Source organism: Cervus canadensis, chromosome 13, assembly GCF_019320065.1.
Source record: "Cervus canadensis isolate Bull #8, Minnesota chromosome 13, ASM1932006v1, whole genome shotgun sequence".
NCBI classification, from domain to species: Eukaryota; Metazoa; Chordata; class Mammalia; order Artiodactyla; family Cervidae; genus Cervus; species Cervus canadensis.
The window spans coordinates 75077487-75221665 of record NC_057398.1 but is presented as its reverse complement, the minus strand read 5'-3'; the positions used below and the strand labels follow the sequence as shown (position 1 = coordinate 75221665).

The following is a 144179-nucleotide window of genomic DNA, read 5'->3' as shown; positions in this document are numbered from 1 at the left end:
TTTGTTCTAATTCCATGAAGAAAACCATCAGTAATTTGATAGAAATTGCATTGAGTCAGCAGGTTGCTTTGGGTAGTATATTCATTTTCACAATACTGAGTCTTTCAGTTGAAGAACACGGTATATTTCTTCATCTGTTTGTGTCATCTTTAATTTCCTTCAGCACTGTTTTCTGCCTCATTAAGCAGGTTTATTTCTCGGTATTTTATGCTTTATGTTGTGATGGTAAATGGAATTTTTTTCTCTTTCTGCTCTTTTGTTGTTAGTGCACAAGAATGCAAGAGATTTCTGTGCATTAATTTTGTCTCCTGAAACCTTATCAAATTCATTGATGAGCTCTAGAAGTTTCCTGGTGGCATCTTTAGAATTTTCTATGGATAGTATCATGTCATGTGCAGTGACAGTTTTACTTCTTCTCTTCCAAATTTTCTTTTTCTTCTCTGATTACTGTGGCATTTCCAAAACTATGTTGAATGAGAGTGGTGAGAGTGAACATCCTTGTCTTTTTCTTGATCTTAGGTGAAATGCTTTCAGGTTTTCACTATTGTGAATGATGTTTGGTGTGGTTTCGTCATACATGGTCTTTATTGCGTTAAGTTCCCTCTATGCTCACTTTCTGGAGTTTTTATCATAAATGGGTGTTCCATTTTGTCAAAAGCTTTCTCTGTGACTGGAGATGATCACGTGTTTTTATCTTTCAATTTGTTAAAATGGTTTATCACATTGATTGACTTGCATATACTGAAGAATCCTTGCATCACTGGGATGATCCTACTTGATCATGGTGAATGATCCTTTGGTGTGTTGGATTCTGTTCACTAGTATTTTGTTGAGGATTTTTGTGTCTTTGTTCATCAGTGATATTTGCCTGTAATTTTCTTTTTTTGTGATATCTTTGTCTGGTTTTGGTATCACAGTGATGGTGGTCTTGTAGAACTAATTTAGGAGTGTTCCTTCCTCTGCAATTTTTTGGAAGACTTTGAGGACAGGAGCTCAGGCCCAGCCTCCTGCCCATGAGCAACATCCCACAAGCCACAGAGCAAGGCAAAAAAAAAAGAAAAAAAATAGAGTAGAACAATAATAAAAAAATGAAATAAATTTTAAAAACTAACAGTTACGTTAGGGGAAAAAAAGACAAATGAAATAAACTAGAAGGTGAAACAGAATCCTAATAGCTAAAAAAAAAAAAAAAATGAAGCAGAACATTAAAAAGGGCTAAAAAAATAAAATAAATTTAGAAAACTAACAAGTATGTTAGAAAAACTAAACATTTCAGTGAAACAACTACCAGAAGCTTAAACAGAACCAAAATAGTAAAGAATAAAATAAAATAAAAAGCCAGAAAAGGCTCTGGCTGGGGGTGCAGGCCGCTCAGTGCAGCCCAGGGGGCGCCCCTCGTGTGTCTTTGAGCTCCAGGAGTGTAGGATCAGGCTTGGGACCTCCGCAGGCACCCCAGGGCCAGGTGGGCAGGGGACGCCAGCTCTGTCCCACCAGTCCTCTGAACGCCCTCACCAGAGCCCCTCCAGGCCAGTTCTGCTCTTCCCCCTCACCTCCCTCTCATGCTCCCAGGGTTCAAGCAGCTTGGAGGGCTTCAGAGGATGGAGGATCAGGCCTGAGACCACAGAGGCTCCCGGGGCCCAGTGGGCAGGGGGAGTGCTCCCCACATTGCCTCTGATCGCCAGAGCCCCCAGGGGTCTTTCCCCATCCCCACTGGCCCTGTGGAGTTGTGCCTCTCCAGGCATTGGACATCGCGGGTGCCCCTCAGGGCCCCAGCCCCATTGGCCCCACTTCCCCTTCCCCTTCACTCCCCCGCCATCCTCTACCCAGTCCCTCAGGAGTTCCTTCTGGACTCCTTGCCTTCCCACTCTGCCATCTTGTCTCTACCCCTCCATAAGGGTTATTTTATATTTCTAATTCTTTAAAAATGTAATTATTTATTTCTGGCAGCACCAGGTCTTCATTGCTGCATGCGCGCCTTCTCTGGTGGTGGTGAGGGGCAGAGGCTTCTTGTGGCGGCTTCTGTTGCAGAGCCTGCGCTGTAGGGCACGCGAGCTTCAGTGGTTGTGGCGCACAGGCTTAGGTGCCCTGCAGCATGCGGAATCTTCCCAAACCAGGATCAAACCTGTGTCCCCTGAACTGGCAGGCAGATTCTTAACCACTGGACCCCCAGGGAAGTCCCTTAAGGATTATTTTAAACTGGTTAAAGAAACTACAGACACAGCAGAAGCTCTGAGAACTGAGCAAAATTTACCTTTTATAAGAGACATTTGCATTTATAAGGAAACTCTCCACTTGTAAGGGTGTCTCCCTCACTGTACCAGGAGGAGGGAGGATGTCTAAACTTTTGAAACCTGTGTCACTGGAGAAGGCAACAACTCGAATCTGCATAGCAACCTTACCCTTGCTTACTGGGCTTTTCCTGGTATCTGCCTGTAACTGGCTCTCCACCACGTCCTTTGTCTTTAGCTAAAGGTACAAGATGAAACCAAGTTCCGGTTCATGGAGCCAAAGAATGAACTTCACAAACATGCAAACACTCACACAGGCAGAGTTTATCTTAAAGGATAGAGATACAAAGTTCTCAGCATAGACACTGAGAGGGGGTGAAATGCCCCCAAAGGTGAGAATCACAACAGTTTTTATCTTTACCAGTATTGATCTGTTCACTTTTGGTTGGCTCGGGGCCCTGATGTATGTAATTTTTGACCAATCATTTTAAATGCTGCAATGTCCACTTTGTCATTTTTATGGCTTTCTTTGATCCCCCAGTCCTTGAGTATTCATAGACATTGAGTCATCAGCCTATGACCTTTTCTCATGACCTCTGGCTGTTTAAGAATCAGATGTATGTTTAAGAATTAGTGGTCCATCTCGTGTTTTTTTGGTTAATAAGTTGGACTGCAGTTACTGATTTTCTTGTCCAGGGCCTGATACTTTATGAGCCTCCAGGCCAAGGAGGCATTCCTCTGAATGCCTGGGAACTAGAACAAAAAGTACCGCTATAGGTTAGTGGAGCGAGACACTTATGTGAGGGAGTAAGTTGGACTTAAAATCTACAATTAAAAAAAGAATCTAGGCCGCAACCATTACTTTGCCAACAAAGGTCCGTCTAGTCAAGGCTATGGTTTTTCCAGTGGTCGTGTATGAATGTGAGAGTTGGACTATAAAGAAAGCTGAACACTGAAGAATTGATGCTTTTAAACTGTGGTGTTGGAGAAGACTCTTGAGAGCCCCTTGGATTGCAAGGAGATCCAACCAGTCCATCCTAAAGGAAATCAGTCCTGAATATTCATTGGAAGGACTGATGCTGAAGCTGAAACTACAATAATTTGGCCACCTGATGCAAAGAACTGACTCATTGGAAAAGACCCTGATGCTGGGAAAGATTGAAGGCAAGAGGAGAAGGGGACAACAGAGGATGAGATGGTTGGATGGCATCACCGACTCAATGGACATGGGTTTGAGTAAACTCTGGGAGTTGGTGATGGATAGGGAGGCCTGGCATGCTGCAGTCCTTTGGGTTTCAAAGAGTCAGACACAACTGAGCAACTGAACTGAGGCCCCAACCCTACACTGACTGCCTAGCAATTTCTACCTCAGTAGTATTTAAGGTGCAGATTTCCATCCTTTTTGGACAGCTACTCAGTTTTCCAAGGTCTCTCCTATGTATACAAGTTATTAAACTTTTGTGTATTTTTTTTTTTCCTCCTGTTAATCTGTCTTACATCACTGAGGCCAGCCAAGAAAATGAGCAGGTGGGAAGGAAATGCTGCTCCCCTCCCCACCGCATTGAAAATATTGCATAGCAAGAAAGGGGAAAAAAGGGAAATCCATAATTTTTTCTTCAGTCTGCCCTTCCTCATCAAGTCAAAAGTGGAGAGTGTTGACAGAATGCATGTCTCTCAAGCAGTGGAGTCAACAGTTCTGATCACCAGTTACAGGATGTGGGGAGTTTTTCCTGGGTGTCCTACAATTCAACTCAATTCTGACAATATCTACATTGAAATAGCATCAGATCCCACAGGTTAAGGACTGAGTCCTACAAGACCACCGTCATTTCAATGCCAACCACAACATGCTTCTGGTTATAAATCATAGCTCTCACAGATCCCTTCTTGGGTTTGATTAATTTGTTAGAGGCAGCTCACAGGACTCAAGAAACTAGTTAACTCACTAGATTACCAATTTATTACAAAGGGTTTTAAAGGATATGAATCAATAACCAGATTAACAGATACACTAATTCATTACCTAATTCTGAAACTGCAGGACACTGTGAGGCTCCTTGGTGCAAAAGCCTTTCTGTGACCCTCATTTCTTGTTTGTAGGGAATACACCAGCCTTCATGAACTTTCCTAAGTAAGAAAGGGCATGTTCAAACAGCTGCTAGTCAGGAAAAGGAGGGAATGAAGAGACAAAGGAGAATCACTCAAGAAATAATAGTGCAGCCTTGGGGCAGAGTCCTAGCTCCCCCTCAACTTAAATACATAACAGCTTTGAGTTCTGCAGAACTAAAATCCCCAACAAATGGAAGATGTTAACTTCTGGATGAAACATTCTTCATTCCAGAGAGGTCACAGTTTGATAACCTCTAGGTCCACAGAAAGCTCATGAGGAGGCCACCGTAGACCAGATTAAAGGAGTGCAAGCCCTACACACACCCTGATCCTTATCAGCAACCCTGTCTTTGAACCACTGCTATAAAACTCCTCACTAAATAGCAGAGGGGGGCACTCTTTGTCTCCCTTCTGATGTCCATGTCAGAAGCTTTCTCTGTTCTCTTTTCACTTTAATAAAACTCTGCTACACAAAGTTTTATTTGTCCATGATCAAGCCTGGTCCCTGGTCCCGAAGCTAAATCTTCTTCTGCAGAGATCATGAATCAGACACCATTCTCCATAGGCTATCATCTTGGGGGCTTGTCCAGGATCTTCAAGGCAAGGTTTTAGGTTCCTTGTTCTAAAAATTTTGAGAGGCATCTTTGGGCTTGCTTTGGTGCTTTGTTCTACCTCTTAAATTTTAAGCACTGTGATGCATCCTGCATGAATAAGAATCAGTGGGTACGGGGAAGTGAGAAATTCACAGGAAACACAACAAGAGTCACTAAGCCAAAAAACTGTGTCCCCAGGGGCACACCTCAGGCTGGCTGACCCTTCTGACCCTTCTACTCCCTAGGAACACAAGGACTGCAGTGAAGTACACAACTCACTCCCCTTTCCTCCAGAGCCAACAACCTCAATGAGAGACCTCGGGAACTAGATGGGCAGGACACGATTTCCTCAGTGTCTCCTTCAAGAAGCTGGAAGCTTGTGGTAGCTCTTCATGGAAATGAATTCCACCATGGTCTCGACTGTGAGTAAGTTCCCATGGAGGCGACAGCAGGTAAACAAGAGGAGAAAAAAAGACTTGTGAGGGCACGTGTTGAGAAGACCTTTGCACAGGAGGCTCACGCACCTCTGGGCAAGCTCCGCCCCTTCCTGGGAATACTAATCAGTGTCAGGTTCTCATTTCCTGCCTGGGCTCACCCAGCACAACCCGAAGCATGCATTTATCTGCCTCATCCCCATCACCCTGTTAAAACGCAAGTCTAGGTAGTACCCCTAGTGGGGTGACTGCGAGTCCTAGACTTGAAACAAGACAGTTCCAAGTGGAGCAAGATAAGTGTATTCGATGAAGCCTCACAGCCTGAAGTCAGGGCTTTCAGACTGGAAACTAGAGAACTGAGGAGAGCTATGTGAACACAGAGACAAGGAGGTGGGATGGAAAAGGTTTCTGGGAGGTGGCCAGAATTAAATGACCTTCAGTGTGCATTAAGGCCACCTTGTAGGAGGAAAGTGGGATGATTCTCATTCCCATGGACACTTAAATACAGCCTAATTACCATGGAAGGGTTTTAGGCAAGATAGTAACAACTAGATAACGGTGAAAGGTGAGTGAGAACAGAATGAAACCCTGGATACTGTGGCTGTGGGGCAAGGATTGGAGGAGGCACACTCCCTGCCATGTGATCCATCGGAGTTGACTTAGAGAGATGAGGATGGCAAGGTGAGTTTGGAGGGCTCTTTAGGGGCATTGAGAATGCCTCATTTCTCCCACTGAAACATCAGAGTTGCTTCCCATCCTCCCCTAGAGGTGTCAGGATAGGGCTTTGTGATGTCAAGGCTCACCCAGGGCCACCATTGGCTGGCGAAGTGACTTGCTGACCTCAAAGCATAAGGGTGTGGCCCCCTGGGGAGGGGTATATATATAGGGGTGCTCAGGGGCTCTGGAGCAAACCACTGGGAGCCTTCAAAATGACTAAAGTGACTGGGACATCACAAAGCTCTAGAGCAGTTATGGAACGGTCAACTCCAGATACCCAGGACGAAAAGATGAAGACCTCCTATCAACCAAGGTCCAAAAGAAGTGTCAAGGTGGCCAGGATAACCGTGAGGGTGAATAAGTGCATTCAAGAAAAGGTGGCCAAGAAAGCTTCTCAGACATCTCCCACCTCTAAGAAACGTAAGAAAACCAGAGGTTCAAAGTTCTGTAGCCGGTGTTCCAAGGTGAGCGAAGAGCTGAGTCAGGACCAACCAAAGGAGGTCACAGAGACCATGGAGAGCCCTGCCGTTCCAGCTGGACCAGTGGGCAGCCAGTGACTTCAGAGCACAGCTAGAGACCTCAGAAATCTTTGGATGGCTCTCGCTGAGACATGGCCAACAGTACAGACATTGACTCTTATACCAACAGCATACATTAATAACGAAAGTCAAATAAAATCAACCTGATGTGAAAAAACAATTGCACAGAGGTTGGGACACAAGAGTTGTTGTTTTCTTTCTATTGTAACAATGGGGTAACGTGGATATTGTATTAGTTGCCTATTGCTACCATTTATTGACTTAAAATAACAAATATTTATCATCTCACAATTTCTGGGGACAGGGTTTTGAGGGCATGAACTGCTATGTCCCCCTTTGCCTGGAAAAGCTATAAACCTAGTATTTTCTACTTCACCCAAAACTCTTGTCTCCAATATTTGATTTGGCACCAGTGCACCCAGTTTTCAGTATCAGTTCTACAAGAATTTAACTCATGAGCCACTCAGTCACTGAACTTCAACACGTCCTGTAAGGAATTAAACATGGAGATCAGGAAGTAGGTATTTTGTGCCCTGGGGGGGGAAAAAAAACAGCAAAACAAACCTTCAGAGAGATATTTTCAGGAAAAATTTTTATGGTCCACCCTAAAGGAGATCTGTCTGAATATTCATTGGAAGGATTAATGCTGAAGCTGAAACTCCAATACTTTGGCCACCTGATGCAAAGAATCAACTCATTGGAAAAGACCCTGATGCTGGGAAAGATTGAAGGCGGGAGGAGAAGGGGACAACAGAAGATGAGATGGTTGAATGGCATCACTGACTTGATGGACCGACGGGAGTCTGAGTAGGCTCCGGGAGTTGGTGATGGACGGGGAAGCCTGGCGTGCTGCAGTCCACACGGTCACAAAGAGTCGGACACGACTGAGAGACTGAACTGAACTGAGCTTGTGGCAGGAATCCTGTGGATTCCTGAAAGGGGCTTTTCCACAGAACACGTGGCCAGGGCACATTTAGACTATGAGTACCAAGATTTTTGTCGAGGCAAAGTTACTCTTTCCTAACCTTTGGAGACAAAGACATTGGGGCATTAGCCCCGGCTTTGGTAAAGGCTACCTCCTTACTGGCGTGGTGATCAAAGGCTGGGAGGTCAGCTAGCCCGCCAATGCAGCCATCATTGCTCCCTAGCAACATGCTTTAGCAACCAGGGACTTTTATTTCTGCACTGGCAGCAGGATGTCAGCTCCACCAAGAATTCAAAACTCCTAGAAAAGGTACTCCCTCAACTAAACTTGGGTTTTAGTTTCATTTCCCCTTGGCTGGAACAATCTATCACTGGTTTGGAGTATGTTTCTTTGCTGACTTACTAAGAGACATTATCTTGCATGCTGTTGGCTTGTGAAATCATTGTAATTTCCACAGTGAATCTGTGTTAAATAATTTTTTTTTAAAAAAATCTCAGTCTCTGAGCATAATTTGCCTCCCCCAAAACAAAGCACTGAGTTTCTTTATGGGAATAGGGGACATCCTTCCTCCCTACTCCAACACCCAAGACATCTTTTCTCACAAGAAGAGCTCTGGCTGCCTCAGTTTCTCTCTTTCCTCACTGTTCCCCAGGAGAACACTGTTCCCCAAGACTAAGTTTTTTAGGCTTTAGTGTCAGCTGGATAGATGATAAATGACCATCCCTACCTAAGGCCGAGCTATCAGGGAAGCGGCATCACCAACTCAATGGACATGAGTCTGAGCAGGCTCCGGGAGTTGGTGATGGACAGGGAAGCCTGGCGTGCTGCAGTCCATGCGGTCCCAAAGAGTCAGACATGACTGAGCAACTGAACTGACTGACTGACCTCAGGCTAGCTGAATCCAATAGCGAAAGGCAGGCTCCAGTCCAAAGGTCAATGGAAAGCTAAAAAGAGAAAGACTGATAAATATGACTACTGTATTAGTTTCCTGAGACCATAAACTTAGTGGCTTAAAACAGCATTAATTTATTATCTTACGAGTCTAGAAGTCAGTCATCTGAAATGAGTCTCACAAAACTAAAACAAAGGTATTGGCAGAGCTATCTTCCTTCAAGAGGCTCCTTGCCTTCCTTCAAGATGCTCCTTGCAGGCATCTTGCAGCTGCCTGCCTTCCATGGATCATGGCCTTTTTCCTTTATCTTCGGAACACACATGCCAACCTCATTTTTGTTGTTGTGCCTCCTTTTTTTTTTTTTGGCTGTGCTGTATGGCTTGTGGGATCTGAGTCTGTGGGCCAGGGATTAAACCCAGGCCCAGGCAGTGAAAGCGCCAAGGCCTACCCACCGGGCCACCAGGACGTTCCCTACACCTCCTTTTCTGAATCTTACCTCTCTCTCTCTCTCTCTTTTAAGGACACTTATAATTATATTAGCCCATCCAAATGCTCCAGGATAATTTCCCCACCTCGAAATTGTTAACAATCACATCACATGAGAATACCTTGTGAAGTTACATATTCACAAAAGCCAAGGATTAAGACATAGTCATCTTTAGGAGGGCATTATTTTACCTACTGGAACTACATAACAGTGTAGATTAACATAGCTGATAATAGCTGAAGCTGATACCATCTAAAAATCTGTTAAAAGATTCAGAAAAGTTAAATGATATGTACAAACACAGGCACACACACACACACACACATCTGGTTTTATAAGAAGAAATGAGAGAGTAGGAAGAAGGCTGCTAGGCCTGGCAGCTTTGCTGGGTTCTTGATAAACTGATTTAGATTATATACCACATAGGGTTATTAATTTAGGGGAGGTGCTTCCTTTCCTGGAAGTCAAAGCAACTATCAAAGCAGAAGGCAACCATGCAGAGCTACCAGTGCTCTGGGAGATAACAGCAGACATATCAGGGGAAGTCTCCTGTTGGTTAAATTTATCTTTAGAAAATCCCTGTACCTTGCACTTTGACAAAAGCTACAATTTGTCTCAGGTGTACTGGAAAATCCTTGTTGTTGTTCAGTCACTCAGTCGTGTCCAGCTATTTGCAGCCCCATGGACTGCAGCACGCCAGGCCTCCCTGTCCATCACCATCTCCCGGAGTTTGCTCACACTCATGTCCATCGAGTCAGTGATGCCATCCAACCATCTCATCCTCTGTCGTCCCCTTCTCCTCCTGCCTTCTATCTTTCCCAGCATCAAAGGGTCTTTCCCAGTGAGTCAGCTCTTCATATCAGGTGGCCAAAGTATTGGAGATCCAGCTTCAGCATCAGTCCTTCCAGTGAATATTCACGGCTGGCTTCCTCCAGGATTGACTAGTTTGATCTCCTTGTAGTCCAAGGTACTCCTGAGAGTCTTCACCAATACAGCTCAAAAGCATCAATTCTTTGGTACTCAGCCTTTTTTAGTGACCAGCTCTCACATCCATACAAGACTACTGGAAAAACCGTAGCTTTGACTATACAGACCTTTGTAGGGAAAGTAATGTCTCTGTTTTTTAAAATGCTGCCTAGGTTTGTCATAACTTTTCTTCCAAGGAGCAAGCGTCTTTTAATTTAATGGCTACAGTCACCATCTGCAGTGATTTTAGAGCCAAAAAAAAAAAAAATTAAGTCTGCCACTGTTTCCATTGTTTCCCCATCTATTTGCCATGAACTGATGGGACTGGATGCTGTGATCTTAGTTTTATGTTGAGTTTTAAGCCAGCTTTTTCATTCTCCTCTTTCACCTCCATCAAGAAGCTCTTTAGTTCATCTTCAGTTTCAGCCATGAGGGTAGTGTCATCTGCATACCTTAGGTTCTTGATATTTCTCCCGGTAATCTTGATTCCAGCTTCTGCTTCATCCAGCCTGGAATTTTGAATAATATACTCGGCATATTTCCCGTGATGATGCTGGAAAAACGTCAGTTTTCATTCCAATGCCAAAGAATGTTCAAACTACCACACAATTGCACTCATTTCACACTAGCAAAGTAATACTCAAAATTCTCCAAGTGAGGCTTCAACAGTATGTCAACTGAACTTCCAGACATACAAGCTGGATGTAGATAAGGCAGAGGAATCAGAGATCAAATTGCCAACATCTGTTGGATCATAGAAAAAGCAAGAGAATTCCAGAAAAACATCTATTTCTGCTTCATTGACTACTCTAAAACCTTTGACTGTGTGGATCACAGCAACCTGTGGAAAATTCTTAAAGAGGTGGGAATACCAGACCACGTTACCTGCCTCCTGAGAAGCCTGTATGGAGGTCAAGAAGCAACAGTTAGAACCAGACATGGAACAATGGACTGGTTCAAAATTGGGAAAGGAGCACGTCAAGGCTCCTTTTAACTTACATGCAGAGTACATCATGTGAAATGCCAGGTTGGATGAAACACAAGCTGGAATCAAGATTGCTGGGAGAAATATCAATAACCTCAGATATGCTGATGACACCACCCTTATGGCAGAAAGCGAAGAAGAACTAAAGAGCCTCTTGATGAAAGTGAAAGAGGAGAGTGAAAAAGTTGGCTTACAGCTCAACATTCAGAAAACTAAGATCGTGGCATCTGGTCCCATCACTTCATGGCTAATCGATGGGGAAACAGAGGAAACAGTGAGAGACTTTATTTTTGGTGCTCCAAAATCACTGCAGAGGGTGACTGCAGCCATGAAATTAAAAGAGGCTTGCTCCTTGGAAGAAAAGCTATGACCAAACTGGACAGCATATTAAAAAGCAGAGACATTACTTTGTCAACCAAGGTCCGTCTAGTCAAGGCTATGGTTTTTCCAGTAGTCATGCATGGATGTGAGAGTTGGACTATAAAGAAAGCTGAGTGCCGAAGAATGGATGCTTTTGAACTGTGGTGTTGGAGAAGACTCTTGAGAGTCCCTTGGATTGGAAGGAGACCCAACCAGTCCAGCCTAAAGGAAATCAGTCCTGGGTGTTCATTGGAAGGACTGATGTTGAAGCTGAAACTCCAATACTCTGTCCACCTGATGCAAAGAACTGACTCATTTGAAAAGACCCCGATGCTGGGAAAGATTGAGGGTGGGAGGAGAAGGGGACGACAGAGGATGAGATGGTTGGGTGGCATCACCGACTCGTTGGACATGAGTTTGAATAAACTCTGGGAATTGGTGATGGACAGGGAGGCCTGGCGTGCTGCGGTTCATGGGGTCGCAAAGAGTCGGACACGACTGAGCGACTGAACTGACGGAACTGAGAGTGCCTTGAAAACGCCACTTATGTCAAGTCGGTTGATAGTGTTGAAGGTCATACATGTCCTTATTGATTTCCCTCTACTGGTTCTATCAACTACTCAAAGAGGAGCATTGAAGTCTTCAAATGTATTTGTGGGGTTGTCTATTCATCCTTTCAGTTCTACCCATTTTGTCTTCTTGTGTTTTGAAGTTGCACACACATTTAGAATTGTTATGTCTTCTTAGTGAGCTGATTCATAATTATTTAATGTCCCTCTTTACTGCTGATAGTATTCCTTGTTCTGAAGTCTACTTTATCTGACATTGATATAGCCACTAACCCCTTCCTTTCTTCATTCTTTCTTTCCTTTCATTAACTTGAAACAATGTTTCACCTTTCTTATTTTAAAGTAATTTAGACTTACAAAAAAAATTCCAAAATAATACAGCGATTTCCCACATATTCTTCATCCAACAGTTCCTAATGTTAACATCTTGCATAACTATGACATGATGATAAAAACTGAGAAGCTAACATTGATACAATATTGCTAACTAAAATATATACTTTATTTGGATTTTATTAGCTTTTCCAATGTCTCTTTTCTGTTCCAGGACCCATTCCAGGATCCCACACAATGTTTCACCGTAGAGCTTAGTCTTCTCCAGTCTGTGGAAGTTTATCATTCTTTCCTTGTTTTTCATGATTCTAACACTTTAAATGTTAATACCAGTAGTTTTGTAAAATAGTCCTTGATTTGTTTTTAATATCTTCTCATGACTAGATTAAAGTTATATGTCTTTGGGCACATGTGCTCCTCCCTACATTATATCTGCAGGTACTTGACATCAATATGTCTTATTACTGGTGATGTCTAACTTGGCCACTTGACTAAGGTGGTATCTGAAAGATTTTTTCACTACAAAATAACTATTTTTCCCTCTAATGATAAATAAATATGTGGGGGAAGATACTTTGAAACTATTCAAATACCTAATTTCTCCTTAAATTTTCTCCTTTTACTATTAGCATCTATTGGTGAATCTTGTCTATGACAATTATTGCTGTTATCTCATAATGATAATTTTTTATTTCCTTCATTCCCTCTATACTTATTAGTTGGAATTTTTCTGTAAGGAAGATCCATTTCTTACTGAGTGCCGAAGAATTGATGCTTTTGAAACTGTGGTGTTGGAGAAGACTCTTGAGAGTCCCTTGGTTTGGAAGGAGATCTAACCAGTCCATCCTAAAGGAAATCAGTCCTGAATATTCATTGGAAGGACTGATGCTAAAGCTGAAACTCCAATACTTTGTCCACCTCATGTGAAGAACTGACTTACTAGAAAAGACCCTGATGCTGGGAAAGGAGGGCGGGAGGAGAAGGGGACAACAGAAGATGAGATGGTTGAATGGCATCACCAATGGGATGGATATGGGATTGAGTAAACCCCGGAAGTTGGTGATGAACAGAGAAGCTTGGTGTGCTGCAGCCTATGGGGTTGCAAAGAGTCGGACACGACTGAGTGTCTGAACTGAACTGAAGCAAAACAGAGCAGACCTCTGACCTTATCTCCAACCTGCCTGGACACTGCCCTGACTGTTAGTGTCTGTGAGTAACTATCAGCTATGAGTGCAAGCCTTGTGGCACCATCGTTAAGATGGGGAAAGAATCTTGAGATTGTTGAGCCCCTGGAGGGGGCCTGGCCAACCAAGCCTCAGGCTTAACAACATTCCAAGATTTGCAGAACAAAGCAAACAGCATTGTAAAAATTAACATAATACCAGAGCTGCAGTTTTGTTCACAGATTGATGATGATATCAGTTTCCATCCTGAGGTTATAAATGGGAACCCCAAACTGCAGTCTTCCTCGAAGTCTCACCCATGGAGCAGAAGGGCTGCCTGGGACCTTTTCCCAGGAGGGACTCCACATGTGCGGTGACACGGGACTTCCCAGTGCTGTTTGAGTCTGGATGTTGGTCAAAATCCAGTTTGGTGATGTATCCTCTGCTGTTTCTATTCCTCTTTTTCTTTTAATGTTAGTGTATTGAAAGTAAGCTAGATACTTCTCTAATAAATAGTGGTATTACTTATTTGTATAGAATGAGTGACTTATTTTGTTAACAAATCCTTTGAACCTGAGACGAAAGTGAAAGCTTTCGGCAAAACAACTTTTAAAATTTGTCTGCACAGAAGTGGATGCATACAGCTAAAACCACCTTGTCTGAGTGCCAACTGTAACTCGCTTTAAATTAATGACAGGGGTAGGTTAAAAGTAAAAGAATGGAAAAGGATACAATCTGCAAACACTAATCAAAGAGAAAGCTGGTAGGAGCAAAGAAATGGATCTTCCTTACAGAAAAATTCCAACTAATAAGTATAGAGGGAATGAAGGAAATAAAAAATTATCATTATGAGATAACAGCAATAATTGTCATAGACAAGATTCACCAATAGATGCTAATAGTAAAAGGAGAAAATTTAAGGAGAAATTAGGTATTTGAATAGTTTCAAAGTATCTTCCCCCACATATTTATTTATCATTAGAGGGAAAAATAGTTATTTTGTAGTGAAAAAATCTTTCAGATACCACCTTAGTCAAGTGGCCAAGTTAGACATCACCAGTAATAAGACATATTGATGTCAAGTACCTGCAGATATAATGTAGGGAGGAGCACATGTGCCCAAAGACATATAACTTTAATCTAGTCATGAGAAGATATTAAAAACAAATCAAGGACTATTTTACAAAACTACTGGTATTAACATTTAAAGTGTTAGAATCATGAAAAACAAGGAAAGAATGATAAACTTCCACAGACTGGAGAAGACTAAGCTCTACGGTGAAACATTGTGTGGGATCCTGGAATGGGTCCTGGAACAGAAAAGAGACATTGGAAAAGCTAATAAAATCCAAATAAAGTATATATTTTAGTTAGCAATATTGTATCAATGTTAGCTTCTCAGTTTTTATCATCATGTCATAGTTATGCAAGATGTTAACATTAGGAACTGTTGGATGAAGAATATGTGGGAAATCGCTGTATTATTTTGGAATTTTTTTTGTAAGTCTAAATTACTTTAAAATAAGAAAGGTGAAACATTGTTTCAAGTTAATGAAAGGAAAGAAAGAATGAAGAAAGGAAGGGGTTAGTGGCTATATCAATGTCAGATAAAGTAGACTTCAGAACAAGGAATACTATCAGCAGTAAAGAGGGACATTAAATAATTATGAATCAGCTCACTAAGAAGACATAACAATTCTAAATGTGTGTGCAACTTCAAAACACAAGAAGACAAAATGGGTAGAACTGAAAGGATGAATAGACAACCCCACAAATACATTTGAAGACTTCAGTGCTCCTCTTTGAGTAGTTGATAGAACCAGTAGAGGGAAATCAATAAGGACATGTATGACCTTCAACACTATCAACCGACTTGACATAAGTGGCGTTTTCAAGGCACTCTCAGTTCCGTCAGTTCAGTCGCTCAGTCGTGTCCGACTCTTTGCGACCCCATGAACCGCAGCACGCCAGGCCTCCCTGTCCATCACCAATTCCCAGAGTTTATTCAAACTCATGTCCAACGAGTCGGTGATGCCACCCAACCATCTCATCCTCTGTCGTCCCCTTCTCCTCCCACCCTCAATCTTTCCCAGCATCGGGGTCTTTTCAAATGAGTCAGTTCTTCACATGAGGTGGACAGAGTATTGGAGTTTCAGCTTCAACATCAGTCCTTCCAATGAACACCCAGGACTGATTTCCTTTAGGCTGGACTGCTTGGGTCTCCTTCCAATCCAAGGGACTCTCAAGAGTCTTCTCCAACACCACAGTTCAAAAGCATCCATTCTTCGGCACTCAGCTTTCTTTATAGTCCAACTCTCACATCCATGCATGACTACTGGAAAAACCATAGCCTTGACTAGACGGACCTTGGTTGGCAAAGTAATATCTCTGCTTTTTAATATGCTGTCATAGCTTTCCTTCCAAGGAGCAGGAGTCTTTTCATGACTGCAGTCACAATCTGCAGTGATTTTGGAGCCCCCCAAAATAAAGTCTCTAACTGTTTCCATTGTTTCCCCATATATTTGCCATGAAGTGATGGGACCAGATGCCATGATCTTAGTTTTCTGAATGTTGAGTTTTAAGCCAACTTTTTCACTCCCCTCTTTCACTTTCATCAAGAGGCTCTTTAGTTCTTTGCTTTCTGCCATAAGGTTGGTGTCATCTGCCTTTCCAAGTTTATTGATATTTCTCCTGGCAATCCTGATTCCAGCTTGTGTTTCATCCAGCCTGGCATTTCACATGACGTTCTCTGCATAGAAGTTAAATAAGCAGGGTGACGATAAACAGCCTTGACATACGCCCGTCCTGATTTGGAACCAGTCTGTTGTTCCATATCCAGTTCTAAGTGTTGCTTCTTGACCTGCGTAGAGATTTCTCAGGAGGCAGGTAAGGTGGTCTGGTATTCCCATGTCTTTAAGAGTTTTCCACAGTTTGTTGTGATCCACACAGTCAAAGGCTTTGGCATAGTCAATAAAGCAGAAATAGATGTTTCTCCGGAACTCTCTCGCTTTTTCAATGTAGGAGATGTTGGCAATTTGACCTCTGTGTCCTCTGCCTTTTCTAAATCCAGCTTGAACATCTGGAAGTTCATGGCTCATGTACAATTGTAGCCTGGCTTGGAGAATTTTGAGTATTACTTTGCTAGCATGTACTTGAGTGCAATTGTGTGGTAGTTTGAATATTCTTTGGCATTGCCTTTCTTAGAGATTGGAATGAAGACTGACTTTTCCAGTCCTGTGGCCACTGCTGAGTTTTCCAGATTTGCTGGTATATTGAGTGCAGCACTTTCACAGCATCATCTTTTAGGATTTGAAATAGCTCAACTGGAATTTCATCACCTCCACTAGTTTTGTTCATGATGACGCTTCCTGAGGACAACTTGACCTCTCATTCCAGGATGTCTGGCTCTAGGTGAGTGATCACACCATTGTGATTATTTGGATCATGAAGATCTTTTTTTTTTTTTTTTTTTTTTACAGTTCTTCTGTGTATTCTTGCCACCGCTTCTTAATATCTTCTGCTTTTGTTAGGTCCATACCATTTCTATACTTTATTGAGCCCATCTTTCCATGAAGTGTTCCCTTGGTATGTCTAGTTTTCTTGAAGAGATCTCTAGTCTTTCCCATTCTATTGTTTTCCTCTATTTCTTTGCATTGATCACTGAGGAAGGCTTTCCTATCTCTCCTTGCCATTCTTTGGAACTCTGCATTCAGATGGGTATATATTTCCTTTTCTCCTTTGCCTTTAGCTTAGTAGCCACTAAGCTACTGAGTGCTTATCAGTGACAGATGAAATGATGACATCCTGACTTCATTCTCATATCAAAACAACTTTTACTTATAGAAACTTTGTTTTGTCTTAGTCATAAACAAGTAGATTAAAACAACTTCGCAGAAGTCATAAACACCTGGATTTCAAATCATCCCAAACACACAAAACATTGGGGCAAGTGCATAAACTGGAGGACAGGGAAGAAAGGCTCCTGGAACAAGGCTGGATAGATAACTTGTGAGGCTCAATGCAAAGTGAAAAAGTGAGACACCTTACTCAAACATCAGGGGAAAAACTGTTAGATGCTGTGGCCAGCACAGCAGGTAGGGGTCGATGCACAGTTTGGGAAAAAGAAACTAGAGACAGAATTAAAGTTTTAAAGATGGGACCGGGGGACTCAAGACCTCTTGGGTCAAGAGCCCTGTTCCTTGGCGCCACATCACTGTTATTGAGTGTCTTGGAACGAAGAAATCATCTGTTGTGCTACGATGAAGTCGGCCTCCTGTGTCCCCGGTCATGTCTCCCATTTTATTGATTACTTTAAACTGCCTTTGTTATTTTCTTGTACAAGGGCTATCACCTAGCTGGAGGTCATAGACCTGCATATGCCTTGGGAAAACACCTTAGTGCGTGTACAAGCAGTGTTCTGAACTTGTGCTGACCTGACGTTCCAAGGTCCACACTATGTTTTTCCTTAGCTTAGTAGGGTGTGACAGCCCCAACAAATGAACCCAATGTACTTTTATTTGGGTTATGCTGTATTGCAATATTTTGCTTTTATTTTTTTCCCATGGTGATTTTCTCATGGCTTAGCCAGAGCAACAGGTGGCTGACTATTAACCCCTGCAGCTAGAAGTGATCAAATAGAAAATTTTGTCCTTTCTTCTAGTTTCTTTACTTGTGCTTTTTGCTTACGACTTAATGTCATTCTAAATAAAGCTTACATTTTAAATTGTTTATTTGAATTTCGCCATTCAGTTTTATGTTGCACAAACGCTAACTTTAAGTGTAAATGTATCAGCATTTAACTAACTCATCAGTGGAATCACCAAGATTACACAACTTTATTTTGTAACTTGTACATGTATGTATATATCTGATCCTCATTGTTTGCAGATTCTGCATATGTGAATTTGCCGACTAGCTAAAATTTATTTGTAACCTCAAAATCAATACTATCAGCACTTTTGGTCATTCATGGACATGTGCGTGTACAGTGTGGGAAAAATTGGAATTTGACAATATGCATAGTCCTTCCCAAGGTTGGTTGGCCTAAAACAAGTAGACTGCCAGATATCTCTCCAGCAAAGATGAGTTTATTCAAAACAGCAGAGAAGCAATTCGAGGTCTGCAACGTGCAAGTCTCCACGTGGCAACAGGGAGGAGAAGGAAGTTGGGAGAGCTGTAGCAAACAAAGAGTCCATGGCTTTTCACTGGCTGAGTCTTTGCTGGGAATGAAGAGCAGTGTTTCTTCCTCATTCGGGGCTCTGCTATCCTCCCAACGGTGAGAGCTCCCCCTCCCCATCCCCCACTCTATTCAACTGAGGTCTCTGTTTATTAATTTTTTTTTACAGGTTGAAGGAGGTGAAGTTCTGCTTTCTTGTTTTAATTCTCAAACTGTAAGCGTGTGTCTTTTTGTGGTCTGTCTAGTGCACACTTTTTGCATTTTTGAGATTTTTGTTCATGATTGCACTGCCTCAAATGGCCCCCAAGTGTCATGCTCTCTAGTGTTCAAAGGGCAAGAAAGCTGTTGTGTGCATTATGAAGAAAACATGTGTGCTAGATAAGCCTGCGTTAGTTCAAATGTTAATGAATGAATACTCTACTTTAAATAAAGCATCTTTAAAGAGAAACACACATAAAATAAGGTTATGTATTGATCAGTTGATGAAAATACGATCAGAAGCTTTCAGGAACCTAGTTGTATTTCCCTTGAGAGCACTGTGGTTCAGTATTCACCAATTCAGTGTTTGTGGTGACTTTTTAGACCATAACTACCATGAATAACAAGGATCAATTATATTTTTTTAGACTGTGCACTGTGGCATGCGGGATCTTAGTTCCCCAACCAGGGATTTAATATGTGTTCTCTGCATTGGAAGTGTGGAGTCTTAACCACTGGATCACCAGGGAAGTCCCTGTATTTTGTTCTCACCAGAGCAATGGAAACACTATGTAAGACTAGTTCAACTGTTTCAACTCCTGTGATATTGTGACTTATAAAAAGAAATACATATTTGGTCTTTGTCCCAATTTCTGGCACAGAGCTCCTAAAACTCTTGGAATTTCCTAATGACAAAGATACCTTTTTTTATATTAGAGAGGACTACTGGACCCTACCTAGAGAGGGGGGATGATTGTCAGGAGAACAAACCATGTGATTAGAGGGAAGGGAAGGACAGGGAAGAAAGGGAAGGGAGAGAATGAAGAGCTAGAGGTTGAATCAATCACCAATTACCAATGATTGGATCAATCTGTCTGTGAAATGAAACTTACATAAAGCTCCAAAAGGAGAGTTCAGAGGACTTACAGGCTGTGAATCAGAGTGCTTCCACCATGAGGACAGAGGCTCCTTTGTTTCAGATGGCACCCTGTGTATCTGTCAGCTGAAAAAACCCCTCAAAAAACCACATAAAAGCCTTGAGTTGAGTCTATTCACTGTCTTATTGAGAAATATAGCCTTAGAGACAGCCTCTCAGAGAGCTCTGAGATACTTCCAAAAAGGTCAGGGGAGAGGTCCGTATGTATGAGATTTTCGAAAAGGGTGTAGGTGATCTTGGCAAAGGATATTTGTATTATCTTTTGCTTCCGTTAGGTCCATACCGTTTCTGTCCTTTATTGTGCACATCTTTGCATGAAATGTTCCCTTGGTATCTCTAATTCTCTTGAAGAGATCTCTAGTCTTTCCCATTCTATTGTTTTCCTCTATTTCTTTGCACTGATCAGTGAGGAAGTCTTTCTTATCTTTCCTTGCTATTCTTTGGAACTCTGCATTCAAATGGGAATATCTTTTCATTTCTCCTTTGCTTTTCACCTCTCTTCTTTTCTCAGCTGTGCGTAAGGCCTCCTCAGGCAACCATTTTGCCGTTTTGCAATTCTTTTTCTTGGGGATGGTTTTGATCACAGCCTCCTGTACAATGTTACGAATCTCCCTCCACAGTTCTTCAGGCACTCTCTATCAATCTAAACCCTTGAATCTGTCACTTCCACTGTATAATTGTAAGGGATTTGATTTAGGTCATACTTGAATGGTCTAGTGGTTTTCCCTACTTTCTTCAATTTAAGTCTCAATTTTTCAATAAGGAGTTCATGGTCTGAGCGACAGTCAGCTCCTGGTTTTGTTTTTGCTGACTGTAAACAGCTTCTCCATCTTCAGTTGCAAATATAATCAACTTGATTTCTGTATTGACCATCTGGTGATGTCCATGTCTAGAGTCGACTTTTGTGTTTTGGAAGAGGGTGTTGGTATGACCAGTGTTCTCTCTTGCGAAACTCTGTCAGCCTTTGCCCTGCTTCATTTTGTACTCCAGAGCCAAACTTTCCTGTTACTCAGGTATTTCTTGACTTCCTACTTTTGCATTTCAGTCCCCTATAATGAAAAGGACATCTTTTTTGGGTGTTAGTTCTAGAAGGCCTTGTATGTCTTCACAGAACTGTTCAACTTCAGATTCTTCAGCATTACTGGTTGTGACATTGAATGTTTTGCCTTGCAAACACACAGAGATCATTCTGTCATTTTTGAGACTGCGCCCAAGTACTGCATTTTGGATGCTTTAATTGACTATGATGGCTACTCCATTTCTTCTAAGGGAGTCTTGCCCAGAGTAGTAGATATAATGGTCATCTGAGCTAAATTCGCCCGTTCCAGTCCATTTTAGTTCACTGATTCCTAAAATGTCGATGTTCACTCCTACCATCTCCCGTTTGACCACATCTAATTTACCTTGATTCATGGACCTAACATTCCAGGTTCCTATGCAATACTGCTCTTTACAGCATCAGACTTTACTTCCATCACCAGTCACATCCACACCTGGAAGTTGTTTTTGCTTTGGCTCTGTCTCTTCATTCTTTCTGAAGCTATTTCTCCACTCTTCTCCAGTAGCATATTGGGCACCTACCGACTTGGGGAGTTCATATTTCAGTGTCCTATCTTTTTGCCTTTTCATACTGTTCACGGGGGTTCTCAGGAAAGAATACTGAAGTGGTTTGCCATTCCCTTCTCCAGTGGACCACATTTTGTCAGAACTCTCCACCATGACTTGTCTGTCTTGGGTGGCCCTGCACAGCGTGGCTCATAGTTTCATTGAATGAGACAAGGCTGTGAAGCAGAAGATATTAAGAAGAGGTGGCAAAAACACACAGAAGAACTATGCAAAAAAGATCTTCATGACCCAGATAACCATGATGGTGTGATCATTCACCTAGAGCCTGACATCCTGGAATGCAAAGTCAAGTGGGCCTTAGGAAGCATCACTGTGAACAAAGCTAGTGGAGGTGATGGAATTCCAGCTGAGTTATTTCAAAGCTTAAAAGATGATGCTGTTAAAGTGCTGCACTCAATAGGCCAGAAAATTTGAAAAACTCAGCAGTGGCCGTAGGACTGGAAAAGTCAGTTTTCATTCAAATCCCAAAGAAAGGAAATGCCAAAGAATGTTCAAACTACTGCACAGTTGCACTCATCTCTCACAGTAGCAAAATAATGCTCAAAATTTTCCAAGCAAGGCTTCAAGAGATGTGAACCAAGAACTTCCAGATGTTCAAGCTGGTTTTAGAAAAGGCAGAAGAACCAGAGATCAAATTGCCAACATCCATTAGATCATTGAGAAAGCAAGAGAGTTCCAGAAAAACATCTACTTCTGCTTTATTGACTATGCCAAGGCCTTTGACTGTGTGGATCACAACAAACTCTGGAAAATTCTTAAAGACATGGGAATACCAGACCACCTGACCTGCCTCCTGAGAAATCTCTATGCAGGTCGAGAAGCAACACTTAGAACTGGATATGGAACAACAGACTGGTTCCAAATCAGGAAAGGAGTATGTCAAGTCTGTATATTGTCACCCTGCTTATTTAACTTAAATGCAGAGTACATCATGAGAAATGCCATGCTGGATGAAGCACAAGCTGCAGTTAAGACTGCAGACAGAAATATCAATAACCTCAGACAGGCAGATGACACCACCCTTATGGCAGAAAGTGAAGAACTAAAGAGCCTCTTGGTGAAGGTGAAAGAGGCGAGTGAAAAAGCTGGCTTAAAACTGAACATTCAATAAACTAAGATCATGGTATCCAGTCCCATCACTTCATGGGAAAATAATGAGAAAACAATGGAAATGGAGACAGACTTTATTTTCTTGGGCTCCAGAATCACTGCAGATGGTGACTGCAGCCATGAAAGTAAAAGATGCTTGCCCCTTGGAAGAAAAAGTATGACAAACCTGAGCAGCATACTAAAAAGCATAGATACTACTTTATAGACAAAGGCCTGTCTAGTCAAAGCTATGGTTTTTCCAGTGGTCATGTATGGATGTGAGAGCTGAACTATAAAGAAAGCTGAGTGCCAATGAATGGATGCTTTTGATCTGTGGTGTTGGAGAAGACTCTTGAGAGTCCCTTGGACTGCAAAGAGATCAAGCCAGTCAATCCTAAAGGAAATCAACCCTGAATATTCATTGGAAAGACTGATGTTGAAGCTGAAGCTCCATACCCTGGCCACCTCATGCAAAGAACTGATTCATTTGAAAAGACCTTGATCCTGGGAAAGATTGAAGTCAGGAGGAGAAGGGGATGACAGAGGATGAGATGGTTGGGTGACATCACTGACTCGATGGACACGAGTTTAAGAAAGCTCCGGGAATTGGTGATGCACAGGAAAGACCAGTGTGCTGCATTCCATAGGGTTGCAAAGAGTCAGATACGAGTGAGTGGCTGAACTGAACTGATTTGTACAATCATGCACATATCTCAGTGGAAGGTAGCTGCAAGTCATAAGGAACTTTTTTTTTTTTTAAAGAAAGAATATATTTGAACCATATAAACAAACAAAAAGGTATTACATAAGAAAAATAATGTAACAATTTATGTAAGTACCTAACATATGAGCATGCTCTTACATCTAAAACAAAAAATAAAAAGGTAACATTGGTACTATATATATATATTTGACAAGTGTGCATTAAAGAATTCTCTAATATAAAACATTTAAAATGTGGAGAATATTTTGCCAAGACACAGAAAACAACTGTTAAGATAGGCACACCCACAATTCTTATAAAAACATGCTTATGGAAGATAAAATTGATCTGAGCATTCATTTCTCAGATGCAAAGAAGCTATAAAACTGTAAATCACTGGATATTGCCTCCCACTTTTGCACTGTTTGAGTTTCAACACTGATTAGTATAAATTATGAATTACACAATTAGTTTTATTTTTAAAATTTTAGTGTTTCTGCCAAGGTTCCATATAAAATGCATCTATTTAGTATGAATACTTAAAACAGCAACACCATTTGTATAAAAGTTAACTTTCTAATTTTTTTTTAAAGCACTATTGTTTAGAAAATGGTTATTATAAAAAATAGTGCTCTGGAAAATCTGAAACTACCAATCAATATGCTCCATCAACCATAAGTAGATCTAATAAGCCCTAACTAAAAAGAACACAAATGTAAAAAGCTGATAAATTTAAAGATTATAAAATTGGTTTATTGTAAAAGCAATTCAAGAATACCCAGTTAAAATCTTATTCCAATGCCACCCAATACAACCAAGAAGCAGTTAAACACTTTTACATTAGGAACAAGGACAAAAAACAAGAAAGACCACATCAAGGCTGTGATTCAAACTCAGAAAGAGAAAGGCTTAGGTCTCCTTCAGGTTAGTACAATGGGTACAATTAGGTCAACGCACCACGTCCTCCAGGCACCATGGTGCTGCTACAACACTGAGGTATAACTGGGTAAATCCAAGTTGAGGGGGAATGAAGAACTCCATATTTTTGTTTTGTGGGTGTACTTAAGTGATTGAAATTTTAGGAACAACTGCCTTTAATGACAGCAATATGCAAGACAAGTTTTTATTGACGAAAAAGAAGCTTATAAAGTTCTCTATCAAGGTCCCACTAAATCTTCACAACCCCCCTCCCATTTTCCCACCCTCTCCCCTAATCTAAAGCTACTCTGCTGATATATGAGATTTTAATTTGTGGCTTAATGGCAAATTGTAGGCACTCCTTCTAAGTAGATTTGATCTTCTGCATATAAAAAAGCCAACATGCTGTATCATCCATCCATAAACTCAAATATGCGTTCTAGGCAGAATTTCATTATTCCTCTTAAAAAAAAAAAAAAATCAATACATCTATCAGCACAGTGGCCATTTCCCCCCAGACTTAATTCAAGATTTAATCTTTCTGCTGTTTTAATAATAGCCTTAGAGTCAATTATTATGAATGATCGGCCTATGAATCAATATATATATAACATGACTGCATTTTGAGCACTGAAATTACCTAATATAAAACTTCCAACTTTTGCAATCCTCTAAACTGAAGGGTCAAAATACTTATATTTTGTAATCAGAAAAAAAAACCCACCTGTTTTCCTAAGCTGAGGCTTTTCATAGCAGTTTTAGCCAGGAAAAGAGAGATTTTATGTCTTATAAACACTTGAAAATAAGGGCTTATTCTATAAACATTGAAAGACCCTTAACGCAGAGGTGCTAGTTGATGCCACTATAATTCACAAGCAAGTATTACTTCATAGCTTATATTGAAGGGTTGATTCATGCTCATTTTGTTCCTTTAAAAATACTCTTCAGAAAAATTATTACTCCTGTAGACACATACTCTAGTTATATCTCTTCCAGTAAAAATAAAAGTATAATCATGATAGCTCAGATACCTTAGTTATCAGTTTTCTAAGTATGGGACTTTCTAAGTACGGGCAGATGTAAGAATGCAGATTCATAAAAATTTATCCTGAAAATATCTCTCTGAAAGTTTGTTTTGCTATTTTTTTTTCCCCCAGGGCACAAAATACCTACTTCCTGATCTCCATGTTTAATTCCTTACAGGACGTGTTGAAGTTCAGTGACTGAGTGGCTCATGAGTTAAATTCTTGTAGAACTGATACTGAAAACTGGGTGCACTGGTGCCAAATCAAATCTTGGAGACAGAGTTTTGGGTGAAGTAGAAAATACTAGGTTTATAGCTTTTCCAGGCAAAGGGGGACATAGCAGTTCATGCCCTCAAAACCCTGTCCCCAGAAATTGTGAGATGATAAATATTTGTTGTTTTAAGTCAATAAATGGTAGCAATAGGCAACTAATACAATATCCACGTTACCCCATTGTTACAATAGAAAGAAAACAACAACTCTGTGTCCCAACCTCTGTGCAATTGTTTTTTCACATCAGGTTGATTTTATTTGACTTTCGTTATTAATGTATGCTGTTGGTATAAGAGTCAATGTCTGTACTGTTGGCCATGTCTCAGCGAGAGCCATCCAAAGATTTCTGAGGTCTCTAGCTGTGCTCTGAAGTCACTGGCTGCCCACTGGTCCAGCTGGAACGGCAGGGCTCTCCATGGTCTCTGTGACCTCCTTTGGTTGGTCCTGACTCAGCTCTTCGCTCACCTTGGAACACCGGCTACAGAACTTTGAACCTCTGGTTTTCTTACATTTCTTAGAGGTGGGAGATGTCTGAGAAGCTTTCTTGGCCACCTTTTCTTGAATGCGCTTATTCACCCTCACGGTTACCCTGGCCGCCTTGACACTTCTTTTGGACCTTGGTTGATAGGAGGTCTTCATCTTTCCGTCCTGGGTATCTGGAGTTGACCGTTCCATAACTGCTCTAGAGCTTTGTGATGTCCCAGTCACTTTAGTCATTTTGAAGGCTCCCAGTGGTCTGCTCCAGAGCCCCTGAGCACCCCTATATATACCCCTCCCCAGGGGGCCAGACTCTTATATGCTTTGAGGTCAGCAAGTCACTTCGCCAGCCAATGGTGGCCCTGGATGAGATTTGACATCACAAAGCCCTATCCTGACACCTCTAGGGGAGGATGGGAAGCAACTCTGATGTTTCAGTGGGAGAAATGAGGCATTCTCAATGCCCCTAAAGAGCCCTCCAAACTCACCTTGCCATCCTCATCTCTCTAAGTCAACTCCGATGGATCACATGCCAGGGAGTGTGCCTCCTCCAATCCTTGCCCCGCAGCCACAGTGTCCAGGGTTTCATTCTGTTCTCACTCACCTTTCACCGTTATCTAGTTGTTACTATCTTGCCTAAAACCCTTCCATGGTAATTAGGCTGTATTTAAGTGTCCATGGGAATGAGAATCATCCCACTTTCCTCCTACAAGGTGGCCTTAATGCACACTGAAGGTCATTTAATTCTGGCCACCTCCCAGAAACCTTTTCCATCCCACCTCCTTGTCTCTGTGTTCACATAGCTCTCCTCAGTTCTCTAGTTTCCAGTCTGAAAACCCTGACTTCAGGCTGTGAGGCTTCATCGAATACACTTATCTTGCCCCACTTGGAACTGTCTTGTTTCAAGTCTAGGACTCACAGTCACCCCACTAGGGGTACTATCTAGACTTGCGTTTTAACAGGGTGATGGGGATGAGGCAGATAAATGCCTGCTTCGGGTTGTGCTGGGTGAGCCCAGGCAGGAAATGAGAACCTGACACTGATTAGTATTCCCAGGAAGGGGCGGAGCTTGCCCAGAGGTGCGTGAGCCTCCTGTGCAAAGGTCTTCTCAACACGTGCCCTCACAAATCTTTTTTTCTCCTCTTGTTTACCTGCTGTCGCCTCCATGGGAACTTACTCACAGTCGAGACCATGGTGGAATTCATTTCCATGAAGAGCTACCACTAGCTTCCAGCTTCTTGAAGGAGACACTGAGGAAATCGTGTCCTGCCCATCTAGTTCCCGAGGTCTCTCATTGAGGTTGTTGGCTCTGGAGGAAAGGGGAGTGAGTTGTGTACTTCACTGCAGTCCTTGTGTTCCTAGTGAGTAGAAGGGTCAGCCAGCCTGAGGTGTGCCCCTGGGGACACAGTTTTTTGGCTTAGTGGCTCTTGTTGTGTTTCCTGTGAATTTCTCACTTCCCCGTACCCACTGATTCTTATTCATGCAGGATGCATCACAGTGCTTAAAATTTAAGAGGTAGAACAGAGCACCAAAGCAAGCCCAAAGATGCCTCTCAAAATTTTTAGAACAAGGAACCTAAAACCTTGCCTCGAAGATCCTGGACAAGCCCCCAAGATGATAGCCTATGGAGAATGATGTCTGATTCATGATCTCTGCAGAAGAAGATTTAGCTTTGGGACCAGGGACCAGGGACCAGGCTTGATCACTCATGAGCTTTTGTGTAGCAGAGTTTTATTAAAGTGAAAAGAGAACAGAGAAAGCTTCTGACATGGACATCAGAAGGGAGACAAAGAGTGCCCCCCTCTGCTATTTAGTGAGGAGTTTTATAGCAGTGGTTCAAAGACAAGGTTGCTGATAAGGATCAGGGTGTGTGTAGGGCTTGCACTCCTTTAATCCGGTCTACGGTGGCCTCCTCATGAGCTTTCTGTGGACCTAGAGGTTATCAAACTGTGACCTCTCTGGAATGAAGAATGTTTCATCCAGAAGTTAACATCTTCCATTTGTTGGGGATTTTAGTTCTGCAGAACTCAAAGCTGTTATGTATTTAAGTTGAGGGGGAGCTAGGACTCTGCCCCAAGGCTGCACTATTATTTCTTGAGTGATTCTCCTTTGTCTCTTCATTCCCTCCTTTTCCTGACTAGCAGCTGTTTGAACATGCCCTTTCTTACTTAGGAAAGGTCATGGAGGCTGGTGTATTCCCTACAAAAAAGAAATGGGGGTCACAGAAAGGCTTTTGCACCCAGGAGCTTCACAGTGTCCTGCTCAGTTTCAGAATTAGGTAATGAATTAGTGTATCTCTTAATCTGGTTATTGATTCATATCCTTTAATACCCTTTGTAATAAATTGGTAATCTAGTGAGTTAACTAGTTTCTTGAGTCCTGTGAGCTGCCTCTAACAAATTAATCAAACCCAAGAAGGGATCTGTGAGAGCTATGATTTATAACCAGAAGCACTTTGTGGTTGGCATTGAAATGACGGTGTTCTTGTAGGACTCAGTCTTTAACCTGTGGGATCTGATGCTATTTCAATGTAGATATTGTCAGAATTGAGTTGAATTGTAGGACACTCAGGAAAAACTCCCCACATCCTGTAACTGGTGATCAGAACTGTTGACTCCACTGCTTGAGAGACATGCATTCTACCAATACTCTCCACTTTTGACTTGATGAAGAAGGGCAGACTGAAGAAAAAATTATGGATTTCCCTTTTTTCCCCTTTCTTGCTTTGCAATATTTTCAATGCGGTGGGGAGGGGAGCAGCATTTCCTTCCCACCTGCTCATTTTCTTGGCTGGCCTAAGTGATGTAAGACAGATTAACAGGAGGAAAAAAAAAAATACACAAAAGTTTAATAACTTGTATACATAGGAGAGACCTTGGAAAACTGAGTAGCTGTCCAAAAAGGATGGAAATCTGCACCTTAAATACTACTGAGGTAGAAATTGCTAGGCAGTCAGTGTAGGGTTGGGGCCTCAGTTCAGTTGCTCAGTCGTGTCTGACTCTTTGAGACCCCATGGACTGCAGCATGCCAGGCCTCCCTATCCATCACCAACTCCCAGAGTTTACTCAAACTCATGTCCATTGAGTCGGTGATGCCATCCAACCATCTCATCCTCTGTTGTCCCCTTCTCCTCTTGCCTTCAATCTTTCCCAGCATCAGGGTCTTTTCCAGTGAGTCAGTTCTTTGCATCAGGTGGCCAAAGTATTGTAGTTTCAGCTTCAGCATCAGTCCTTCCAATGAATATTCAGCACTGATTTCCTTTAGGGTGGACTGGTTGGATCTCCTTGCAATCCAAGGGGCTCTCAAGAGTCTTCTCCAACACCACAGTTCAAAGGCATCAATTCTTCAGTGTTCAGCTTTCTTTATAGTCCAACTCTCACATTCATACACGACCACTGGAAAAACCATAGCCTTGACTAGACGGACCTTTGTTGGCAAAGTAATGGTTGCGGTCTAGATTCTTTTTTTAATTGTAGATTTTAAGTCCAACTTACTCCCTCACATAAGTGTCTCGCTCCACTAACTTATAGCGGTACTTTTTGTTCTAGTTCCCAGGCATTCAGAGGAATGCCTCCTTGGCCTGAGGCTCATAAAGCATCCAGGCCCCGGACAAGAAAATCAGTAACTGCAGTCCAACTTATCAACCAAAAAGCACGAGATGGACCACTAATTCTTAAACATACATCTGATCCTTAAACAGCCAGAGGTCATGAGAAAAGGTCATAGGCTGATGACTCAATGTCTATGAATACTCAAGGACTGGGGGATCAAAGAAAGCCATAAAAATGACAAAGTGGACATTGCAGCATTTAAAATGATTGGTCAAAAATTACATACATCAGGGCCCCGAGCCAACCAAAAGTGAACAGATCAATACTGGTAAAGATAAAAACTGTTGTGATTCTCACCTTTGGGGGCATTTCACCCCCTCTCAGTGTCTATGCTGAGAACTTTGTATCTCTATCCTTTAAGATAAACTCTGCCTGTGTGAGTGTTTGCATGTTTGTGAAGTTCATTCTTTGGCTCCATGAACCGGAACTTGGTTTCATCTTGTACCTTTAGCTAAAGACAAAGGACGTGGTGGAGAGCCAGTTACAGGCAGATACCAGGAAAAGCCCAGTAAGCAAGGGTAAGGTTGCTATGCAGATTCGAGTTGTTGCCTTCTCCAGTGACACAGGTTTCAAAAGTTTAGACATCCTCCCTCCTCCTGGTACAGTGAGGGAGACACCCTTACAAGTGGAGAGTTTCCTTATAAATGCAAATGTCTCTTATAAAAGGTAAATTTTGCTCAGTTCTCAGAGCTTCTGCTGTGTCTGTAGTTTCTTTAACCAGTTTAAAATAATCCTTAAGGGACTTCCCTGGGGGTCCAGTGGTTAAGAATCTGCCTGCCAGTTCAGGGGACACAGGTTTGATCCCTAGTTTGGGAAGATTCCGCATGCTGCAGGGCACCTAAGCCTGTGCGCCACAACCACTGAAGCTCTGCAACAGAAGCCGCCACAAGAAGCCTCACTAGCCCCTCACCACCACCAGAGAAGGCGCGCATGCAGCAATGAAGACCTGGTGCTGCCAGAAATAAATAATTACATTTTTAAAGAATTAAAAATATAAAGTAACCCTTATGGAGGGGTAGAGACCAGATGGCAGAGTGGGAAGGCAAGGAGTCCAGAAGGAACTCCTGAGGGACTGGGTAGAGGATGGCAGGGGAGTGAAGGGGAAGGGGAAGTGGGGCCAATGGGGCTGGGGCCCTGAGGGGCACCCGCGATGTCCAATGCCTGGAGAGGCACAACTCCACGGGGCCAGTGGGGATGGGGAAAGACCCTTGGGGGCTCTGGCGATCAGAGGCAATGTGGGGAGCACTTCCCCTGCCCACTGGGCCCCAGGAGCCGCTGTGGTCTCAGGCCTGATCCTCCATCCTCTGAGGCCCCCCAAGCTGCTTGAGCCCTGGGAGCATGAGAGGGAGGTGAGGGGGAAGAGCAGACCTGGACTGGAAGGGGCTCTGGTGAGGGCGTTCAGAGGACTGGTGGAACAGAGCTGGCGTCCCCTGCCCACCTGGCCCTGGGGTGCCTGCGGAGGTCCCAAGCCTGATCCTACACTCCTGGAGCTCAAAGACACACGAGGGGCGCCCCCTGGGCTGCACTGAGCGGCCTGCACCCCCAGCCAGAGCCTTTTCTGGCTTTTTATTTTATTTTATTCTTTACTATTTCGGTTCTGTTTAAGCTTCTGGTAGTTGTTTCACTGAAATGTTTAGTTTTTCTAACATACTTGTTAGTTTTCTAAATTTATTTTATTTTTTTAGCCCTTTTTAATGTTCTGCTTCATTTTTTTTTTTTTTTTAGCTATTAGGATTCTGTTTCACCTTCTAGTTTATTTCATTTGTCTTTTTTTCCCCTAACGTAACTGTTAGTTTTTAAAATTTATTTCATTTTTTTATTATTGTTCTACTCTATTTTTTTTCTTTTTTTTTTGCCTTGCTCTGTGGCTTGTGGGATGTTGCTCATGGGCAGGAGGCTGGGCCTGAGCTCCTGTCCTCAAAGTCTTCCAAAAAATTGCAGAGGAAGGAACACTCCTAAATTAGTTCTACAAGACCACCATCACTGTGATACCAAAACCAGACAAAGATATCACAAAAAAAGAAAATTACAGGCAAATATCACTGATGAACAAAGACACAAAAATCCTCAACAAAATACTAGTGAACAGAATCCAACACACCAAAGGATCATTCACCATGATCAAGTAGGATCATCCCAGTGATGCAAGGATTCTTCAGTATATGCAAGTCAATCAATGTGATAAACCATTTTAACAAATTGAAAGATAAAAACACGTGATCATCTCCAGTCACAGAGAAAGCTTTTGACAAAATGGAACACCCATTTATGATAAAAACTCCAGAAAGTGAGCATAGAGGGAACTTAACGCAATAAAGACCATGTATGACAAAACCACACCAAACATCATTCACAATAGTGAAAACCTGAAAGCATTTCACCTAAGATCAAGAAAAAGTCAAGGATGTTCACTCTCACCACTCTCATTCAACATAGTTTTGGAAGTGCCACAGTAATCAGAGAAGAAAAAGAAAATTTGGAAAAGAAGAAGTAAAACTGTCACTGCACATGACATGATACTATCCATAGAAAATTCTAAAGATGCCACCAGGAAACTTCTAGAGCTCATCAATGAATTTGATAAGGTTTCAGGAGACAAAATTAATGCACAGAAATCTCTTGCATTCTTGTGCACTAACAACAAAAGAGCAGAAAGAGAAAAAAAATTCCATTTACCATCACAACATAAAGCATAAAATACCGAGAAATAAACCTGCTTAATGAGGCAGAAAACAGTGCTGAAGGAAATTAAAGATGACACAAACAGATGAAGAAATATACCGTGTTCTTCAACTGAAAGACTCAGTATTGTGAAAATGAATATACTACCCAAAGCAACCTGCTGACTCAATGCAATTTCTATCAAATTACTGATGGTTTTCTTCATGGAATTAGAACAAAAATTTTACAATTTGTATGGAAACATAAAAGACCTTGCATAGTCAAAGTAATCTTGAGAAAAAAATGGAGCTGGAGGAATCACGCTCCCTGAATTCAAACTTACTACAAAGCTATAGTAATCAAGGTAGTATGGTACTGGCACAAAAACAGAAATGTGGATCAATGGTACAGGATAGAAAACCCAGAGATAAACCCACACATCCATGGTCACTTAATCTATGACAAAGGAGGCAAGAATGTACAGTGGAGAAGAGAGAGTCTCTTCAGTAAGTGGTGCTGGGAAATCTGGGCAGCTACATGTAAAAGAATAAAATTAGAACACTTCCCAACACCATACACAAAAACAAACTCAAAATAGATTAAGGACCTAAACGTAATACCAGACACTATAAAACTCTTAGATGAAAACAATGGAAAAACCCTCTGACATAAACCACAGCAAGATTTTTTTTTAAGCCACTCCTAGCGTAATGAAAATAAAAACAAAAAATAAAAAATGGGACTTTATTAAGCTTAATACTTTTTCACAGCAAAAGAAACCATAAGCAATACAAAAAGACAACCCACAGAATGGGACAAAATATTTGCAAACAAAGCAACAGGCAAAGGATTAATCTCCAAAATATACAAACAGCTCATGGAGCTCAATATCAGAAAAACAAAGAGCCCAATAAAAAATGGGCAGAAGACCTAAATGCACCTCTCTCCAAAGCAGACATACAGATGGCCAAGAGGCACATGAGAAGATGCTCAACATCAATAATTAATTAGAGAAATGCAAATCAAAACTACAATGAGGTATCACATCACACCAGTCAGAATGGCCATCATCAAAAAAATCTAAAAACAATTACCATAACTACTTTAAAATCTGTGTGATAATTCTAACATCTGGAATCATCTGGCATTAGGTTGGCATTTGTTAATTGTTCCCACAACTTTTTTTTTTATGCCAAGTAATTTTGGATTATATGCTAGACATTTTTAATATTATGCTGTTTAATATCTGGGTCCAATTAAAATCCTCTGAAGAATGTTTATATAGCAGATAATCAGCACAGTTAGGGTCAAACTGCTAGTTCTGCTTTACTTTCTGTGAGCAGTAGTTTCACTCTTAGTTCACTTTTCAAAGACATTACTGTACTGATTTCAGTCTGTCCCATGCAAGCACTGTCCAGTATCAACCCATGACATTCATAGGTTCACACACAGAGTCAGGTACTCCCTTCTCCCGCTCACTCCTCCCCGTGGGTCCTCTCACACACAGAGTCAGGTGCTCCCTTCTCCCGCTCTCTCCTTCCCGTGAGTCCTCTCACACACAGAGTCAGGTGCTCCCTTCTCCCACTCTCTCCTCCCCGTGAGTCCTCTCACACACAGAGTCAGGTGCTCCCTTCTCCTACTCCCTCCTCCCCGTGGGTCCTCTCACACTCTCAGGCACTCAGAATAACATTTTCTAGTCTCTCTGGCCAGATAGGATGTGTCTATATTTTGGGTGCGCTGAGTCTTTGTTGCTGTGTATGAGCTTTCTTTGGTTGCAATGACTGGGGTCTACTCTCTACTTGCAGTGCACAGGCTTCTCACTGCAGTGGCTTCTCTTGTTGCAGAGCATGGGCCCTGGGTGCATGGATGCAGTAATGTCACAGACAGGCTTAGTTGCCCCTTGGTATGTGGGATCTTCCTGGACCAGGGATGGAAGCTGTGTCTCCTGCATTGGCAGGCAGATTCTTAACCACTGGACTACTGGGGAAGTTCCAGATAGGATTTTAATTGAAATTTTAATTGCCTACATTACCATCCTGGAATGTGAAGTCAAGTGGCCCTTAGGAAGCATCACTATGAACAAAGCTAGTGGAGGTGATGAAATCCCAGCAGAGCAATTTCAAATCCTAAAAGATGATATTGCTAAAGTGCTGCACTCAATATGCCAGCAAATCTGGAAAACTCAGCAGTGGCCACAGGACTAGAAAAGATCAGTTTTCATTCCAATCCCCAAGAAAGGAAATGCCAAAGAATGTTCAGACTACTGAACAATTGCACTCATCTCACCCACTAGCAAAGTAATGCTCAAAATTCTCCAAGCCAGGCTTCAACAGTACATGAACCGTGAACTTCCAGATGTTCAAGCTGGATTTAGAAAAGGCAGAGGACACAGAGGTCAAATTGCCAACATCTCTTACATTGAAAAAGCAAGAGAGTTCCAGAAAAACATCTACTTCTGCTTTATTGACTATGCCAAAGCCTTTGACTGTGTGGATCACAACAAGCTGTGGAAAGTTCTTAAAGAGATGGAAATGCCAGACCACCTTACCTGCCTCCTGAGAAATCTGTATGCAGGTTAAGAAGTGACAGTTGGAACTGGACATGGAACAACAGACTGGTTCCAAATCGGGCAAGGAGTATATCAAGGCTGTATACTTTTACCCTGCTTATTTAACTTACTTGCAGAGTACATCATGAGAAACCGCTGGACTGGATGAAGCACAAGCTGGAATCAAGATTGTCGGGAGAAATATCAATAACCTCGGATACAGATGACACCACCCTTATGGCAGAAAGCAAAGAACTGAAGAGCCTCGATGAAAGTGAAAGATGAGAGTGAAAAAGCTGGTTTAAAACTCAACATTCAAAAAACTAAGATCATGGCATCTGGTCCCATCACTTCATGGCAAATAGATGGGGAAACAATGGAAACAGTGACAGACTATTTTCTTGGGTTCCAAAATCACTGAAGATGGTGACTGCAGCCATGAAATTAAGAGGTACTTGTTCCTTGGAGGAAAGGCTATGACCAACCTAGACAGCATATTAGAAAGCATGGACTTTACTTTGCTGACTAAGGTCCATGTAGTCAAAGCTATAGTGGTCATGTATGGGTGTGAGAGTTTGACTGTGGAGAAGGCTGAGTGCCAAAGAATTGATGCTTTTGAAACTGTGGTGTTGGAGAAGACTCTTGAGAGTCCCTTGAACTGCAGGGAAATCAAACCAGTCAGTCCTGAGGGAAATCAGTCCTGAATGTTCATTGGAAGGACTGATGCTGAAGCTGAAAGTCCAATACTTTGGCCACCTGATACAAAGAGCTGACTTGTTGGAAAAGACTCTGCTGCAAAAGGTTGAAGGCAGGAGGAGAAGGGGACAACAGAGGATGAGACTTGGATGGCATCACCAACTCAATGGACATGAGTTTGAGTAAACTCCGGGAGTTGGTAATGAATAGGGAGGCCTGGTGTGCTGCAGTCCAAGGTGTTGCAACAAATCAGGCATGATTGAGCGACTGAACTGAGCTGAAGTTACCATCAAAACTCCACAGCGGGGGAGGAGCCAAGATGGCGGAGGAATAGGACGGGGAGACCACTTTCTCCCCTACAAATTCATCGAAAGAACAATTGAATGCTGAGCAAATTTCACAAAACAACTTCTGATCGCTAGCAGAGGACATCAGGCGCCCAGAAAAGCAACCCATTGTCTTCGAAAGGAGGTAGGACAAAATATAAAAGATAAAAAGAGAGACAAAAGAGCTAGGGACGGAGACCCATCCCGGGAAGGGAGTCTTAATAGAGGAAGTTTCCAAACACCAGGAAACCCTCACACTGGCGGGTCTGGGGGAAGTTTTCGAATCTCGGAGGGCAACCTAATTGGGAGGAAAAACTAAATAAGGCCCACAGATTATGTGCCTAAAAGCAACTCCCAGCAGAAAAGTACCCCAGACGCCCGCATCCACCACCAGCAAGTGGGGGCGGAACGGAGAGGAGCGGGCGGCATTGCTTAGGGTAAGGACCGGGCCTGAAGGCTCTGAGAGCAATCGGAGGGAGCTTTTTTAAACTGTGGGATAGCAAGACAGAAAATTAACCCGCCAGAACACACTGCCGGCCGTTCGCAAAACAAAGGGACTGAGAAACTCCAGAGAAGAGCTAGCCTGCGGCGAATCGGCCCATCCCCGCTGGAGGTAGGAGGCAGGGGGGAGGGGAAAGTGGCAGACTAGGCCCCAGAGACGGCATCCCCTCCCACACTGCAAACAGGCCTCCAGTTTCTATCCAAAGACTTCCTGAGATTCTGGATGGTCGACATCCACTGCCGGGAGGGTCACGGCTAGAGGCCAGCTCCTGAGAACAAACACAAGCTGCTGGCACCCCACCAGCGCGCGCGCGCGCAGAAACTGAGGCTGGGGCAGCAGAGGGGAGACGGTGTGCCACACCGGGGGAGAGTGCGCCCGTCAAGCTCCTGGCTGCCTGAGCCGCTAAGGCCAGGGAAGGCACAAAACGCAGGCGCAACCAAGTCCGCGCTTTGTGGGGTGCCCGAAGACTGGAACCGCATGCAGTACAGGGCACGCTCCATATAGAGCAGCCGGGAGCTGGAGCAGTGTAGACGGGGAGAGCACACACCCATGAGCGGGGCAAACCCAGTGTGGCGGGAACACGGTGAGTGCTCCCCCCACACAGCGATATCTGTCTGCAGCGCCCCACCCTCCCCGTAGCAGGACTGAACTAGCGAACCTGCACAAGAAACCACCTCCGCCCGCCTGAGTCAGGGCGGAAATTAGACACCGAAGAGACGACAAACAGAAGCCAAATAAACAAAGGGAACCGCGTCAGAAAGGACCGGTGCAACAGATTAAAATCCCTGTAGGTAACACCGACTACACCGGAAGGGGCCTATAGATATCAAGAAGTGTAAGCTGGAATGAGGAGCTATCTGAAATTGAACTGAACCCACACTGACCGCAACAGCTCCAGAGAAATTCCTAGATATATATATATTTTTTTTAATTAAAAAAAAAATGTTTTTTCTTTCCTTTTCTTTTTTATTTTTTCTCTTTTATTTTCTTTTAAAATTCCCTATTACTCCCCCATTACTCCTTAACTTTCATTTTCATATATTTTTATGATTTTTTTAATTAGGGGAAAAATTTTTATTTCTTATTTTTTTTTCTTTTTTTTCTTTTTCTTGTTTTTCTCTCTTATTTCCTTTTAAAGTCCTCTAATACTCCTCTATTATTCCTTAATTTTCATTTTCTTTACACTATAACCTTGCAAAAAAAAAAAGAGAGAAGCCCTATTTTTAAACCAAACCTCATATATATTTCTAATTTTTTTGTGTTTTTGTTTTTGTTCTTTATATTGTATTTTAAAGAGTCTAACCTCTACACTAGATTTTGAATCTTTGTTTTTCAGTATGTGATATAAATTTTGGACATTTAAGAATCCAATATTCAGTTCCCATTTCTATTCAGGAGTGTGTTGATTACTCTCTCCCACTTTTGACTCTCTGTTTTCTACCTCAGAACACCTCTATTTCCTCCTTTCCCCTTCTCTTCCCAACCCAATTCTGTGAATCTTTGTGGGTGTCTGGGCTATGGAGAACACTTTGGGAACAGATAACTGCGTAGATCTGTCTCTCTTCTCTTGAGTCCCCCTTTTTCTCCTCCTGCTCATCTCTATCTCCCTCCTCCCTCTCCTCTTTTTCATGTAACTCTGTGAACCTCTCTGGTTATCCCTCACAGTGGAGAATCTTTTCACCGTTAACCTAGAAGTTTTATTATCAGTGCTGTATGGATGGAGAAGTCTTGAGACTACTGGAAGAAGAAAACTGAAATCCAGAGGCAGGAGACTTAAGCCCAAAACCTGAGAATACCAGAAAACTCCTGACTTCACGGGACATTAAGTAATAAGAGACCATCCAAAAGCCTCCGTACCTACACCGAAACCAACCACCACCCAAGAGCTAATAAGCTCCAGAACAAGACATACCATGCAAATTCTTTAGCAACGCAGGAACATAGACCTGAGTGTCAACATACAGGCTGCCCAAAGTCACACCTAACACATAGACCCATCTCAAAACTCACTACTGGACACTCCATTGCACTCCAGAGAGAAGAAATCCAATCCCACGCACCACAACACTGACACAAGCTTCCCTAACCAGGAAACCTTGACAAACCAATCGTCCAACCCCACCCACTGGGTGAAACCTCCACAATAAAAAGGAACCACAGACCACCCGAATACAGAAAGCCCACTCCAGACACAGCAATCTAAATGAGATGAAAAGGCAGAGAAATACCCAACAGGTAAAGGAACATGAAAAATGCCCACCAAGCCAAACAAAAGAGGAGGAGATAGGGAATCTACCTGAAAAAGAATTTAGAATATTGATAATAAAAATGATCCAAAATCTTGAAAACAAAATGGAGTTACAGATAAATAGCCTGGAGACAAAGATTGAGAAGATGCAAGAAATGTTTAATAAGGACCTAGAAGAAATAAAAAGGAGTCAATTAAAAATGAATAATGCAATAAATGAGATCAAAAACACTCTGGAGGGAACCAAGAGTAGAATAACGGAGGCAGAAGATAGGATGAGTGAGGTAGAAGATAAAATGGTGGAAATAAATGAAGCAGAGAGGGAAAAAGAAAAAGAATCAAAAGAAATGAGGACAACCTCAGGGACCTCTGGAACAATGTGAAATGCCCCAACATTCGAATCATAGGAGTCCCAGAAGAAGAAGACAAAAAGAAAGGCCATGAGAAGATACTCGAGGAGATAATAGCTGAAAACTTCCCTAAAATGGGGAAGGAAATAGCCACCCAAGTCCAAGAAACCCAGAGAGCCCCAAACAGGATAAACCCAAGGCAAAACACCCCAAGACACATATTAACCAAAGACACATATTAATCAAAGATCAAACACAAAGAACAAATATTAAAAGCAGCAAGGGAGAAACAACAAATAACACACAAAGGGATTCCCATAAGGATAACAGCTGACCTATCAATAGAAACCCTTCAGGCCAAAAGGGAATGGCAGGACACACTTAGAGTAATGAAAGAGAATAACCTACAACCTAGATTACTGTACCCAGCAAGGATCTCATTCAGATATGAAGGAGAACTCAAAAGCTTTACAGACAAGCAAAAGCTGAGAGAATTCAGCACCACCAAACCAGCTCTTCAACAAATGCTAAAGGATCTTCTCTAGACAGGAAACATAGAAAGGGTGTATAAACGTGAACCCAAAACAACAAAGTAAATGGCAGTGGGACCATATCTATCAATAATTACCTTAAATGTAAATGGGTTGAATGCCCCAACCAAAAGACAAAGACTGGCTGAATGGATACAAAAACAAGACCCCTATATATGCTGTCTACAAGAGACCCACCTCAAAACAAGGGACACATACAGACTAAAAGTGAAGGGCTGGAAAAAATATTTCACGCAAACAGAGACCAAAAGAAAGCAGGAGTTGCAATGCTCATATCAGATAAAATAGACTTTCAAATAAAGGCTGTGAAAAGAGACAAAGAAGGACACTACATAATGATCAAAGGATCAATCCAAGAAGAAGATATAACAATTATAAATATATATGCACCCAACATAGGAGCACCACAATATGTAAGGCAAATGCTAATGAGTATGAAAAAGGAAATTAATAGTAACACAATAATAGTGGAAGACTTTAATACCCCACTCACAACTATGGATAGATCAACTAAACAGAAAATTAAAAAGGAAACACAAACTTTAAATGACACAATGGACCAGCTAGACCTAATTAACATCTATAGGACATTTCACCCCAAAACAATCAACTTCACCTTTTTCTCAAGTGCACACGGAACCTTCTCCAGAATAGATCACAACCTGGGCCATAAGTCTAGTCTTGGTAAATTCAAAAAAATTGAAATCATTCCAGTCATCTTTTCTGACCACAGTGCAGTAAGAATCGATCTCAATTACAGGAAAAAAAAAATTGTTAAAAATTCCAACATATGGAGGCTAAACAACACGCTTCTGAATAACCAACAAATCATAGAAGAAATAAAAAAAAAGAAATCAAAATATGCATAGAAATGAATGAAAATGAAAACACAACAACCCAAAACCTATGGGACACTGTAAAAGCAGTGCTAAGGGGAAGATTCATAGCATTACAGGCCTACCTCAAGAAACAAGAAAAAAGTCAAATAAAGAACCTAACTCTACATCTAAAGCAACTAGAGAAGGAAGAAATGAAGAACCCCAGGGTTAGTAGAAGGAAAGAAATCTTAAAAATTAGGGCAGAAATAAATGCAAAAGAAACTAAAGAGACCATAGCAAAAATCAACAAAGCTAAAAGCTGGTTTTTTGAAAAAATAAACAAAATTGACAAACCATTAGCAAGACTCATTAAGAAACAAAGAGAGAAGAACCAAATTAACAAAATTAGAAATGAAAATGGAGAGATCACAACAGACAACACTGAAATACAAAGGATCATAAGAGACTACTACCAGCAGCTCTATGCCAATAAAATGGACAACTTGGAAGAAATGGACAAGTTCTTAGAAAAGTATAACTTTCCAAAACTGAACCAGGAAGAAATAGAAGATCTTAACAGACCCATCACAAGCAAGGAAATCGAAACTGTAATCAGAAATCTTCCAGCAAACAAAAGCCCAGGACCAGATGGCTTCACAGCTGAATTCTACCAAAAATTTAGAGAAGAGCTAACACCTATCTTACTCAAACTTCTTCCAGAAAATTGCAGAGAAGGTAAGACTTCCAAACTCATTCTATGAGCCACCATCACGTTCTAATTCCAATACCAGACAAAGAGCCACAAAAAAGAAAACTACAGGCCAAGTATCACTGATGAACATAGATGCAAAATGCCTTAAGCAAAATTCAGCAAACAGAATCCACAACATATTAAAAAAATCATCACATGACCTCAACGTGGGCTTTATCCCGAGGAAATCGCAAGGAATTCTTAATACTGCAAATCAATCAATGTAAACACCACATACCAATGAAAGATAAAACCATACGATATCTCAATAGTGCAGAAAAAGCCTTTGACAAAATTCAACATTCCCATTTATGATTAAAGTCTCCAAAAGCAGGAATAGATGGAACATACCTCAACAAATAAAAGCTCATATAGACAACCACAGCAAGCCCAGTACCCTCAATGTGAAATGAAAGCATTTCCCCTGAAATCAGGAACAAGACAAGGGTGCCCACTAACCACTACTATTCAACATAGTTTTGGAAGTTTTGGCCACAGCAATCAGAGCAGAAAAAGAAGTAAAGGGAATCCAGATAGGAAAAGAAGAAGTGAAACTCTCGCTGTTTGCAGATGACATGATCCTCTACATAGAAAACCCTAAAGACTCTACCAGAAAATTACTAGAGCTAATCAATGAATATAGTAAAGTTGCAGGATATAAAATTAACACACAGAGAAATCCCTTGCATTCCTATACACTAACAATGAGAAAACAGAAAGAGAAATTAAGGAAACAATACCATTCACCATTGCAACAAAAAGAATAAAATACTTAGGAGTATATCTACCTAAAGAAACAAAAGACCTATACATAGAAAACTATAAAACACTGATGAAAGAAATCAAAGAGGACACAAACAGATGGAGAAATATACTGTGTTCATGGATTGGAAGAATAAATATTGTCAAAATGGCTATACTACCCAAAGCAATCTATAGATTCAATGCAATCCCTATCAAGCTACCAACGGTATTTTTCACAGAACTAGAACAAATAATTTCACAAATTGTATGGAAATATAAAAAACCTCAAATAGCCAAAGTAATCTTGAGAAAGAAGAATGGAACTGCAGGAATCAACCTGCCTGACTTCAGACTATACTACAAAGCCACAGTCATCAAGACAGTATGGTACTGGCACAAAGACAGAAATATAGATCAATGGAACAGAATAGAAAGCCCAGAGATAAATCCACGAACCCTTGGACACCTTATCTTCGACAAAGGAGGCAAGGATATACAATGGAAAAAAGACAACCTCTTTAACAAGTGGTGCTGGGAAAACTGGTCAACCACTTGTAAAAGAATGAAACTAGAACACTTTTTAACACCATACACAAAAATGAACTCAAAATGGATTAAAGATCTAAATGTAAGACCAGAAACTATAAAACTCCTAGAGGAGAACATAGGCAAAACACTCTCCGACATAAATCACAGCAGGATCCTCTATGACCCACATCCCAGAATATTGGAAACAAACACAAAAATAAACAAATGGGACCTAATGAAACTTAAAAGCTTTTGCACTACAAAGGAAACTATAAGCAAGGTGAAAAGACAGCCCTCAGATTGGGAGAAAATAATAGCAAACGAAGCAACAGACAAAGGATTAATCTCTAAAATATACAAGCAACTCCTGCAGCTCAACTCCAGAAAAATAAATGACCCAATCAAAAAATGGGCCAAAGAACTAAACAGACATTTCTCCAAAGAAGACATACAGATGGCTAACAAACACATGAAAAGATGCTCCACATCACTCATTATCAGAGAAATGCAAATCAAAACCACAATGAGGTACCATTACACACCAGTCAGGATGGCTGCTATCCAAAAGTCTACAAGCAATAAATGCTGGAGAGGGTGTGGAGAAAAGGGAACCCCCTTACACTGTTGGTGGGAATGCAAACTAGTACAGCCGCTATGGAAAACAGTGTGGAGATTTCTTAAAAAACTGGAAATAGAACTGCCATATGACCCAGCAATCCCACTTCTGGGCATACACACTGAGGAAACCAAATCTGAAAGAGACACGTGCACCCCAATGTTCATCGCAGCACTGTTTATAATAGCCAGGACATGGAAGCAACCTAGATGCCCATCAGCAGATGAATGGATAAGGAAGCTGTGGTACATATACACCATGGAATATTACTCAGCCATTAAAAAGAATTCATTTGAATCAGTTCTAATGAGATGGATGAAACTGGAGCCCATTATACAGAGTGAAGTAAGCCAGAAAGATAAAGACCATTACAGTATACTAACACATATATATGGAATTTAGAAAGATGGTAATAATAACCCTATATGCAAAACAGAAAAAGAGACACAGATGTACAGAACAGACTTTTGGTCTCTGTGGGAGAAGGCAAGGGTGGGATGTTTCAAGAGAATAGCATCGAAACATGTATATTATCTAGGGTAAAACAGATCACCAGCCCAGGTTGGATGCATGAGACAAGTGCTCAGACCTGGTGCACTGGGAAGACCCAGAGGGCTCGGGTAGAGAGGGAGGTGGGGGGGCGGGAGCGGGATGGGGAATACATGTAAATCCATGGTTAATTCATGTCAATGTATGACAAAAACCACTACAATATTGTAAAGTAATTAGCCTCCAACTAATAAAAATAAATAAATAAATAAATAACTCCACAGCTAGGGCCCAATTTCAAAGGAAATGTAAGAGAGGGGGACAAATGATGATTACATACACATACGCTCTTCAATCCTCTTTTACTGGTTCTTTTTAGAAAGGTGAAATTTCTTCCTTAAATTTAGCTGCTTCTTTCCCCACCACACAGTTTTGTAACTGGTACCTGCTCTCAGGTCAAAGCTATGAGAATAAGGAGGAAATTTTTTTAAAAAACAAGAGACTCACCTCTATATGGCTCATTTCTTAAAGTTTTGACTTCTCTTCACCATTCATCTTTTGTTTAATTTCTAGATTTAGTTGCTTTTCATGTTGTGTTCAGAGTTTTAATCCGTAAGAGAGAGGCCACAGTGGGCTATTCCATCTTGGAAAGAACCAGAAGCCTCACTTTTATTAATTTTTGAGTTATTTGATTAAAAATAAAAGTGTTCTGGCTTGTTCAACCTAATATCAAGTTCATTCTGGAGTCTTTTGCATAATGTCTTCTTTCAGATATTAAAACAGATAGCATAATATTCCTTGAAATGTGATGGTTGGGATGTTACATAGAAAGGTTGAGAACCACTGTCTGATAACCTATAATTCATCTTCAGTTAGTTATGGCCACTCTGTCAGCCAAAGGTCAGCAGAAACACACTCAATTGGCCACCTCACTAGGGCTTGGGCCAGTGCTGATTTTTTTTTAAATGCTATTTTCATCAGGTTTAGCCTGTTAATTAATTAAAGAATTAAAATTTGCTTGTGTCTTCCCCTGTTTTATATATCTTAAGCCCTATTAGATTGCACTGTGTGTACGCCCAGGGGTATCAAGCAACTCTTGAAATAAATGAACAAAAATAATTAACTCTTGAATGACTCCCAGAAGCCCATGTAAGAAAGAGAGCCTGTGTTATGCTTTTGCACATTTACTCTTAGCCAGTGTTCAGGTCTGGATTCTTCACCTGCTCAAATGCAGGATAGAAAAGCAGATGATGGGCAAGAGAAGACTCTTCATGTATCAATCAATTCAATCAGCAGACCCCATCAAGATTGGATGTCAGCTGATGCTCACTCTCTCAAATGACGCTTTGGCAATACATGGATGGAGGGCTTAAAAAGCCAGCTGCTGGGAGATCTGTCCTGCAGCCTTGGGGCATGGCGGCACAGTCCCAAGCTCTCTTCACCATCACACTTCCTGAAGCAGTGTCGTAGGCACTTTCACAAATATTATCTTGTTTCAAAGGCAAAGACTTATCCAAATGCCAGTTTGGGGTGACCCTGACTTACTCAACAGTTGAAGAATCTGCTTGATCTAATATGAGATTTGACAACCAACACACAGGGAGAATTTTTACCATTCTTTTACCAAGATCTTTAATCTCTTAATTGTGAGAAAAGAATTCATCTTCAACATAAAGGTCTCCAGGAACCTTTGCCTTTGGCAGAGTTTACATTCTCAACAATTGTCCTAACCTTACGGTGCATTAGGGATGACTCCCCGGTTTGGGGCCTAAGCAAGTAGATGATGAGTAGTGTCATTTGCTGGGGTAGGGAAGACTATGGAGAAACAAGTTTGGGAATGGGGAATTAAGAGCTCTGTTTTGGATATATTACATTTGGTATACTTATAGACAGCCGAGTAGAGATGTGAAGTAGGTAATTAGAGGAAAGTTCGGAGTTGAGGGTGTCACAAGCCCACAAATAGGATTTAAAGCCATGGAAGGGGAAGTGGTCCCTGGGGAGAGGATCAGGATAGAGGAAAGAAGGAGATGTAAGCCCCAATCCTGGAGCTCTATCATTGGAAAGTTGGAGCAAAGAGCAGGGAAAGAGACTAAATTGCCTGATGCTATAGGGGGAGACTGTGAGAATGTGTTGTTATAGAGGCCATGCAAAGAGAGTGCTCCCAAGAAGGAATGGTCATCCATAGTCAGTGATGCTGAGAGGTTGTGTGAGAAGGGGCATGGAGATGTTCTTTGGATTTGCCAACAGAGAGCACATAATGATTTGAATTTCTCTGTCAGTTAAATGGGCTGTTTTGAGGATTATAGATTATAGACAGTCTGTATCTGAGATGTCATTAGCCTGAATTAAAATGATTTTACTTTTTTAAAATTAAAGTATAGTTGATGTACAATACTATAGAAGTTTCAGGTATATAACAGTGATTTACAATTTTTAAAGGTTATATTCCGTTTATAGTTATTATAAAGCTTGGCTATATTTCATGAGTTTACTACTGATTATTGCAGCTTATTTATTTTTTTCATGGTGGTTTGTACCTCTTAGTCCCCTTTCCCTATTTTGCTCCTCCCCCTTTCCATCTCCCTACGGGTTTGTTCTCTGTATCTGTGAGTCTGTTTCTTTTTGTTTTAATCAAGTTCATTTTTTGATTTTCACCTATAAATGATATCACACAGTGTGGACAAAGAATGTCACTTGCACTTAAGTAAACAAAGGTTATTGCAGAGATAAAGACATCAGCTACTGCAACAGTCCCTGATGGTGCAACCTGAAGGGAATTCAGGATGGAGAAAAACAAGATGCTGGCCCTAGATAGTTAAAATGCATATCAAAGGAATATAGTCATGAGCCAAGATTCTTGCATCTTCCGTTTAATAGAAAGGTACTAAAATCATTATTTGTCAGTAATCTTTGATGTTTGAATACATGGCTTTTTTATTTTCTAGCAAAAACTCCTACGTGTCCTGGCACTTCCCTTTTCTCTTTGGAACAGTCTCTCAGAGCTGTTTCCCAGATTTAAGTCCTCAGTAAGCCTGCCAAATAAAACATAATTCTCAGACTTCTCTGGTGGTCCAGTGGCTGGGAATCTACCTTGCAATGCAGGGAACACAGGTTAGTTGCTTGGTTGGGGAAGATTCTACATATCGAGGAGCAACTAGGTCACGTGCCACAACTGCTAAGCCTGTGCTCTGGAGCCCGTGAGCCGCAGCTGCTGAACCCCACATGCCTCCTACCTGTGCTTGGCAACAAGAGAAGCCACCACACTAAGAAGTCCATGTACCACAGCTAGAGAGGAGCCCTGTTTCATCGCAACCAGAAAAAGCCTGCATGCAGCGATGAAGACCCAGCATAGCCAAAAATAAATAAAATAAAATAAACGTGTTGAAGTGAAAAAGCAGACCATTACAAATATTTTTTAAAAAACATAATACTTCTAGGTTGTGCAATTTTTTTCAGTCAAAACTGTATTTGTCATTCTCAGTATAAATTACTTTACTTTGCAATGGTATTCTATCAATGATTCTCAAACTTTAATATTTAGTTGAATCACCTGGAAGATTTACTAAAATACAGTTTTTCTGACTCAGTAGGTCTGAGAATTGTATTTCTAACAACACTCCAGCCATTGCTGAGTCTCTGCCTGTCTGACTAATAGGAATCTACAGCCTTTTCCAGGGGTTACTTTTTGCTCCTGCTTTTGATAATCCCCTTGATGCTACTATGGCCATGAATAGGCCTTGATACTGCTTGGTACTTCAGCCCATTGGTGAAAAGAAGACAAAAATACACTCTGAGCTGGACCCAAGTTCTGGTTCCCTAACAGCCCCTCAGAGACACCACTTTGACCAAGTTACTCATGCCTACTGGCCTGTGCTCCAGAGTGGGCAGCCAGGCACCTGCTGCTGCTGCTAATAATGGAACCACTCAGGAAAGCTAGAAATCCGTCCACAGCACTGGTGTCAGCTTCCTTGGCTTCAACCCCAGCTATCCAGAGGGAATAAAACCCCAGTCGACTGACTGCTACCGGCCTTAATTTAGACCTCTCTAGGTTTTCCCCAACAGTGCAACCTTAATGAAATGGGAGAGAACACACTCCATCTTCACTAAACCCATGGAGAAGCTGCCTGGTTCTCCAAGCTGTGAGTGTGTGTGTGCGCAGTCAGCTGTGTCCAACTCTTTGCAACCTCATGAACTGTAGCCCAAGTGGCTCCTCTGGCCATGGGATTTTCCAGGCAATACAGAGTGGGTTGCCATGTCCTACTCCAGATCTTCCCATCCCAGGGATCAAACCTGAGTTTCCTGCCTGGCAGGCAGATTCTTTACTACTGAGCCACTTCGGGAGGTCCTCCAAGTAGGGTGAGTTCATTCCATTCACATGCATATAACTCCTCCAGAGTCACCTCCACCCAATACACCGTCAAAGAGGCTCCCTTTTTGGTCTTTGAATTGACGTCATTGGCCCCAAGTCCATTTTACATTGTAGGGATTTTAGGAACCTGATTGTCCTTTCCTGAAACCTTACTTTGGTTGGGCCTTCCCCATTCATCTATCATGTTTTTGTAACCTTACATTTCAGTGGGCTCAGAGTTCCTGCTCCCTCTGTTTTGTGGATTAGTTTCTAAATAAATTCTTGGCTGCAGAAAGATACAAGTGTTTACACCAGAATCCACCAACCACAACAATCAAATCCCAAAAGCAAACAGATGCACTGGGGCAGGAACCTTGAACTCTCAATAAGAGCTCAAGGTCCACTCAGGCCTGTAACATGCTTGCATGTACATGGGACAGATGTTCAACAAATGCTAACTAATATCATACTATTATTGCCTGCTTCTGCCTATAAATTCATCCTTCTTCCCAAACCAGCTTCTCCTTAGACTTCTCCCAACCCATCCCAGGGCCACAGCCCTAATCTTAGTACTCATTTCTTTATACCAATGCTGCTCCCAACATTTGACTGTCAAATCTCTCTTCCTCCAGAATCTCTCTCCCCCATCCCATTTTATCACAAGAAACAGTGATTTTTTATTTGTAATTATCCAAATTCCTCTCCCCGGTTTTCAAACCCTGTTCCCCTACCTACATAGCTTAGCATTTACTCTCCCCATTTCATTCAAACACATATTGAATGCCTTCAGGCACTGGGGCTATGAAGATGAGCAAGATGTTGTTGTTCCCAATGAATTTACAGTGTATGGAAAGAAGGAAATGAGCAATAAGCCAATTCCTAAACCATGGGACAAAGCAGAAGCTGCTGGAACTCAGAGGTTCAGTAGGTTGTTTGAGGGTGGAGAAAGGATATTTTCGGGCAGAAGAAACTACACGTGCCAAAGTACAAGGACTTCAGAAGTAGAATACATTCAGGTTACTGCTAGTTATCCAACAAGACAAAGCAAAGAACTGGAGGAAGAAGGTGGACAAATAAGTTTTTGAGAGGAATAGATAGGCAGGAGTAAGATTTTTAATAATAACAGATATTGTTCTTAGAAGCTTATAATAGAAGCTTAGAATTTATCCTAAAAGCAGCAAGTAAATTTAAGTATGTGTGCTTTCTAAGTTGCTTCTGTTGTGTCTGAATTGCCAACACTGTGGACTGTAGCCTACCAAGTCAGTGATGCCATACAACCATCTCATCCTCTGTAACCCCCTTCTTCTCCCACCTTCAATCCTGCCCAGCATCAGGATCTTGTCCAATGAGTCAGTTCTTTGCATCAGGTGGCCAAAGTATCAGAGTTTCAACTTCAGCATCAGTCCTTCCAATGAATATTCAGGACTGATTTCCTTTAGGATGGACTTGTTGGATCTCCTTTCAGTCCAAAGGACTCTCAAGAGTCTTCTCCAACACCACAATCTCAAGAGCATCAATTCTTCGACACTCAGCTTGCTTTATACTCCAACTCTCACACCCATATGTGACTACTGGAAAAACCATAGTTTTGACTAGATAGACCTTTGTCGGCAAACTAATGTCTCTGTTTTTTAATATGCTGTCTACTTTGGTCATAGCTTTTCTTCCAAGTAATATCTCTGCTTTTTAATATGCTGTAATGATATTTTGCATGTTCGTGTACATTAATACACAGAGGTGCAGCATACAAAGCACATTATTCTTCTTCATGACAGCATAGAACTTCGTAGTATGGTTATACTATTTTTGTATGTGGCCATTTGGAAACAGTGAGAAACTTTATTTTCTTGGACTCCAAAATCATTGCAGATGGTAACTGTAGCCACGAAAGTAAAAGATGCCTGCTCCTTGGAAGAAAAGCTATGACAAACCTAGACAGCGTATTAAAAAGCAGAGACATTACTTTGCTGACAAAGGTCCATCTAGCCAAAGCTATGGTTTTTCCAGTAGTCATGTATGGATGTGAGAGTTGGACCACAAAGAGAACTGAGTGCCAGAGAATGGATGCTTTTGAGACTGTGGTGCTGAAGAAGACTCTTGAGAGTCCCTTGGACTGCAAGGAGATCAAACCAGTCAATCCTAAAGGAAATCAACCCTGAATATTCATTGGAAGGACTGGTGCTGAAGCTGAAACTCCAATACTTTGGCCACCTGATGCAAAGAGTTGACTCTTTGGAAAAGACCCTGATGCTGAAAAAGACTGAAAGCAAGAGGAAAAGGGGAAGACAGAGGATGAGATGGTTGGATGGCATCACCTACTTGATAGACATGAGTTTGAACAAGCTCTGAGAGTTGGTAATGGACAGGGAAGACTGGGGTGCTGCAGTCCGTGGGGTCGCAAAGTGTCAGACATGACTGAATGACTGAATTGAACTGATTATAGTATTTATAGGCAATTAAGCTATATAATGGGGGCTTCCCAGGTGGCACAGTGGTAAAATATTCACCTGTATGTACATATATCACCTTTGCTCACATGTAAGTACAGGATAAACTAGATGTGGAATTTCTGGCTCAAAGTATAGAGAAGTCATTTTTTTTAAAGTTTTTATATAATAAAAGTGATATATATGTATAGTAAAATAACATTTGAATCAGTACACAAAAATACAAAAAGTGCCTCCATTCCATCTCAGGACATCCAGCTCCTTTCTCTTCAATTAACCACCATGAATACATTCCTCCAGAGAATTTTCTGTGCATAAGCAAGTGTGTATGTGTGTGTTATTTAGATTATAGTTGCAGTTTGGAAAGAGAAATTCTGTGGTTAGGACAGATTCTGTTTGGAAGGGAGACTAAAGAGAGGGAAAGATGGAGAGGTAGTAAATGCAAAAAAGAGGCTGTGACAGTAATCTGGAAAATGAGCAGTAAGTGATAAAGGCCCAAACTAAGCAGAAGCAACAGGAATGGAAAAGAAAAAGGAAGATTCAAGAGATATTTAAGGGGAACTTCTCTGGTGGCCCAGTGGTTAAGAATCCACCTTCCAATGCAGGGGATGTGGGTTCGATCCCAGGTTGGGGTACTAAGATTCCATGTGCCATGGGGAAAGCCCATGTGCCAAAACTAAGACCCAACGTAGCTAAATAAAAAAAAAATTTTTAAGAGATATTTAACGGATTTCCTTGGTGGTCCAGTGGTTAAGAACTCACCTTCCAATGTAGGGGAGGCAGATTCTATCCCTGGTTGGGGAACTAAGATCCCACGTGCTGCAGGCAATTATTGAGCCTGCGTTCCACAACTAAAGAGAAGCCCACACATGGAAACAAAGAGCCTGTGCCCAGCAATTAAGAGCCAATACAGCCAAATTTTAAAAAAGAGTGAGAGATTTGGAAGGTTAAGTTGATAAGATTTTCTAAGTATTTGAATATGGGAGGTGAGAAAAGAGAGAAGTCTTCACTGATTTCCAGACTTCTGATTTCAGTAACTGGGTGGATGGTGAGTGGCACCATGCACTAAGACAAAGACTTCAGGAGGAAGAATAGATGTTGGAGACAAGAAGATGATTTCAGTTTTTGTTTGGAATTTAAAGTGCCTCTGTAACATCTAATCAAAGATTCCTAAAGCCAATTAGAGAGAGATCTGGGTCAGAGATACAGATCTCAGAGTCACCACATCTAATTAATTCATAGTCAAAGCCAAGGAAATAAATGAAATAACCTCTGGAGACAATGCAGAGTGAGAAAAGATGGGAGTTGAGGACTGAATCCTACGGAATATCAACAACTAAATGAGAGAGAAGAAACCTACAAAGGAGCTAGAAAACAGGTAGCCAGAGAATTTGGAAGGAAATTGAGATAAGATTTTTCCCTGTAAACCAGGGCAGGAGGAGTTTAAAGAAAGATAAAATGGTGACTGAGGCCAAATGATTGCATAATAATTAGGAGTTGGACAGATTCAGGTATAAATCCTAGCTTTGCCAATTACCAGCAATGACACCTTGGACACACACCAAACTTTATAAGCGTTTGCAAAAAAAGATGAATAATATTACTTACCTAATAGAGTCATTTGTTTTTGTTGTTCAGGTACTTATTCATGTCCAACTCTTTGCGACCCCATGGACTGCGGCACACCAGGTTTCCATGTCCTTCACCATCACCCGGAGTTTGTTCAAACTCATGTTCATTGAGTCGGTGATTCCATCCAACCATTTCATCTCCTGTCATCCCCTTCTCCTCCTGCCGTCAATCTTTCCCAGCATCAGGGTCTTTTCCAATGAGTCAGTTCTTCCCATCAGGTGGCCAAAGTACTGGAGTTTCAGCTTCAGCATCAGTCCTTCCAATGAATATTCAGGGTTGATTTCCTTTAGAATTGAGTAGTTTGATCTCCTTGCAGTCCAAGGGACTCTGAAGGGTCTTCTCCAACAAAACAGTTTGAAAGCATCAATTCTTCAGTGCTCAGTCTTCTTTATGGTCCAACTCTCACATCTATATTTGACTATTGGAAAAACCATAGCATTGACTAAGATGGACCTTTGTTGGCAAAGCAAAGTCTCTGCTTTCTAATACACTGTCTAGGTTTGTCATAGCTTTTCTTCCAAGGAGCAAGCCTCTTTTAATTTCATGGCTGCAGTCACTGTCCACAGTCATTTTGGAGCCCAAGAAAATAAAGTCTGTCACTGTTTCCATTGTTTCCCCATCTATTTGCCATGAAGTGATGGAACTGGATGCCATGATGTTAATTTTCTGAATGTTGAGTTTTAAGCTAGCTTTTCCACTCTCCTCTTTCACCTTCATCAAGAAGCAAGTGCCTTTTCACCTTCTGCCATTAGGGTGGTGTCATCTGCATATCTGACGTTATTGATATTTCTCCCTGCAATCTTGATTTCAGCTTGTGCTTCATCCAACCTGGCATTTCACATGATGTACTCTGCATATAAGTTATATAAGCAGGATGACCACATACAGCCTTGATGTACTCCTTTTCCAATTTTAAACCAGTCCATTGTTCTATGTCTGGTTCTGACTGTTGCTTCCTGACCTGCATACAGGTTTCTCAGGAGGCAGGTCAGGTGGTGTGGTATTCCTGTATCTTTAAGAATTTTCCACAGTTTGCTGTGATCCACACTGTCAAAGGCTTTGGTCAATGAAATTGAAGTAGATGTTTTTCTGGAATTCTCTTGCTTTTTCTATAATCAAATCTTGCTTCTTCTAGAATATAAATATTGCTTTTTCTATAAACAGATGTTGGCAGTTTGATCTCTGGATCCTCTTGAAAGGTTGTTTCTGAATCACTCAAAGACGCTGGGGTTCTTGGCCTCCGGAGGAGAATAATTCAATCCGGGGTCAGAGACGAGGCTGGATTGCTCAGAGCTTTTGTGCAATAAAGTTTTATTAAAGTATAAAGTATAAATTCTCCATCTGAATGCAGAGTTCCAAAGAATAGCAAGGAGAGATGAGAAAGCCTTCCTCAGTGATCACTGCAAAGAAATAGAGGAAAACAACAGAATGGGAAAGACTAGAGATCTCTTCAAGAAAATTAGAGATACCAAGAGAACATTTCATGCAAAGATGGGTTCGATAAAGGACAGAAATGGTATGGACCTAACAGAAGCAGAAGACGTTAAAAAGAGGTGGCAAGAATACACAGAAGAACTGTACAAAAAAGATCTCTATGACCCAGATAATCACAATGGTGTGATCACTCACCTAGAGCCAGACATCCTGGAATGTGAAGTCAAGTGGGCCTTAGAAAGCATCACTATGAACAAAGCTAGCAGAGGCGATGGAATTCCAGTTGAGCTATTTCAAATCCTGAAAGATGATGCTGTGAAAGTGCTGCACTCAATATGCCAGCAAATTTGGAAAACTCAGCAGTGGCCACAGGACTGGAAAAGGTCAGTTTTCATTCCAATCCCTAAGAAAGGCAATCCCAAAGAATGCTCAAACTACTGCACAATTGCACTCATCTCACACGCTAGTAAGGTAATGCTCAAAATTCTCCAAGCCAGGCTTCAGCAATACATGAACCGAGAACTTCCAGATGTTCAAGCTGGTTTTAGAAAAGGCAGAGGAACCAGAGATCAAATTGCCAATATCCGCTGGATCATCGAAAAAGCAAGAGAGTTCCAGAAAAACATCTATTTCTGCTTTATTGACTATGCCAAAACCTTTGACTGTTGTGGATCACAATAAACTGTGGAAAATTCTGAAAGAGATGGGAATACCAGACCACCTGACCTGCCTCTTGAGAAACCTGTATGCAGGTCAGGAAGCAACAGTTAGAACTGGACATGGAACAACAGACTGGTTCCAAATAGGAAAAGGAGTACGTCAAGGCTGTATATTGTCACCCTGCTTATTTAACTTATATGCAGAGTACATCATGAGAAATGCTGGGCTGGAAGAAGCACAAGCTGGAATCAAGATTGCCGGGAGAAATATCAATCACCTCAGATATGCAGATGACACCACCCTTATGGCAGAAAGTGAAGAGGAACTAAAAAAGCCTCTTGATGAAAGTGAAAGAGGAGAGTGAAAAAGTTGGCTTAAAGCTCAACATTCAGAAAACTAAGATCATGGCATCTGGTCCCATCACCTCACGGGAAATAGATGGGGAGACAGTGGAAACAGTGTCAGACTTTATTTTTTGGGGGCTCCAAAATCACTGCAGATGGTGACTGCAGCCATGAAATTAAAAGATGCTTACTCCTTGGAATGGAAAGTTATGACCAACCTAGATAGCATATTAAAAAGCAGAGACATTACTTTGCCAACAAAGGTCCGTCTGGTCAAGGTTATGGTTTTTCCAGTGGTCATGTATGGATGTGAGAGTTGGACTGTGAAGAAAGCTGAGAGCCGAAAAATTGATGCTTTTGAACTGTGGTGTTGGAGAAGACTCTTGAGAGTCCCTTGGACTGCGAGGAGATCCAACCAGTCCATCCTAAAGGAGATCAGTCCTGGGTGTTCATTGGAATGACTGGTGCTGAAGCTGAAACTCTAATACTTTGGCCACCTCATGGGAAGATTTGACTCGTTGGAAAAGACCCTGATGCTGGGAGGGATTGAGGGCAGGAGGAGAAGGGGACGACAGAGGATGAGATGGCTGGATTGCATCACCAACTCGATGGGCATGAGTTTGAGCAGACTCTGGGAGTTTGTGATGGACAGGGAGGCCTGGAGTGCTGCGATTCATGGGGTCACAAAGAGTCGGACACGACTGAGCGACTGAAGTGAAATGAAGTGAAGTGAAAGTATAAAGGAGATAGAGAAAGCTTCTGACATAGGCATCAGAAGCGGGTAGAAAGAGTACCCCCTTGCTAGTGTCAGCAATGGAGTTATATACTCTCCGATGAATCGAAAGAGTGTCCTGAGGTTGTAAAGACCTCACCAGACCTACTCCCTTAATTTACAGTTTAAGATAACAGAGTTGGCCAGAAGGTTTAATCCAAAGACTGTCCTCAGGCAGGATACATCCTTGTAAAGACCAGACCTACTCCCATAACTTATGTTTTAAGATAACAAAATTAGCCAGAAGGTTTAATCCAGAGACTGTCCTCAGGCAGAATACATTATTGTTATACAGTCCTAAGGAATGTAGAGGAAAAAAAGTAAAAAGTTTGTCCTTTCTTCCTCCCTGGATATTCCAGACCTCTCTCTCCTTGGGGACCCCTAGACTTCTCATCAACCTGCCTAGGAAATGACTCTCTCACTCTGCCTCTTCTAGATCCAGCTTGTACATCTGGAAGTTCTTAGTTCACATACTGTTGAAGCCTATCTTGAAGTGTTTTGAGTATGACTTTACTAGAGTGTGAAATGAGTGCAACTGTGCGATAGTTTTAAATTCTTTGACATTGCCCTTCTTTGGGATTGGAATCAAAACTGACTTTTTCCAGTCCTGTGGCCACTGTTGAGTTTTCCAGATTTGCTGACATATTGAGTGCAGTGCTTTAATAGCATCAACTTTTAGGATTTCCAATAGCTCAGTTGGAATTCCATCACCTCCACTAGCTTTGTAGTGATTCGTCCTAAGGCCCACTTGACTTCACATTCCAGGATGTCTCATTCTGTACAACCACTATTGTGGCTATCCAAGTCATGAATACCTTTTGTATAGTTGTTCTGTGTATTCTTGCCACCTCTTCTTAATATCTCCTGCTTCTGTTAGGTCCATACCATTTCTGCCTTTATTGTGCCCATCTTTGCATGTTCCCTTGGTATGTCTAATTTTCTTGAAGAAATCTCTAGTCTTTCCCATTCTATTGTTTTCCTCTATTTCTTTGCATTGATCATTGAGCAAGGCTTTCTTGTCTCTCCTTGCTATTCTTTGGAACTCTGCATTCAAATGAGCATATCTTTCCTCTTTTCCTTTGCCTTTCACTTCTCTTCTTTTCTCAGCTATTTGTAAGGCCTCCTCAAATAACCTTTTTTTTTTTTTTGCATTTCTTTTTCTTGGGGATGGTTTTGATCACTGCCTCCTGTACAATGTCATGAATCTCCATCCATAGTTCTTCAGGCACTCTATCAGATCTAATCCCTTGAATCTATTTGTCACTTCCACTGTATAATCATAAGGAATTTGATTTAAGTCATACCTGAATGGCCTAAAGATTTTCCCTATTTTCTTCTATTTAAGTCTGAATTTGGCAATAAAGAGTTCATGATCTGAGCCACAGTCAGCTCCTGGTCTTGTTTTTGCTGACTGCATAGAACTTCTCTATCTTTGGCTGCAAAGAATTTAATCAATATGATTTCAGTATTGGCCATCTGGTGATGTCCATGTGTAGAGCTGTCTCTTGTGTTGTTGGAAGTGGGTGTTTGCTATAACCAGTGTGTTCTCTTGGCAAAACTTTGTGATTAAATTCGATAATGTATATAAAACTGTCAGTACAGTGTCTGACATATAATAAGCTATCATTAAATGCTGATTTCTAATAAGAAGAAAAACACACACTGAAAGAAATTCATTCAATTTAAAACTAATGACCCTATCACAGTAATTTCAGAGAAGCCATACAGATATAAATCCAAATTAAGTATACTGAAGAGTATATGAGAGGAAAAAAAGGAGTCAAGGAATTCAGTATTGCAGATAAAATGATAAAACAGGTGTGCCAGAGGAAAGCAAGGAATTGAGCATAATGTTCCCTTACACCCCCACCCCAGCCTTTTCAGAAAATAGAACGTGTATATTATTAGGCTTTATTATTAGGGGGACAACTTGCTCTTGTTGTTTAGTTGCCAACTCTTTTCCAACCCCATGGCTGCCTGTAGCCCACCAAGCTCCTCTATCCATGGGAGTTTCCAGGCAACAGTACTGGAGGGGAACAACTTAGAGAGGAACCAATTAAAAATATAAGACATAACTTGGGTTGGAAAAATTAATATTGTTAAATGGCCATTCTGCCAAAGGCAATCTACAGATTAAGTGAGATCCCTGTCAAATTTCCCTTGACATTTTTCACAGAACTAGAACCAATAATCCTAAAATTTATACGGAACCAAGAAACATCCAGAAGTTGCCAAAGCAATCCTGAAGAAGAAGAACAAAACTGGAGGCAGAAACCTCATAGACCTCAGACAACACTGCAGAGCGATGGTAATCAAAGCAGTGCAGTATTGACACAGAAACAGACATGTGGATTAAAGGAACAGGACAAGAGTCCAGAAACAAAGCCTCACACCTATAGTCAAGTAATCTTCTATAGAGGAGGCAAGGGTATACACTGGAGAGAAGACAGTCTCTTCAGCAAGCGATGTTTGCAAAGTTGGACAGTTGCATGGAAATCAATGAAGTGGGAACATACCCTCACGCCATACACAAAAATAAACCCAAAATTTGTCTTGTAGGCTTAAAGACTACAAGACAAGACATGATACCATAAAACTCCTAGAAGAGAGCATAGGCAAAACATTCTGACATAAATCATACCAATGTTTTCTTAGGTCAGTCTCCCAAGGAAAGAAATAAAAGCAAAAGTAAATAAATGGAAACTAATCAAACTTGCAAGTTTTTGCACAGCAAGGGAAACCATAAACAAAACAAAAAGACAACATACAGACTGGGAGAAAATATTTGCAAATGATGCAAGTGATAACAGCTTAATTCCCAAAACATACAAACAACTCATAGAACTCAATAACAAAAAAAGCTAACAACCCAATTGAAAAGTGTGCAGAAGACCAAAACAGACATTTACCCAAAGAAGACATACAAACGACCAATAGGCCCATTACTACCTGCTGCACCACTTCAGTCATGTCCGACTCTTTGCAGCCCTAGGGACTGTAGCCTGCCAGGCTCCTCTGTCCATGGGATTCTCCAGGCAAGAATACCAGAGTGAATTGCCACGCCCTTCTCCAGGGGACCTTCCCAACCCAGGGATTGAACCCACATCTCTTAAGTCTCTGGCATTGGCAGGTGGGTTCTTTACCACTAGGGCCATCTAGGAAGCAAGAGGCACATTAGAAGATACTTAACATCTCTAATTATTGGAGAAATGCAAATCAAAATTACAGTGATTCAGAAATTACAGTCAGACCATATCACACTGGTCAGAATGGCTATCATTAAAAAGTCCACAAATAACCAATGCTGGTGAAAGTGAAGTCGCTCAGTCGTGTCCGACTCTTTGCGACCCCATGGACGATAGCCTACCAGGCTCCGCGGTCCATGGGATTTTCCAGGCAAGAATACTGGAGTGGGCTGCCATTTCCTTCTCCAGGGGATCTTCCCAACCCAGGGATCAGACCCGGGTCTCCTGCATGGCAGACAGACGCTTGTGGAGAAAAGGGAACTCTTCTACACTGTTGGTGGAAATTTAAGTTGCAGCCACTATTCATGTCAATGTATGACGAAAACCACTACAATATTGTAAAGTAATTAAGCAACCAACTAATAAAAATAAATGAAAAAAAAAGATAGAAAAATAAAAACTAAAAAAAATTAAGTTGCAGCCACTATGGAAAACAGCATGCAGATTCCTTAAAAAACTCAAAATAGAATTGCCATATGATGCAGCAACCCCGCTGCTGGGCATACATCTGGAGAAAACTATAATTTGAAAAAATACATGGACCCCAATGTTCATAGCAGCACTATTTACAATAGTCATGACATGGAAACATCTTAAATGTCCGTTGACAGACTAGTGGATTAAAAGATTGTGTGTGTGTGTGTGTGTGTGTGTGTGTGTGTGTTGGAATACTACTCAACCATAAAAAAGAATGAAATAATACCATTTGCAGCACCATGGATGAAACTAGAGATTATCACACTGAAGTGAAACAAGTGACAAAAAGAAAGACCAATACTGTATGATATCACTCATATATGGAATCTAAAATACGACAAAAATGAAATTATCTATGAAATAGAAACAAACTCACTGACTTAAAAAACAAACTTACAGTTACCAAAGAGAAAAGAGGATGGAGGAGGGATAAATTAGCAATTTCAGATTAGCAGATACAGACTACTACGTATAAAATAGGTAAACAACAAGGTCCTACTGCCAGCACAGGGAACTATATTCAATATCCTATAATAAACTGTAATGGAAAATAACATGAAAAAGGGCATGTGTGTATATGTACAAGTGAACTCTTTGCTGTATTCTAGAAATGAAAACAACGCTGTAAATCGACTATAGTTCAATAATTTTTTTTTAAATACAAGAGACAATAGGTGGTCATGGGTAAGATCAATACGAAACCACTCCTGATACTCCCATTGACCCTTACTGCCATTACTTCCGCTGAACATCACCACTAGTTTAGGCTTTACGAAACACAAGTCTGCAAATATCAAGTCCTCTGCTTTGTTGTCCCTGTTTCAAAGCTATCAAGGAATTCCTGTGGTCCAAGGAATATTATTCAAATGTCTTCCCAACATTCAAGGCCTTCCATAAACTTGCTGTTTACAATGTTGTCTTTCCCTATAATCTGTAGACTTCCCCAGCTGAATTTCTCTCCTAGCTCCTTCAGGGATCCCCCTAACATTGTCTTCACTCACCTCTTGCTCTGTCCTAATTAAAGGTCAGCTATACCTCCTGAAAGTATTTCCTGGAACACTACACTTTTCAGTGATCCTCTCTTCCTTTCTAACTCTCCTAGAATTAGAGTGACAGGCCAGGCCATGAAGTGATTTTTTTGTTTGTTTCATTTTAAGTAGTGTAATCAGAAGTTTTCACATAAAAATCTGAATTTCTGGCTACTTTTGAAAAATCAGGCCTTCTCTCCTGGCATGTTTGGACTGGAGTTGAATGTAAAGTGGGCCCTTCAGCTAGGGTGTGCATTCTCAAGTTTTATTTTTATACCTGGCTCATCATTCTCATACACACTTGTGCCTGACTCATGTAAGCATTTGAGTTTGTAAACCCAGATCTAAACTGTAGTCAGACACTTGGTGTACACTACATGGCAATTATTTATCTTTATATTTATCATGTCTCCAGGAAAAGTTCCACACGGAACTTTTATGCCTATTTGGCCCCCACAATGCCTAGCACAGCAACTTAAATATAGAATATTTGCTGCTGCTGCTAAGTCGCTTCAGTTGTGTCCGACTCTGTGCGACCCCATTGGTGGAAGCCCACCAGGCTCCCCTGTCCCTGGGATTCTCCAGGCAAGAACACTGGAGTGGGTTGCCATTTCCTTCTCCAAGGTATGAAAGTGAAAAGTGAAAGTGAAGTTACTCAGTCATGTCTGACTCTTAGCGACCCCATGGACTGCAGCCTACCCGGCTCCTCCGTCCATGAGATTTTCCAGGCAAGAGTACGGGAGTGGGGTGCCATTGCCTTCTCCAAACATAGAATATTTAGTTTAAGATAAATGGGAATGAGAACCTAATCTGCCTTTTCTTACCTAAACCATCACCCAACAAAACTACAGTTATTCCATTCCAAAATAAATTCCAAGGAAGAAATTCTGTACATGGAAACAAGAAAGCACTGGAAGTGAAGAGGGGAAGGCAGTCCTAGAAAGGTTGATTTCAGTGATACCAGCTCTGGTCTTGCAGCTACAGCAAGAGGTTTGAAATTTATCCATTGCAGTTAGCAGATATTTGTGACTCTTATTAAGGCTTCAGGCTAGGAGACTCTGTTGATTCTTACTTGCTCACTCAGGTCAGATGGTTGAGACTCAAAGGCAGGAAGAAAAAGAGCAAGGATGATGGATAGTGGTGATCAGAACTACTCATATGGTAGTTCCTCTCCCACTTTATCCTCTAATGTGGGAAGTACAAACAGAGGGCTATTGCCAACTTGTAGAGCCTACAGAGTTGACTAGAGCTTCGGGGGAGGCACAGGCCAGGATTTGAATCCTGATTGTATGACGCCACAGTCAACACATCCTAACACCATGCCAAGGAAGGAGGATTTACCATGAAGTTAACAAGCTTTAACCTTCAGGACCACTTCCTTGCACAACCCCTTTTCAAGGCTCTGGGCGAGGCCTTAGCAATGTGCTCATATGGTCATTATAAAATCCCATAAGTAAAGTATTCTCATAGCAATGATTAAGATCCCTGTATCCTTTCACTCAGGCTCTCTCCCCAATACCTTGCCCCTGTTAGACATTTCTGGGATCTGCCAAGAGGAAGTCAAGTTGGGATACAAATATTTTGAGTTGTATTTATATGGAACACAGTCATTTTCACTTAGAGTCATTGCCACACACGTAAATGTAGAAATGGCTTTCAAGAATATATCTATTACCTGCTATGAAGACTCATTTGGCCCATAGTCGTAGGACCAGAGGTCACATCTTGATATAAGTGGCATGTAGATTGTGGAGGAGAGACAGGTTTAAAAGTTATGTAATCAGAAATTAATTTTTGAAAATTCTTCCAATCATCATACGTGAAAAATTTTTAATGGAGGATTCAGTTATCACTGACGTGTGATACAATAGCAAGCATTCAAGATAATAAGGTCTGTCTCCTGTTATTCACACCCCACTCCCCTCCCACATTATGTCAGTGTTGATCAATAGAATACAGAAGAGGTGATGGCATGTCACTTCCAAGGTTAGGTCAGGAAACCCATTGCAGCTTACACCTTCTGTCTTGGTCTCCTTCCTTCTCGCCTTCTTTCTCTGTCCCTCAGGAAGGAACCAGAAGCCCACAAGATGCGCTGCCTGGGGGAGAGGTCCACATGGTGAGAAACTGAGGTCCCCTGCTAACAGTTACATGAGAGGACTTTGACATGGATCCTCTAGCCTCAATCAGGTCTTCAGATGACTTGTGGAGATGGGCGACACATCACTCACCACTTTGTGAGGGAACCTGAGCCAGAGCCATCCAGCTAAACTGCTCCTGAGCTCCTGACCCACAGAAGCCATGGGGTGAGAAGTGTTTGTTGTTTTAAGTCAGTGAATTTAGGGATAACATATATAGCAATAGATAACTAATATATCTACCAAAAATGATTGTTCTCTTCTGGCCAAGAATATATTAAATAATTCAATATTAACTCTACAAAGTTTTAGTGCTTATATATGTAAGAAACTTGGTAGAAGTTTCCCTAAATTTGACAGCAATCTAAAATTGTCACCAATTTTACCAGTAAGTTGTGAAACAGACTTTTCTAAACTATCATGGGTAAAACTATTTTTATTAAAAATGCCAGGGTGAGGGCTCCCTGGTGGCACAGTAGATGAGAGCCCATCAGCCGATGCAGGGAACAGGTTCGATTTCTGGTCCAGGAAGATTCTACATGCTGTGGAGCAACTAAGCCCGAGCATCACTACTGAACCTGAGCTCCAGAGCCTGCAAGCCACGCCTACTGAGCCTGCGCGCTGCACCCGCTGCAGCCCAGGCGCCTAGAACCTGAGTTCTGCAACAGGAAGAGCCACCCCAGTGAGAAGCCCGCATTGCAGCAGAGTAGCCCCCCTCGTGGCAGCTAGAGAAAGCCCTGTGCAGCAAGGAAGACCCAGCCAGCCAAAAACAGAAGATCAAATGCCAGAGGGAAGACCGGTCTACCTTTATACTCTTTATAGAAGATATTATAAAATTGTCATATAAAAAGACAACCAAAGACTATGTAGCTAAACATATAGAAAAATCTATTATAGAAGATTATAGAGTTTGTTGGTTAAAAAAGTGACTTTTTTAGTTTGTAGTGTATATGGTTTAAGATCTTGTTTTTTTTTTTTTTTTAGTTCTACCAGTTTATTGCTACCAACCCATCTCCCTCCACCCTCGTGCACACATGCTCAGTCATGGACTTCAGCCCGCCAGACTCCTCTGTCCATGGACTTTTCCAGGCAGGAATACTGGAGTGGGTTGCCATTTCCTTCTCCATAAGATCATTTTTATATGCAGTTTATTGTTCCTCATCTAAATAAATGTTCACTTATTTATTTTATTCTTTTTTTTTTTTTTTTTGGCTATGCGGGGTGTTCATTGCCATGAGGGCGTTCCTCTAGTTGTGGAGACTGGGGGGCTACTCTCTAGTTGTGTGCCGGCTTCTCATTGCGGTGTCTTCTCCTGTGGAGCACATGCTCTAGGGTGTGAGGGCTTCAGTAGTTGCTGTACGTGGGCTCAGTAACCGTGGCTCCTGGTCTCCAGAGCACGGGCTCAATAGTTGTGGTGTACATGCCTAGTTGCTCTGCTGTATGTGGGATCTTCCTGGATCAGGGATCGAACCTGTGCCTCCTGCATTGGCGGGCAGATTCTTTACCACTGAGCCACCAGGGAAGCCCCAAATAATCACTTTTGAATCTAATTTTCTCTCAATAATTTTACATTATTTTTCTAATGAAAGTCACTCAGTCATGTCCAACTCTTTGCAATTCCATGGACTGTCCATGGAATTCTCTAGGCCAGAATACTGGAGTGCATGGCCTTTCCCTTCTCCAGGGGATCTTCCCAACCCAGGGATCAAACCCAGGTCTCCCACATTGCAGGCAGATTCTTTACCAGCTGAGCCACAAGGGAAACCCAAGAATACTGGAGTGGGTAGCCTATCCCTTCTCCAGGGGATCTTCCCAACCTAGAAATCGAACCGGGGTCTCCTGCATTGAAGGTGGATCTTTTACCAACTGAGCTATCAGAGAAGCCCAGAGGGCTAGGCTACAAAACTTTTGCTCTGACATTGGACACTGTAAAATGTTTCATCAGTTATTTACTAAAGAGGTCTTTATTTACTAAAGAGGTCTAAAGATTGAAATTCATTTAGAATCAAGGGGGGTGGGGTGTGAGTAGAGAAAATCTGGCATTGTGTCTTTGGTCTAGATAATTTAACCCCTTTTAACAAACCAAGGGCAAGCCCACATTCACCCCCTGAGAGTTCTGTTTGTATATATGGAGTTGGGTGGGGGATTCTCACCTGGACTTCAGAGGATCTCCTGACTGGTTCTCCCTATTTCTAATTGCCTTAGCTTTTAACTTCTGACCCCTTCAGTGTCCCTAATACTCCATTATTTTTCCTTCCCCCTTTGGGAGAGACTAATGGAGCCAGAAACATGATTATTTACATCAAAAAGGAACTGGGGCAGTTTATCACAAAAGAGACTTACTGTGTTATCAGAGCTGTTAAAAAAGAATATGGTAAGCCTCTAAGAATTGATGATCATTAAAAGATATTCAAGATATATTGTAAAGGGAGGGGTGGGTGAGGTGGGGGAAGCAAGTTGCAAAACAATATGCATAGTTATAGCCTGTTCTTTTCCTAAAATTACTATATTTCATTCATTCTAAGATACACACACACACAACCAAATTTTAACATCTCTGATCAATGGCCTATCAGAGTTTAACTGGCATTTTTTTCTCTTAGAGGTCTATAAAATAAAAAACATAATCAAATGATACCTTAGATTTGATGAAATACAGCAATTGTTAAAAAACAAAACTTGAACTAAATAAATTTAAAGATGAAATTTACTTTACTCAAGGATTCGTGAACCAGACAGAAGACAAATAGAAGGACACAGTTGTACAAAATGGAAGTTTTGCTAAGAGGAAATAGAAGCTTTTTTACAGGCAGAAAGAGGGTAGGACAAGGAAGTTTAAAGTGGATTATTTGGGGAAGTTTACGTTTTCCTTGAAAGGTGGGTGGAATCTTAGTAGGCAGATTGCCTCACTAGTGCAGACCAGGACATTTCAGACTGATTGGTTTAAAATGTCTCATTCCTGGGAGAGGCCAAAACTACCTTAGGTATTGGGTCTTGGTGGTGCTTAGCGTAAATGACCCAATTTGGGGGCTCCTGCTTCTTTTTTATATATATAGCACATTAATCAGACGAGGATGCATCTTGAAAGCCCTAGTCTGGAAAACCCTTCAGCTGTTTAGAAAGCCTTCTATTAAACTGAAAAACCCTAGGTGTTGAGGCACAAACAAACTGGTTACCAAGAACCTGCTTGTAGGGCTGGTTGACATGGCAATCAGAGGATTGTCATGTAAGGGAGTGATTGGGGCTGGGATTCTAATGCGGCTTCTCACTTTGAAAGCAGATAAACGTCCAAGTGTGAAGAGATTCAACACCCTTCTGACTTGATTTATGCCCAGTCCTGGACTGGCTGGGACTCTCTTATTAAGCTGGTAGCTGAAGGAACAAGACCAAGAGGAAATAAAAGGTGCCTGGAGTCCCAACTGCTTTACCATCAAAGGGTGTCCTTTCTCAGTAGCAGGACTGTATCCTTTACCCAGTTCAGTAAAATGTTATCCTAGGCAAGTTCTGTTGAGCCTGTAGCCCTAGGGGTATCTTGGCTTCCTACTATATTAGTGTAATATATTCAAGTGTATTTGCATACAAAAAAGTTAGAATACAGGATAAATTAATGAGAGATTATTTCTCAAGAATGAGATTAATGGAGATTTAAACTTTGTACTTTTATATTTCTCTATTATTACCTTAAAAAAAAACTCACTTAAATTATACCTTTATAATCGAAGGAAAAAGGTAAAGCTATTCCAATGGGAAAACACAGGCTAATATTAATAATTAAGTGGGTAAGCGACTGATGTATTTCCTTTTCACATCTTAACCCTCAACTTTCTAAAGAGCATGAATTGTTTTTTCCCATACGAAAATGTGTTTTAATAAATAAAAGAAACTCCCTTCAAACACATTTCACTTCTGCAAATAAAAATAAACGCACAAATTCTTCAACATCGCAAGGAAAAAATTGTTTATTTCTAAATCAAATTTACACAGGATTCGGATTTATTCATTAAGCAAACACGCCGGTGAGAATAAATTGAGTGCCTACTGTCGGGTTAGAGAAAACTCTTGTTGTGGCTTTCTCGCTTATTATGTCAATTTGATTTTAAAAATGTTTTTAATAAAAGACAGTTTCAAGAAACCTGTAACTTTCGAAAACTTCTAAAAGACAAGGGATGCTGCGGCTTAGCGCCTCCCGTCTCACTCGACCCTCCCAAACGAGGAAGCCATCTTAAGCATCGCCTCATAGAGGAAACTACATCTCCCAGAATCCTTGCGGCTTGCGTCGTGCTGGCACTTTTACTGGCAGGGTCTTAGAGCTGAGCCTGTAGCCGGGCGCCATCTTTGACTCTGGCAGTCTTGGATTTCTGCTGGTGTTGCTGCTGAGAAGACGGCGGGCGGCAGCGGCTAAGAAAGAAGAAAGACGTGGCAGCAAGCGGGAGTCGGGGATAGTGTCGACGGTTCGGTAAAGTTTCTGTTCTCTGGTAACTAAACCCGTTTTTTTTGCTTCCCGGGTGGCTTGGGGCCGGGGAGGTGGGGGAGAGGGCGAGGGGAGTGGCCGCGGCCTCCCCTCGCCCCTGGGTCGCGGCCTAGCCCGGAAAGTCAGAGCGGGTCCTTAGGTCTTGCGGTAACGACCCCCTCCTCCACCTTCCAGCGGCCGCCGTCGCCGGGGCGGGCTGGGAGCCCCAGGTTCCCGCTTCCAGTTCCCGTCCTCCCTGCCCCCACCCCGCCCCCGCTTCACTGCCCCCACCCCCACGGCGCCTGCTCCTTTCCCAACCTTCTTCCCCTCCCCCACATCCGGTGTTGGAGAAACTGGGATCCCGGAGCAGCCCCTGGAAACCGACCTGTTACCCTACCTCCAGAGGAGAACTGACTCTAAATTGGTTTCTTTGGGGGCAAGAGTTTCCCTAGTTTAGCGGACCCCTGCTGCGTAAATCGGATTGAGTGCTAGGAGCTGATTTTACCTACTCTCATTCCTCTCTAGGGCCCCACTACTTGGGAGATTTTCTCAAACTCCACACACAGAAAGCCACCGACCTTATTCCGGTATCCTACACCCCTTTCGTTCCTTAATTACACTTCCCACCCCCAGCCCTCAGCATCGGAATCAAGAACAACAGGGACACTTCCGTTCTTCTTGTGGGATTGATGAAACCGTAATGAAGAACACCCCCTAAACTCCCATAATCGGTGCGGATTCTTATGGGGAAGGCTCATACTCTTGACATCTTCCAGCCCTTGGTTCTGGACCTTGAGAAGGAGGCTGAACTAGTGATAGCGATGTTTTTTAGGGTAAATGTGTGTAGGTACTGGGGGAAGGGGAGGGATCAACCAAGAAGGCATGAGAATGGTTTAAAGCTAGTATTTCATTTTTTGCTGCTTATATAGAGTCCAACCTAGGAGTTACTCATTTATAGGCTGTACAGCTTCTCCAGTCTAAACATGTCTAAAAACCAAGCATGGATTAACTCTTGATACGAAAAGTAAATTGAAAAATCGCTTGTGAGTAAAATTTTAAAGTTTTACTCTCAAAGCTTTTTTTTTTTTTTTTTCCTGCCTATATTTTTAAAAGAACTGTATTACTGTTACTGTTTTAGAGTTGAAAGGGCTCAAGTAGCATTTTGCTGTTAATGACCAGTATGTGGAGTCTGATTTAACTTTCCAGAGTTGACGTTTGGAGTTATATTGCCAAATTGCAGTCCTAAATGGTGAATGTTGAATGATGCACTATGTTTTTGTTTAAATGAAATTTATGGAAAATAATTAACTTCATTCAGAATTAGGGGAAATTGATGTTGCTATCATGAGGCAGCATTAAAAAATACATATTTTAAAAGCTGAAGACATTTCAAGCAGGTTTAGTTTCTGATGAAAGAGAAAGAACATGGACCTGAGATTTAAAAAACCTGGTTTCTAGCTGCTACTCATCAACTTTATTACACTGGGAAAGTGGGCCTCAGTTCTTTTTCTATAAACATGAATAAATTGGACTATTTGAATTCAGAAGTCAGAAAGTTGGAAGGGATCTTAAAGCCCTCTATGAAAAAGTTTGGAAATGTTCTCCATTGCTGTCATTTTTCCTCCAAAAATAACCTGGCTTGGAAGTCATTGGTCCAAAGGGAATTTGACTCCCCATAGAAATTGGAGAAAAGGTGATGCAAGTAGAGAGGAACAGCTGTGTATATGTTTGAGGAGTAAACTCACTAACAGATTCTGGTACGAATTTTGGAGACTTAAAAAGGATGAGTGTATGTACCCTAAGTGTACCAGTTTCCTCACTTTCTCCTGGTAGAAGATGTAGCACTTACAGTGGTGCTGGGATTCTGGGGTGTGTTCCTATTCCTTCTAATACAGATGAAGAAGATGTGGTAGAGGGAAAGATGGTAGCAGGAATGGATAAAGAGGCGGAATTGCCCACTAAAAAGAAAAGAAAGAAGGGTTTGCGAATTAAGGGGAAAAGGCGACGAAAGAAACTGATCCTTGCAAAAAAGTTTAGTAAGGATTTGGTATCTGGGAGGTCAGTTGCAGATGCCCCTACTTTGTTAGATTCTAGTGCCCCTGAGCAGGATGAAGAAAGTCTTTTTGAAAGCAATATAGAAAAACAGATCTATTTACCTAGTACCAGAGCCAAGACCTCCATTGTGTGGCACTTCTTTCATGTGGACCCGCAGTATACCTGGAGGGCTATTTGTAACCTCTGTGAAAAAAGTGTTAGTAGGGGTAAACCAGGTAGCCATCTCGGCACATCTACTCTTCAACGACATCTGCAGGCAAGGCATTCACCTCATTGGACAAGGGCCAACAAATTTGGAGTTACAAGTGGGGAGGAGGATTTTACTTTGGATGCACCTTTATCTCCCTCTTCTGCTGGAAGCAGTGGAAGCTTTGAATATATCCCTGCTGATCCATTAGATAATGGAATGGGTAAGAAACGTGATAAATCAGTATCTGATGCCCTAAGGGCACAAAGAGGGAGATTTCTCATTAAAAGTAACATTGTCAAGCATGCCTTAATTCCGGGAACAAGAGCCAAGACATCTGCAGTTTGGAATTTTTTCTATACTGATCCTCAGCACATCTCAAGAGCTGTGTGTAATATATGTAAACGAAGTGTGAGCCGGGGTAGGCCGGGTTCTCACCTAGGAACTTCAACACTTCAACGACACCTGCAGGCCACTCATCCCATCCATTGGGCAGTTGCCAACAAAGACAGTGGTGCAGTTGGAAATGGATTAGATGAAGCTGAAACTGAGAGAAATGATCTCTTGAGTGACACTTTGCGTGGAGAGAAGTCTGCAGGGGGACAAGATGTAGCAGCTGAGCACCTTAGTGACTCTGATTCAGATGAACCTCCTGTATTAGAGGTTGAAAATAGAAGATCTGAGAGTCCTACTCCTGTTGCAGAGCAAGACACTCAAATGCATGCACAAGAGCAAGAAACAGCATACTGTGAAAATTCAACCTCAAGTCAAATAAGTCAGGCAATTATTCAAATGATTGTCGAAGATATGCATCCTTACAACTATTTCTCAACCCCAGCCTTTCAGAGGTTCCTGCAGATTGTGGCCCCTGACTATAGGTTACCCTCTGAAACTTACTTTTTCACTAAGGCTGTACCTCAATTATATGATTCAGTCAGAGAAAAAATTTTCTTAACTTTGGAGAATGTTCAGACCCAAAAGATCCACTTGACTGTGGACATATGGACCCATGACCCATCCACTGACTATTTCATTGTGACCGTACACTGGGTCTCTTTGGAAACTACAACTTCTTTCAATAATGGCAGGATCCCCAACTTTAGAAGGTGGGCAGTTCTTTGTGTAACAGGTTTAGCCAAAAACTGTTTGATAACCAACATTTTACAAGAATTAAATGACCAGGTTGGTCTGTGGCTTTCTCCTAATTTCCTCATCCCTAGCTTCATTGTTTCTGACAGTTCTTCTAATGTAGTACACGCAGTCAAAGATGGCGGTTTTACCCACGTGCCATGCTTCCTGCGTTGTTTAAATATAGTCATTCAGGACTTTTTCTGTGAGCACAAAAGCATTGAGAACATGTTAGTGGCTGCCAGGAAAACCTGTCATCATTTTAGTCACTCAGTCAAGGCCCGTCAGATACTGCAAGAGTTCCAAAATGATCACCAACTTCCATGGAAAAATTTGAAACAAGATGAAGCTGGCCATTGGATTTCTACCTTTTATATGTTAAAATGGCTCTTGGAGCATTGCTACTCAGTTCACCATAGTCTTGGTAGAGCCAGTGGAGTTGTGCTCACCTCCCTTCAGTGGACTCTAATGACATATGTTTGTGATATTCTCAAACCATTTGAGGAGGCCACCCAGAAAGTGAGTGTGAAGACCATAGGACTGAATCATGTGCTACCCCTAATCCATCATCTACTCCTTTCCCTGCAGAAACTCAGAGAAGATTTTCAAGTTAGAGGTATTACTCAGGCCCTCAATCTGGTAGACAGTTTATCTCTGAAACTTGAAACTGACACCCTACTAAGTGCCATGCTCAAATCCAAGCCCTGTATCTTGGCTACTTTGTTAGATCCTTGCTTTAAAAACAGTTTGGGAGACTTTTTTCCTCAAGGTGCTGATTTGGAAACTTATAAGCAGATCCTTGCAGAAGAAGTTTGTAACTATATGGAATCTTCGCCAGAGGTCTGCCATATTGCAACTTCAGAAGCTTCTGGTCCCTCAGCTATAGTAGAAGCTGATTCATTTACCTCATCTATAAGGGAAGGCACCTCCATTTCAGGATCTGTTGATAGTTCAGCTGCAGATAATGTTGCTGTTGGAGGCAAAAGCTTAATGTTTCCTTCTGCTATGGCAATAGTGGATGAATACTTCAAAGAGAAGTATTCAGAGATCTCAGGGGGTGATGACCCTTTGTTTTATTGGCAGAAGAAGGTGAACGTATGGCCAGCTTTGACCCAAGTTGCCATTCAGTATCTGAGCTGCCCCATGTGTAGTTGGCAGTCTGAATGTGTCTTTACTGCAAATAGCCACTTTCATCCAAAGCAGATCATGAGCCTGGACTTTGATAATATAGAACAGCTGATGTTTCTGAAAATGAACTTGAAAAACGTTAACTATGATTATTCTGCATTGGTTCTAAGCTGGGATCCTGAGAATGAAGTTATTCAAAGCAATGAAAAAGAAATATTATCTTAATTTCTTTTTCCTTTCTCCATTTAAAATGGGCAACTTATTGCTATGTTAGTGTATCCTAATTGCTATAATTGTTATGTGTAGTTATACTAATTATTCTTTATGCACTATCTGGGGAAACCTGAGAACACAGAAAGGGCTGAAAATTCCTCAGAGGTGGTACAGTATCGACAAAGTGAAGACTAACTTTAAAGATTTCATAGTAGTAATTCAGTATAGCTATCACCTGAAATTTTGTTTGTACCAATTGAAAGGGGAAAAGAGATTTTTTTAAATTAGAAAAATATAGTGCAGCATTGAAAGGCCTTAGGCTATTTCTGGCTGGTAGATAGAACTAGTAATTGGTTTTAAGTTAAAATTTCTCTCAACTTGGGAAGGTTGATTGCTCTGAAACCAATAAAATAGAGAAAAGGCAGGACTGTATAGTCCATGGGTTCGCAAAGTCGTATAGAGTGGAGCGACTTTCAGTTTCATACTAAACTGATATCTCCCATCCCCCCACCACCACTATTTTTCTATTTCTTAAAAACCCTGATTGATACTTACAGCTTGGCAAAAACAAAAGTTCACAAAATTGTTTTATACTTGGGAATTTCTAATTGCCTCCTCATACTGGTCAATTTTATAATTTCAACTTAATAAGTGTGATAGAGTTGCCCGTTATATTTAAGACTGGATCTATATAAAATGGAAACATTAGAAAACAATTAGGAAAAAATACTTTTAGTGTTTGAATTGCCCTATTTAACTTTTATTGTAAAAACAATAAAAGATTATGTAGGTACTTTTATGTAATTTATGGGTAAATGACAAAAAATTTACAGAGTTGGAGAAGATTGAATGGGAATTGAAATGAAAGCCCCATGAGCGTACTATGACAAAACCAGTATCTGTTTCCCAAAGAATGTTTCTCTGAATTTAAGTGATCATAAATGTCTTTTTAAAAATTACACTGAATGATCCATAATACTGTATTCTTAACTGTGAGATTATTTTGGCCTTAATTCTTACTTTAAAATAAGCAGTGACTATTTTCATGTGTTAGGAATCATTGCCTCACTGGTTAAATGAAAGAATTGATCTCAGTTGATCTTGTCCCTTTCCACTCTTGAGAGTATGTTTTTGTGATCGAGTGGGAGGCCAGAAATAATGACTTTTAGTAAAAGTTTCAGACCGAATAACTAATGTAAGATCCCAATTTTTCCTTTTTTTCATTTTAGATTTGGGGATATTCCCTGCCCAAAAATTTCCTGGAAAATTGACTAGTATTAAGTGTGAGTAAAAGGTGTCCACTTTTTTTAAAGTTTTGATTTTAGTTTTGTCTTGGATAGTATTTGGCAAGATTTAGCCTAGAAATTATGTAGTATTTATTACATGAGAGTCAAAATTGCTTTGTTACTGGGCTGGTTTCAAAATTTAGAACTCATTTCTATGTATCAAAATCGCTCTTCATTTTTGTTTTTTTGAAATTCTTAAATGGTAAATGTACCATTGTGAAATGAAATTTCAACTCCAAAAGTTTACCCTTTTACTAACTGGAGTAAATGGATAACTACAAGGTGTTTAGTTGTCGCCATCACTAGTAAAGAATTTGGAACTAGATTGCACAAGCCTTTGCAGGGCCACCGTTGAATGTCACACCAGTGACACGGGTGCTCTAAAAGGAGAAAAAAGTCTTCCCTTAGATAGAAGCTCTCTGTGTTTGACGGCGCCAGTTCAGGATGGCTGTAATGCTGCTCTGCCTTCGACAGCTTGCTGCACCGCTCTGTAGTTACTCTGTCACTATACATCTCTATCTTTTTTGGTTAAACACTCCCTGAAGATGATAAAAGATGATGTGACAATATACATACATCCATATTATACACATCGATATATGTGTGAGGATTTCCCTTCATTTTTATTTTGTGGGCTGGGCAAAATTTAGTGTAGCATTAAAGTACTTCATGATACTTTGGTATAAGAGGAAATTCACTATTTTTATAATGACCCAAATTTAAAGGCTTTTGTAGTGTATTTTAAAAGGGAAAACTTACCCAGATGTTTTATTTCTACACATTTGTGTACGTGTGTGTGTGTGTTTATAAACCAGTTAGTATATATGTATATGTATATTATACATAAAACACTATATTTTTACATACAAGTATGTTTTTATTATACAGATAATAAAGATGGGGGAAGGTTTCTGTTTTTTTCTTAATAGGTGAAGAAATCTTGAAGACCAGAAATTGGATCTTATTGAATTTTGGTGTTTGTTTTTTTTTTTTTTTTAATTTTTTCTTTCTTTTTTCTTTTTAAATTAATTGTTCGGCTATGGAAGATTGATCTTTTTTTCTTTTTGATAATCCTTTGAATCTCAAGTTCATCTTTATATGAACTCTTTTTTGTTGTTGTTGTTGTTTTTTGTGTTTTTTTTTGAGGAGATAACTAACCCTAGCTGTCTCCAGTTTGACAAAGGTTATTTGAATGGACTTAAACTCTCAGTAGTTGAGAGATATTTTAAAAACACATCCTGTGTTTGAATTGTGGCTGAGAGGTTTCCTTGGCAATGTGAGGAGGAAAATTCTTTCTGCCTCATTATTATTAACTCATGGATTGAGTGTTGGTTCGACCTACAGGCGTAATAAATTGGAACTCAGTGAAGACACAGACATTCCTGTTGAGATCAACCAGCTAATGTAAGTGTGGAAATGTGTTTGGTTTTTTTATCATTAAAGGGGTGAACATTTTTGTGATTTAGGGCATAATTTTCCTGATCCAGTAAGAAATCAAAAAGATAATTCATTGTCAACACATTATTTTTTTCTTGTAATTGTTCACAAGTTTTGGGGTTTTTTTGATAGAAATATCACTACCCCTTCTTTTTTTTTTATAATACATACTCATAATAAAAGTAAAAACAATATAGACAAGGCGGATTCTTCCTGTAATTCTGCCTCCTCGGAGAAAACCACCATTACCAGTTTATTGTGGCATAGTTTCATGTCCATACTCAGAGCTTTGCCTCACCTCTTTTTAATGACTATGTTTGTTGCTTTATAAGAATAGATACGCAAGAATTTAATATGTCCTTCATTGATGGACATTTGGGTTTTTGCCATTGAAAACAAAAATAACCCCTTATCTAAAAACAACTATATATATATATATATATAAACACACATATATGTGAACTGTTTCTTTGAACCAGTTCTTAAATGTGAATTTGTAGAATTGTTACAATTCTCTAAGGAGGTTATTACCAATTTACTGTATCAGTGAAGTCTTTTTGATTTTCAAAAGTTCTTAACACATCCCTTTTAGTGAAGGTATTAATCCTTGGCCATGTTGCTGATCTTTTGCTGTATGAATGGTTTTCATTTTATGTAGTCATATCTATGATTTTTGTCTTGGTTTGTAACTTTGGTATTATGTTTAGGACAGGTTTTTTTCATCCTGAGCTTATTAAAAAATAATACCATGCATTTCTTTCCAGTACTTAAGTGTTTACATATTTTATATTAAAATGTAATCTAAGGATTGTAGTTACATGACATTGCCTCTCTTCCTCCCCCTAAGCATTGTCAAAAATGGTTGCTTTTTAGCTCTGCATAGTTATGAATTTAGAATCTTTCTTATATAGTGCTTTTAGTAAGTTAAAGCATCTTTGTCATCCTTGCCTTTGTTCTCCTGGAACCTTTTTGTATGATATAGAATTTATTTTTTTCAAATGGATCGCTAATTTTTTTTTGTTGTTAATTTCAAATGCCACTTTTTCCAGAAATTGCTTGAATTCTGTTTATCTTGTACTCTTTCATTTGCCAATATTACACACCTGTGGTAATTACAGGAAGCCCAGAGCCCTCTCATTCTTCTTAAGATTTTCTTAGTTACTCTTAAGTAATTTTGCAGTCTGTCAGGTTCCAATAATAAAGTATCACTGAGATTTTGAATTGAATTGCATTCAATCTACTTACATTATTTAGGGGGAAAGTAAACTTCGTTAAGCCTCTACTCCGTTATCTCTCCATTATCCAGGTCTTCTGTGCCTTAGTAGTTTAATAGTTTTGGTTTTGTTTCTAATTTGATGGGGTCTTTTATATTTCTTTATTTTCTTCCTATATATTTTAGTTTTATTGTGACTAGGACTCTTGTTATCATCTGAATGTTGTTGGAACATAAGAAATTTACTGATTTTAAAAAATATATTATTATTTTAAATTTCTTTAATTGTTAGATTTTATAGTTTGCAAGCATAAAATCTACAGATACTAAATTTTTTGCTTCATCCTTTCTAATCTTTATACTTTTTTCCCTTATTGCATGCCTTGAGCTCTGAAACAGGGTTGGGTGATAGTACAGCCTTTTTTTCCCTTGAGTGACTGACTTGTAGTGTTTTACCATGTCACATATGATGATAGTTTCTCATCAATTAGTACACTTACGCTAAGAAGGTTCCTTGTAATTTACAGAGTTTTTATTGGGAATAGATGTTGTTTGTAGCTTTTTTTAAAAAGGCATTTTAACTTTTAGAAAACTACAGTTTTAAATATTTTTTTTCACCATTTTTCTGTTTTTGAAATCTTAAGATACCAGAGTTTCCTTTTTTAACCCCTGTTTATTCTAGTAATGAATTTCCCAATATTAAGCCATTCTTAGTTCTGGAATAAACCTTCTTTGATCATGTTTTGTTACTCTTTTGATATACTATATGGTTCACTTTATTTAGGATTTGTCAGCTGTATCATAAATCAGACACCCCCAAGTAGTTGCTTTAAAACTTTAAAAAAAAAAAAATGAGATAATGCCTTTTCATTGTTTTGTTCTTTTTCTACTATTTATTTTTTCTAATTTTTTTCTGAAGTTAGACTGCTTCCTTTAGTAATTTTTGAAAAAAATATGTGGAGTACATGTATAATATATACTTTATGAGACTTTCTAAAACCTTCTTCCCAGTCCTGAGCTTTTCTTGAAATGTAATTTGAAAAGCTCAATCTAGGGTCATAATATCACCTTTTAAATTCTGGATATTTTGTCTTTTGAAATTTTTAGAGATTGAAATGATGTGTCAGATGTCAAGTCTGATTTTCTTTCTTTTGTTTTCAGTCTGGTTTTTCCTGGAAGTCTGTATAATTCTGCTTTACCATTGGAATTCAAAAATTTCACCATTGTATATATGGTATATGGTGAAGTAGTGATGTCTTTAAAGAAAATTTCTGCCTGGCATTTGATGAATCCTTTAATTAAAAGACTTAAGTTCATCCAGTTTAGGGAAATTTCTTTGTATTGTTATTTTATTATCATTTCTACCAGTTCCATTCCATCCTTGTATTTTTTTATCATTTCTACCAGTTCCATTCCATCCTTGTATAATTTTCATTGTGTAGAAATTGAATCTTCTGGAATTATTTCTGTGTTATCTTTCCTCTCACATTGACATCTTTTTGCATTCTGGGGAATGTCCCAATAGTGATATCCTATGATTCAGTTTTGTCTTTTTCATCAGTGTTTATTCAGATTTTTCTTTATCTTGGGTACTATTTCTTTTTTATTAAAAAAGGAATGTGCACCATGGTTTTGGACTTTTGTCTTATGTAGTAATAGGTCAGTCAATTTTTACCTCTATATTTTTGGGGGCCATTTTCTTGCATAGCAGTTATATCCTTCCCCCCCAACCCCCAGTGAAAGTTAAAGAAGTTCAGTATGTAAAAGGGATATATGAAAGAACTGTTCTATTTAAACATTAGTAATGTGGTGCATATCTATTCAGGATTCAATCTCTCCATGCCTTGCCTTGCCTACCTCAGGGTTTTTACAGAATCGATTTTGAAAAAATGAGGGGAAAAGTACAACTCATGCTATTCTGCTATTTCATAAATCTCATTTTGTTTGTTTAATATGTAGCAGTCTTACTGAAACCAACAACAGTTTCATTTATGTTCTTTGGCATGTTGATTTTAGGAATGAAAGGGACACCAAAGCCTTTTCCCCTTTATAAAAAGACCTTTCTATTGTAAAATGTTTCCATTCTTTTCTGACTAACACTTTTTCTTACTGTGTGTGTCATTGTAGTTAATTGAATATTCCTAGAGACTTGATCCCGTTGGAGGCAGTCTTTTAGTTTTTATTTTATGTTGTAGTAGAGTTGGTTTACAGTGCTGTGTTGGTCTCAGGCATACAGCAGAGTGATTCAGTTGTGCATACAAACATATCCAGACTTCCCTGGTGGCTCAGATGGTAAGGCGTGTGTCTACAATGCAGGAGACCTGGGTCCCATCCCTGGGTTGGGAAGATTCCCTGGAGAAGGAAATGGCAACCCACTCCAGTGCTCTTGCCTAGAAAATCCCATGGACGGAGGAGCCTGGTGTCCATGGGGTCGCAAAGAGTCAGACACGGCTGAGTGACTTCACTTTATACACATATCCATTCTTTTTCAGATCCTTTTACCATACAGGTTATTACAGAGTATTATAATATACTGTGTTATACAGTAGGTCTTTGTTGATTATTTATTTTATATGTAGTAGTATGTATATGTTAATCTCAAAGTCCTAATTCTTCCTGCCTCTAAATTTTCTTTCTTTTTTTCTTTGGCCATTCTGCTTATGGAATCTCAGGTCCCCAACCAGGGATCAAACTCAGGCCATGAACGTGCCAAATCCTAATCGCTGGACCACCAGGGAATTCCCTCTCTCCCTCTGATTTTTAAAAAGTTACTTTTTGGTGTATCCTAGATGGTGCAATGCATTCTCTTGGTGGTCAGAGGAATGTTGGTAGTGGACTGGTGAGGTGGTATTAAAGACCCAATCCTTATTCTGTTCTGTAGTATATCAACAATGGTCAGGTCAGTTAGGGTAGACTTAAGTTTTCTGTTATATCTGTGTTTCATCATATTAGAAAATGTAGTGTTATTCTCAACATAAAATAACAAATAGCCACCTGTAATCCTACTGCCATGACTGTAACTACTGCTAACAGTTGATCTTTGTTTTTCTAGGTTTAGGTTTCTTCCTGCTACCACGTCCTCACCGGCACTTGGTGGTGCCAGTTTTTGGATTTTTGTCAGCCGTTCTAAAGGGGGTTTGCAACTCCCAGTGATACTGAGTGTCTTTTCATATGCTTGTTTGTCATCTGTGTATTTTCTTTGGTGAGGTGTCTGTTTAGATCTTTTGCCCATTTTTAAATTAGTTTTTCTTTAACTTAATTAATTTATTTTTTTGGCTGTGCCCCATGGCATGTGGGATCTTAGTTTCCCACCAGGGATCAAACCTGTGCTTTCTGCATTGGAAGCATGGAGTCTTAACCACTGAACCACCGGGGAAGTCCCTGGTTTGTTTTTCTTATTGTTGCATTTTAAGGGTTCTTTGTATATTTTGGATACCGGTCCTTTATCAGTTATGTGTTTTGCAGAAATTTTCTCCCAGTCTGTAACTTGGCTTTTCATTCTCTTAATAGTGCTTTTGAGAAGTGGAAGTTTTTAATTTTAATTAACTCCAACTTATCAATGGTTCCTTTAATGGACTGTACATTTGGTGTTATGTCTAAAAAGCTATCACCACACCCAGAATCACCTGGATTTTCTCTTGTTTTATTCTCTAGGAGTTTTATAATTTCACATTAGTGATCCATTTTAATTTTTGTGAAAGGTATAAGGTCTCTGTCTAGATATATTTTTTTGCCTGCAGGTATCCTCCTCTTCCAGCATTGTATATTGAAAAGACTGTCCTTTCTCCTTTGAAATTGCCTTGCTTTTTTGGCAAAGATCAGTTGACTCTATTTGTAATGTATATTAGTTTCCTAGGGCTTCCATAACAAAGTACCTCGAACTTGGGTGTCTTAAAGCAACAGAAGTTTGTTATTAACAGTTTTGGAGGTTAGAAGTCTGAAAAGGTGTTAACAGGGTCATGCTCTCTTTGAAACCTGTAGGGAAATGATCCTTCCTTGCTTCTTGTAGCTTCTGGTGTTTGCTGGCAATCCCTGTCATTCCTTGGCTTATAGAAGCATCAGTTTTTGAACACTTAGGTTTCTAGGTGTTTTTTCCCTGTTAGAAGATGGTGCTGAACTTTCTTATGCACTATTCTTTTGTATATTTGTTGAATATTAGTTCAGTTCAGTCGTGTCCGACTCTTTGCAAGCCCATGGATTGCAGCACACCAGGCCTCCCTGTCCATCACCAACTCCCGGAGCTTCCTCAAACTCGTGTCCATTGAGTCAGTGATGCCATCCAACCATCTCATCCTCTGTTGTCCCCTTCTCCTCCCACCTCCAATCTTTCCCAGCATCAGAGTCTTTTCAAATGAGTCCATTCTTCGCATCAGGTGCCAACTTATTGAAGTTTCAGCTTTAGCATCAGTCCTTCCAATGAACATTTAGGACTGATTTCCTTTAGGATGGACTGACTGGATCTCCTTGCAGTCCAAGGGACTCCCAAGAGCCTTCTCCAACACCACAATTCAAAAGCATCAATTCTTTGGCACTCAGCCTTCTTTATAGTTCAACTCTCAAATCCATACATGACTACTGGAAAAACCATAGCTTGGACTAGACGGACCTTTGTTGGCAAAGTAATGTCTCTGCTTTTTAATATGCTGTCTAGGTTGATCATAACTTTTCTTCCAAGGAGCAAGTGTCTTTTAATTTTATGGCTGCAGTCACCATCTGCAGTGATTTTGGAGCCAAAACATAAAGTCTGTCACTGTTTCCACTGTTGAATATTAATCTCAGGATAAATTCTGGAAATGGAATTGAAAGTCATAGGATATTTAAATTTTGAAGGTTTCATGTGTGTTTAGTAACATAACTCTTCTAAACTAGGTTGCTGAGTTAAAGGTTGGTTTTACCATGGCCTGCTATTCTTGGATTAGGAATTGTTAGCGGAAAATATGAATGAATTTGATTCATCTAATTTAAAGTTGTAGGTCAATGTTTCTCTTTTTAGGATCTTTTTGTTTTGTTTTGGCCAAAACCTTTTGGTGTGCAGAACTTGCCCAACCAGGGACCAACTCCATACCCCGGGTGGTGGAATTGCAAGTCTTAACCACTGGACCACAAGGGAAGTCCCTAGATCCATGTTTCTGAAACTTTATCCTCTGATGTAGGAGTTTGTAGAAACCCCTTCCAAATTCTGACATGTGCTCTTGTCATGTATTTTTACTTCTGTAGAAGCTTGCTTTCTTGAACCCTTTAGTGTGAGAACTAGGGTATGGCAAGGACTACAGGGGAGAGGAAATATTGATCATTCTGCATAAGCACTATTAGGGATAAGCCCTGAGAACTTCTTTTGCTCCTTGTGCCGTAATTGGTGTACAGCTCTTCGTCATCTTCATTGTATTAGCTCGCTCTACAGATTTTTCAGGGGTAGTGGTTCACCAGCTATTCCAGTGAGAGTTTTTTCCACATACTTAGAATTATATACTTTTGAAATAACAAAAATGCTTGTGAAAATATTGGAACGTTTGTTAGATGAAAAGAGTCTAGTTTGTCAGAAATACAGATTTAGCAGATTATCTTGTGTAAAATAGTCCAAGTTAATAATCTAAACTGCAGATCATTTGTTGAGTATATAATGCTTACATAATTTATGCTGAAGCACCGTAGAGAATGCAAAGAAAGACGCATGGCTGTTTAACAAAAATTTTGCATTGTAGATGAGAATGTACAACACTCACAGATTAAAATATGAATCACAATTTTCATAAGGCTCTGCTCATTGGCCAAGGTGATTTGGAGAAGAATGTTGAAAGAATTTACCTGAAATATTTTCAATTCATTGTCTTCTCATTTTAGGATTAACATTTAAAAGACGATTTCTGTGATTGACTTGTCTTTTGGAAGATTAAACCCATATCAAGAGGACTTGGAGCTGGTCCTCACCTAGAGGAAGCAGTGGCTTATTTTCAAAAAGCCACTTCTCATCTAAGGATCTACTCAGCATGCCTAATCAAGGAGAAGACTGCTATTTTTTTTTCTATTCTACTTGTACTAAAGTAAGAATTGGCATCTCTAAATCAGTTCTTTCTATGATTTCCCTAATAAAATTGAATAAAATTTTCCCAGTATACCAAGTTGTCTTTTATATTTTGCTCAACTGTTTATTTGCTGTCGATTTTTTAGTAAAGGATAGCATTCCTAAGGGAATTCATTACTCATCGTTTTTTTCCTGTTCATTTTGTTCTCCATACTCTCCAGAAGTAAAAAGATCCATAGCATTTAGTCATCGTTCAGTGTTCTTATAGCTATAATTAATCTGTTCAGGGTGCTTTTCAGGAATTAGGAATACTTGACTGTGGCTTGCTAACTTTGATCTTTGTGTAGTAAATTTGTTTTGTAGTAAATGAATGGGTGGATTGTATTGTATTTATAGAATTGTCATGGATTGAATTTGACTTCTGTCTCCAGATATCCTGCTGAATCCTAAAGCCACTTTTCTAAATATGCTTTTGCAGGTTTATTAGAGCTTTTTTCTTTGTTGGAGCTTCCTGTATTTCATCCTGGTTCTTCTGCAGCTCCATTTAGAATTTACCCATTATTTTCTGTTATTCCTTTATGACTAATTCTATACATGTGTTCCCCCCCCCCCAAGTATTTTTCTTAAATCATTTTGGTGCTATATTTAAAATTGTTAGTTTTGAGCAAAGCTTTGATTTTAGGTAACAAGTTGCACAACAGTAGCCTTTTGTTTCAAATAGTAGCATTGTATGAAATTTATAGTGAAACATGGAATTATACTTAAATTCTAATCTATTTACTTTCTAATTTTCCATTTAAAGCTACTTATACAAGTCAGGATATATGAAATCGTTTTGAAGATTAACTGTAAAACATTTTTTAAGGGTACCTAATATTCCCACTTGTATTTTTGACCCCATCTCTCAGCTTTTGTCATTCATGTTGTCAGATCAGATAAAAGATACTGTCAAGAAATAGGTTTTAGGAAATTAAAAATTTCTTGACCTCAGATTGTTCTTATCATCCTATTTCAATTGTTTTCTACCTTGCCTGTCTCTCCTTACTCTTCTGTGTTTGTCTAGATACCAAGAAACTTAGAGGGAGCATTTTGCTTGGGGTCTGGTTCGATACCACAGTTCTCTTCTGCATTATTCGTTTTGTTTACAGGGTGACAGCTGCCCATTCCGCCACTGTGAGGCTGCCCTGGGGAATGAGACTGTTTGCACACTATGGCAAGAAGGGCGCTGTTTCCGACAAGTGTGCAGGTTTCGGCACATGGAGATCGACGTAAGTCTTCGTTTTGGGTTTTAGTAAGTAGTCTTGTGTCCTGATGGGACAGTAAAAAGTATGGCAGTAAAAAACATTTTATATAACATGTGTGTTAAATTCTTCTTTAATGACCTGGTGAAATTTCTGTCATTAGTAAAATGCTCACTTATTATCGAGATGCTTTATGGTATGAATTAGTGTCATACTTCATAAAGGCCGTTTGGTAATCTGTCTAAAGTGTAAAAATTATAATGTATATTTAGGGAGTATTTATATTTCTGTGTTTATTTTAAAACAGTCTGAACTTAGGGAAAAGTTGCAAGTATAGTATGATACTTTCCTCTAAACCATTTAGGGTTAAATACTTTCATGACTATTTCCTACAAACACAAAAGATATTCTCTCACATAACTGTGATAAACCATCAAAATTAGAATATTAACATTTATATATTACTCTCATTGAATTCCCAGCTCCCATTCAGGTTTTGCCCTTGAACTGGTGGTGGTCTTTATTGCAATAGGAGTGAGCCCAGAATCGTGTGCTGCGTCTAGTTGTCATAGTGATTTGGCCTTCTGTCTAGAACAGTTGATCAGTTTTTTCTTGCCTTTCATTGACCTTACATTTTTGGTCACTATAGGACAGTTATTTTGTAGAATGTTCCTCACTTTGGGTTTATCTAATACTTCCTCATTGCTAGGTGAAGTCGCTCAGTCACGTCCGACTCTTTGCGACCCCGTGGACTTGTAGCCTACCAGGCTCCTCCGTCCACGGGACCTTCCAGGCAAGAGTACTGGAGTGGGTTGCCATTTCCCTCTCCAATCCTCATTGCTAAATTCAGATCTTATATTTTTGGCAGGAATATCACAGAGGTGATATTCCTCTCATTGCTTACCATTGAGTGGTGTACAGTTTTAATTATCCCATTACTGATGTTAACTTGCGTCACTTCATTAAGGTGGTAGCCACCAGATTGCTTCACTATACATTTTTTGTTTGTAATTAAGTAAGTATATTTTGGAAAGGTACTTTGAGACCTTGTAATTATCCCATTTCATATCAAATTTTTTTTTTTAATCTCACCCCCCCATATCAAATTTTGAATGAAGTTTTTTTTCCCCAGCTTTTTATGTGTGACCTCAGTGATTTCCTGTTTTATTCAGTGTGTTATATGCCATTACTATCATTTTTTCCTCCTCGGGTTGATGTTTGGCCAGTAAGAGCCCTTAAAGCTGATTTCTGTATCTTTTTGATGTTTCCATCCTTCTTTGAACACTTCTTCACTTTCCGGCCTAACAAGATTATCCAGGTTTTCTACTTGCTTCCCCACCCTGCTCGTTCTCTGACTACACTCGACCCCCACTCAGGAAGATCCTGCCTTCCTCACCCTGCCTAGTCTTTGATGCCCCTTCTAGGCTGACCTCCTCACCCTATAATGAGATGGCTTCTGCATGGAAGCCTTCGCACCCTTCTCAGGCTCCAGCATTGTGCTGGCCCTCCTCCGACACATGCTTTGCTAGCCCTGGCAGCTTGTGCCAGGCCCACTTGGTCCCGTGGCTGCCTTCCTCATCTCAGTCAGCCTCCACCACGCTGCTCTGGGCCTCTTGCCCTTCCTCTCCCAGTATGCACGCCTCCCTCTCTCAGCCTCACATTATGACTTTGTGAATTATTTGAGAAGGGGTGGGGAAAGAAGAAAGAGCCTAAATATGCAGTTTGTAGGTCTCCGGTTATGTAACCACTCCATTCTGGTTTCAGCTGAGTACCTGGTGGCTCAGTGGTAAAGAAGCGCCTGCCTGTGCAAAAGACATGGGTTCGATCCCTGGGTCAGAAAGATCCCCTGGAGAAGGAAATGGCAACCCACTCTAGTATTCTTGCCTGGGAAATCCCACGGACAAAGGAGTCTGGTAGACTGCAGTCCATGGGGTTGCAAAGAGTTGGTCATGACTTAACAAATAGACAACAACGTTCTATGCTGTCTTCCAAATAGCGGATTCACTAAGTATGTTCAGAAAAAGAAATGCTCTTGCAACTTTTGAAAAATCCTGCTGTAACATTGCAAGCAGAATAAACTGGCACAACTCTTAGGAAAGCTGTGCCAGTCTCTAAGAACATATATTAGATTGGTGCGAACATAATAGCTGTTTCAGACCGTGAATTTTAAATCATTATAACTAGCCTGAAACATCTTTATTAATCAAAATAGGATTAATTACAATCAACACATTTTGCCAATGAGAAATAAATTGTTTTGGGATTTGATGAATTCTTGGAGAACATTTTCTGCATCCTGCTGGTTTTGGAAGCGTTCTCCATGCAAAAAGTTGTCAAGATGCTTGAAGAAGTGGTGGTTGGCGAGCGGTCAGGTGGATGCGGTGGATGAGGCAAAGCTTCATAGCCCAATTTGTTCAGCTTTTGAAGTGCTACTGGTGCAACGGGTGGGTGCTGTTGTGGAGAAGAATTGAGCCCTTTTTGTTGACCAGTGCTGGCTGCAGATGTTGGAGTTTTTTGTGCGTCTCGTTGATTTGCTGAGCATACTTCTCAGATGTAATGGTCTTACCAGGATTCAGAAAACTGTAGTGGGTCAGACTGGCAGCAGATCACCAGTGTCCATGACCTTTTTTTTGGTGCAAGTTTAGCTTTGGGAAGTGCTTTGGAGCTTCTCCTCTGTCCAGCCGCTGAGCTGGTCAGCCTCAGTTGCATAAAATCCACCTTTTGTTGCTTGTCCCAATATGATCAAGAAATGGTTTGTTGTTGCATAGTATGAGAGAAAACAACACTTCAGAACAGTGATATTTTTGATTTTCGGTCAGATCACGAGGCTCCCACTCTTCAAGCTTTTTCACCTTTCCAATTTGCTTCAAATGCCGAACGACCACAGAATGATCACTTTTGAGTTCTTTGGAGGATCAGCTTTAATGATTACTCTCAGATGGTCATTGTCAACTTCTGAGCCAGCTACTCTGATCCTCATCTTCAAGGCTTTTGTCTCCTTTGCAAAATGTCTTGAACCATTTCATACACCATTGCACTGTATGTTTGTTATCAGTTCCTGGGCCAAATGCATTCTTGATGTGAGTTGTCTCCACTGCTTTATGACCCATTTTGAACTTGAATAAGAAAATCACTTGAATTTGATTTTTGTCTAACATCATTTCCCTAGTCTAAAATCAATGTAAAATAAACAGCATATAATAAGTCATTAGCAGAAAGACATAAAGTGAGAAATGCACATTAAAATTATGTATAACATAATCACATTTGTTTAAGAATATATTCCAGTATGAAACAGAAACTTTCAACAACGCAAAAAGCGCAGTTTTGCATCAACCTAATACATTTGGAATTCTTTAGAAAACTCACGGGACTTAGCATATGGCTTACGCATGCATTCATGCATGCATGTGTGTGTGCTCGGTCGTGTCTGACCTCTTGAGACCCCATGAACTGTAGTCTGCCAGGGTCCTCTGTCTGTGGGATTTTCCAAGCAAGAATACCGGAGTGGGTTGCCGTTTCCTCCTCCAGGGATCTTCCTGACCCAGGGATTGAATATATATCCCCCATGTTTCCTGCATTTCATGTGAATTCTGATTTATTACAGTGATAGAGTAAGGATACACTGATTATAAAAGAAAAAGATAGTCATAGTCTGGAGTTATTCATACATGCGTATCTTTTATGATCTCTGCATGAGGGGTCACAAAGAACACACACTTCCCCCAGCAGTGAAAATGCAGCAGTACGTGTATGTGTTTCTGCTCTGGGAAGCCCATTATATGGGGCTTCCCTGGGGCTCAGTGGGTGAAGAATCTGCCTGCAATGCGGGAGACTTAGGTTCAGTCCCTGGGTCCTTAAGCAACAGAATGATTCCATATTTGTTAATTAAATACTTATGGTAGTTTTATAGTACATAATCTACTGCAGATGATGAGCATTCACTGTGTATCTTTGGACCAGCTCTATGTCTTTGAACCATGTGTTACATATATGGCTTTTTTTAAAAGCTAAAGAAATAATCATGTAGGAGAATGTTACTATGAGGATGTGTTGCTAAATGAAAATGTACAGAATTATATGGAAAACCTTTCTTTTAAGTGTGAATCAATACATTTTACAGTTTTGGTTTTTTTTTTTTAAGAATTCTATAACAAAATAAGTGACTCACTGTGTAATGGCATAATAGGTATTAATTTTATTTTCCAAGTCATCTTTATTGTTTGTGTATTACTTTTTATTTTGAAATAAAATTCAGTAATGGTATTAAACACGTTAAATGAATGTCCTGTGACTTCAGTTTAAAGATAATGCTATCATAGTAATCATCCAGTAATTTGAAGGTTGCTTTTAGGAAAGAAGCAAAGACAGATCCAGCAGCAGGGAAGATTGGCATTAGGTGCTACCTCAAGAAGTAATTGGATACTTGTTATTTTAAAGAGCAATGGTAGCTTTTAAAAAAAAAAACATTTATTTATGTGTTTATGTGTTTATGTACTTATTTGTTTGGTTGCACTTCCCTGGTGATAACAGTGGCAGCACTTGGTAGCTTCATGGGTTTCCCTGGTAACTCAGCTGGTTACAGATTCAGTCTTGAATCTGCCTACAGTGCGGGAGACCTGGGTTTGATCCCTGGGTTGGGAAGAGCCCCTAGAGAAGGGAATGGCTAGTCACTTCAGTATTGTGGCCTGGAGAATTCCATGGACTGTGTATAGTCCATGGAGTCCCAAAGAGTTGGACAGGACTGAGCAACTTTCACTTCACTTTTCATTTGGTTGCTTGGGGTCTTTGTTGCTCCTCATGGGCTTTCTTTAACTGCAGTGAGCGGGGCTACTCTTCATCGCAGTACACGGGCCTCTCAATGCGGTAGCTTCTCTTGTTGCCGAGCACAGGCTTCAGCACTTGTAGCGCATGGACTCAGTAGTCATGCTACGTGGGCTTAGTTTGCTCCACAGCACGTGGAATCTTCGCAGACCGGGGATCAGACTCATGTCCCCTGAATTAGGCGGATTCTTACCCACTGTACCACCAGGGAAGTGCAATTGTAGCTATTATACCTAACTTTTAAGGGTAACAGGATACTAATAAATACTATCCAGTTCTTTCAAAGACAGAGTTATTTGCTATACTTTTTTAAAACGTGGCAGTAAGTGTAGGACATAACTCTTTTCCATTGTTGTTGCTCAATCGTGTGTGATTCTGCAACCCCATGGACTGTGGCTTGTCTGGCTTCTCTGTTCTTCTCTATCTCCCAGAGTTTGCTCAAACTCATGTCCATTGAGTCAGTGATGTCGTCCAACCATCTCATCCTCTGTCATCCCCTTCTCTTCTGCCCTCAATCTTTCCCAGCATCAGGATCTTTTCCAGTGAGTTGGCTCTTGGCTCTTTGCATCAGGTGACCAAAGCATTGGAGCTTCAGCATCGTCCCTCCAGTGAATATTTAGAGTTGATTTCCTTTAGGATTTGACTGGCTGACCTCCCTGCTGTCCAAGGGACTCTAAAGAGTCTTCTCCAAAGAATCCATTCTTCACTGTTCAGCCTTCATTATGATCCAACTATCACATCCATACATGACAACTGGAAAAACAATAGCTTTGACTATATGGACCTTTGTTGGCAAAGTGATGTCTCTGCTTGTTAATACACTGTCTAGGTTTGTCATAGCTTTTCTTCCAAGGAGCAAACATCTTTTAGTTTCATGGCTGCAGTCACTGTCTGCAGTGATTTTAGAACTCAAGAAAGTAAAGTCTATCACTGTTTCCATTGTTTGCCCATCTATTTGCCTTGAAGTGATGGGACTGGATGCCATGATCTTATTAGTTTTTTTGAATGTTGAATTTTAAGCCATGCGCTTTCACTTTTTACTCTCCTCTTTCACTTTGATCAAGAGACTCTCTACTTCCTCTTCACTTTCTGATTAGAGTGGTATCATTTGCATATCTGAGGTTGTTGATTTTTCTCCCAGCGATCTTGATTCCAGCTTGTGCTTCATCCAACCTGGCATTTCACAAAGCTTACGCTGCTTATTATGAGAGATCTAACATAATGCAGGTTATTAATCAGACATTAATTACTTTTCAGAAGTGCTTATCAGGACTTTTTTTTTTTATTGAGTTATATAGAAATGTGCACAAGTCATTATCTTACATGTTGAATTTTCATTAAGTGAGTATACCTAATAGACCAGCACCCAGATCATGAAATAGAACATTTCCAACCCTGTCTTCCCCCTCTATCTCCTCATTGTCATTTACCACAATCCCAAAACTAGTCACCATCTTGACCATTCTACCATAGTAAAGTTTTGCCTGTTTGGTTTTCCGATAAATAGAATCATACAGTATGTGCTGTTTTATTTAGCTTCTTTGATTTTGCACCCATGATATTGTTTATTCCCTCTCATTACTTGATAGCATTGTATTTTATGAATATACTGCAAAGTATTCCAGAATGTATATACTGGAATGTATCCATTCTAGTGTTGCTATACATTTGCTTTGTTTTCCATTTTGGAGCTCTTTTTAATAGTGTTGCTTTGAAATTCTTTATATACATGTAATGTAATGTCTATGTTAGAACTAATATGTATTTCTCTTGAACATATATCCTGTGATCCAGCAAATCATTCTATTTTTGTTTTTCTTGTTCCCTTTTATAAAAGCAAGGTAGCTTGGGAGGGAAACCTTTCTAGTGTGTTACATGAGCCTTTGAGAAGTCACAAATGGAAAGAATTTTTTTATCCAAGTCTTGAACTCTCAGTTTCAGATAACAACTGCAGTTTATTGACTCTTCTATCACTAAGGGCTTCTTGTACATCATTTCCTTTATTTCTCATAAGAAACTGATTAGATAGCTACTGTACTCCCATTTTATAGCTGAGGAAAGTGAGACTAAGAGGTATTATTTATCTGACATTACATGGTCAGTAAGTAATACAATAGAGACTCAAACACTATTATCTTGGACTCCATAATCTTACCTACTCTAGTACCCTACTATTCTAAATTAAGTGTGGACATTTAGGATGAGGGGAAGCAGGAAAGAGCAGCAGAGTTCTTCCCGGCTCTTTCATTTCTCCATCATGCTAGGATATGTCACTTTTAGCAACCCCTTTTCCTCATACTCAAAATCATTTCACATGCCTCAGATTTTTTACCCTTGTGTGGACTTTGTCCAGAAAACATGACCAAATTAATACAGGTCACACTGATGTCTTTTTCCTCTTACAGAAAAAACGCAGTGAGATTCCTTGTTATTGGGAAAATCAGCCAATGGGATGTCAGAAACTAAACTGTGCTTTCCATCACAACAGAGGACGTTATGTTGATGGCCTTTTCCTACCTCCAAGCAAAAGTGAGTTTCATTTTTTAATTTTAAAAGGCTAGTTGCTATATAATGAACGCCTACATGCATATATAGAGTAGTGTAAACATTGCCGTCTCTGTAGTCTTGTGAGAGAGCAGTTTTATTTTCACTTCAGATGAGGAAACTGAACTTTATTAAGGTTAAATGACTTGTGCACAGTCATAAGCCAATAAAGTAGCAGTCATGATTAAAACTTTGTTGACAAAAACTGTGCTGCTTCACAAATGTTTCTTGGCATGGCAGTTTAGGTTACTTTAGCTTACCTCATTTCCCATTGTGTTATCATGCTTACAGAGATTTTCAAAAGAAACTTGATTCTCCAGGCCAGGGGTTGGCAATCCTGGTCTTTCACCTGTATTACAAAGTAAAATTTTATTGAAATGAAGCCCTGCCCGTTTGTTTACATATTTTCTATGGTCAAATTTTGTGCTACTGCTGCAGAGTTGAGTAGTTGAAAGACAGATCTACAAGGCTTAAAATATTTACTGTATACTTCTTTATATTAAAAAATTTGCTTATCCTGCTCTCAGGTATAATCTAAAATAAAACTTACACTCTGTCAAAAGCTAGTATTTATTTCCTTTTAAAGTAATTTCCTAGTGGAGTGATCAGCCATTTAAAAGCCACATCTGCTGTGTGATTAAAATCTGATGGCTGTTTATTTTTATCTTCTTTAAGGGGAAAAAAGTCTCACTCCTTTCTGATATGATTCAAAAGTATTACCCACTGTCTCTTTAAAAAGCTGCTTCTTGATCCTACAGCCTAGAATTTCAGTATTAAAATTTAATGTCTAGAATGTGTAAATAATTACTATGCATCTAGCTTTTATTCTCTTGAGTGCCCACTTTGTGTTTACATGGAGTGAATAATTTTTAGCTAGAAGCCACATTTTCCTTCCTGGAAGTTTAGAACCTAATTGGGAAGATTAAAAATTTAATTAAAAGACATACATTAAAAAAGACAGTGCTCAAATCACCAAGCTTACTATAGATAGTTGGAGATTTTTTGATGAATTGGGACTATTTTTTTTTTATTTACAACTAATTTTTTATGTCTAGCTGTGTTGCCCACTGTGCCTGAGTCACCAGAAGAGGAAGTGAAAGCTAGCCAGCTCACAGTTCAGCAGAGCAAATTATCTGTTCAGTCTAATCCCTCTCCTCAGCTGCGAAGTGTCATGAAAGTAGAAAGTTCAGAAAACGTCCCCAGCCCTACACACCCACCAGTGGTGATCAATGCTGCAGACGATGACGAAGACGATGACGGTGAGCTTTAGCTCTTTCTTTAGGACAAGTAAAGGACCAGGGTAACTTAGTGAGTTAGCATCAGACTTGAAACTCTACATCTGTTTTTTAACTGGAAATTTGCCTTAAATGTTGACAATATAGATCAGTTTTCTGAGGAAGGTGATGAAACCAAAACACCTACCCTGCAACCAACTCTCGAAGTTCATAATGGATTACGAATGACTTCTGCCCGGAAACCTGGGGTCAGTTTAAAACAAGGTAAGAAGGGGCTATTTTGAAGCTAGTTTCTGCTCATAAATCTTACAGCACTATTGAATATGTCCAGACTATTTTAAATACCTTTGAAATTTAGTTCATGATTACCAGCACCTCCCTCTTGCTTGTGTCCATTACACTCATTCACACACACACACTTACATATCCTTTCTCTTCTTCATTGAGAAAACATATGAATGCTGGATGTGTGTGTACAGATAAAATGCAAGGGTGAAATGGTGCTAGTTCCTCACGTGGTTGCTATTTGTGTTCCTAGGTGAAAGTTTGAATTTTGGAATAAAAACTCTTGAAGAAATTAAATCAAAGAAAATGAAGGAAAAATCAAAGAAGCAAGGTGGTGAGTTTTCAGGAGTTTTGATATGGAGGATTGAATGTTGCTAGAGAAGACTAAAAAGACACTTGGCACCAACCAAAATGAGCAAATAGATTTTGATGTTTGTGGCTTGTTTGAATTAAAACATAGTCTTGTTTAAATGATAGTTGCCTTTTTAAACCGTTGCAGCTGTGTTTCAGTCCCTAACTATTCAGAGCTAGGCACGTACAATAAAAAACCTGAAAGAACTTGTTTATTTTGAGAAATATAACTCTAAAGAGTAGCATATAAACTCTTCTTTTTTTTTTTTTCGGCCACATTGCGTGGCTTGCAGGATCTTGGTTCCCTGACCAGGGATTGAACCCATGTGCCCTGCAGTGACAGCTCAGAGTCCTAACCACTGAACCTCCAGGGAATTCCCTAAACTGTTATTAAAAGAGGAAAAACTTTATTTTGTAGTAGGTGAATTCTTCCTCAGGAACTGCTAGAATTTTCTTCTAGCGCTTGCCTTAGTTTGGTTGATCTGTATTTCATATTAGGTTAGTGCAAAAGTAATTGCGATTTTACATTATTGAACTTTGCTGTTTGATATTGGGATACATTCTCAAATGTGTGTTATACATCATTTTAATGTTCATTTCTCACTTTGTTTTTTGCTAGTGACTTATTACTTGCTATGTATTTGATATTTATTTTAGACTAGGGAAATGGTGTTAGACAAAAAGCAGATTCAAGTGATTTTCTTATTTCAAGTTCAAAATGAGTCATAAAGCAGCAGAGTCAACTCTCAATATCAGCAACATGTTTGGCCCTGGAACTGCTAACAAGCATACAGTGCAGTGGTGGTTCAAGAATTTTTGCAAAGGAGACTTGAAAATGAGGATCATAGTGGACAGCTAATCAGAAGTTGACAGTGGGGATCGGGATGGGGAATACATGTAAATCCATGGCTGATTCATGTCAATGCATGACAAAAACCACTACAATATTGTAAAGTAATTAGCCTCCAACTAATAAAAATAAATTAAAAAAAAGTTGACAATGACCAACTGAGAGCAGTCATTGAAGCTGATCCTCTTACAGCTCCATGAGAAGTTGCCAAGGAACTCGGTGATGATCATTCTGTGGTCATTTGGCGTTTGAAGCAAATGAGAAAGGTGAAGAAAGTTGATAAGTGGGAACCTCATGAGCTGACCAAAAACCAAAAAAATCGTCGTTTTGAAGTGTGATCTCTTATTCTACACAATGACAACGAACCATTCCTCGATCATATGTAACATATATGTACACATTCCTCGATCACATGTAACAAAAATTGGATTGTACATGACAACTGGCAGCAGTTTAGTGGTTGGACTGAGAAGAAGCTCCAAAGGACTTCCAAAGCCACACGTGCACCAAAAAATGGTCACGGTCACTCTTTTGTGGTCTGTTGCCGGTTTGATACACTCCAGCTTTCTGAATCCCACTGAATCCATTACATCTGATAAGTATGCTCAGCAAATCAGTGAGGTGCACCGAAAACCCCAATGCCTGCAACTGACATTGGTCAACAGAAAGGGCCCAGTTCTTCTCCACAGCAGTGCTTCAAAAGCTGAACAAAATTGGGCTGTGACATTTTGCCTCATCTTCCATGCTCACTTGACCTCTCGCCAACCGATAACCACTTCTAAGTACCTTGACAACTTTTTGCAAGGAAAATGGTTTTACAACCAGCAGGATGCAGAAAATGCTTTTCAAGGGTTCATCGAATGCATGTGTTTTTACACTACAGGAATAAACTTATTTCTCATTGGCAAAAAATGTATTAATTATAATGGTTCCTATTTTGGTTAATAAAGATATGTTTGAGACTAGTTATACTGATTGAAACTTCATGGTCTGAAACCGCAATTACGTTTGTACCAACCTAGTAGATACCGTGTGAAATGTATTTAGAGAGAATCAGATGATTGGTTCTAAGTACCTTGTTAGAGCTTATTCTGTAGCCACTTTGGAGTTATGTTTTGCAGATGATTGAGTATAGATGGAAAAAAGTGAATTGACACACCTAATAGCTGATGTGCTTCTGAGGTTAACTTCAGTATAACGTTAGCCTTACTAGTAAGTAAATGAAAGTAGATTGAGTGCCTGAGTAACTCAGAACAGTTTTATATTTTATTTTCACATTGTGCCAAAGGCAGATAAGAAATAAGACTATCTCCCTTTCCCTACTCCCATTTCACTGTAGGCAAACAGGAACAGAAAGATTGCTTGGCTTGAAGTCCAGTGGTTTGTATTGGACTTACCTGGTCTCAAAAAGCAAAATCTCTTAATTTATGATAGCTTCATTTTTCATGAATTATTTACTGTTCTTTGACTTTCTTTATTTAGAAGGTTCTTCCGGAGTTTCTAGTCTTTTACTCCAGTCACAGCCCATGCCAGGTCCTGAAAAAGAGAATGTCCGGACTGTGGTGAGGACAGTAACTCTGTCCAACAAGCAAGGTGAGGTATAGGTAGATCTGAAGAGTTGTAAGTTACTACTTTTAAGTGGGAGAGCAGAATCCTTGGGTTTGGTGTTATTGGTGGATTTGCAGGGAGATTTTGAGTATGTTGATTGGATAGAAGGATGAGAATTAGTGCATTTGACTCTACTGTTTTATTAAAAGGTTGAAATTGTTAATCATGCAGCTTTCATATTTATATATTTAAGTTTTACATTGTTCATTTTATCCAACGAATTTATTGACTGCCCATTGTAGGTAAAGAACTATAATAAACCCTTTCATTTAGAGAGAAATGTAAAAGTTTTTTCCTTTAGTAGCTTTAAGTCTGATAAGGAATATGATGGAAGTAATTATAGTATGCAGATACATTTAAATATTTGTGTCATTCAGACAACAAAAGATTAAGAGCTCACTTCTTGCTGGATCAAGGAAGGTTATATAGGAGAGTTAGCAGTGAAGTAAAGTATGCTTTTATTTAATATATGGAAGTGTACAAGCAGAAATACAGCTTGGGTTTTGTAACCAGTTGGTTAGATACAGCTTGTCTTTGTATTCTTGGTCATTGTTAATAATTGGGACTGTGTTATTGCTTCCTTTGGACTGTTCATTTGGTTATTTGAATTATTACTCAGTAGGTTGATTTTTTTTTCCCCTTTAAATGTCAGTAGTCTTTATTTCTCAAGACTGAGTTCTGATTTCCAAGAGATTTTCTTAATATCAGAGCATACTTTGTATCCATTAGTAGTTATTGAATACAGGAAAAATTGGATAATGATAGAGAAATTCTGTTTTTGCCATTTTAGGGGATGAACCTCTGGTAAGATTGAGTCTAACCGAGAGACTGGGGAAACGAAAATTTTCAGTAGGTGAGATAAGTTTTATGCTTATCCTTTGTTTTCTGCTTGCTTGTGCATTACTTGATATCTCCTCTAAAATTCTCTTTATACAGATGCCCAGTCAATGTTGATATTGACAGCCTTATATTTCTGGCTGAAAGCATGTATAAAATATTTTTATGTATTTAACATGTGCAAAGTCATACCAATTTAAAGTTGTTCTTGAATTTATTAGTGCTGTTTTATACCTAGGGGAAGTATTTTACCATGTAACTAAATTATTGTGTAGTGACTTTAGTGTGTCTGTCTCAAGAGAGTTATTTTGAAAATCTTAATGACTCCAGAGCTTCTTTCATAGTCTTATGTGCTTATGCATATGAAATCTTACCTGTTTTGTGTTTTGTTTTATACCATTCTTGCTGCCTGAGAAATTTTAGGTAAAAAATTATGGAATTAATCTCTTAATGTCAGCATATGTGTTAACTTTGTGATTTTTTGGTTGTATATTTAAAGTATAAATAAGAGGAGACAGAAAAGTATACTCTGTATAGGGTCTTTAAAGTTTTTACAGAACCCTGCTAAGGTTTATCTTCAGTTAAGTGATCCAAAGAATAGTTTTTAAAAACTTCTGACATTTAAATAGCTTGTATTGACCAGTGTAATGTAATAAACCAGGAGTTAGGAATCTTGGTTTAGGTCCTGGCCCTATCACTGACTGGTAACTTGGGGGTAAGATACAGCATCTTTCACAATCTTAGCTTTCTTACCTGAAATTGAAGAAAATGGGGTTTTGCCCTTTGGAGTCTTGATGTCACAGGAAATTTTTAAATTTTATGGTTCTTTTGCTATATTCCTAATCATCCCCATTGCATTTAATCACAAAATCTACCTAGATTTCAGCAGTTGGCCAGTTAAAGAGTTTTTTGTGCATGAAGAATTTTTTTTCATATATTTCTAAATCTTGAATTTGGGCTTGAATCAGGGTTTATAATCCTCCAGTTTTAGTTATTTGGTAAATGTTAGTTTGTGCTTTCTGATTTTTTGTCTTCCTTCTCTTTTTTCTGGTATATTTTTATTCCTTTTCTAACATTGAGTCATAAGGAAGCTAGAAGGTGAACACATCATATACATGCAGAAAACGTGCAGAATTATTCTATATTGTATTTCTTGACCTTGCTGAGAGTTGCCTTGAAATCTTCAGCTGAGTTCCCTCTGTTTGTAGGTGGTGACAGTGATCCCCCATTAAAGCGTAGCCTTGCACAAAGGCTGGGGAGGAAAATCGAAGCTCCAGAGACGAACACTGACAAAGCACCAAAGAAAGGTACCCGTGTCCTAATACCCCTTGTGTGTGTGATCCTGGTGCTTGACTGTTGTGCTGTTAACAGGTATGGGTTGTCATTCTTTTTGCTCAAGTAGATTAGATGATTATCTTCTCATGTCTGTTTCATGCAGCAAACATTTGAAGGTTTGCTCTGCTAGATCCTAGGTCACTGTTGGGTGAAAAACACCATCACAGGCTTCAGGAGCTTGTAGATCATGGTAGATAGGAATACTTACATACGTTGTGATACGTTCTGTGACAGAGACAGTGCCTAGTGTTACGGGAGCGCACAGGAAGGGCACCTGATCGCACCGTCTGTCAGTGAAGTTTCCCAGAGGAAGTGATGTTGACACTTAGACCTGAAACATGGCTTATCCTGCCAAAGTTGAAGGATTAGAGGCTGAGAGTGTAATACGTACAAGGCACAGAGCTCAAGGGACTCAATTGTGGCTAAATCAGAATTGGAAAGGAGCATAATGGGAGAGGATGAAGGGACTGACTGGTCATACAGTCTTTTAAGCCTAACATGGCTTAAAATACTAGAGAGTTTGGGCTTATAGTAGCAAACAAGGATCAGGGTGCCCAGATAGGCATTTTAGAACCACCACCCTGTCTAAAGTATGGAGAAGAGGGTTAAGAGTGCTCTCCAGAAAGGAGTTAGCACTCCTTCCTGTAATACAGGCAAGAGGAGGTAGTGGTGTAGATTTAGCGTTCTAGAAGTTGGTATGAAGCAGTGTGGGCTAATCTGAGAGATATTTGGGAGTTAGAATGATTTTATACTTGAAGTTTTATGTATAGAAAGAAGTAAGTGGTTGGGTTTTTATATTTTCCCCTTATATGACATGCAGTTGAAACAGTCGTGTTAAGTACTAAATAAATAAATAAGGTGTTTTTTCCTTCTTGTATTTAGTTTTAACTTCTCCTGAAGATAAGAAACTTCTTCCCACGTCTTCCCCAGCACAAGAGGCTTTGATAAACAGACCTTCTTGTTTGGTCTATATTCTTTCTTATATTCTCAGACCTGTAAACAGAAATTGCTTTCTTTCTTTGCAATCAAATTTTCTTCCCCATTGCCTATTAATTACATTGAAGACTCATAGCTAAAGAGTGTATTTCAAAAGGCAGAGTACTTTTTGATGCCAATAAGATTTCAGAATGTCATACAATAGCAAAACTACTCCCCAAAATTAAGTAGTTTCTGCTTTTCAGATGTAAGGAGGTGACTTTTTTTTTTTTTTTTTTTTTGAGCTTTCCAAAGTACTCTAGATATTCCATGATTTTCTATAAATCTTACCTGTACTGTGAAGAAGACAAGTGTTGAAGACCTAAAGAGATTTTTCAAAAGAATTTCCTTAGAAAACAAGTATAAGTCTGATTTGTAACCTTTGAAAAAGATTTTTGATCTGTAAGAAGTCTAACTTCTTTTTTTAATCTTTTTCTTTTTTTAAACAGTCCAAGTTTCCAAGTCTCTGAAGGAGCGATTAGGCATGTCGACTGGTCCAAACAGTGAGGAAGCAGCAGGTAGGTAAACCCTAATGCCAGCTCCTGATAAGTTTTCCTTTAAGAATCTTTTTCTCTAGTTTACATTTTGAGTTAGGTTGAAGGTTATGGGTTTTTTTGTGTGTGTATGGATTTGTTTGTTTTTTAAGTAATATTTTTCTCACTGGTATGAATTCTCTTTTTGTGGTTAAAGATGGCAACATGATTCTTTTATGATAGCAGTAATAACTGGAAGCTAGAAATAATCTATTCAGCAAAAAGGAATTAAGATGGTTATGTGTTAAAATAGTTGCTGTCATGAAAAGTCATATTCTGAACAATAATGATATGGGAAACTTAGCCCCTTGTTTTGAATGAAGAAAGGTTATGAAAGAACACATAGTGCTTTTGACTTAGAGCAACATAAACTTTTCTGGTGAGAGGTGGGTAATAAAGTTTATTTTCTTATTATAGAAACGTATTCCTCAGAAAATGTCCTTATGTATGAGATGATTTCCAGTTTTATAAAAATAAAACTAAATGCCTAGGAAGAAAAATACACCAAAGTGTTAACATTGGGTTTTTATCTGGGTGTTAATAAAAAAAATTAAAATTTTAATTTTTAATTTAAGTAATTTTAATTTTTTCATTTAATTTCCTCCTGTTCTCTAATTTTTGTTGTTGTTGTTCAGTTGCTAAGTCATGTCCAACTCTGTGATCCCATGGACTGCAGCACACCAGGATTCCTAGTCCTTCTTCACTGTCTCCTGGAGTTTACTCAAATTCCTGTCCATTGAGTCTGATGCTATCTAACGGTCTCAACTTCTGCCGCAGTCTTCTTTTGCCTTCAGTTTTTCCCAGCATCAGGATCTTTTCTACTGAGTCGACTCTTTGCATCAGTTGGCCAAAGTATTGGAGCTTCAGCTTCAGCATCAGTCCTTCCAGTGAATATTCAGAGTTGCTTTCCTTTAGGTTTAGTTGATTTAATCTCCTTGCAGTCCAAGGGACTGTCAAAAGAGTGTTCTCCAGCACCGCAGTTCTAAAACACCAATTCCTTGACTCTCAGCCTTCTTTATGGTCCATTTCTCACATCCATTCATGAGTACTGGAAAAACCGTAGCTTGGACTATACGGATCTTTGTCAGCCAAGCAGTCCATATACCTTGGACTATACGAATCTTTGTCTCTGCTTTCTAATACATTGTCTAGGTTTGTAATAGGTTTCCTTCCAATGAGCAAGCATCTTTAATTTCATGGCTGCAGTCACCGTCCACAGTGATTTTGGAGCCAAGAAAATAAAATCTGTCACTAATTCCAGTTTTTCCTCTTATATTTGCAGTGAAGTCATGGGACCAGATGCCGTGACCTTAGTTTTTTGAATGTTGAGTTTTAAGCCAACTTTCTCACTCTCCTCCTCCACCCTCATCTTTAGTTCCTTATCACTGTCTGCTATTGGAGTGGTATCATCTGTATATCTGAAGCCTCAGATACTGATATTTCTCCTAGCAGTCTTGATTCTAGCTGGTGATTCTTCCTACTTTGAGAGTTTTCTATTTCTTCCTGTTACGCTAGGACTTTGGTATGATAGATCTAAACATGGATCTTTTCATTATGCTTAATGTTCAGTGGGAGTTCTGAATCTTTAAGGATTTAACTTTCTTAATTGTAGAAAATATTCCTCTAACTTCTCCGAGTATGTCCTCTCCACCCTTTTATGTTTTCTCTTTATGAAATTCTTACTAGATGTGGGAACTTTCGGACATATACTCCACATGTCTTAACCTTGCCTTCATGCTTTCCGTTCCTTTGCTTTTTGCCTCACTTTCTGTTATTTTTCCTTGGCTGTTTTCTGGATTAAGAATTGACGTGCTTTTTTTATGAAGGTTTCAGTTCAGTTCAGTTGCTCAGTCGTGTCTGACTCTTTGTGACCCCATGAACCGCAGCATGCCAGGCCTCCCTGTCATTCACCAACTCCCGGAGTTCACCCAAACCCATGTCCATCAAGTCAGTGATGCCAACCAACCATCTCATTCTCTGTCGTACCCTTCTGCCTCAATCTTTCCCAGCATCAGGGTCTTTTCAAATGAGCCAGCTTTTTGCATGAGGTGGCCAAAGTATTGGAGTTTCAGCTTCAACATCAGTCCTTCCAGTGAACACCCAGGACTGATCTCCTTTAGGATGGACTGGTTGGATCTCCTTGCAGTCCAAGGGACTCTCAAGAGTCTTCTCCAACACCATAGTTCAAAAGCATCAATTCTTCGGCGCTCAGCTTTCTTTATAGTCCAACTCTCACATCCACACATGACCACTGGAAAAACCATAGCCTTGACTAGATGGACCTTTGTTGGCAAAGTAATGTCTGCTTTTTAATATGCTGTCTATGTTGGTCATAACTTTCCTTCCAAGGAGTAAGCATCTTTTTAATTTCATGGCTGCAGTCACCATCTGCAGTGATTTTGGAGCCCAGAAAAGTAAAATCAGCTGTTTCCCCATCTATTTGCCAGAAAAATAAAATCCACTATTTCCCCATCTCTTTGCCATGAAGTGATGGGACCAGATGCCATGATCTTAGTTTTCTGAATGTTGAGCTTTAAGCCAGCTTTTTCACTCTCCTCCTCCACTTTCCTCAAGAGGCCCTTTAATTCTTCTTCACTTTCTGCCATAAGGGTGGTGTCGTCTGCATATCTGAGGTTATTGATATTTCTCCCAGCAATCTTGATTCCAGCTTGTGCTTCCTCCAGCCCAGCATTTCTCATGACGTACTCAGCATATAAGTTAAATAAGCAGGGTGACAATATACAGCCTTGACGTACTCCTTTTCCTATTTGGAACCAGTTTGTTGTTCCGTGTCCAGTTCTAACTGTTGCTTCCTGACCTACATACAGGTTCTCAAGAGGCAGGTCAGGTGGTCTGCTATTCCCATCTCTTTCGGAATTTTCCACAGTTTATTGTGATCCAAACAGTCAAAAGCTTTGGCATAGTGAATAAAGCAGAAATAGATGTTTTTCTGGAACTCTCTTGCTTTTTCAGTGATCCAGCAGATGTTGGCAATTTGATCTCTGGTTCCTCTGCCTTTTCTAAATCCAGCTTGAACATCTGGAAGTTCACGGTTCACGTATTACTGAAGCCTGGCTTGGAGAATTTTGAGCATTACTGGACTAGCATGTGAGATGAGTGCAATTGTGCGGTAGTTTGAGCATTCTTTGGCATTGCCTTTCTTAGGGATTGGAATGAGAACTGACCTTTTCCAGTCCTGTGGCCACTGCTGAGTTTTCCACATTTGCTGGCATATTGAGTGCAGCACTTTCATAGCATCTTCTTTCAGGATTTGAAATAGCTCAACTGGAATTCCATCACATCCACTGGCTTTGTTCGTAGTGATGCTTCCTAATGCCCACTTGACTTCACATTCCAGGATGTCTGGCTCTAGGTGAGTGAGCACAGTATGGTGTGAAGGATTGGATGGTGAATATTTTAGGCTTGAGGTCCACAGTCTCTTGCTGCAACTACTCTTCCACTAGTGTGAAAGTAGCCGTTTGCAGTATATAAATAAACCAGTGTGGCTGTGTTCCAGTAAAGCTTTATTTATGAAATATAGATCATGACCAGATTTGTTTGCTGACCCTATTCTAGATGGCTGATTTTCTGCTGGCCTTGCAGTGTTTGTTTTTTTTTTTTTTGGTTAGATTTATTTTGTCACTTGGATTTTTATTTTTCAATAACTTTTCTTACTTAGTTCTCTGATTTGTCCTTTTCCATAGCTTGATATCTCACAGTTCTAAAGTTTTTTTTAATTTGTTGAAGTATACTCGATTTACAATGTTGCATTAATTTCTGCTATACAGCAAAGTGATTTAGTTACACATATCTACATATCCTTTTTCATATTCTGTTCCATTGTGGTTTATTGCAGCATATTGAATATAGTGTCCTGTGGTGCATGATAGGAAGCACTTTGTTACTTATCCATTCCATGTGTAATAGTTTGCATCTCCTAATTCCAAACTCCCAATGCATCCCTCTTCTACCCACGCCAGCACCCCCCTGCCCCCTGCCCTGGCAGGGCCACAGGTCTGTTTTCTATGTCCTTGAGTCTGTTTCTGTTTGTAGATAAGTTCATTTGTGTCGTATTTTAGTTGACATATATAAGTAATAGTGTATAGTGTTTGTCTTTCTCTTTCTGGTATACTTCATTTATTACGATAGGTCCAGTCTCTAGGTCCATCCGTGTTGCTGTACATGGCGGTACTTCATTCTTTGTTATGACCAAGTAGTACTCCTGGTAGCTGTGTGTCACATCTTTGTCCTTTCATCTGTCAGTGGACATTTAAGTTGCTTCCATGTCTTGGCTATTGGAAGCAGTGCTGCAATGAGTACTGAGGTGCCTTAACAGTTTTGAATTCAGCTTTCTTCATATGTGTGCCCAGGAGTGAGGTTGCAGGGTATGTGACAACTCTGTTTTTCGTTTTTTGAGGACGCTTCATACTGTTTTCCATAGCGGCTGCAGCAGTTTACATTCCCACCAACAGTGTAGGAGGGTTCCCTTTTCTTCACACCCTCTCCAGCATTTGTTATTTTCAACTTTTTGATGATGGCCATTCTGACCAGTGTGAGGTGTAGTACCTTACTATCGTTTTGATTTGCTGTTCTCTAATAATTATTGATGTTGAGCATCTTTTCATATGCCTGTTGGTCAGCTATCTGTATATGTTCTTTGGAGAAATGTCTATTTAGGTCTTCTGCCCATTTTTCTATTGGGTTGTTTGTTTTTTATCATTGAGTTGTATGAGCTATTTATATATTTTGGAAATTAAGCCCTTGCTGATTGCATTATTTGCACATATTTTTCTCTCAGGCTGTAGGTTGTCTTTTTGTTTATGGTTTCCTTTGCTATACAAATGCTTGTAAGTTTGGTTAGGTCCCATTTGGTGGTTTTGTTTTTGTTTGCTTTTATTTCTTTTGTTTTGGGAGACCAACCTAGGAAAACTGGTACAATTTTATGTCAGAGAATGTTTTGCCAGTGTTCTTTTCTAAGAGTTTTATGGTGTCATGTCTTATATTAATAAACCTTTAAGCCATTTTGAGTTTTTCTTCTTTTTTTTTTAGTTTTTCTTTGTATGTGGTATGTGAGTGTGTTCTGACTTCATTGATTTGCGAGCAGCTGTCCAACTTTCCCAGCACCGCTTGCTGAAGAGACTGTATTTTCTCCATTGTATATTCTTGCCTCCTTTGTCAAAGATTAGTTGACTGTAGGTATGTGAATTTATTTCTGAGCTATCTATTCTGTTTTATTGATGTGGGTTTCTAATTTGACTCTTTTCTTTTAATGAGTGTGTTATTTTGTCTTCACTGCTTATCTTCATTCTGGGTTTTGTTTTTGTTTTTTGGTTCATTTTTAATGTTGCTTTTTCACAGTTTAGGTTTAGGTTTCTTCTGTGATTCTAAAGGTCTTTTTCCTGGCTGGGAGACCTATCTGTATAAGTGAGAGAGAGTACACCAAGTGGTGTCTTATGTTGGTTATAGGCTAGAAGGCTGAGGGCTCATGTAATTGCTACAGTAAAAAAGTCTTTGTTTATTTTCAGAGTGCAACTAACTGTTTTCTAGCTTTGCTTTTTCCTTTTCTCCCTCATCTCTCCTTTTTTTGCTTGGCATTTGGGAAAGCCTGAAATTTCCATGTTTTACTTCTCTTCTACCCAACGTCGTTATAATGTGCTTCCTTTCCCTATGGAGTCTTCTCTTTTTAGAGAGCAGTTCTTAGGAGAAGGTCTCCATTGACCCAACTGTTCTGTAAATCATCCTTTATTTCTACCACTGTTAGTTTTCATACTTGTTTGGCAGATTTTTTTGTCTCTTTGAGATAGAACAGATCTCACTCCTATACTTTTATCTGTTCTTCTGTTTCTGTAATTTCAGACATCTTTCTGTCTCAAATTTCTGAAGATTTATGTTCTGCCACTGGCATCCTTGTTTTCCATTGCTATTGTGGATTTATTCTTTTAATGTCTTCTCTGTTGTTTTGATGAAATTTTGAAGTGTAGGGAAATGGGGTCTTTCACCGTTCATGTACTTTCTTAAAGTGATAATTTTGAGATCAGATTACCATCTTGAAATTGAAGAATTTTTATTTAAAAAAACTTTAGAAATATCAGTGAGTGAGTGCTTCCCCTGTAATAGGTTCTATACTAAAACAAATATAGTCACTGTTTTCACGAAGTGGAAATATAAGCAATTAATGTACTGTGTGATCAGTACTGTGATCAGAGAAACAAACTAGACTGGAGGATGTCAGGTTCTAAGCTGAGCTCCCTTTAACTAGGTAGCAGAAGTGTGACCAATAGGGACTATTCCATGTAGAAGGGACAACATTTTCAAAGATTCAAAAGATGAGACAGAATGTGGTATGTTTAAGGTTGTAGAAGATATTTCTTGTTTTTGGTGTTTCATTAAAAGGTGTTATTTAGTGATTAAATACGTGTGTGTATAATCTCCATATTCTTATTTTTCTCACATTACTTCATTATTTCTTTCTTTAACCCCTGCCAAATATGAAATTTGCTCTTTAGTTAAACACATAAAGAATGATTAATGTATTGTGAAAAATAACTCTTCAGTGGCATGCCAATCTCTGGGCCTTTTTCATTTTTCTTCTGTCTTAACCTGTTTTACCTCCTTTTCATTCTTTAAATATCACTTAAATATTACTTACTCTGAAAAGCTCCCCTTAACCAATCTCTAGATGTTCTTGCTGTATACTTCTACATAACATTATTTAGTTGCCTTCAACCACATGGGTTTGAACTGCGTGGGTCCTCTTATATGCAGATTTTTTTTTCCCAGTAAGTACTTAGTACTACCTGATCTATGATGGTTGGTTGAATCCACAGATGCAGAACCATGAATGCAGAGCCCAATTGTAAAGTTGTATATGGGGGTTTTCAACTGCACAGGATTTGGTGGCCAGATAATCCCTGCATTGTTCAAGGGCCAACTGTACTTCTTTTATCAAAGCTGTTATTATTAGCACACTTTGTTGTTGCTTGATTATTGGTTTGTTAGACTGTAGACTACATGTGTGGGCAGTTTGCGTTTTGCTTACCATTATGTTTCTAGTGTAATATCTGGCAGATGTTTGTATCTATCCATGGATGGAAGAACTAATTTATTCTTTTTAGTAAGATTCATAATGACAACCTTCTCCAACTAGTAAAAGGCTTTCAGGATCCTCAAGAATAAACTTCTGAATAGAAATTCAGATCAGTCATTTTTGCCTCCTGCATGTTTTCCTTGAGGACCACTATCTAAAATTGAGGTTGAAACTAATGTGCTTTTGTTCATTTTAATTTCTTGTCTAAATTACACGACTCTTATTGGACTCTGTCCTGATCCAAGAATAGAGAGATCATAAGTTGTTAAGAGATGAACTCCAAATACAGTGATTTGTTTTTCCCCCATGAAAACAGAGAAAGTTACTAAAGTTGGTGAGATCCATGTGAAGACATTAGAAGAAATTCTTCTTGAAAGAGCCAATCAGAAACGTGGAGAATTGCAAACTAAACTCAAGACAGAAGGACCTTCAAAAGTTGATGATTCTACATCAGGAGCAAGAACCTCCTCCACCATCCGAATCAAAACGTTCTCCGAGGTCTTGGCTGAAAAGAAGCACCGGCAGCAGGAAGCAGAGAGACAAAAGGGCAAAAAGGACATGAGCTGTGTCAAGCTAAAGACTGACAATGAAATGAAAAAAACAGTGATTTTGCCACCCACTGTAGCCAGCAGAGGACAATCAGAGGAACCTGCAGGTAGAGCAAAGTCTATGCAGGAAGTGCATATCAAGACGCTGGAAGAAATTAAACTGGAGAAGGCTCTCAGGGTGCAGCAGAGCTCTGAGAGCAGCACCAGCTCCCAGCCTCAGCCTGAGGCCACGCCAGCGGCAAAACGGCTTCTCCGGATCACTAAGAAAACAGGTAACAAAAGAATTTGATCTGTAGTACCGTTTCCCCAGATAATATTTCAAATGGCAGTATTCCACACAATATTCGTGGGATTTCTGTGAGAACTTTTTCTTTACTCAGATAACTTTGAAAACCACTGGATTAAAAGAAATTATACTGGTCCAGTGGTTAGGGCTCTGTACTTCCACTGTAAGGAGACATGGGTTCCAGCCCTGGTTGGGGAAGTAAGATCCTGCAAGCCACGTAGCACCCCGCTCCCCTCTCCCCCCACACGCAAAAAGTGAAGCTGTTTCTTTATGGCAGTGTTATATAGAGCTTTGGTATCTTAATGTGCATTTTGAATCTGTATGAGAACTGAACAAATTTTGTCTACAGTCTTATATGGCCTATCTTTATTCTTTAAAAAAAATTTTTTTTACTTGGTTTATTTTCATTTTTAGCTGTGCTGGGCCTTCGTTGCTGCGTGCGGGCTTCCTTTGGTCGTGGTGAGCAGGGGCTACGCTGGTTGTGGCCTGTGTGCTGCTGCCTGTGGTGGCCTCTGTCTTGCAGAGCGCAGGCTCTGGGGCGCTCAGACTTCAGTAGTTGTGGCATTCAGGCTCAGTAGTTATCATAAGAGCTTAGTTGTTCCGAGGCAAGTGGGATCTTCCCCAGATCAGGGATTGAACCCGTGTCTCCTGCATTGGCAGCCAAATTCTTAACCGCCTTGTTAAGAGGACACCAGAGAAGCCCTTGTTGCTTTTCTGAGAAAAGTTTTATTTAACTTCATCTGTTATTAAGTTGCAGCATGAATGAAATTATTAATGGTGCGTTTAATGTGAATCTAGGTATAAAAGAAGAGAAGAAACTTCAAGAAGAAAGTGATGTTGCTTCTCAGAGCAGTGTTTCTAGAGCAGAAGCTAAAAAGGTGGGTTTATTTAGATTGATTTTATAGGTTTGTCCATGGCAGGAAAAGATTAGATGAATGGTAAGTATTCTTTTAAGTTTCTATTTAACACTTCACTGATATATCAGCTTAACAGTCTTTCACTGTGCTTGTAATTTTCCTTCAGAGTTTTCTATACTTTTATGTGTATCAGTATTTAGTGCCCTTTTAAGTTGTTTTTGAAAATTGTTAGTTGCTCAGTCATGTCCCACTCTGCAACCCCATGGACTGTAGGCCGCCAGGCTCCTCCTCCATCCGTGGGATTTTCAAGGCAAGAATACTGGAAACTGTTTTTAATTGGCCATTAATATTTTTTAAAGTAAGTTTTTCCCCTGCCTTTCAGAATAATGCTACTCATTTGTAAAACTTGGGATTTAAGAGTAAGTAACCCCTAAATTGTACAATCCAGATGTTACCGCAGTTAGTTTTTGTCTGTTTGGCTGCCTCTGGTGTTAGTTGTGGCATGCAAGACCTCCATCTCGGCACGCAGGCTTTTCGTTGCGGCGAGTGGGCTTCTCTTCAGCTGTGGTGAGTGCCCACCAGGGCTCAGTAGTTTCAGCACTTGTGGTGCTCAGGCTTAGTGCCCCCTCCCCCACCCCGCATGTGGACTCCTTCCCCAGCCGGGGATTGAGCCCACGTCCCCCGCATTGGAAGGCAGATCCTTCTTAACCATTGGACAAGCAGGGAAGTCCCTCGAGCCTCTTCTTCATATATTTACGTATGTGAATGTGTTTAATGTCTAACTCATATTTATAGCATAATTGAGAATTCTACAGTGTGTCATTTTGCAGCCTACTTTACCATATTAATGATTCTTTAAGATGATAGCTTTTACTGGTCGTTTAGGCAATGGCACCCCACTCTAGTACTCTTGCCTGGAAAATGCCATGGACGGAGGAGCCTGGTAGGCTGAAGTCCATGGGGTCGCTAAGAGTCGGACACAACTGAGCGACTTCACTTTCACTTTTCACTTTCATGCGTTGGAGAAGGAAATGGCAACCCACCCCAGTGTTCTTGCCTGGAGAATCCCAGGGCTGGGGGAGCCTGGTGGGCTGCCATCTATGGGGTCGCACCGAATTGGACACGACTGAAGTGACTTAGCAGCAGCAGCAGCTGTGTCCTATTAATCAAATATAGTCTGTTTCTGAACTAGATTTTGTTTTACACAATTAAGGTGGTGAACATCTTTGTACAGAATCTTTGTGCAAGTGTCTGATTAGGAAACATTTTGTATTAGACTTACAGTCAGGATCGTCTACCTATAGAATGTGGGTTTTTATTGTTCCACACATCTTCAGTCTTTTATCTTGAGTTTTCTATTTAATAGGGGGCTTCCCTGGTGGCTCAGACAGTAAAGAATCCGCCTGCAGTGTGGGAGACCTGGGTGCAGTTCCTGGGTCAGGAAGAGCCCCTGGAGAATGAAATGACCACCCACTTTGGTCTCCTTGCCTGGAGAGCCCCATGGACAGTACAGTCCACGGGGTTGCAGAGAGGAGGACATGGCTCAGCAGCTAGCACTCTCACTTTCACTTCTGTTTAATTAAAAAGCAAAAGCTCTTGTATTGTGGATCATATCTAGAAACTGCTTGACTTAGATGTTAGCCTGTTGACTTATAAATAATAATTATCACACAGATTGTTAGAGGTACTAGATTTTTAATTCTGTCATTTAAATTTATCCATAGGCTTCAGATGAGACCACAACAGTTGGCATGACTAAAATTCAAGTCAAGAGATGTAAGACAATGAGAGAAAAGTATGTGCCGAAGCTGCCAGAGAAGGGAGCCTCACAGAAGGAAAAATCAATTTTGACACCCCTTCGGGGAGATTTACTCTCTTACAGTACCGAGTTAGCAGAGAAACCTGTGCTCACCACCGTGCTAGGCATCACACGGCACCTGACTAAACGGCTTCCTTCAAAGTCATCCCAGAAGGCAAAGGTGGAAACCTCAGGGATTGGGGACTCGGTATTGAATGTGAAGTGTGCAACACAGCCCTTGGAAAAGCGAAGTAAAGGTGAGTGTTTTTACTAGTGCATCTTTCTGTAGCATTTCAGAATTACCAAGTTTCAGTGACTGCCTGGCAGTAATTGGCTTGAATTTAATTTGCCTTTGTTTACTGGTCACACAGGTGGATAATGATATTTCTGATAAATCTGTTTTTAAAAGACTAGATGAGTTCCTTTCTCACAATTTAAAATTGATCTTTATAAAGCTTTATCTAAAACTTTGCATGGTGCATTTTTTTCCTGTGGTTTTGAAGGAGAGAAACACTGGGGAAATGAAGAGCAGTAGCAAATTCAAAAGCCACTGAAGTGAATTGTTTCATGAAATAAATATGTGTGTGTGTGTGTGTTTATGGCTATGTGTAGTACATATTGCTGATGGGTCATCTTTAATCTGGTTTTCTTGTTTAGTTGGTTTTTAAATTATTTGTGACATTACTGTTGCTGAGAAGGAATTTTGATATTCCAAATTTTATTCTCCATGTAAAAAGGGGATTATTTTAGCTTTTAATCAGATATTTCCTGTCTTATAGCTAAACCTAAAGTGAATGTGAAGCCATCTGTGGTTAAAGTTGTCTCATCACCCAAATTGGCCCCAAAACGTAAGGCGATGGAGGTCCACCCTGCTGTCATCGCAGCTGTGAAGCCACTCAATTCCAGCAGTGTCCTGCAGGAAAGCCCAGCCAAAAAAGCAGCTGTGGTAAGAAACAGATCAACTCAGGGGCGCTTTAGTCTGTGTGATAGGAAAGCAGGGAAGATTCTTTTTTAGCTGTCTATATTATGTGTAATATCTTCTGTCACTTCCTAAGTATTTTTTTTTAGTTCAGGTAATTACTATATTTTATATTTACAGCTTAGGCAGGATTTTTTTGGGGGGGGGTGGGTTAAGCCTAATTATAATATTTTGCTTATTTGTGCATTCTGTCTTTGGATTACTGATTCTTGGATTGATTCTTGGATTCCTAGTCTTAAAGAATGGTAGCCATGATTCTAGTGAAAAAAAGTGAAAGTTGCTCTGTTGTGTCCGACACTTTGCAACCCCATGATTCTAAGAAGGCAGCAAAGAAAATGAATCTGCTCAAATTTAAAAATCTGACTTTCCCACTGAGTTACCTTACTCTCACTTTTGTAGGCTATTGTCCCACTTCTCTCTGAGGACAAATCAGTCATTGTGCCTGAGACAGAAAAACCTAGAGACAGGTAGGTAATACCTTGCAATTAAATTTTAGACCACTATTACCATTTTTGTTTTCTAGAGAATAACACTGCTAGATAATTTGAAATATTTACAATTTAGCTACATCTAAGTAAATCTGTTAAACTTCAAATTAACTGCAAGAAAACCTCATGTTCAGGGTTGCTGTTCTCTTTTGATGGTATTGTTTGTATTTTGCCTGTATTATTAAAAAAAATGTTTTTAAACACCAATCTGAATTCTCCTTTAAAGGATGAAACTGGTTTATCCCAAATCAGTAAAATAGTTCTTTATGTGTTTTCTCAAAAACAAGTCTTCACTAAAATTCTTTGTGTACCTGGGACCAGGTGATCTGACCTGCCAACCATTCACAAAAGGGCAGTTATCTAATAATTTTGGGTTTTTTTCTTACAGTTTTCTACTGCCTCCAGCCCAGTCCTCTTCAGAGCCTCCCACCCCGGAAGTATCTGGCCCTTCCTCGTCCCAAATGGCCACAAAAACGCGCCGACTCAGCTCTGCCTCAACAGGAAAGCCCCCACTTTCTATGGAGGATGATTTTGAGAAACTAATATGGGAGATTTCAGGAGGCAAATTAGAAGCTGAGATTGACCTGGATCCTGGGAAGGATGAAGATGACCTTCTGCTTGAGCTATCAGAAATGATTGATAGCTGAAGGTGGTAGTAGAACATTTAAAGCAAAACAGACAAACAAAAAAACTCACCAAAAAACTGGACTTAGTTTCATCTATTATAACATTTATCCAAAATGATGATTTCTTTAGTCTAGAATTTGCCCCAAATCAGAAGTGTACCTCTGAATTATCCACGTGTGTCCTGGATTCCTTGGGGTCAGATTTTTAAATCCCTTGGTAATCATTTTGTCCATTTGATGCCATTGTTCAGCATCTTCGAGAAAAAAGTTCTGTCTTACCCCTCTCCACAAAAAGGCTGAGCGGGAGACCTAAGTGAAAGGGTGCAAGAAAACTTAGTGACTCCTTGAGGTATTTGTCAGTTTTTACCTTTTTTCCCTTTATTGTATAATTTCTTTTATCTATTGTCTTAATGTACCTATTGTTAACCTGAGTTCGAAAAGGGTGAAGACGGCTGCTACCATTAAGGACCAAATTTCATGCCACCACTAAAAAAAATCCACTCAGTCTGTGTTAAATTATATGTCTTTTTAAAGGTATTTGGAGAATTCAACTAAGCTTTTAGAAACAGCTGAGCAGCTCAGGAAACCTGTAATCTGGACATAACTTTTTGGACCTGATTTTCATGCTTCTGCTCTGTAAGCCTCTGAAGGGCAATAGCTAATTTATTATTACTGTAATTTTTCAAGGCTTTAAAGTGCCTCAGGGGTCCGCTGAAACTAATTTTCTATTTCTGGGATTCCCTGGATTCTTAAAAAGAGATGGTGACATAATGGTTACAGGAATTTATTTTTTAGCAACAAAGTTGTCCCTTCTCTTCTTCAGTACTTGCTTCCTTTCTAGTGTTGTATTATCACAGGGATAGAAATTGGTTAATTTTTTCATTTCTGATTCTCCTTGCAAACTCCTCTTGCCCAGTATTTATTTGGTGCCCTTTACCCATCTGAGGGGGAAGGACAAGCTCACTCAAGCTGCCCTTACTTACCATGGACTACAGCAGTACCCGGAATCGTACTGTAGCAGGAGTTACCAAGATGCTCTGGGGGTGTATTGTATGCCTTCCGGTTTTCTTCATTTCTGAATTGAGTTTTCTTTTATTGATGTTGATCTCCTTCATATCACCTCAAGGTTTAGACTTGTGAAGGAACAAGTATGATGGGGATAATAGTCTTGAAAGGAGACGTATTGTACATAATCAAAAGGAAGAGGAAAGGACCTGCCCATTTTGATACTTTGCTGTAGGTGGCCAGTTTTGTTTCTCATAGGGAAATCTGACCCACCTGTCATGTTGGCTCCTAAGGAACTGCTGTTGTAAGCGGCTCATCAAGAGTTGAACCTCATGTAGCCTTGTTGGGAATATGAAAAGGAAGAAAGCCACAGGACTGCCCAATTCAGTCTTGGGAAGATCTGGATGATTCTACACAAGCAAAAATGACTTGAAATTTATGTATAGATACTTATCTACCAGTCCATCTTCAGCTGACTGAATGTTGTCTAATAGCCCTTCTCCAAAGCAGGGGTGAAATGTTCTGGTTTCACCACAGATTTTCTACTCATTTCATTTCTGGAATTGGCTTGTAGATTCCAGGTCCCTTTTGTATATAACCTTTATTCTTTTGCTTTTTTAAAAAAGTTTTGTTTCATATTTAAAGCCTTGTGTTAGTCAGTGATTCATGTTCACCATTATTTGAACAGTTTGCCATTACAGCAAGATAAATACTTATATGTGTTTTAAATAAAACTGGTGTAGGAACACCTTGATGTTGTGAGTTAAGTAGTCGTACATCACTTCAGGCTGAGATCTGCCTGAATAGAGGCCCAGTTAGAATGTTGTTGAACCTTTGTATACGTGATCCAATTTCACAGATTGTATTTGTCTTTAGAAACCTTTTACAAAGACATACTGCCAAACTTCTCCATATGTGAGGATTTTTTTCTGACAGTGATGCTTACCCATTATTAATCTAACTCAAGTAATGTCATTAATTCTTTTAAAGAAGAGAGGGTTTAGAAATGATCTTAGATGGCTTCAGCAATTTAGAGTTTTCAAGCATGAACACATATATGAAATGTTTAGTTCCGGGAAGTCCAGTTTTTTGTTATGGAAATATACATAAATTTGTTAACCACCAAAGAATATAGGCCTTCCCAGATGGTGCAGTGGTAAAGAATCTGCCTGCCAATCAGTTCCTGGGTTGGGAAGATCCCCTGGAGTAGGAAATCGCAACCTGCTCCAGTGTTTTTGCCTGGAAAATTGAATGGACAGAGGAGCCTGCTGGGCCAGCATCCACGGCGTTGCAGAGACATGACTGAGCACACACACAATATAAATTTTTCCACATAGCCTAAAAGTCGTCCCCAACAAATTGAATCAACTTTTCACAGCAAAAGATTGCATATTCAGTTTTGAGCGATGATCGTTTTCAATTTTAACAGGAAAAAGGTCCAGATGTACAATTTGGCCGTAGCCAGAGATTTCAAAATAACTTGCAGCTTGTGTGTTTGTCTCAATAAATGATCCCTCAAAGTTCTGGCCTTAACCTCAAATTCCAGTGGTCCTCCCTCATATGGCCAGAATGTAGTTTATGTTCCTCATGGCCAGTCTTTGGTCAGTGTTTAAATACAGTTTCAGAAATAAAGCTTGTTCTCTATACTGGTCAAAGTTTTATGATCCTTTTCTAAAATTGTGGCTTCATTTTGCCAGAATATTTCTGCAGTTCTTTAAAATATTTGCTTTGTCAGGAACCAGGAGGAACTGTGTGGTCTTCAGTTGCTATGTAACACCACTTTAAACTAGCTAACATGTACTGAGTACTTATTACGTGCCTGTTAATTCACATATCTGTTTGACATTCATCCTATACTGCATTGGAAGATTACTGCTTTTTATCCCCACTGTAGTGTCAAAATCAGTATTTTCAGATATAACAATAAGAAAGTATATTTTTTATCTGCAGTTGGGTTTGATTTGTTGAACCTTTCAAGAACTTGATTAAATCAGATCTTTGAAAGCTGCTGAATAAATATGTGGAAGTATCCACAAGTTATACATCTGACTGCATTAAAAATTCTCATTGAATTTGCGAAATAAAGCTACAGCCATCAATGTAAAAATACTTAGCCATTTTCTTAACATTTTACAATAAAAGGGTCAGAGTATAAAAATGGCCCCAAATAAAAGCAATTAAGAATTTATGTTTTTGCCCAAATAGGCAAATAAAAGCCCAAGGTGGCTCCATTCTTTTCAGGTTAAAAAAAAAAAAAAATGTATTTTTTAAAATAGGAGTCACTAAGTGGGCCTATTAGTAAAGTCTGGTTGGATATGACTGGGAAGGTGTTGCTGCACTGGAGTCAGTGGGAATGAGCAAAAAGCAGCGGGTTAAAACTCAGTTATGCCTGTTCCTAGGCTTTTTGTTCTAGATTCTGTGACCGATTTGTCTTTAGATAGGAAGACAACAGCCTGTTAAGACGAAGAGTAAACTCACCCAATACTGAGAATGCAGAGGTGGAAAAATGCTCCAGTAAAAGATTATTGTAGGACTTCGCTGGTGGTCCAGTGGTTGAGGCTATACACTTTCACCGCAGCAGGCACAAGTTTGATCCCTGGTCAGGGAACTGAGATTCTGCATGCCATGGCCAAAGAAAAAGCGACTGTTTGCTAATTAGACAAATGACTGAGATAGGGCATTGGATGGAGGAAGAGAAGTTTCAAGGGAAAAGAGAAGTTAAATAGATGGATCCCTTCCCTGGTGTATTTGTTAATGAGTTCACTTATTTGGCTTGAGAGGTCAAGGAAGATAGTCAAGTTTAGAAAAACTGAGGAAATGTGAAATACATTGGCATAACTGCCACAGAAGTATTTTGGACTACCCTCCCTTGAAGAGGCTCAAATTAGAACACAAACTCTTACTATCATTAAACACTGCTGGCCAGTAGGGACAGAATTTATGAAGCAAACCCCAGCTTTGAAATACTTTTAAGGAAAAAGTAACAGGAGTGAAAATGGGTATAAGTATTAAATGGATGATGCTATTTATAGATGGTTCCCAGGTGGTTCAGTGGTAAAGAATCCACCAGCCAATGCTAGAGATGCAAAAGATGTGGGTTCAATCTCTGATTCAGGAAGATCCCCTGGAGTAGGAAATGGCAGTATTCTTGCCTGGAAAACTCGACGAACAGAGGAGCCTGGCAGGCTACAATCCATAGGGACGCAGCGTCAGACACCGCTGAGTGACTGAGCACAAAAAAACATCTATAGAGAGGATGATGAGAAATCAATGAGTTCCAGACTGGTCAGAGGAGGTTTCCTTGCGATATTAGATCTGGAATTTTGTGTAGTTTAGTAAAGGAGATGAAGAAAGATGTATTTTAAATGTGAATTGGAGTCACTGCTCATAAAAGCCTCACGTGTCCTCCCCTTCCCTCCAAAATTAAACTCAAGTCCCTTAGCACAGCATGCAAGGCCCTGTTGTACTAGCCTCTTCCATCATTCACCCTTCATGCTCTACACGAGCAAAACTACCAGCTTCCTAATTTGACTACACTAATCTCACTGTTTGCCTTTGTTAACGCTATCTTCTCTTTTCTCATCTTTTCCTCTGCAACTCCTACATACTATGTGACTTGCGGATTACCTCTCCCGATACCCCGTTCTCCCTCTTCCAAACTGGGGTCTGGTGCCTGCCTTCTAGGCACATACTTTGTTTAACCTTCATTGTTTTGAAACTACCTGTCCATCTTCCTCAGCAGAATATACACTGCTTCAGATAGAGGTTCTTGCTAACCTATGTATTCTCAGCACCTAGTACCGATCTGGCACAGAGAAGGAATGCCACAGCCTGGGTGGCTTAAACAACAGAAAGGTATTTTCTCATAGTTCTGGAGGCTAGAATCCCACCATCATGGTGTTGGCTAGTTTGGTTTCTTCTGAGGCCTTTCTCTCTGGCTTGCAGATGGCCCCCTTCTCACTGTGTCCCCATATGAGGCATAGTCTTCCCTCTATGCCCATGTCTGTGGCTTTTGTTTATATTTATTTATGGCTGTGCCAGATCTTCGTTGCTGAGTGTGGGCATTCTCTAGTTTCAGCAAGCAGGGACCACTCTCCAGTCATATGAGGGCTTCTTGCCATGGCTTCTCGTTGCAGAGCTTTGGCTCTAGAGCCCACGGGCTTCACTATTTGGGGCACATGGTCTTAGTTGCCCCCCGACATGTGGAGTCTTCCCAACCCAGGGATCGGACCCCAGTCCCCTGCACTGGCAGGTGGATTCCTAACCACTGGACCACCAGGAGAGTCCCACGTGTCTGTTTTAATCTCTGTAGAAGGGCCCACCCATGTGTGTGCATATGCACTCAGTCATGTCCGACTCTGCGACCCCATGGCTCATCTCTCCATGGAGCAATTTACCATTTCCTTCTCTGGGGGATCTTCCCGATCCAGGGCTCAAACCCACAACTCTTGACTCTCCCGCATTGGTAGATGAGTTCTTTAACAGCTGAGCCACCAGGGAAGCCCACCCATATGACCTCATATACCTGAATTTCCACTTTAAGGGCCTATTTCTAAGTAGTCACATTCTAGAGGTACTGGGTATAGCTTCACTACATGAATTTTGAGGGCCACACTTCAGGTCATAACAGAAAGCATTCAATAAATACTGCTGAATGAACGAAAAAGTTCTTGACCCATTTTAGGGGTTATTGATCTTTGCTAGACTGCCCCTATCTCTTCCCAACCCCCTTCTTTGTCATACTTCATTCAGCAAGCTGTGAGTCTTCTGGTTGAGATGCAAGAACTTTAAAGTGAGAGAAAGGATATTCTTCAATATGTCTCTGTGAGCCAGCTGATTTTCAGATACCTGAAAACTTCAGATTTTACAAGAACATGACTAGTTGGAACACACAAAAGGAAACAAATGTGCCATAGTACTTTTCACTGATAAGTTCATTGAACCAGTGATAAATTCATTCACAAGTTTCAAAATTCAAAATGTGTATAAGGGTAAACAGCAAAAGTCCTCCCTGCTCCTGCCCCAGCTCCCTGCTTCTCCAAGACCAGTTCTGTTTCTCAGGTATTCTAGAGAGATTTTAGGTTCATACAAGCAAATATATTTCTCTCTAATATTACATATAAAACATATCACCTTGCTTTTTATTATATCATGAACAGTCTTAAATTATGAATTACAAATTGATGACAAATCCTGTTTCACCTATACCCATACCAGCTATCCACCCCGTTCTGGACCCCAGGACTAAGGCTAGAGTTAGGTGAGCAACGAGGGGACAATTTAAGGGAGCGCTCACTCTCAGAGTTGTACTTGCACATGCAAGTGTGATGACTTAAATTTTGCTCCTTAGGCTTGCTCCATCGGAGATCCAGCTTTGCTGGCGCCGCTTAATTATTTTGAAGTAAACCTCAGATACATCATAGCTTACTTTTTCTCTTACTGTATATTAGATATCTTTTCATATGAGGACACAAAGATCTTCAATTTTTACTATAATTGCATACATAGTATTACACTATATGAATATGCAATAATTGAGCTAATTCCTATTGATAGACATTTAGGTTGTTTCCCATCTTGGTATTTTAAACAATGCTGCAATGATTATATCACATATGTAAGTTTATTTGTATGATTAAATATCTAGAGGTGGAGCTTAATAATTTATATTACCACCACTTTTTGATCTTTGCCAGTCTAGTCCGGGAAAACGACTTCTTGGTAGTTTAGTTTGCATTTCTTTTATAATGAGTGAAGTTGAACCTTTTTTCATATGTTTGAAGAAATTTGTATTTCCTTTGTTAAAATTTCCAATTTTTATTTTGGGTCTTTGTGTCAGATTAGAAATGGCTGCAAATTCTTTAACGCACTTCTTTCAAGTGGGCTTTAGGGACTTCCCTGGTGGTCCAGTGGCCAAGACTCCCAGCTGTCAATGCAGGGGGCCTGGGTTCAATCCCGGGTCAGGGAACTAGATCCCACATGCCACAGCTAAGACTGGCACAGCCCCCCCAAAAAAGAGAGAGAGAGAGAGAGAGAGATGGGCTCTGTTTTTCTAGCCCTTGAATCTGGCCTGGGGGGTGAACATTATACTAGTTCTCCACCTGGCCTTTCAGGGTACTGTTAGCTTCAGTCTTGGCTTCTTAGAGCCTTGAGCCCCCATATAATAAAGCATACTCCACGGCCAGAGAGATCATGTGGTGAGGCCCTGAGGCTACATAGACATGGAGGCTGATTCAGGTGGGGCCAGCCTTCCAAATACACATGCCAAATCCTTAGATACAGCTTCTGAAGCAGAAAAAGCACCCAGCTGAGCCCTGTCCAAACTCTTGACCCACTAAGGTCACAAATTTAAAAAAAAAAAAAAAAAAGGGCTGTTTTAAGCCATTAACCTTTTTTTTTTTTTTTAAGCCATTAACCTTTGTAATGTTTCTTACACAGTAATTTTTTTTTATGTATTAGTAAAATTACCCATTTGTTTGATGCAGTACAAACATGCTTTTCCCAGATCTTCTCATTTTGCTTATTTTGATGGCTTTTTATTCATGGAAAACTATATAATTTTTATATCATTGAATGTATTACTTTTCAAAACTAACTAGAGCATACAAATGAGTAAAATACAAATTTTCAGAACAAGAGAGATGAACTATCTATGATTAAACTAGATAAATTACAAAGAAATTAAAACTAAAGAAAACTAACACCTGTGTACTCAGTCGTATCCAACTCTCTGCAACCCCATGGACTAGCCCGCTAGCGTGCCTCTGTCCATGGGATTTTCCAGGCAAGAATACTGGAGGGGGTTGCCATTTCCTCCTCCAGGGAATCTTCCCCACCCAAGGATTGAATCTGAACCTCCTGCATTGCAGGCAGATTCCAGGGAAACAAAGAAAACTAAAAATGTCTCAAAGACTCAAAACTTGAACAAATAGCCATCGTGTACTTAGATTTAAAAAAATTAATTCTAAGTTGTTCTAGGTTTAATGTATAATCACAGTAAAAATACCAATAGGACTTTTAAAAATTATGTAAGTTTATTCTGAAGTTTTAAGGAAAAACAAAAATAACTAGGAAAATTCTGTGAACTTTTTGTCCTGCCAAATAAAAATAACAGTGATACTAGTCTAAATAGATACTAAGATCAACTGAACAAAATATAAACTCTATACATAAAAACATATACCTACACACACACTTGATATACTATAAATCTGGCATTTAAAATTGAATGAGGAACAAATGGTTTTTTGTTTTTTTTTTTTTGTAATAGTGATGGACAAGTGGGTAGCCACCTAGAAACTTTAAAGTTGCATCAGTTCTAGGATATACTGGTATAAATTCTAGATGGATCAAAGATTTAAATGGAAAATGGCAAAATCATTAAGAAAAAGTAAATCTCTTCTCATGAGTTGTATGAATCAACTGACTGGTTGTAAAGATCAATCCTTAAAAGTTAGGAATCGTGCCTTCAGAAATAGGAAAATGTAAAAACAAGTAGCTAAGCATTTCTGAATCTGAGATCACACAGGTATACTTGTGTGTTCTATTCACACTGTCTTCAAATTCATCAAATCTCAACTTTTCCATGTGTTTTCTAGGTCCTTTTAAAAAATTACTTTCATGTCCTTTGATCTCACATTTTTATGAGGTTGTTATTACTATTACCCTCTTTAAACAGAAGATCATGAAACTGAGCCAGGACTCTGTGGGGCCTTCCAGGTGACGGACTCCTTTGTATCCCTTTCCTCTTATTTATAGAAAAGCTTTAACCTCCTAGGCCTTCCCTGAGTTTCTAAGAGTAAATTTAATTAGAGAAGTGAGAAAATGCAGAAACAAAGGAAAACGGTCAAACAAGACAAAATAATGATAGTTTAGCCATAAAACAGAGTCAAGGGCTATAGATAATATACTGAGCCATATCCTTGAGTTGTTTTGCAGATACTAAAACTGCTACCAGGGAGAAAAAGCGAACTACATTGTGACCTTGAACACATAGCCTTCAGACTGGCTGGGGCCTGAGGATCCTTAATACTGACCTCTGTGACCTCAGCTGGTTACCTCACCACCTAGTGAGAGAATTGTGCATGAGCTGATCCTGTAGCCTCAACCTTCTCCCTTACTTTGTCTTTAAAAATCCTCTCCTAAAAGTCAGCCGGGAGCTTGGGTCTTTTGATGGTGAGCTGCCTGTTCCTCTAGCTGTCCTTCACCACAAACCAGTGTCAACAGCTTGGCTTTACTGCTCCTCCTTGGAGCAGACCCAAGTTTGGTTTGGTAACAATCTCAGTTAAACAAGTTACGATTCTGCTACTTGCAGCAGTGTGTCTAAGTGGTGTCTAATCTAAGCGGTGTCCCCTTGGACGAGTCCCTTCGACTCTGAGTTTCAATTTCCTCATCTACAAAATGGGTATTCCAATTAAAGGAAATTTCTGCCAGCCCACAGCCCAGGATATAGCCTAACCAAGTCCGACCCCTCCCCTCCAGCTGTGTTACCCAGGAAACGATATGTTGGAAGGTTGAGACCTTAATGTGTACACACGTACACTACTTCTTCATTGGATCTTTAACCCCATGAGGAAGGAACATTTTTATCTCCATTAAGCCAAGATATCTCCGTTATCTCCAATAAGCCAAGACAGGGCAAGGGTGAGTAACATTCTTGGTCACACACTATAAGCGTGCAGCATTTGAGCCTAGAAATCAGGTTTTAGGGTTTTCATTCAACATTGATCCTCCACTGACACCTAACAGATAGCTCTCCAAAAAGCGGATGAGAGTTGAATCAGTTACTGGAGTAACCACAGCACCCGGCTTTCGAAATCGTATCGTCTGTGGCCCAAAGTGTCAGCTGCGGGAGCCCTGAGTTTGGGCTTCTTGCAGCCCTACCCTGTCCACAACGACGCGGCTGTCAAGCCTAAATCCCAGGGAAGCAGGCCTTAGAAAAACCACTGAATCACACCATTTCAGAGGAGGTACGCAGGGGAACGATCCGGCTCGTAAAACCGACTCAAAAGCGAAGTCGCGATGGGCAGCCGCGGCCGCCGCACAACCGAAGCCGCGCTTCCCCTCAAGCCTCCCTCCAGGTGGCGCTGCAGGACCAACCCGCCTTCCGAAAGGGAGTTGCCGCCGTGCGGCCTCCCCGGGAGGCTCTGGAGCACCGAAATAACCGACTCCTGTGGCTAGAGAGGTATTTCCCCAGGAACCGCCCACGTCGCCGCCTGAGCACAGCGCACTTCCGCTTCCGGCTCGTTGTTCCGGAAGTTGCTTTCTGAGAGAGTGTGGAGTAGTGTGGTGCTTGTGAGTGTCCAGCATGGCGTACCGGGGCCAGGGCCAGAAGGTGCAGAAGGTGATGGTGCAGCCCATCGTATCCTGCTCGATGCGTGAGCAGTAGGAGCTTTGGGCCGGGAAATGAGGGGCGAAGGAGGAGACGGGCTAGGCCCGAGGGAGCGGAGTGCGGCCGCTCATCCCATGAGCCCCTGGGGCGGCCGAGGCTAGGAGAAAGCGCGGGGAGTTGAAGAACCAGTGATAGGCGGGAGGTGGGCTTGGGCAGACCCTGCGCTGGAGAATGCGGCAGTGGTGGGTGAGCGGGGAGGACGACCTTTATTACATACTGACTGAAAGCGGGTGTTACCACTTTCCACCGGGAGGGAGACCTCTGCGCGGAAGAAACTCCAGGAAGATGAGAGTGGGGAGCATTTCCTTTATAGTATTTAGTGATGTCCTAGTGGGTGTTTGGACTTCCCAGGTGGCTCAGAATCCGTCTGCCGATGAGGGAGACGGGGTTTTGATCCCAGAGTTGGGACGATCCCCTGGAGAAGGAAATTGCAGCCCACCCCAGGCTTCTTACCTGAAAAGTCCCATGTACAGAGGAACCTGGGGGGCTCCAGTCCATGGGGTCACAAGAGTGGGACAAGACTTAGCGACTGAACAGCAACAGTGGGTACCTAGTTGGGCACTTTTCTTTGCCTAGGCACAGAGTTCGCGTTCAGAAAAATGAGATGCGTGTAGATTTTACGAGTTTCAGGGAGCAGAGTCTGTGCTTTGCGTGTTTTTTGTTTTTTTTTTTTTTTCTTAACTCTTCCTGCAGAATCTCATCTTCAGATACTTGCAAAATGTAAGTTGTTGGCTGTTTTGTTATTTTTAAGTTAAAGGTGAATTTACTTGGTTGTTTGTCTCTTCCTGTCTGATCATTGTTTTAGAGTAAAAAAATGAAACTGGAGATGGGGAGGGCATTTGAGGAGAAGGAGTGCCAGGAAAGGTCTAATGTGACAAAATGGTATGTAGCCATGCCATGGGCTTCCCTGGTGGCTCAGACGGGAAAGAGTCTTCCTGCAATGCAGGATACCCGGCTTGGATTCCTGGGTTGGGAAGATCCCCTGGAAAAGGGAATGGCAACCTACTCCAGCATCCTTACCTGGAGAATTCCACGGATAGAAGAGCCTAGAGAGCTACAGTCCATGGGGTCTCAGAGAGTTGGTCATGACTGAGCCCCTAACACAGCCATGCCAACGCCAAGCATGCAAAGAACTGTGTTGTTATTACTTTGCAAGACCAAAATTACTGATTTCAAAAGTAATTACTGGCTGACATGATAGTGGCATTTGGGTATTGGTACTTTCCTTGGGATTATGGCAAGAACATTGGAACCTTTCCATGGCACCTCAGGATGAGATACTGGAAGAAAATTTCAGTCAGCTTTTACTAGGTCATAGGGTGGTGTGTTAAGCACTTTGGGGGGTGGGGACACACTTATCGATAGACACTGGAAAAGGAAGATAGGAGGGATAGGTTCAGAGGATTTACTGGAAGCCTTCTTTCCTTTGGAGGGATTTTTAGCAACTCAAAATTTGACTTGGCAGAGCAGAGTATTTAAATTATCTCTGAAAGAAAATGTGTTTCCTGTGGTTCTGACAAATTTTAGTATGTGACAACTTAATAGAAAACATTAATTTCAAGCCGTTGTAATTTTTAATCACAGGAATTGAGGGTCTCACTCCTGGTTATTAGGGCTTCCCAGGTGACACTAGTAGTAAAGAACCTGCCGGCCAGTGCAGGAGATGAGAATAGACTCGGGTTCGATCCCTGGGTCAGGATGATCCCCTGGAGGAGGGCATGGCAACGCACTCCAGTATTCTTGGCTGGAGAATCCTTTGGATAGAGGAGGCAGGCTACAGCCCGTGGGATTGCAAAGAGTCAGAAACAACTTACGCGCTCCTGGTTATTAGGTGTGAGACGTGGAAAACTGAGAAGCTAGAGAAGACTGTCTTGCAGCTGGAGTTTGCTCTGGTAGATAAGAAAGAAGCCCTTTTTGCTGTCTTGTCACAAATTTTCACTCTAAATATATAGAGACTATAAGCAACAGAAATATGATTGAGTCTCAAAAACACAGGAATATCATTAGTTCCAGTGTAACATTTGTTAAGTGAGAATGTTTCTTGGTTAGTGACTTATCTTGGCTTTTATTTGTCAAAAGTTTTTTAGGAGTCATATTTGTCTGTTGTTTGACCAAAATGGTTGGATTTTGTTTACTTAGTTCTTAACATTTCTGTTATTCTGATTATTTCAGAGATCGCGGATTCAGGTGTGGCTTTATGAGCAAGTGAATATGCGGATAGAAGGCTGTATCATTGTAAGTACCCAGGATATTTTACCTCAGAGCATTTTGTTCAAAGAAAAAATTTCCTAAAAGATGGCCAACAGAGCAATATACAAAAAAATCAAAGACCCAACCCACAGAAAGTCCTTCAGGACTCACTATCCTTGTCTCATTGTTCTACTTAATAGGGATTAGGTAATTCACAAAAGAGAGAGAAAATTAATTTTATAAAATATTTAAACAATAGTATTAGTCTTTAAAGGAGGGGTCATAAGAAATAAAATGAGGGGGGAGAAAGATGAGAATTCTTGGTTAGTGATACCTGAATAGAACTGGGTGGGGTAGTTAAATAAGATGTCCAGGGTAGCAGAGTAACTTAAATAATGTTTTAAAGAAAGAAAATATGGGTGGAAGTGTTATACTGAGTCTGGTATTTCTTTTAGACAGTGTAGTAGATTCCGTCAGTAATCTCCCCTTCCCCTGTTTGTTAGTTGAAATAACAAGCTTGGTGGTTGGTAGTGATAGTGTCTTTGTGGGAACATGGGAAAAGTTAATTAATATATGTACACACACTGTACTGAGTAGGTTATAAAAGATGGGGAGGATGACTTTTTGGCATAGTTAATGAAGTGTAAAGTCCCAAAAGTTCCAGAAGTAATTTGAAGTACATTCCTTCTTTCGTTGTTATTTAAAAAGAGACTTAGGGAGTTTCCTAGTGGCATAGTAGTTAGGATTCCAGGCTTTCAGTACTGTGGCCTGGGTTCAATTCCTGGTTGGGGAACTAAGATCCTGCAAGCTGTGTGGGGCACCCCTCCAAAAAAAAGAGACTTGAGATGTGGTGTTTCAGCTGGAAGATCAGTGGAGAGATGAATTTCTGAACTTGGCATTTTTATATATTCCTGTATTCATTTAGAACAGTTTGGATATGATTTTACATGAAGATGACAGTCAATTGACTTGTTTTTCTAGGGTTTCGATGAGTATATGAACCTCGTATTAGATGATGCAGAAGAGATTCATTCTAAAACAAAGTCAAGAAAACAACTGGGTAAGAATATAAATGGCCTTAAAGAATTATAGAAATTTTTATTCACTTGCAGAATTGAATGAATGAGTTGCAACTCATTTCATGTTTAAATTTAGTTTGTATTTGAGAAATTATTTGGGAGAGTAGTATATTCTTAAAATCATCTTTTGCCACTTGTTGTTTATCCCACTCCATTTCTGCTTCTGTCTCTCCAGTCTAGAGCTCTCACCAAGATTACCAAAGACAAATGGTGTTAAATCTAATGGTCCTCATTTTATTGAGCTCTAAACAGCATTTGGCTCTGTGATACTGTAGTCAGCTTTTCCCTTTTCATCACTAGTTGTTCCTTTTTGAGACTTCTATATATTCATTCTTTAGGACCCAGCCATTAAATGTTTGAGTTGCTTAAGTCTTGGTTCTCAGTCCTCCTATCACTCAATATTATTTTCCTTGGTACTCAAGACTGCACTTACAGTTATATTTATATGTTGACTTCCAAATATACATTTGTAGCCCTAGACCTCTCTCAGCCTCTTCAGTATTTCTACTTGGATGTCTCAAAGGCTCCTCAAAATTAGCATATCAGAATCAAACTCAATTCCAATGCCTGACACACTATTTAGAGCTACTTTAGTGTTTCCTGCCGTAGTAAATGGGACCAGTTCTATTCAGTTTACTAATAAATTTCTCTGCAACTCCAATTTGCTCTGCAGATTCCAGTCATCTTTTTAAAACACTGGCCTGAATTTGTTATCTCTTTGCTTGAAATCCTTTGGTGGCTTCCTGTTGCTCATAGGATAAGAAAATCTTTAATATATCCTTCAAAGTCCTTCATGATCTGGCTTTACCTCCCTCTGCTCATTTTGTGTCACTCTGTACTTCATTTTCTGAGGATCATCCACACTTCTTTGAATTCTTGAAATCTACACATCTGTCTCATCATAAATTTTTTGTGTATGGTGTCCCCTGTGTCTTTGGGACTCAGGTCAAATACCACTTCCTGCTAGGGTTAGGTTTTGTTTTGCTTGGGGTGGGGATGGAGGGAGGGCATGCTGTGCTAAATTTGTAGTAAAACATTCATTATTGGGATTGTTAATGTCTGCCACTGGACCACATGCTCCACTAATGCATGAGTCCTCTTTGTTTTGCTCCCTGATATACTTAGTGCATGCCACATAGTAGAAATTTTAAAATATTTGAATAGTGAAGGCAGTTTCTTAACCCATGTTCTTTAGGATTTGTGGCTTCCTCAAGACTCAAATAATTTCTATTCAAATTCCATTAAGTTGAGGTCTATTTAGGCGTTTTGTCTTTAACTGTTTAATGCCCCAATTGACAGCTCACTAGTATTTTTAAAAGTGGTAGGTTTCAAGTGCCTTTTTTTCCCAGTCCCTGAGGATTCTCTTGAGCCTTATCCTAGCTATGTGGAAAGTAGATTCTGAGAGTGGTATAATGTTTTGCTTAGCTTCTTCCTGCCTAGGCTTTTTGAAAGCCTGGATTTTTCAAATATAAACGTGTCTTATCAGGAAATGCAAGCTCACCTTACTGACATTATCTATAAATTATTTGCAAAGTATTGATTGCTCATGGTAATATCAACTCTGTAAAACAGGTTAATATTACTTGTGCCATTGCTGATGGTGCTAATTAACATGTCTCAAACTGTTCTATTGAACACCAGTGTTCCTGAAGATATTTGTAGATGTTTCCCAGGAGGACTGTCCTTTGCTCAAACAGATTTAGACAGTGTTAGGTAAAACTTAAACAAGTTTGTATATCACAGGATGAAATCTTTATTAAGAACTCTTAAGAATGCTGCATTTCCTAAAAAAACTCATTTCTCAGTTTCTGCAAAATCAGCTTTAGGAAATTTTGGGATAGTTGACTTGGTCTATAGAAACTGTATTTTTCATAAGATAACATTTCTCTGCCATCATTAGGTTATTGTTGGAAAAGTGCAAATGGTCTGATATGCACAGCCTTTCAACATTGGAAAATGTCACATAATTTCACAGACGAGAAAGCATTTTTAGAATCACTCAAGAACAATTTAAAATTCTGAAGCTAAAAGGTACACAGTTTTCTGAGCGACTATTAATAGCTTCTTCTTTTTTTTTTTTTAATTTTGTGTTGCAGGTCGGATCATGCTAAAAGGAGATAACATTACTCTGCTCCAAAGTGTCTCCAACTAGAAGTGATAGATGAAGTGAGAAATTGTTTGGCAATACCGTTGGGTTTTTTAGGTGTCTTTTGTTAGAGATGTAGTTCTAAAACTTGTATTCATATTGTTCTGCTCACCCTTATGTTATTACCAGATGACAATAAATGCTGTGGGACTGTTTTTATCAAAATATTTACCTTATTTTTTCTATCCAGTTAATGTTTTTACACAATGTCACCGTTAGCTGTCAGTGTTTATTTTAAAGTTTTTTGAGGGATGGCACTTGCCCTGAGCACTTGTTTTTCACAGAACTGGGATTTGTAGATCCTTAAGGCAAAGAATAGGAATTCTACCTGAGGTGACTTCTGATACTGGGTGGTGCAGCAGGAGAGTGTTCATAAAAGTAAAGATTATGGTGCCAATATATGTTTTCATCATCAGTTCTAATTCTGGAAGCTGGGACACCAGGACTTGTAGCCGCATTATGTTGAGGACATTATAAGGGCTCAGGATCTGCCTAGCACTCTCTCAGAGTTACTGTGTGAGGTCTTTGTGTATTCTTTTATCACTAAGGTCAGAATGTGAGGAGTATTTGGATATAGACAAAGAATGAAGGTTTTAATTAAAAAGGAGCTCTGTTAAGAGCTAATCAGAGGGAGACTTTGTGAGACTGGTAATCTGAAAAAGACCCACAGGAAACACTGGTTAACTACTGTTAGGCAGAATAATAGAATGTTAGTTGAAGAAACACCTCTCATACTCTTAATCTCCAAGGATTTTGGTTCCTCCTCCAGTAATTGCTTATTTCCTAATTAAATTATGTCATTAGTTCTCGCTTCTCCCAGTATATCAGGGTTCTGATTAGAATTCTATTAAATGGTTATTGAGCATCACTCTTAGTTGAATACATACAGTGAAACACACTGACAAACATAGCCTCAATACCAGGTACTAAGTATTTTTTAAGCTGAATCTTGAAAGATGAATAAGACCTACCTTAAATTCTGATAATAGGCAGTGTTACTAAGGGTAGCTGAGGAAGAACCAAAAAGTCCAGTTCTTGTTTTTCCAAGTGCCTATGAGGGTGATGTAGAACTTTTCTTTAAACTGAGTAAAAGAATCACTTTGTGAGATAGAGAAGATTTGTAGGTGAGTGTAGAAATCAGTCCAACTTAGAACTTGGCATTTTAGCTGTCCCACTCCATTTAAAGTTGTGCCTTTTTGGTCATATTTTCTAAATAAAGGACTGGTTTAGCGCTTTTAACATATCTTAAGTTGGAAATTCAATTGAACCTGCTGTAGCATGCAAAGAAAACATCAAGCAGCAGAGGGAGTTGCAGCCCTGAGACTGCTTCAGCCTTTCTGGTGAAAAGCTTTTTGAGAGCAGAGCAAAGACCGCCCTGCAGCTTTCTTGGCACCAAAATAGCTGAGAAGAAGGATAAAAGCTGGAGCAATGTAATCCCTAAGAAAACCTGCTGGCTGCTTTTTCTTTTCCCCATGCTGCCTTTCTGACCTGCCCACCCTGTGTAAGCAAAGCTGTTCCTGCTGTGGCTTATTCTGAATGGATCAAGACATGGAAGTGTCTATTTTTGACAGAGCAAATGATGATAGAAATAAAGGTACAGCGAACTCTTAAAATTGAGCTCTGTATTTAGAAATCTCTGCTTGCTTTCCTGCTGTACTGGAACCTGTGGTGTTTGCTTTTTAAGTTGTACTTTTCCACAATCTGTAGATCTTTTCTTCCAACCAGAATTTGTATTATAGGTGGCATTGCACTCTGCTTCATTAAGGTTATTAGTATGTGCTGCTGGGAATCTGCTCTTGTTGGCAGCTCTTGGTATTTGAGCAGTTATTTTTCTGGAATGGTTGGTTTCTGAAGGGGTCTTCCTAACCACTCAGTAACTCTCATAATGTTGTTGAAGGGAATGATGGGAGGAGAATAGCCTCTGAGACAGGAAGTGCTGATTCGGGCCTGGTGTTCTGTTAGTAGTAAGCAGGTGGAGAGTAGGGTCAAATTACTGGCCAGGAAATACAACAGGCATTTCCTGGGGGAAAGCCTAATAGCACCATCTCCTGTTAATTGGTTGACCCAGGATCTTTTTCCTTATTAATTATTATTAATTATTCCATAATTTATTCTTATTAGAACTAATCATAACCACATAGGAAAAAAACATATCCAGTGAAATTTTTAAAACTTCAAACTACACAGAAAGATATAGACCAGAGAACAAATCCCCATCAATGTTCTCCATAAAAAACCATGGTTAGGAGTTGGATGCCTTCTGAGCTCTTTTTTAATATGTATAGCTTGGTTTCTCATTTTGGTATTTTTACTTTAAAATTTCTTTTAATTAAAAATTTTAATTTTGGTAAAATATATACATATTATATTTGCTATCTTAACCATTTTATTTTTATCTTAACCATTTTAAAGTGTAGGGCTCAGTAATGTTAAGTATATTCACATTGTTACACAGCCAATCCTTGGAACTTTTTTATCTTACAAAAATCAAACTAGACCCATTAAATAATAACATCACCCCTCCCTCCCCTGAGCCCCTGGTGACCATCATTCTTTCTGTTTCTGAGTTTGATTAGGTACCTCATATAAATAGAATGTGTAGAATGTGTCAGGATTTCCTTCCTTTCTAAGGATGCGTGTATGTATACCATATTTTGCTTATATGTTTAACTGTCAGTAGACACCTGGGTTGCTTCCACTTTTTTACTTTTGTAAATTATGCTGCTGTGCATCTTTGAGACTCCACTTTCAGTTCTTTGGAGCATATGCTTACAAATTTTTTTGAGGAGCCATCATACTATTTTCCACAGCATCTTCACCATTTTACTTTCTCATAATTAGTGCACAAAGGATTCAATTTCTTCACTTCCTTGGTAAAACAACTCTTTTAATAGAGAAGTCTGTGACTTTATTGGCCAGGCAGGCTACTTAAAGGGGATGAAGCCAGAGGAGTGGTCCCGATGCTGGCCTGGCTGTGTAGGTGATTGTGTGAAGGTCTTGCCCTTGTAGATGCCCACCATGCTGCCCATCTTAGATGGGATGATCATGTCCTGCAGGTGTGTCTTTACCACCTCAGGCTTCTTGGGTGGTGCCTCCTCCTTGGAGGGACCTGTAGCAGGGAGTGCTGCTTCCTCCCCAGGCCTGGCTCAGCAGTTGCTGGGCCCTGCACAGCTGTACCAGCTCCTTGTAGGGCAAATTGCAAAAGGCCTGCTGCTTCTGCTCCACTTCTGCAACCTCGTAGATTGTTCTTGGAGAGGCAGAACTTGCTTTTGAGAGCAGTCATCCTAGTGGTTGTGAGGTTGTGGCTTTGGTTTTCATTTCCATAATAAACTGATGTTGAGTACCTTTTCATGTGTTTATTGGTCATTTGTCTTCTTTGGAGAAATGTCTTAAAGTGCTCTTCCCATTTTTAAATAGGTTATATTTTTGTTGTTAATTTGTACTAGTTCTTTACATATTCTTAAATGATTTGCAAATATTTGCTACCTTTTCACTCTGTTGATTGTCTTTTAATACACAGTTCCAAATTCTGATGCAGTCCAATTTATCTATTTTTGCTTTTGTTTCTTTTGGGGAGGGGGTTAGGGGCTTGCCACACAGCTTGTGGGCTCTTAGTTCTCTGACCAGGTATTGAACACAGGCCCTTGGCAGTGAAAGTGCAAAGTCCTAACCAGTGGACCACCAGGAATTCCCTGTTGCCTTTTTAGTGTCATGGGTATCTTTATTTATGTACACATGCTCTTTGCAGCTTCACTGTTATCAACAAAACTTGTACATAGTTCCATGTTAAACAGCTGTGATGTATTCTAATATATGAGTCTCTCAATTTAAGTAGTCACACCCTATTGATAGGCATTTTAGGCTGTTTCTTATTTTTTGCTGTTAAAAAAAAATTGTAATTGACATTTTTATGCCTGTTTTTGTCCACTTAACATTTCCTGAGATGAATTCTTAGACGTGGAATTGCTAGATCACAGGATATGCACATTAAAAAAAAAAAAAAACTCTGTAGGTACTTTAAATTGCCTTCCAAAGTACTTGTGAGAAAATTGTTTTCCTCATACCAGGCAACCATCAGGCAGCAGCATTAATGAAACACACAGGCTTATTGTGAGGATACTATGAGATAATAATTGCCAACATCCTAAGGATGCCAGAGGAGAAAGATGGAAGAATTTGATCTTTGATGAATTTGCACCACTGAATTAATCAACTCTGAAACTTCCCTGCCACCTCACTTATGTGAGAGAATAAAATTCCTGATTGGGTTTTCTGTTACTTACAGCTAAAGCATTGTAACTGAGAACAGTGTCAGAACAGGGTTACTTGTCTTCAGTACCTCTTAAACTTGGAGGAGGTTAGTAGTTTTACCGATTTGTCAAATGCCATAGTTGAGAAGGTTGGCAAACTTGGACCTGTATTAGGGAATACAAACGAAGTGATGTGACCGATTTTATTCAGTAAAACAGTAAACTTCCTTAGTTAAAATAATTTCTGAGAAAAGTGATCTTGGATCATCATGTCTGGAGAAATTACTGTCTCTGGAGTATTAGCAGAGTACCCTCATTCCCAGGGCCATCTGAGTTTGAGATGTTTTGCTTGGCTGAGAAATTGCAGAGAGGAGCAAGGGAGAATTATTAATAACACATAAGTGCCTCCTTTTGATGAACTGTGTTACTAAACCAGAGATGGTAGGAGTAGAGTGGGAAAGGGAGGATTTTGCCAAGAAAAGCTTAATTTAGATCATATACTTAGGTGAGTTTGGGAAGATATGGCTTATATTTTACCAATGTCAGCTTTTATTAAGATGTTATGTGTTAGACATAGTGAAAAATTTTAAATTTAGTCCTTGTCTTTGGGGAGCTGGGAAAGCAGTGTGGTAAAGAAGGAAAGATGACCTTGGTAGTCCACATATGTGGTCTTAAATGCCAACTTTAGAATTACCCAAACATCTCAACCTCAGTTTCACAGGGTTGGTGGAATACCTATCAAGCCTCAGGAATGCTCAAGAAGTATTCTTTGTCTAGTTAGAAATGATACTTATTTGTCTAGTTACAAGTAAGGATAGTTTTGTAGTTTAAAAGATTTATTTAGGAATGTGTGAGGAAAAGGTAAACTTGTTCTACATAGAGCAAGACATATCACAACTTTTCCATACAGATTTCAGAATCAGCTTGTTAATTTCTATTAAAAAACTCTATTGGGATTTTGGTTGTGATTATCTCATGCTATAAATAATTGGGGAAGAGTTGACCATTTTCTGTCGATAAATATGGTCAGTCAGTTCAGTTGCTCAGTCGTGTCCGACTATTTGCGACCCCATGGACTGCAGCATGCCAGGCTTTCCTGTCCATCACCAACTCTTGGAGTTTACTCATTCTCATGTCCATTGAGTTGTTGGTGCCATCCAATCATCCCATCCTCTGTTGTCCCTTTCTTCTCCTGCCTTCAATCTTTCCCAGCATCAGGATCTTTTCCAGTGAGTCAGTTCTTTGCATCAGGTGGCCAAAGTATTGGAGCTTCAGTTTCAGCATCAGTCCTTCCAATGAATATTCAGGATTGGTTTCCTTTAGGATTGACTGGTTGGATCTCCTTGCAGTCCAAGGGACTCTTTAAGAGTCTTCTCCAACACCACAGTTCTAAAACATCAGTTCTTCAGTGCTCAGCTTTCTTTATGGTCCAACTCTCACATCCCATGCATAGCTACTAGAGAAACCATAGCTTTGACTCAATGAACCTTTGTTGGCAAAGTAATGTCTCTGATTTTTAATACACTGTTCAGGTTTATTGTAGCTTTTTTTCCAAGGAGCAAATGTCTTAATTTCATGGCTGCAGTCACCATTGCAGTGATTTAGGAGCCCAAGAAAATTAAGTCTGTCACTGTTTCCATTGTTTCTCCATCTAATTGCCATGAAGTGATAGGACCAGATGCCATAATCTTAGTTTTTTGAACGTTGAGTTTTAAGCCAGCTTTTTCACTTTCTTTCACATTCATTAAGAAGCTCTTTAGTTCCTATTTGCTTTCTGCCATAAGGGTAGTGTCATTGGCATATGTGATGTTATTGATATTTCTCCCTGCAGTCTTTTTTTTCATCCCTGCAGTCTTGATTCCAGCTTGTGCTTCATCCAGCCTGGCATTTCTCATGATGTACTCTGCACATAAGTTAAATAAGCAGGGTGACAATATACAGCCTGAACATACCCCTTTCTCAATTTGGAACCAGTCCATTGTTCCATGTCTGATTCTAAGTTGCTTCTTAACCTGCATACAGATTCCTCAGGAGGGAGGTAATGTGGTCAGGTATTCCCATCTCTTTAAGAATTTTCCACAGTTTGTTGCGATCCACACAGTCAAAGGGTTTAGTGTAGTCAATGAAACAAAAGTAGATGTTTTTCTGGAACTCTCTTGCTTTTTCAATGATCTAGTGAATGTTGGCAATTTGACCGCTGGTTCCTCTGCTGGTTTTCTAAAACCAGCTTGAACATCTGGAAGTTCATGGTTCACATATTGCTGAAGCCTGGCTTGGAGAATTTTGAGCATTACTTTACTAGCGTGTGAGATGAGTGCAATTGTGTGGTAGTTTGAGCATTCTTTGGCATTGCCTTTTTTTGGGATTGGAATGAAAACTGACTTTACCAGTCCTGTGGCCACTGTTGAGTTTTCCAAATTTGCTGGCATATTGAGTGCAGCACTTTGACAGCATCATCTTTTAGGATTTGAAGTAGCTCAACTGGAATTCCATCACCTCCATAGGCTTTGTTCATAGTCATGCTTCCTAAGACCCACTTGACTTTGCACTCCAGGATGTCTGGCTCTAGGTGAGTTATCACACCGTCGTGTTTGTCTGGGTTTAAGATCTCTTGTGTAGTTCTTCTGTGTATCCTTGCCACCTCTTCTTAATATCTTCTGCTTCTGTTAGGTCCGTACCATTTCTGTCCTTTATTGAGCCCATCTTTGCATGCAATGTTCCCTTGGTATCTCTAATTTTCTTGAAGAGCTCTCTAGTCTTTCCCACAGGCTGTACTCATGTGGGCTCAATACTTGCAGCATGTGGGCTCTAGGGCATGTAGATTCAGGAGTTGCTGCTCGTGGGCTCTAGAGTGCAGGGCTTAAGTTGCTCCACAGATCCTGGATCAGAGATCGAACCTGCATCCCTGCATTGACAAGCGGATTCTTATCTGCTGTGCCACCAAGGAAGTCTCTTTTTAGATTTCTTATGTCATGTTTCTGACATTCTCCACGTCGTCCGTGTTTTTTGAGCATTGTTAATGTTAGATTTTGTCTTGTAGGCCTGCAGTCGGGTCTTTCTCAGGGATAGTTTTCATTGGCTTGGTTTGTTCCTCTCAGTGGGCGAGACCTGCCTGTTTCCTTGAGTGCTTTGTGTTCTTTGTTGTTCTTGAAAATTGGATATTTGAATCTAATAATGGTATCCCTGGAAATCAGATTCTACCTCTTACCTGAAGTTTTTTGTTGTTACTGTTTTATTGTTATGGGTTGTCTCTGTTCCAAGGGTCAGCTGCAGGTTTAAATTTAAGTCTTCTCAGTTCTTTTTTGAGCCTGTACACTTTCTAATTTTTCCCATATATGTATTTGGTTTTGAATGTCCTAATCTTTTGATGTCTGGCTGCCAAAATGGGAAAAAGAAATATGAAAGGGAGGGAGAAAAGGGCACTGGCATTTTAAATCCCTTATAAGGCCCCTTCAGCCGTAGGAGAGGAGGCTTACAACAATGTGTGGAAGTGCAACAACAATGGACCTCCTAGCAGCTATCACCACTTAGAATATAACTTCCCAATATTTAGAGGACAGAGTCCTCTTTACCCATCCTGGATATGTGCAAGCTGCATCAGGAACATATGCACGGCTGCCTACCTTGGAGATGGGGGGTTGTACTGTGCTAAGAGCTGAGACTGACCAAAAATAACCATAGTTTACCTTCCAAGCCTTCCTCCGGAAGTTGTAAACCTTCAGTCAATTTCAGAATTTTAAGATAGATATGTCAGAGGAATTCTGCCAGTTGTAGTCTTAAGTGGGGAGAGATTCCTAGTGTTTCCTGCTCTGCCATCCTCCCAGAATCCTCTTATTTTTTCAAGGCAGTATGATTGTTTTTCAAAGGCAGTAAAAGCAGTATTTTGTGAGTTTGTTCCTGATCTGAAATTCTTGACATATCCCTTCCTGTTGTGAAATCTTTTTATGAGAACTTCACCAGTGTTGTTATTTTGAGTGTGTGTGGAAATAGAGAGGGTGCATGCATAAATACAATGGGGAATTATATGATACGTAGCTCTTCATCATAAAGTCCTGAGGGCTGTGCTGGCCAGTCCAGTAGCTGTTGAGCACTTGAAATGTGGCTACTAAGCCCCTGGTGGCTCAGACTAAAGCGTCTGCCTGCAGTGCTGGAGACCGAGGTTCGATCCCTGGGTGGGGATGGTCGCCTAGAGGAGGGAGTGGCTACTTGCTCCAGTATTCTTCCCTGGAGAATTTCATCACCTAAGAGCCTGGGGGGCTACAGTCCATGGAGACACAAAGAGTTGGACATGGCTGAGTGACTTTACAAAAACCAGATTTTTAATTTAGAAAACTTTCATGTATAAGTGGAACAACCTTGCTATGGAAATCCACTTTTTCAGCTAAACATTTAACGAAACTCAATACATAAGTATTGATAAGAATAAATTCTGTTTTCTACATACATATTGAATGTACTGTGAGTGTATTATACCCATCAGATTTTGATAATTACCCCCAAAATGAAGTAAAATATTTAATTGTAAGTTTTTATATTTATTACCTGTTAATGTTTTAGATATAATGGATTAAATAAAGTGCATTATTAAAATTAATTTAACTTTTTAATTTTTTCACTACTTAGGAAACTTTAAATTACATATATGGCTTGTATTGTATTTCTTTTAGACAGCACTAGCCTAGATTGTATGTAATATGAGTTTAAAACACCGTTCCTGTGGCTCTCCAGTGTTGTAAATACAGGAAAAGTGGTAGCTCTATAGAGTTATTGACATTAGAGGGTTCAGTGTTGGGAAAATAGGAAAGGAAGCCTGGAAAGCTAATGCAGACCCAGCTGGTTGGAAGAAGAACATGGGTATTGGGAAGGTTTATTGCTTGAAAGCAACTATTACCCATTTAAAGTATGAACTGAGTACACAGTTATCCCTACATTGCTGTTTTCTGCTTTCAGTTTATAATACAAGAAGGTAATTTATTTTTAAAGAATAAACATGAAAGTTGAAAAATAAAATCAATGAGACAAAAATCATTAAATATTAAAATGAAGAAGACAGAATTAACAGAAAGATAACTTAAAATTCAAAAGGAAAACATATACTATTCTGAATCAAGATTTTAAATGTTATATCCATGAACCCTCCCTTCCCCAATATTAGCTACAGAAGCTAGTGAACCTCGCTACAATTATAGGTAGAGGGGAACATTCTTTTTTTTTTAGAGGAATACAGTTAATATATTGGAGTTAGAGAGGAATTTATGTACTCTCACAATACTTTCATAATCATCACTGCAAAAAGGAAAAAATCACTAGGCTTCTTAACCAGGTTGGAATAAGAAGGACCACATTTGTCTTCTCACCAGAAACAACAAAGAATCTGGACAAAATGTGTATGAAGCAGTAGATTTCAGACACTGGACATCAGGCGTTTCAGGATAGTGATCTGTGTGGAAGGGAAAACCAAATGAGATGAGCCATATAATTGGCCATAATCTCTGGAGACATTTCAGGTATAATGGGCAGGTATCCAGGTGGAGACGAGGGGTCTCTTAAGTTGAGAAGATGGAGACAAGAATCTGGATAGAGCAATGTAAATAAGGGTTTTTAGGACACAGTGCTGAAGAAATGAGAGCTGGGTATATGCAGACTTTCCAGAAGGCCTGTAAGATAACCCAAGACAAGGGAATAAATACCAAAATGGAACAGAGTACACATTCAACATATCTCACACAAAGCTGGGAATATGTTATGAGGCCTTCCAACTACAGAGGAAGGCCTCATACTTCACAGGGCATCAGAGTACTTATGACAACATTGTATTAGTGGGACAAAATTAGCCCTAGATTAAGATTACTCTGGTCTCACCTAATAAAAATTAAAACATAATAAAAGTTATTAATATATAGAAATAATAAAAGTTAAACTTTTAAAGAAATAAACTATTTCTAAGTAATTTATGTGGATCCCAGGGCAAATCTCAAGAATATTATAAAAATGGAAAAATATCTGGAATATAATAAAGTAAAATTCACAATGTCTGGTAACCAGTTGGAAATTATCCATCATGCAAAGGAAAAAGAAAATACAACCCATAGTGAGAAAATCAGTAGCAACACAGTTGGAAATAACACATGATAGGATTTGGTTTACAAAGACATTATGTTCTATATGTTCAAGGAAGTAGAGAAATGCTTGAACATTAAAAGATTAAAGAAACAAAAAGATTCAAATTAAACCTCTGCAAACTCCAGCTCTGAGGTGAAAAACATACTAGACAGGATTAACAGCAGATTAGACATTGCAGAAAGAAAGATTAATAAACTCGAAGATAAAACACAGGAACTATCCAAAATGAAACAATAACAGTAGGTTTCCTACATACAAATCTTCAAGTTGTGAACTTTCAAAGAGATGAATATGGGTTCACATGTCCAGTCACATGAGGTAGTTCACGTGTCTGGCATTCACTGTCAGGTGCTTGCATCCTTGCGAGTGGTTATGCTTTTGTGTACTTTACTAAATAGAAAATAGAGTAGTAACAGTATCTATTTCAAGCCCAGGATGCCCAGAAGCAAACATAAAAACAGCAGTGATGTAGTTGGTACAGCAGTAGGTTAGATGTTTTTGAGGCTTGGGACCTAAGTGTAGGGTGGTACATGAAGGTTGCCCTTCAGAATGAAATCCAGTGTGACTGTCATCTCTGACAAGAAAAAAAGACCTACTACCCAGATGTCACTGGATTGTTTTTTCAAGAGTGTCAGTGTGAACCGGGACCTGTGCCATCAACATTGTGTATGAGTGAAATTGCATTTCCTATTACTGTTGATCCTTCAGCTCTGCTATCTCTCGTCTCTGTCTCTCGTAGTCAGGAACTACTGCCTGTTCACTAGATGCCAGCCCCTTGTATGCCAGCTGTTGGACTATCCTACTATACGTTTCAAGGGACAGTATTGTAAGATTAAAGGTTTTTTCCTTACTTTTTGTGTTTGTTGTGTATTTATGTGAGAAGTGTTATGAACCTATTACAGTACAGTACTATACAGTTGATTCTGTTAGTTGGGTACCTAGGCTAACTTTGTTGAACTTACAAATTGGACTTATGAACATGCTCTTGGAATGGAACTCGTTTGTATGTGAGGGACTTCACTGAAAGATTGAAGAACTCTACAGTGAATTGTGGAACGTCAAATGATCTAATATATGTGTAATTGGAGTCCCCAAAGGACAGCAGAGTATAGGACCAAAAAAACATTTGAAGAAATACTTAACGGCCGAAGAAAATTTCAAATTTGATGACAACTCTAAGCCCAGGGATCCAAGAATCTCACTGGACCCCAAGTACAAGAAACATGCCAGAAACTGCACGAAAGCACATAATTTCTTCAAATTTCTTTCAGTTTCTTCAGACCAGAGATTAAGAAAATACTAAAGGTAGGGCAAAAAAAACCCAAAGCATATAGAGAAACAAGGATGACAGCATAGTTTTCATCAGATACAATGCAAATGTGAAAACAGTGGAATAATATCTCAAAGTACTGAAAGGGAAAAAAAAAAACCTTGAGGTCTATGCCCAGCAAAAATATCTTTTTCAAAAACTATGGTAAAATTGACCAATTCAGACTTACAAAAGTTCAAATAATTCATCACCAGCAGACCCATACTAAAAGAAGTATTAAAGGAAGTCCTTCAAAAATAAGAGACAAGATACCAGATGGAAATTTGGATCCACATAAAGGAATGAAGAGTAAAAGTTTTCTTTAAAAGATAGATACAATTGACTCTTTAACAACACAAGTTTAAACTAATATAGAGGTCCACCTATACATGGATTTTTTTTCAATATATACATACTACTCTATTACATAATCAACAATTGATTGACTCCCTGGATGTAGAACCACAGATATGGAGAGCCAGCTATAAAATTATATGTAGACTTTTGACTTTGCAGGGGGCACAATACCCCAACCTCCACCTTGTTCAAGAGTCAACTGCATTGCTTAAATGAAAAGTAATAAAATTAACCATGACCCTGTAATATATGTAGAAGTAAAAAGTATGACGCCAATAGAACAAAAGTTTTTATCTGAAGGAGAAAGTAAAAGTAAAATATAAAAAATGTAGAAGTAAAAAAAAAAATGTAGACGGAAAAGTGTATGACAGACTTCTGGTTCAAGATGGCAGAGTAAAAGAACGTGTGCTCATCTCTCGCAAGAGCACCAAAATCGCAGCTAGCTGTTGAACAACCATCAACAGGAGGATGCTGAAACCCATCAAAAAGATAGCCCATGTCCAAAGACAAAGAAGAAGCCGCAGGATATGGTAGGAAGGGTGCAATCACAATAAAATCAAATCTCATACCCACCACGAACTAGAAAACAATAATACCAAAGAAGTTCTCCCACTGTTGTGAAGATTCTGAACCCCATGTCAGGCTTCCCAGCCTGAGGAACCCCAGGGAATCTGACCTTGAAGTCCAGCAGGATTGGATTATACGATTTCCACAGGACTAGGGGAAACAAAGAGTCTAGTCTTGGAGAGCACAAACAAAACTTTGCATGAACCCAGACCCAAAGGAAAGGAGCAGTGACCCTGTAGGAGACTGAACCAAAACTACCTGCTGTCGTTGAAGGGTCTCTTGTGGAGGCATGTGTCAGCAGGGGCTCCCCACAGGGATGGGGGCATTGGCAGCAGCAGCCCTGGAAGGTCCCCCTCGGCATAAGCCCTCTTGGAGGTCACCATTAACCCTACCATAGAGCACATAGACCCCAGGGCTGGGGTGCCTCAGATCAAACAACTACCAGGGAGGGAGCACAGCCCCACCCATCAGCAGATAATTGGATTAAAGCTTTACTGACTAAGGCCCTGCCCACCAGAGACAGACCTAATTTTTCCCACCACCAGTCTTTCCCATCAGGAAGCTTACACAAGACTCTTAGCCTCCTCCATCAGAGGGCAGACAGAAGAAGCAAGAAGAACCATAGTCCCACAGCACCTAGAACAAAAACCACATTCAGTTCAGTTGTTCAGTCATGTCCGACTCTGCGACCCCATGAATCGCAGCACGCCAGGCCTCCCTGTCCATCAACCAACTCCCGGAGTTTACTCAAACTCATGTCCATCGAGTCGGTGATGCCGTCCAGCCATCTCATCCTCTGTCGTCTCCTTCTCCTCCTGCCCCCAGTCCCTCCCAGCATCAGGGTCTTTTCCAATGAGTCAACTCTTTGCACGAGGTGGCCAAAGTATTGGAGTTTCAGCTTCAGCGTCAGTCCTTCCAATGAACACCCAGGACTGATCTCCTTTAGGATGGACTGGTTGGATCTCCTTGCAGGCCAAGGGACTCTCAAGAGTCTTCTCCAACACCACAGTTCAAAAGCATCAATTTTTCGGCTCTCAGCTTTCTTCACAGTCCAACTCTCACATCCATACATGACCACTGGAAAAACCATAGCCTTGACCAGACGGACTTTGTTGGCAAAGTAATGTCTCTGCTTTTTAATATGCTATCTAGGTTGGTCATAACTTTCCTTCCAAGGAGTAAGCGTCTTTTAATTTCGTGGCTGCAATCACCATCTGCAGTGATTTTGCAGCCCCAAAAAATAAAGTCTGACACTGTTTCCACTGTTTCCCCATCTATTTCCCATGAGGTGATGGGACCAGATGCCATGATCTTAGGTTCTGAATGTTGAGCTTTAAGCCAACTTTTTCACTCTCCTCTTTCGCTTTCATCAAGAGGCTTTTTAGTTCCTCTTCCCTTTACATACAGTTAATCTGCTGAAAAAGCAGAAAGTTATGTCCCAAATGAAGGGACACAGTAAGACCCCAGAAAAACAACTAAATGAAGTGGAGACAGGCAACTTTCCAGAAAAAGAATTCAGAATAATGGTAGTGAAGATGATCCAGGCTCTCAGGAAGACAGCGGAGAAAATGCAAGAAATGTTTACCAAAGATCTACAAGAACTAAAGAATAAACAAACAAAGATGAATAATACACCAGAAGGAATCAATAGCAGAATAACTGAGACAGAAGAATGGATAAATGGCCTAAAAGACAAAATGGTGGAACTCACTGCCACAGACCAGAATATAGGGGAAAAAATTAAAAAAAGAAAAAAAAGACAGCCTGAGAGACCTCTGGGACAACATTAAATGTACCAACATTCATGTTTTAGGGGTCCCAGAAGGAGAAGAAAGAAAGGACCTGAGAAAATATTGGAAGAGATAGAAGCTGAAAATTTCCCTAACATGGAAAAGGAAATAGTCAACCAAGTCTAGGAAGCACAGAGAGTCCCAGGCAGGATAAACCTGAGTAGGAACACACAGGGACATAGTAGTCAATCTGACAAAAATTAAAGATACAATATTAAAAGTAACAAGGGAAACATGACAAATAACATACAAGGGAACTCCCATCAGGCTATCAGCTGATTTCTCAGCAGAAACTCTGTAAGACAGAAGGGAATGGCATGATACATTTAAAGTGATGAAAGGGAAGAACCTACAAACACCCAGCAAGACTCTCATTCAGATGTGATGGAGAAATCAAAAGCTTTCCAGACAAGCAAAAGTTAAGAGAATTCAGCACCACCAAACCAGCTTCATAACAAATGCTAATGGAACTTCTCTAGACAGGAAATACAAGAGAAGGAAAAAAACGTGCAAAAAATAAACCTGAAACAATTATGAAAATAGTAATAGGATCATACATGTCAATAATTACCTTAAAAGTGAATGGATTAAATGCACCAACCGTAAGACACAGACTGGCTGGGCAGTTAACATGTGCTGCATGCATTTCCACTTACCACATCAGTTGGCTTGACCCACAACAAATTGTATGTAATTATTTCATATTGTTAGGTTAATCATGTTCCCATTATGGTTTGCAAGTGTAATTATCTTTTATTTTTTGTCTGGCTATTGATTGTGAAAACTGATAAACATCTTTCCTATTGTGATTATGTAACTATTATTCACTTAATACCACTGTATCATGATTGGTCAATAGAAAAATAATAGAATTCTATATCACCAAAACTATCATTTAATAGAAAACCTGTAATCACTTTTTAAAATCCAGATGTAAGAATTATCTTGGAATTTTTTGAGAAATACAAATGCCCAGATATTGCTTTTTTTTCTCCAAAGCTCCAGATATGTTTCTAATGGGCAGCCATGTTTAGAAACAACTGGACTATATGATGATCTTTTACTTTTATCTAGTTTGTCTCACTTTTTCTATTTCATGTTCTGTGCTCCCATTTCAAGTGGTTTATGTTTTCCAATTTCTCCATCTCTTCTTTTTTTTTTATGTTCTTTCTCAAGCCTTTATCAAGCATAGTAGAAAAGCTTTTGTATACATATATATAAATAGTATGTATAATATATATATTTTAGAAAACTTACAAATTTTTGGCCTAACTAAAAAAATTATGACATTTTCATTCCACTTGTTCGACTTAATATGAATAGAGTGCTAGATTTCTAAGTTAAAAATATAGATATGCAACAAGCAACAAAGTTTTACTGTATAGCACAGTGACTATCAGTTTCAGTTTCAGTTCAGTCCAGTCGCTCAGTCATGTCTGGCTATTTGCAACCCCATGGACTGCAGCACTCCAGGCTTCCCCGTCTGTCACCAACTCCTGGAGCTTACTCAAACTCATGTCCATTGAGTCAGTGATGCCATCCAGCCATCTCATCCTCTGTCGTCCCCTTCTCCTCCTGCCCCCAAATCCCTCCCAGCATCAGGGTCTTTTCCAATGAGTCAACTCTTCGCATGAGGTGGCCAAAGTATTGGAGTTTCAGCTTCAGCATCAGTCCTTCCAATGAACACCCAGGACTGATCTCCTTCAGGATGGACTGGTTGGATCTCCTTGTAGTCCAAGGGACTCTCAAGAGTCTGCTCCAACACCACACTATAGTCAATAACTTGTAATAACCTATAATGGAAAATAATCTGAAAAGTAATGTATACGTGTATATGTATAACTGAATCACCTTCCTGTGTACCTGAAACATTGTAAGTCAATTCTACTTCAATAAAATACATAAATTAAGGGGGGAAAAGTGTATGACATTAGGACAAAGCCCAGGAAGAAGAAAAGGGAATTTTCAGGGTGTAAGATTCTTACCCTGTATATAAAGTGATATATTAGTGGAATGTAGTACATGATAAAGGTTGGTGTATAAGATAAATCTTAAAGCATTCACAAAAAGTGACTGATAAGTTAATAGAAGACATATAATAGAATCATTAAAAATGCCCAATCTAGGGACTTCCCTGGTGGTTCAGTGGTTAAGACTCCACTTTCTAATGCAGGGGATGCAGATTAGATCCCTGGCTGGGGAACTAATACCCCACATGTTGGGAGGCAGCCCAGCACCACGAGGACGAGCCCACGGCCACAATGAGAGACCCTGCGTGCCACAGCGAAGACCCGACTCAACCAAAAAATTCCTGTCTAAAGAGGGGACCAAGGGAACGAGGAGAACTGAGACAAACTGAAAACAAATGGCAAGATGAAAACATTATTACCAGTCAGTAATTGTACTTCATAAGAATTGTCTAAACACCCCAATTAACATCAAGGCGGATTAAAAAAGTAAGACACAACTATATGCTGCTTATCACTGGTTTCACTTTAATAAATAGTTCAAATAGGTTAAATATATTAATAAAATACTGGGGAAAATGCCCTCCTACCTCTAATACAATATAAAGAAAGCTGGAAAGTCTGTGTAAATAGCAAACAAAGTAGAGTTCAGAGCAAAGCTTATTACCAGTGAAAAGTTAGTCTTTTTATAAAGATCAGAGGGTCAACTCTGTAGAGTTGACAATTCTACATGTTTATGTTCCTAGATATTTATGGTACAGCTTCAAAATACATGCAAAAGCTGACAAAATGGTGATGAGAAGCAATTTTCATAGTTATAGTCAGATTTCAACATTTCGCAACAATAAAACATACAGAAAACACATGAAACCAATACAATTTTATATGTCAATTATATCTCCAAAAAAAACAGAAAATAAGGGTATATAAAATTTGAACCATACTATCAACCAATTTAATGTAATTGACATTTACATAGTACTCAGTAGCAGCAGAAAACAGTTTTTCCAAGTGCACAAAGGACTTTAAATCAAGCTTGGTCATATTCTGAGCAATAAGTATCAGTATATTTAAAAGGATTAAAATCATGCAAAGTATTTTTGGCAATAAAATTAAATTAAACTTTGACAGCAGAACAGTCTCTGAGAAATCTCCAAATGTTAGGGAACTAAATGCACGACATCCCCGAGAAACAAAAAGGGAAATTAGGATTCTGAGCGGAACGAAAACTGAAAATACGTCACACCAGAGTCTGAGAGATACGACCAAGGCAGGACACAAACAAGAAGTTATAGTATAAACGCCTGTACTTGAAAAAGAAAACTCTCAAGTCAATCATCTGAACTACCACCTTAAACTTGAAAATTAGTGTGTGTGCATGTTCAGCCATGTCAGACTCTTTGCGACCCCATGCCGGTAGCTGGCCAGGCTCCTCTGTCCGTGGGATTTCCCAGGCCAGAATGCTGGAGAGGGTTGCCATTTCCTTCACCAGGGCATCTTCCCTAACCAGGGATCAAACCTGTGTCTCCTGCATTTCCTACACTGACAGGCAGATTCTTTACCACTGAGCCACCTGGGCTAGAAAATAAAAGTAAAAATACTCAAAGTAAGGAGAAGAAAGGAAATAATAAAGATAAGAATAGAAATCAATGAAATTGCTAAACCTCTAGCTAGACTGACTGGGAAAAAAGATAACAAATTTTACCAATATACCAAAAGCATTTGGGTTTTTTTGTTTTTGTTTTGATTACCTGGTTTTTAGGATCTTAGTTCCCTAAGGATTGAACCTGTAGCTTGGCAGTAAAAGCACGGATTCCTAACCACTGTACCAGCAAGGAAATCCCAGGAATTCCCCCCAAAGCAGAGCTGTCTAATCCAATCTCTAATCCTTCTAAAGGATGGCTTTACTAGTGAAT

General features: G+C 40.0%; 2 protein-coding genes across 25 annotated transcripts; both read left to right on the top strand.

Annotated features, from left to right (window-relative positions):
• The first annotated feature begins 65984 nt into the window (after window positions 1–65984).
• On the top strand, window positions 65985–111848 carry LOC122451652 (zinc finger BED domain-containing protein 6). 24 transcript variants are annotated; one of them, XM_043484525.1, is made up of 20 exons: window positions 65989–66139; window positions 66659–66864; window positions 72074–72127; window positions 73475–73534; window positions 80622–80821; window positions 81951–82070; window positions 89273–89396; window positions 90467–90670; window positions 90794–90910; window positions 91185–91265; window positions 93615–93725; window positions 94531–94593; window positions 95786–95884; window positions 97337–97405; window positions 104824–105327; window positions 106140–106219; window positions 107923–108253; window positions 108776–108942; window positions 109375–109442; window positions 109852–111848. In XM_043484525.1, the coding sequence occupies exons 5-20, from the start codon at window positions 80768–80770 to the stop codon at window positions 110108–110110; spliced, it is 2451 nt and encodes an 816-aa protein (XP_043340460.1). In that variant the 5' UTR covers window positions 65989–66139; window positions 66659–66864; window positions 72074–72127; window positions 73475–73534; window positions 80622–80767; the 3' UTR covers window positions 110111–111848. The 24 variants fall into 24 exon arrangements, 19 of the variants coding, with proteins under 19 accessions (XP_043340456.1, XP_043340457.1, XP_043340460.1 ...); XM_043484528.1 differs by having other exon boundaries at window positions 65989–66158; window positions 66659–66720; window positions 72074–72138; XM_043484524.1 differs by having other exon boundaries at window positions 65989–66158.
• An 8477-nt stretch (window positions 111849–120325) lies between these two features.
• On the top strand, window positions 120326–126065 carry SNRPE (small nuclear ribonucleoprotein polypeptide E). Its single transcript, XM_043485877.1, has 5 exons — window positions 120326–120455; window positions 121179–121205; window positions 122658–122720; window positions 123657–123735; window positions 125851–126065. Exons 1-5 carry the CDS (start codon window positions 120402–120404, stop codon window positions 125904–125906), a joined length of 279 nt encoding a protein of 92 aa, XP_043341812.1. The 5' UTR covers window positions 120326–120401; the 3' UTR covers window positions 125907–126065.
• Window positions 126066–144179: the final 18114 nt, after the last annotated feature.

Excerpts from the sequence above, each read along its gene's own strand:
- SNRPE (XM_043485877.1), top strand. The coding sequence starts at position 120,402 with ATGGCGTACCGGGGCCAGGGCCAGAAGGTGCAGAAGGTGATGGTGCAG. Across the intron at positions 120,456-121,178 it reads AGGTGATGGTGCAGCCCATC|AATCTCATCTTCAGATACTT; the intron begins GTATCCTGCTCG and ends CTCTTCCTGCAG. Across the intron at positions 122,721-123,656 it reads GGATAGAAGGCTGTATCATT|GGTTTCGATGAGTATATGAA; the intron begins GTAAGTACCCAG and ends TTGTTTTTCTAG.
- LOC122451652 (XM_043484521.1), top strand. The coding sequence starts at position 67,917 with ATGAGTGTATGTACCCTAAGTGTACCAGTTTCCTCACTTTCTCCTGGT.